This window comes from Pleurodeles waltl, chromosome 7 (genome assembly GCF_031143425.1).
Source record: "Pleurodeles waltl isolate 20211129_DDA chromosome 7, aPleWal1.hap1.20221129, whole genome shotgun sequence".
In the NCBI taxonomy this organism is placed as follows: domain Eukaryota; kingdom Metazoa; phylum Chordata; class Amphibia; order Caudata; family Salamandridae; genus Pleurodeles; species Pleurodeles waltl.
The window spans coordinates 583,847,371-583,991,549 of NC_090446.1; the positions used below are offsets into that span (position 1 = coordinate 583,847,371).

General features: G+C 47.6%; 1 protein-coding gene across 1 annotated transcript; it reads right to left on the bottom strand.

The window, feature by feature from the left end:
• Positions 1 to 1,777: 1,777 nt before the first annotated feature.
• REEP2 (receptor accessory protein 2) lies at positions 1,778 to 108,026 on the bottom strand. Its single transcript, XM_069244430.1, has 8 exons — positions 107,447 to 108,026; positions 57,835 to 57,907; positions 46,495 to 46,571; positions 41,403 to 41,523; positions 39,436 to 39,549; positions 38,793 to 38,955; positions 9,691 to 9,845; positions 1,778 to 5,691 (listed from the first exon to the last, which is right to left on the bottom strand). Exons 1-8 carry the CDS (start codon positions 107,476 to 107,478, stop codon positions 5,614 to 5,616), a joined length of 813 nt encoding a protein of 270 aa, XP_069100531.1. The 5' UTR covers positions 107,479 to 108,026; the 3' UTR covers positions 1,778 to 5,613.
• Between the last annotated feature and the right edge of the window lie 36,153 nt (positions 108,027 to 144,179).

A 144,179-nucleotide genomic window follows, 5' to 3' on the forward strand; every position in this document is an offset into this window, starting at 1 on the left:
TATGAGTTGCTTATACAATGAGGATCTGTCATTTAAAGTTCTATCAAGTCAGCTGTTGATGTTGTGTATGGTGTTGTGTCAGATGTGACAGCGCTGAATGTGATAGCCCATTTTTTTTACCTTGGCACGATACCCTTCGTGATATTGAGAAGAACAAAGACTAATTCCAGATCGATGTTTTAACCTGCTTTTCCTGCTCAACCTTTGCATTGTAGGATGTCTTAAAGAGTACGAGAAGAGAACAAAATGCTTGAGACCTACAGAAGGAAGGAAACTATTGATTTGATGAATCTCCTGTGCCATTCATTTGGCTTCCTATTTTTGTATGTTGAGTCAAGTGGGTGAAATGGGAGGCAGGAGCAGATGAATTAGCATTTTGGAACTAGTTTGGTCAAGGGGACGTTGGCCTTGAGAATGTTTAAGTAGGTACAGATCTCGAGGAAATTGTGAAAGCAGCAAACTGGTCTGGTGACTCAAAGCATGCGTTAGAACTCAGCAGACGGGTTACTCTGTCACAATGGTGACGGATGTCCCATCCGCTGAAATCTAAATCCAATTATATTCTATGGAGTTTAGATTTCGGTGGATGGGATATCCGTCACTGTTGTAATTGATTAACCCATCCGCCGAGTTCTAAATCAGCCTCTCTGTCTTCAAATAATTTATTTCAAATGAATTGAAGGAGTGGCTGTGAATGTGATGAGTAAAGTTTGAGTCATGACAATAAGGGCCATATTTATACATTTTGAGGCAAACCGGCGCTGGTTTGCGTCAAAATATTTACTGCCAGGTAATGCCATTCCTACGCACCAGGCGGGAGCCTTATTTAAGGATTGACGTTTGCCGGCGCTGCGGACTGGTCAGAGTAAAAAAAAAAAAACTCAAACCAGGCAGCGCCGGTGTAGAGAAAAATGGGGGTTGTGGGTCAAAAAATGGTGCAAGTCAGGTTTGAGTAAAAAATCATGGCTCAAACCGGACTTGTGCCATTTTTTGACGCACAACCCCCATTGAAATGACTCCTGTGTTAGCAAAGACAGGAGTCATGCCCCCTTGCCCGATGGCCATGCCCAGGGGACTTCTGTCCCCTGGGCATGGCCATTGGGCAACTGTGGCATGTAGGGGGGCCCAAGTTAGGCCCCCCATGCCACTTTAAAAAAATAAAACAATTATACTTACCTCTACTTACCTGGGATGGGTCCCACCATACATGGGTGTCCTCCTGGGGTGGGCGAGGGTAGCAGGGGGTGTCCCTGGGGGCAGGGAAGGGCACCTCTGGACAGCATCCATGGTCAGAGACTATGGAAGTGAGCCCACAGGTCCCTTAACGCCTGCCCTGACCCAGGCGTTAAAAACGGCGCTCATCAGGCTGTGCGCCATTTTGCAAGGCCCACCCCCTCCTGTGCATCAAAATGACACAGGAGTATAAATAAGGCGCACAGGCCTTAAAGTCATTTTTTGGACGGGAACGCCTACCTTGCATGTCATTAACGCAAGGCGGTTTCCCGCATCCAAAAAATGACGCACACGTAGGATTTTTGACGTCCGCGGGTTCAGGCGTCATAGTATAAATATGGGGCAGGGTTTGCGCTGAATGTGCGTCAAAAAGAGTCTCCATATGTTACCACAGAATGGAGTTTAAAGAAAGTCTAGATTCTATTAAAGGCACAGATGCAAGTATTATCCCTCCATAGAAAAAAGGGAGTGGATAGGAGGGTTATTGCTGGCATTGGTGTATGAGGACAATGTGTATTATGAATATGTTTGGCTGAGATAATTTGGTTTCTTAAAGTAAGGTTGAACTTTATTTGTTTTCTGTTTCCCGTCTCAAGATAATTAGTAGTATGGCCTTTGTTAATAGTGCAGAAGTAGGATTGAAGATCAGGACTAACAATGACTATGTAGATTGAGTTTTGGTGATTTCAATGACGTTTCACAACAAAGAAAAGATGAGTAGTAGTTCCTGGAGATAACCATTATAGGCTTGTGAGTCGTCTGATTGGTTGTTGCCTTCTCTATTTTGTTTGTATTGAAAAGAAAGGTTAGTTTTTTCTTTGCTGCAGGTGAGTACTAAATATTTAAAGAAGGTTAATACTCATCCCGGTGTCTTTAATGGGATCTAGACTTTAGCGTTATCATTCTCCCTTGGATCACATCATGTGCTGAGAAAGCACTTTTGGATAGAATAGATATGTACTAGCATTGTTTTAATAGAGGATTGATTTAAGCTACCAACACTGAATTCACCGGTGAACCAGGGTAGGTACTGATGTTGCATCCTTCGGCGGGCTGGAACATGTACTGACAATACACTCATATGGATCATGCACTTTTACTCATATTCCCAGAGAAGATCAGCTTTTCAGCAGCTGCTTTGCCTCCAAAACGTCATACAGTAATGGTGAAATAATTTCATTCAGAACCAAACGGTAGTGCACTGCATGCTCATAAAATATTCGAAGAGCACATGTGGTCGAGCTCAGACACAGTAGCTTCAGTATTACAATATTCAGGTTCTGATATTCAATTCACATCAATTTCAGTAGTCAAGTGTTGTTTCCCAACGACCCACAGTCATTTGCATCACAAACTTTCATTTTTGTGTGGCCATGCCGGTCGTAGTCCCAAAGGGTATTTCGGGAATTTGGAGGTCAAATGGGAAGCTATTTTATAGCTTAATAAACTATTGGCTTGAACGAATATTCACTATTTTCCAATATGCACAGAAGCATTAAGGTCAGATGTTGATCTGAGGGATGTGGTGCATTGCAAGGGAAGAAAGACTTCCAGCGATACCCAGTGGCTGTGTGAGTAGCCCTGTATTTTGTGGGCTACACAGGGGGACAGGATCTGCCAGGCGTGCACAAATGCAGAACTTGATGGGAACCCACCATGTACACAGCAGAGACGGAGACTCCAAAGGAGACTCCAGAGTTGGGCTCTTGAAGAAAGCGAAAAGATATATTGAACTTTTAGACGTTTCTATATGTATCATTTTGAGGGGTGAAAATAATTGAGTGGGTGAGCTGGAGAGCACACTAAATTTGTAGCGTGTTTAAAAGGAAATAAATATAAGTGAAGGAAAAGACAGGACACACAAACATGATTTTAACTAAAAAGTCTACCAGGATAGAAAGGGCGCAAGCGTCACACGCATGGTCCTGTGACACACTGAACCCACCTCAGCTCAGAACAATTTCACACTAGCAACAATAAAAATGCTACATTTGTTATTTTAAAATATTCTGAAGGAAACAGATATTTTACTTACCTGGCTCTGATTCAAAATAACCTGAAGGAAATTCCAAGACAGTCGTGTTCGGCTGACTACTACAACTGAAAACCCCTGATTTTGATAGAACATTCCTCTCTGCCAGGACATTTTAAAATCAGGAGAACTCGAGCTCGCCCTTTACAGGAACTTGCACATTTTATAGGTATGCATGCCTTTTTTACTTGAGCATAACTGTCAGTAAAATTACAATCGTGTGCCACTAGTTTTTCCATTTCTGAAGTTACATTTTTAGAATTAACAGTGCTGTTTGCAGGGGAGTGTGGAGAGGACAAACATTACTGACTAGCCACGTGGAGCAGTCTCAGTTTGTGCTGGGAAGGTTTAGGGTGAATGGGACTTCATGGTCAGCTTTCTCCACATTCTGTTTTAACGATAAAGGACATAATCTTTGCTTCTACCGAGGATAAGCAAATGCACCAGGAATAGGGTTATGTGATTCTTGCAGGTTAGTTCCAATAGAACGAAGGAGTCAGCCTCTTGTGGGAGAAAATTCCAGATAGATGCAGCCAACTCGCTAATTAGTTTCACAGTCTAGGAAAATCCTTGGAGCTTATACTCAGCATTTGGCCAAACCAGCATAAACCATGATCAACTTCAAAAGTGACAGAATCACCAGGGATATGTGGCACTTGCTTGTTGCGGACTAGTTTTGATAAAGGCTTAGCAGAGGTCTTTGGCTATGACTGGGCCAAATTGCCATCTTCTTAAACACCCATATCATGCATCTACACTAAAAGGGGCATATTTACAAAACTTGTGCGCCGCTGGTGTGTCACTTTTTGTGATGCACCAGCGGCGCATAGTGTAGAGCCATATCTACAAGGCCACGCAAATCCACTTTGCGTGACTTTCCATGGCCTTGTGGATATGGTGTAAGGCAATGCAGCACAAGTAACTGCGTTACCTCACACTGCATCAGAAAGGTGTTCCATGGGCGTTGCAGTGGGGTTTCCCATGCAACACACAAGTTTTGAAGCATTCCCAGATTTACAAGAATGTGTAAACCTGGGAATACATCAAAACTGTAGGTGGAAGGAGTTCCTTCCTGCACAAAAACAATCCTGCTAACAACTCAGACACCATTACGTCATGGTGCAAGGGTGCTTGCGTTGGCACTAGGCATCAATTTGTGTGCCAGCACAGGGGGAAATGACAGACATGCACCATATGTTGTAAACAAACACAATGCTTTTCTGCTCTTAAGAAGTGTCGCAGGGGTACACAGCAGAAAGGCTTGCAGTGCTGCCCTATGCCAATTCCTTGTAAATATGCCCCTAAATGTCTGGCTTAATAATCTCAGATTTAAAATGGTCAGCCAAGGGGTGTGAAAAGAAGGGAGGCATCTACATGCTAACATTTGAAGAAGACCAAAGTACCAGTGTTAATCTGGCTATTCAACAGTAGCTATTTCATAGTAATATTCCTCCAGTCTGCCAACTCCCCAACTCTTCTCCCCATAGAATGCATAAATGTGGAATTACATTTAAAAGGATGGCAAATCATCCCTCCTGCACCCTGGGATAGGAATGCTTCTCAATGGCACATAGGTTTCAGAGCTCCCTGATATCTAACCGATTTTATGGGCAACAATAAGTTAAAGTTGTTAAAAATAAATTTGTCTTGTTTAGACTATATTATCAGGGGGCAAAGGAAAGGCTAAAGCACCAGGAATTCCTCATTATCTGACAATAACACATCACATGTGACCCAAGGCCACGATTTGTGGCATATGTTCTTAGTGTTCATCTTCCCAAACCACCAGATCCAGGAAAGGAGAATACTGACATGGTGTAGACCCACACACTAACTAACTTTGGAGTAATGTCTTCTGCCAGCAGAAAGTCTCAAATTCAACACCATTGCCTTCCCTTTCACCTCTTCCTCACCCCTCTACCTGCACAGGTCAGGCACATTCTGTTTGTGGCAGGAAAGGCACATTGAAGCCGCCAAAGACTTTTGAACAGCCTAACCCTCAAAAAGGCTCTGCTGCACTCTGTGTCCACATTCTGTGCCCGGTGGGTGCAGGTGCAGACTCCATTATTTTTTTCTTGGCAGAGCCTGGGTTCAGATTCAACATGAGTAATCCTCTCACAGGTGCAGGGAGGTCAGAAAGACTAATTCAAATAATTTTTCTAAGTCCGTGTGATGCCTGAACACTTTCTTCTCTGGCCTCTCTTCGCAAGTATCCTTTAATGCAGTTGCTGCTCTCTTCACAGTTTGAAGACTTACAAAACCTCTTCGGAGCAGAGTCTCTGTGAGACACAGGAACGATATAGAGACAGCAGATGGCCAGAAAGAAAGGAGTATCAACAGCACTGTCTTCATGAAGACTCTACTGCACCATTGGAGGCTGCAGCTTTCTTCTTGGGCCGTGGCCGAACATTCTTTGCTGGGGCCTGCTGAAAAAATATGGCAAGAGAATACACATGTTTAGTAACAAAATACAGAATGCTTGAATAAGTAGACCCCCACAGCAGAAACATTCACCTCTGCTTTAATGGTTTATTATACAAGTAACCCTGTGTACATCATTCTGTTGTGATTACCCCCACTAAGAAGACTGGCTGTGGTGGGAGATAAACAAAGGTTGTACTTAGATGGAAAGATGTTTTAGGTACCTGTTGGAGCCTGTGAAGTGTTATTCTATACAAGACATACTTGCTTGAGTGTCCGTACATTCTTTTCATACATAACGTGCCCAGCAGCCATGATATTGTTCCTTTCTTAATCTTTGCTGGACAACATGCCACAACGTAAAGTTTTGTTGCATTCCAGCCCTTCTCAATTTACAAGGAAAGGTTAGTTGCTTGCAACAAGGAGCCATGGTGTTATTGGGCTGTCTTTGAGCCTCAAAAACAAAGTGATATTCACCCCATGGAGCATTCTTAACAGTACGAGGTCCTTAAATAAACTTGTGAGGTGCAGAGCAAATGCTCAGTGGTGGGAAGCCAGTGGAGTGGTGGGGGCAGTACTTATATAATCAAATAAAAGTGAACTACTGTAATAAAAAGGCATAGGACCAATTTTGACTAGAGGAGACGGTTCCTTCAGTGTGCTAATGAGAGTAGGCACATCATGTACCATATCATTTGTAAGATTAAAGAACCATGATGTACAAGGTACTAGAAGCTCAGGGAGAGGTTATAAACTGGGCTGGGTTAAGGGTTGTAGACACGAAATAATTCTAAAAACACTGTTAAGCCTTTACATCATAAGGTATTCAATGTTTCGCCTATTTTTAGAGCATTTTTTCAGGAGACTTTAAAACTACTTGACAAAGAAGATGTAATAGAATCCATAGACTCATCTTGAAAGGCCTCGTGCGTTGATCTCAGGTCTTTAAAAAGGGCATCCTTGTTAATTGTCATCTACTATCAAAAAGTTTAGAAATCTTTGCACCTCTGGATGGTGCTTGGACTTCCTCCATCATTGACCTGAGATGGGCATACCATCAAATTGAGTTAGCAGAGAACTCTGGGTCATCGATCAATTTTATCACACCAATTAGGTGCATATCATTATGTGGCATCTGTGTTTCAGAAACTAATATTCAAACATTTTTGGGGTACATGGTGTGCACGCTCACCAGGATGGTAATACGATTTATGCTTGCGCTGAACAACCTAACTCCATTGTCAGTCATTCCTGAAAAGCACGGAATGACTGTAAAAAAGAAAAATGTAAGGGCCGGATTTCTGAAAAGTTAGCGCCGCCTTTGTGTCATTTTTTGACGCAAAAGCAGTGCAAACTTACAAAATATAATTATATTTTGTAACTTTTGCATCAAAAAATGACACAAAGGCGGCACTAACTTTTCATAAATCAGGCCCTGAGTCGTTCATGAAAAACGTTACATAAGTTCGCAGGATGATTTGGCAAATGCAACTTCTCATGCAACACAACCTAATAATGTGGGATAAGTCACATTCTATCTAGAGCCTTGTAATTATGCTTACTTTATGGAGGGTTGTGCAGAGATTGCCGAGCCATTGAAAAAGTTACTTTGCAAGGATGTGCAATTTGATTGGTTTGTTGATGTTGAGATAGAGGCTTTTTAGAATACTAAAAAAAAATTACTGTAGATACGCCTGACTTGAAATACTATCAAAAAGAGAAGTTGTGTGTGTGATAACTGTTGACCAAAGTGCCATCAGTATCAATGCTGCTTTTATAAACAGCAACGGAAAACTGCAGCCAGATGTCTCAGAGAAACAGGGGAACACTGTAGTATAATAGAGAGCAAGACTGCAGCTTGTGTTTGGACAACCAAACGTCTCAATATCTAAGTTTGGGAACATTATTTGTGTTATGCACTGATAACAAACCATTGATGTATTTAAGAGGTAAAAAAGACATGGAAAAACGTATTTTTGCCCTATTATTTTATGGAATGCAAACGTTTAATTTTATTATTCATCATACTACAGGAAAAAATAATGCCAGATACACCTTGGAAGATGACCTGTCAGAAGAGGTCAAATGTGTGGTCAGTCTTCTTGTTGGTCTTGTTGATGGTTTTATGGTATCTGTAGCATTGTTGTCAGTGAATAGTGAGTGTATCAGGGGCCAAAACGATTCTGAGTAAAGTAAAAAAATATATAATTAAGGGTCGGCCTAAAGAAGGTTGCATGTGACGATCCAAAGCTATGTCAAGGTCTTTGACAAATTCAGTGGTGTGGTAGTCCTAAGAGATGTGTTATTCCACCAATGTTTCTTCATTTTAGACTGATTATCATTACTTATGAAGGTCACCAGGAAGATGGCCACAAAGAAGAGGACGAGAGAAAATTATTGGTGAGCCTCAATGGATACATTGATGAAACTGACCGTGTATTCGTGTGAATTTGCCAGAATTTTTACAGGTGGTTGCTCGCACTCAACACACCTAAATGTTCACAAAGAGCATCGGAGATGATTGCCATTCACTTAGTGGGACCCATTCCCCTTGGAGAATGATAGTGAAAACATTTTTTAAGAGCAGGCAGTGGTCCCACAGACCACTACCTACTTTGAAAAAATTAAGAGAAATCTTTTCATTTTAATGTTTTAAACGCATCCCATTTTCCTTTAAGGAAAACAAGCTGCATTTAAAAAAACAAAAGATTGCTTTACTTAAAAGCTATCAGAGACATGGTGGTCTGCTGCCCCCAGCAGGCCACCATCATTGTGATAGTGGCCATTCCCAATTGGGGCTCAAATTGCAACCTACCGCATGAATATTAATGAGGTGGGTCAATTGCGACCCCATTGGGAATCGCTAAATGTGTCTGAGACACATTTGTACATTTCTATTTGCAAGTCTCTAATTGCAACTTGCAAAATGTCGCAATTAGAGACTTCCAAATAGAAATAGACATACATCTGGCCCAAGGTTCTTAACCCTCCTGTCTGAAATTACTAGGTTACCCATGCTTCAAAAGTAGGCTAAAGGATGACTGAGTTGGCTGCATAACTAAGGGCCAGATGTACGATGCATTTTTTTAAGTTGCAAAGGGGCCGATTCACAGAATCGGCCCGTTTGCGACTTAAAAAATGCTTTTTGGGATGTACAAAGCCCAAACTGCGATTCGGTAACTTGTTACCCAATCGCAGTTTGGGTTTTGCTATTCGGTATTAGGAAAGGGCGTGTCAAGGGCGTCCTTTCCTAATACCGAATCCAAATGGTATGTATGATTTTTTTATGACCGTGAATGCAGTCGCAAAACAATCACAGTTAGCACCAGTTTCAAACTGGTGCTAACCCATTTGCAAACAGCAAAAATATTTTTTCAGAGCAGGCAGTGGTCGTGGGACCACTGCCTGCTCTGAAAAAATGAAAAGAAAACTATTCATTTTTGATTTTGAAATGCATCTCGTTTTCCTTTAAGGAAAATGGGCAGCATTTAAAAACAAAAAACAAAAAAAAAACTGCTTTATTTAAAAGCAGTCACAGACATGGTGGTCTGCTGTCTCCAGCAGGCCACCATCTCTGTGAGGACGGCCATTCCCAAAGGGATCGCAAATTGCGACCTACGTCATGAATATTCATGAGGTAGGTCATTTGCGACCCAATTGGGATTTGCAAACAGTGTAAAGTACACTGTTGTACATCCGGTATTGCGAGTCGCAAATTGCGAGTCGCTAAGACTCGCAGTTTGCGAGTCACAATACCGGATCTTTGTACATGTGGCCCTTAATGTTCTCTATGAAATTTACTGTGAGCTGTCACACTAAAGAGGCCTTACCCTTTTTCAAATGGGTCAGGTACTCTCTCTTCCTAGATCTGCCTAAGAGAGGTCCTGAACTTCCCACCTCCCACAAACACCTCAAAATTAAGGCAGACCATATTTGCTCTATGCTGTCAGCAAGAGGGTCAGTAACTTGGTCTGTTCATGAGGTAGAGCCTGAGTTGTGCTGACCTCTGCCTTTGAAGGCTTCTTGCTGGCTTTGAGACTCTGTGTACGCTTTGGCCCTTTGTCCACATTATCTTCATCAGACTGGTCAGTCTTGGTGTCCGAAAGGCTCCCGCTGGATTTTGAAGCCAGTTCTTCAGCGGATGAGCGAACAGGAGTTGCTGCAATGAGGAAACAAAACACACTAAATTCTAGAGCATGATTGCATACAAGGAAAAAGGTGCAAGAAAAAAAATATATTTCAAAACTACCAATTGCTGCTGAAATCCATCATCTCTGAGTTAGTGTAATGTTTTTCTATATTTGGTGATTTTTGTATGTGCAGCTCTTCAGTAGAAATCTGAAGCCATCATCCGTTTTTTATCCTGGTTTCAGCAAAGAGCAGACTTTGATTTTTGGGCACTGCAGGCACGTACTGCATGTGATGTCAGCATGGTGTGCCCAAGTGGTTTGGATAGGTGTTGTGAAGATGCAGTCTGAAATCTAAAATGGCTGAATAGCGATTTGTGTCAACAGACTGTTTTTGTTATTTGTGTGTTGTGACAGTTTTGCATGAGTCCATGGGCATTATAATGAGCCCTGGTGTGGTGTTTCCTCTAAGAGGACATCTATGCTCCTCTAGGGGCAAGCAAATTGCTCTGCCACAACCTGGTCTACCCCCCCCTGTTATATCTCTTTCTTAGAGAAGTACCGCTACCCCAATGGTCGGTCTGGAGAGTGATTTCAGAGTGAAGCTGTACGGACCAACTTGGGAGTGCAGCATTCCCCTTCTATGCCCTCTTCTAAAGGAGTGTGTTCAGGCACAGAAAACTCATCAAACAAAGAAACATTTGAGGATTTACGTGTTTTGTTTCCTAGATTAGAAAACTACATATGTTCAGTTCTGAGATAAGGGTAGATCAGATCAGATCTAACCCATACACTGCAGAGATGGAGAGAATGAGGAACTGGAGGCTTTTGAGTAGGAGCACATCTTCTATGGTCTTCACAGTGGATCTTGTAGAATCGCCTGCAAATGATTTTATCATAAGCAGGAAAGGAAAACATTCCTTACCCATAACACTTGTTTTTTCTTCAAAGTCCTTGTTTTGAACAATATAATTCATGGCCGCGTTTACCATAACTTACAAAGCATCAGTACAGATACTCCGCCTCTGATTATCTGTTTTCCCCTATCGGAATTGTAGAGAGCCACCTGACCTCTACGATACAATGTTAGCATTCCACACATCCTGAGAGCCGGGCATAACCCATGGGGATAAATTAAAGGCAGTGGTCACTCTGCGATCACCTCACTATTGATGTGCGTGTGAAAGATATGATGCAGACTCACTGATTCAGGGCCTATATAGGGCATAAAGTGGGGGGTTGCACAATGGAGACTAGGATGGTGGCAGTTTGTGAGTGCTACGTATACCCCCCTGCACGCTCACCCAAGAGGCTGCCCACATCCCTGCAGCTGTGAGTCTCTCTGATACGGTGCTGAGGGCCAGCGTGGGTAAATCGGAAAGCGACCCTGCGCTCCTGGCAAGTGGGTCTAAGGCTTGGTCAATGAGGTGCAGCAAGCCGTGGCTACATACCTGGGGCCATATTTATACTTTTTGACGCAAAACTGCGCTAGCGCAGTTTTGCGTCAAAAAAATTAGCGCCGGCTAACACCATTCTGAAGCGCCATGCGGGTGCCGTATTTATTGAATGACGTTAGCCGGCGTTAGCTGCCGGCGCCATCTGGTGTGCGTTAAAAAAAACGACGTACACCAGGCAGCGCCGGCGTAGGGGGAAAATGGAGTATGGGCGTCCAAAAATAGGGCAAGTCAGGCTGAGGCAAAAAAATCACCTTAACCCGATTTGCGCCATTTTTTTACGACGCCCAACCCCCATTAACATGACTCCTGTCTTAGCAAAGACAGGAGTCATGCCCCCTTGCCCAATGGCCATGCCCAGGGGACTTATGTCCCCTGGGCATGGTCATTGGGCATAGTGGCATGTAGGGGGGCACAATTCAGGCCCCCCTATGCCACAAAAAAAAAATATATATATACTTACCTGAACTTACCTTAATGTCCCTGGGGTGGGTCCCTCCATCCTTGGGTGTCCTCCTGGGGTGGGCAAGGGTGGCATGGGGTGTCCCTGGGGGCAGGGGAGGGCACCTCTGGGCTCATTCTGAGCCCACAGGTCCCTTAACGCCTGCCCTGACCCAGGCGTTAAAATCCGGCGCAAATGCGGGTTTTTTTGCCCCTCCCACTCCCGGGTGTCATTTTTGCCCGGGAGTATAAATACCACGCACATGCCTGGGAGTCATTTTTTAAGACGGGAACGCCTACCTTGCATATCATTAACGCAAGGAAGGTGTTCACGCAAAAAAATGACGCTAACTCCATGAACTTTGGCGCTAGACGCGTCTAACGCCAAAGTATAAATATGGAGTTAGTTTTGCGTCGAATTTGCGTCGAAAAAAACGACGCAAATTCGGCGCAAACGGAGTATAAATATGCCCCCTGGTGCCTTGGGACGGAGGTGGCTGCTCCCTCTGATGTGCATTTCATGGACATACGAGCACTCTGCATGTCTGCAAAGATAAGTGGCAGCCCCAGCTACCGGTGGACACAGAACACTGCACCACATTTGTGGCATGCCTGAGAGGCAGGACAAGTCATGCCTGCAAGTGTAGGAGCCGGGGCTTGGTTCAGCTGCAGCTCCTCCGTTAGAGCGTCTCCCCCTCCCCCCACCAGCAGCAGCCATTGCATTGGGGATGGCAAGGATGAAGGGAGTGCACTGTTCACTCCCCTCAGTGCGCATGTATGTTTGGCTGGCTGTCTTGGCCGCACTGTGTTGCCGGGCTGAAGAGAGCAGGCACAAGCTCCCATTCTGCCTCGGAGCTCCCTGGCTGGGCGCTCCCAGCCATTCCTAACGCTGCTCCGAGGAGCGTCAGGACTGGCTGCAGGGCAGGCTGGGAGCCTGTGCCTCCTGTGACCAGGAAGACAGAGCTGCGGCGCGATGACGAAGCAAAAAAGGTATGTTTTTAATTTTTTTACATATAATTTAATGTGTATCTGATGAGCACCTGGCGAGCGTCAGTACTGACATAAACAAGCCCAATGAGATCAGAGCACAACTGATTCAAGTTTGCCGTCCTATAGAAGCCCATCCTGCGACAGCTAGGCATCTTCATGGACAACATCTTAATTCTGGCAAGGTTACATGAACTAGCGGACAGTCGTGCTGATGACATGCAGGTGGGGCTAGCAAGAGGAGCAGCCATGGCAAGCACAGCCCGGGAGGGGAAAGTGAAGGAGGAACAGGTGGATGCCATGCAGAGATGGTCTCTCAGGCCCTAAGCATCACCCTTGCCTACACTGCACGAGAAGGGGTGCAGCAACTATGGTTTAGTACATCGCACGCCAAATGTGTGTCCAGTACCAGGAAAGGCTTGCTCCAGATGTGGGCACATGGACAATTTCAGAAAGGTGTGCAGGAGCAGTGGGCCCAAGCGAGTGCAGATACAGAGGAAAGGTGAGAGTGACACTACACCTGTTGCACGAAGAGGATGAGACAAAACATGGGGTGGCAGCAGCTAACCTAATTTAGCACCCCGATGATGACGACAATGAAAAGCTATTCAGCATCTCTTCTTCTGGTAGGGAAGGCAGTCATAAGTGACCACCACCAATGTGTGTCATCGACATCGAGGAAAGCAAAGTCAAGGCGTTAATCGACTCCGGCACCTCAGTCATTGACTCAGCACAGTTCAGCAAGATCACACAATGCCCCAAACTAGCACCTACAAAGGCCAGAATATACATGTATGGAGCACCGTGCCGCTGCCATTAAGAGGCATTGTGGAGGTCATGATAGTGAGCAAAGGAAAGTCAACACAAGCCCGATTCCATGTGATTGAAGATGGCACGGGCACTCTCAAATTTATAAATCACATGCTAAAAACATCATGCAAGATTTTCCTCAGCTGTTCCATTGGCTGGGACAGCTAAAAGGTTTTCAAGTAAAACTTCACATCGAAGACATAGTGAGATCTATGGCTCTCCATCGTCAGAGGGTCCCATTTTACTGCGGCCGCTACAGGAGAAAGAACTGTAGCACCTAAAGCAATAAGGAGTAATCGAGAAAGTCACTGGGCTTAGCCCCTGTATCTCACCTCCGGTGAAAGCTCAGGCTATCAGACTATGAAGTATATTTACAAGCCCCTAGCACCACCCTGCATTTTTTTTATGCTAAAGCAGCGTTAAGAGGCCTTTCTCCTGTGCCGTATTTACAAAGTGGCGCAATGCATGCATTGCACCACTTTGTAAACCCTTGCGCCACATTATGCCTGCGGCAGGTATAATGCATGCAAGGGGTGCAGTCTGACGCAGGGAGGCCCAAAAAACATGGAGCAGTGAAATTTACAAGATTTCACTGCACCATTTTTTCCATCATTTTTAATGCCTGCTCAGAGCAAGCGTTGAAATGACACATCCATTTTAATCAATGGGCCTCCCTGTGCTTTGCAGCACTAGCATCAACATTTTTTACGCTAGTGCAGCAATGCCCCACAATAGCGTCAAAAATGTGACACTGTTGTCTTAACGACCACCTTGATGTACTATACTGTAAATACGGTGCAACCATGGTGTTGTTACGTGGGGCATGGGTGACGCATCAGGACTGAAGCGCCACTTTCTTGTATATATACCCCTATGTGTTGACATGAGGTTCCCAAACAAAACCATCTGTATTGATAGACACACAACTCCAATAGTCAATGATATTCTGGCAGACTTGAATAGTGCTCAATGGTTTTCAAAAATAGATCTCAATGCAGGCTATTACCAACTTGAACTTGCCCCATGAAGCCACTACATAACCGCATTCTTTATGCACATTGGTCTCCGCACTTGCAAAAGACTGCATTTTGGCATATCATCGGCAGCGGAGGTGTTCCAGAGCACCACACTTGAGACTCTCCCTGGCCTAGTCAGAGTGCTGAGCAAAACACAAACGCCGTGGGATAGCGTAATTGGATGGACGGAATGCGGAACCAATCAAACATTCACCCCCAGTCACAGATCTGGGTTTAATCCATCCATTATTTTGCTCACCATGCCACCCCAGTTTGAACCCAGCCATATGCAAATCAGTCTTGACCCTGTTCCTCATGGGAACAGTCCAGCCCGAACTGCCAGGCCAGGTTCTCCCTGGACCGGAAACAAGCATCCTGGGACCGGTTTCGGGGTTTCACCCCTCTTCAGCCAGGCTAGCTTGAATCCAGTGACACAGTGAGCCCGGGACCCACGTCTGGGCATACCCGGCGCACTTAGGGCGGCAAAAGCAAAGCAAAACGCAAACGCCGTGGGATAGCGTAATGGCTGGGTCCAAACTGGAATGGCATGGGCAGCAAAAAAACGATGGATTTAGGCCCAGATCACTGTACTGGGGGTGAATGTTTGACAATGTTCAGCATTCCGTCCATCACTTGTTGTTTTTGCTTTGTCGCCCTAAGTGGGAAGGGTATGCCCAGACGTGAGTCCCGTGCTTCCCATGCCACTGGATTCAAGCTAGCCTGGCTGATGAGGGGTGAAACCCCGAAACCGGTCCCAGGATGCTTGTTTCCAGTCCAGGGAAGACCTGGCCTAGCAGTTCGGGCTGGACTGTTCCCATGGGGAACAGGGTCAAGACTGATTTGCATATGGCTGGGTCCAAACTGGAATGGCATGGGCAGCAAAAAAACGATGGATTTAGGCCCAGATCACTGTACTGGGGGTGAATGTTTGACAATGTTCAGCATTCCGTCCATCACTTGTTGTTTTTGCTTTGTCGCCCTAAGTGGGAAGGGTATGCCCAGACGTGGGTCCCGTGCTTCCCCATGCCACTGGATTCAAGCTAGCCTGGCTGATGAGGGGTGAAACCCCGAAACTGGTCCCAGGATGCTTGTTTCCAGTCCAGGGAAGACCTGGCCTAGCAGTTCGGGCTGGACTGTTCCCATGGGGAACAGGGTCAAGACTGATTTGCATATGGCTGGGTCCAAACTGGAATGGCATGGGCAGCAAAAAAACGATGGATTTAGGCCCAGATCACTGTACTGGGGGTGAATGTTTGACAATGTTCAGCATTACATCCATCACTTGTTGTTTTTGCTTTGTCGTCCTAAGTGGGAAGGGTATGCCCAGACGTGGGTCCCGTGCTTCCCATGCCACTGGATTCAAGCTAGCCTGGCTGATGAGGGGTGAAACCCCGAAACCGGTCCCAGGATGCTTGTTTCCAGTCCAGGGAAGACCTGGCCTAGCAGTTCGGGCTGGACTGTTCCCATGGGGAACAGGGTCAAGACTGATTTGCATATGGCTGGGTCCAAACTGGAATGGCATGGGCAGCAAAAAAACGATGGATTTAGGCCCAGATCACTGTACTGGGGGTGAATGTTTGACAATGTTCAGCATTCCGTCCATCACTTGTTGTTTTTGCTTTGTCGTCCTAAGTGGGAAGGGTATGCCCAGACGTGGGTCCTGTGCTTCCCATGCCACTGGATTCAAGCAAGCCTGGCTGATGAGGGGTGAAACCCTGAAACCGGTCCCAGGATGCTTGTTTCCAGTCCAGGGAAGACCTGGCCTAGCAGTTCGGGCTGGACTGTTCCCATGGGGAACAGGGTCAAGACTGATTTGCATATGGCTGGGTCCAAACTGGAATGGCATGGGCAGCAAAAAAACAATGGATTTAGGCCCAGATCACTGTACTGGGGGTGAATGTTTGACAATGTTCAGCATTCCGTCCATCACTTGTTGTTTTTGCCTAGTCAGAGTGCTGAACATCAGAAATAAAATGTTAATGTTCTCAGACACGCTGGAAGAACAACATGTGCGGCTGCATGCAACCCTGAAGAGGCTGGCAGACTGTGGGCTGACCCTACATGAGCAGAAGTGCTCATTCTATTAAAACTGCATAGAGTTCTTTGGACACATGTTCTCCAGAGACAGACTGCAGGTAGACCCGAAAAAAGTTGAAGCTATTCGGAGCGCAGCCATCCCGCAAAACGCCTCAGAGGTCAGAAGCTTTCTTGGGATGGCCACTTACTGTGGCCATTTCATTCCAATTTTAGCCACTCTAGCAGAACCACTGAGACATCTGATGAAGAATGATGCTGCATGTGAGTGGGATGCCCATACTGACACAGAATCCCGAAGAGTGAAGGGAGAGCTACTGGCGGATGCCATCATGGCATACTTTAACCAACGGTACTAGTTGGAGCTGGTTGTGGACGCGAGCCCGGTGGGCTATTGGGGTCTAATGTACTCTAAACTCTATTGGAAAACTGTAAACTTGAAAAGTAGGTATATATTCAATGATATTTTATGGAAAAGAGCTCACAGTGTCTATAGATAGATTAGTACACTAGCAGGCAAACCATTTTAATTTTGCATCATACAAATTCATGATGTCGGACTCCCAGCTTCTTTACAAATATCCATAATTCCTCCAGTAACTGCAAATACCCAAACCATAACACACTGAAAGAAAGATGAGGAGGTTGAGAGTGTGCAATCTGAACACACACATTTGGGTTGTGCTGAGCCAATAGATCTGTAGATGTGGAAGAAGGCGATGTGGCTAAACTAATATTTCCGAATGTTTTGTGAACCAAGGTTGCCTTGTCCATTTGGATGCCACAATTACCAGAGTATTTGGTGTTTGTATATTCAACACCACAAATGGAATGAGTGGGAGAGGGGAGCATGCATAAGCAAATATTGCTGGGCAGTGTGCATTCCCTACATATAGGAGGCATGGATACCTGGAGGTCTAGTGCTGGTATTTTCTATTTTTGTAGGTGGCAAACAATTTTATTTTTTGTGTTTCAACTTGTGAAATTACTGCATCTTGAGCCCCTACTTGTGAGTGTCTTGATTGCCTCATCTTAGAAGACGTTGTCTAACCCTGGCCTATTCTTACTGTTAAATGAGATTTTGCTGTGAAAAGGCTAGTAGTCCTATTGGCTATAAAAGGGTTACCAGTTGACCCCTCATCCCAGATAATGTCTGAATGGAACTACCTAGCTGGGTACTGTAAGGTATCAAATTAATCGTGGCATGAAACCTGACTTAATGCCAAAGTCAAATTTAATGTCACTATTACAGAATTGCAACTTTTAGAAAGTTACCACTTTGCACTGAGTTTGTCCAGTAGCCTCACGTGCTCACTGGCCACCAGACAGTGTTCTGCCCGCCTGGGGAGTGGTGTGAACGACTCCCAGGCTTAGGAACAATAGCAGCCTGCTGCAGGGCGAGAAGTGTTGCCTCATACTTGCAGGAAGCCACTCATGGTGTTAGCTGAAAAGACGAGCTTCAAAGGCGAAGACGCCTTTGGTGGGCAAATGGTGATAACATTCACAAGGGGCTGTCCTTTGTTCAGGTAGTCAGGCTGGAGACAAGAACAGGGAGGAAGACCAGTGCCCAAACCGGTTTTCCAGAAAGTGTGTAGCCCCCAGGTACCCACACCTCTAGGGTGGGATACCATGCTCCTCACAGTTGAGGAAAGGTTAGACATCTTGAGAGTGTCCACAGTAGTGCATTCTGCAATTGCCAGATGTCACACATTGCAGGAAAGTAATCACTAAAAAAGAGGGGACCTGGGAATCCTTTGGCTAATGACTGTGTTGTCCCCTCAGGGTGCTTTCCTGGGATAAATATGGCAGCCCTGGAACCCTAGATTACACCAGAACTGAAACAAGGACTGAAGGACTGCCCTGCTGACCCCCCGGACCACACAGACCACAAAAAGAGAGACTGCACTGTCTTACGGACTGCACTGGCTGCACCTTAGGCTAACAAAGTTAGGACTGTGCCTATGGATCCTGGCTTGGAGAAAAGTCGACTGCCAACCCAAGACCGAAGCAGTAGCCACTTTGGATGATGATGTACCACTTTTCTTGCGCTTCCCTACCTGCAATTAATTACACCATGGTTGCGCCGTGTTTACAAAACGCTGCACCATGGCGGTCGTTAGCACAATAACGTCAACATTTTTGACATATTGTGGCGCTTTGCTGCACTAGTGTCAAAAATGTTGATGCTGGTGCAGCAAAGCACAGGGAGGGCCACTGAATATATTGGTGTCATTTTAACTCCTGCTCTGAGTAGGCGTTAAAAATGACAGAAAAATGGCCCAATGAAATGTAAATTTCACTGCACCATTTTTTTGGGCCTCCCTGTCGCAGAACACCCCTCCCCCCTTGCACACATTATGCCTGACACAGGCATAATGTGGAGCAAGGGGTAGCAAAGTGGTGCAATGCAAGCACTGCGCCACTTTGTAAATATGGAGTGGAAGAAAAGCCACCTTAGCGCTGCCTTAGTGTAAAATAATTGACACTATGGAGGCGCTAAGGTGGCACAAGGGGCTTGTAAATATGCCCCTAAATTCTGCAAACTTTTCAAAATTTTGCAAACATTAAATTGACCAATGCTTGTTTGCAGCTGAATTAAAAAGAAATACAACCTTTACCAATCTGTATCTCCTGAATCCTGCAGTGGATTCAGCTCATCTTGGACTGTAAAAATTCATTAAATTATAGTCTATTTTTATAACTTGGTGTCATTTTTTTATTTTGTGTTGTGTGGCTTTCTTAGTTTGTTGTTTGGTAGTGTTAAATGCTTTACACTAAGGGCCAGATGTAGCAAAGGGTTTTACCCATTCTGTGTCTATGGGAAAATGTGTTCGTACATATGGCCCCAAGTTCCTTTAACGCAAACCTTGCTGTTCGAATCCTTAGCTACCCAGTGTTGAGCTCAAGATTGTACAAATGAGCCAGACTGGACCCAAGACAGTTTTGCTGCACAGCCATACCATATAAAACACCCAAATCCTTACAGTAAGTATTGGATAGGTTTTGCTTATGAGTGACAAACGGCCTGATGCAGAGTTTGGCAGATGGGTTACTCCATCACAAATGTGACAGATATCCAGTCCACCTTATTACAAGTACATTGTATCCTACAGCACTTGTAATAAGACCGATGAAGTATCTGTCATGTTTGTGATAGATAAACCAACCACCAAGCTCTAAATCAGACCCAAAATCTCTCCTGGGGAATTTTCCTCTTCTTCTACAGCCATAGTTCACCCTATGCTTGAGAGCTGCCCTTTGTGTGACTGGGTGGCTGCAGAGGTTTGGTCAGGTGGAGGTGCCTCACCTGAATGCAGTTCTAACAGTGCTTCAGTACCTGATTCCATCATGTAAGAGTCCCATACAGCATACCCTGATATGTGTCTTTGTTCTTTCTCACTGGTGTTTACTTCTTCCTCTGATCTGAATATGAAAGGCACAGATGGACGGTACGGCATTGTACCCTAAATTCATGCTTTTTCTTAGGGTCTAGGCTTAGACAATTTTGGCATTTGTATGACCCTATAGCCAGTGCAATAGTGCCTTCAAAGCATATCTCTCTTTGCTTGGCTTCTCTGGCATTAGTGTTGTGTGCTGCCTAGGTGGCGGTGTATTGCTCTGTCATTCATGCTGCTCTGGTGTAATGGCTGTAATGCAGTACTTAATTTGAGCCAGTGGTTCCCGGTGCTCGGCACTGACACATAATTGTCAACACTGGCTCTTATGACAGTCTCCTACTGGTGGCGCCATTTGACTAATGCCTGCCACCCAATCCTTTCTTATAGCGTTGGGGGCTTGGACTAGTCTGAATGATCACACTTTCAGGAGTGTGATGGTCAGTAGTTATGCTGTTACTATGATTGGCAGCGCTGGCAGGAGCAAGGGCTGGTGTAAGCTGCAGTGGCCTCCTGACAAGGGCCATTCCACTTACTTTATTTTTACCAATTAAGCACTGCTGTAATGTCTCCTGTCACTGGATCTTTAAATAAGCATTTTTGTCTTGAAATGTGTACATTTTCTTCCCTCGTGGATGGAGATGAATCTTTTGATTTTTCTTGGTTTAGAGATGGTCTCAGCACCGATCTTTTTAATATGAAGTGGATTCAAGAGGTTGCGACAACTGTTTCTGTGCCTCATTAGTTTCAGGCTGATATGCCTCAACTGATAAGAATTATTTTGAAGGTAATTCCCAGTCTTGTTTACAGTTGACATTCAAGGTCTTTCTTGGCCCCAGTCGACCCCCGGTTAGGTGTTTTTCAAAGTCTAGGAGACAATGTGCCCTCAGGAAACAATGTGCCCGTGGAGTACAATCCTCTTTTTTAGGTCACCTTTCTCCTTGTGTCTCTCCTTGTCACGGTCTCTTAAGGTGTATGAGGGCCAGGAAGGAGTATATGTATCTTTAGCTGTGGACTTAGGTAGATCTTTCTTTCATTTGATGTCTCCAGGACCAGATTCTTCATATTCTAAAGTAGAATGGCATCGATCCTCTTCTTCCAGGTCAATTATCCCAGAATGGCTATATTCTTCTGTAATTTTGACATCACTCTTGAATTCCTTATATGTATCCTGGGATGACTTGCCTTGCCGCCGACCTTCCCATTGTAGTGTAGAGAGTCCATCTGTGGTCCCAACGCTGAAACGGCAAGCAGTTGCCTTCACTGTGGTCTCAAGAAATGAACAAATTACAAATCTAATGGTGAATGAACTGTGCCAGCAATACATGGCAGCTTTTGGTGAAACCTGTGGCAAAATGCCCCTTCCCTAGCCATGACACACTGTCCAAATGGTGTACATGAGTTCAACTCAACCCAGCAGAAAAAAAACATAATAAGAGGCAACGTCTATGTACTGACGCATTGTTGGTTGTGGGGACCATGACCAGGAGTCAATCTGCACTCTTGGTTTTGAAAAATAAATACTTGAACAAAAAACAAGTTGCAAAGTTTCAAACACTAGATGCCAGGATATTGCACAGCAACTTTTTTGGTGTACTCTCTGTTTGTCTTACTTCCAGCTCCCCGTGTTAGCACTAAAGTCTTCAAAATGCATATCGGGACCTCTGTAAGCCTTTACTATGTCCTATCTATTGTTCTTTCCTTTGTTGTCTTTTCTGATGAGTGTTTGTCTTAGCTAGATGATGTTGATGGGCGCAAGTTTTTCTGCCACTGTGACTGATGCACAGAAACCGGGAAAAACAAAAACTCTGGATGTTGAAGTCGACAAATGGGAAAGCTAGTTTCCAGATAAAGTACGCATTAGCAAAGCCACTGATCCTTTCTTTAATAAGCTAATGCGTGCAAACTGCATTTCTCCATCCATGTACCTTAATGTGTTGGCATACTAAAGTCAGACCTATCGAAACTGCCAGTACTGCTGAATTTCAGCGGCTGCATTGTGCCCCCATGAATATGGGAGTGTCTAACCTATAGGTGTACATTTAGAAGTGACTACCGAGTGACTTTTGAATAAAACATTAAAACAATCCCCTACAGTGAAAAATGAAGTCCAAAAGAGACCGTTTTCTGTATTAATCAAATCTCTTAGATAGAGAATTTAAAGGGTGATGATTCCATGTACTTTTCAAAAGTGAAATAGCCCGTTGTGTATTGCATTGCAAGCACATCACGTGAAGAGGAATGATACATCAAACAGCCTGAGGTGGCAAAAAAATTGTTCCTCTGGGATCAGGACTAGCCCAATGTATACCTTAAGGGACTGGTAAAAATAGATAACAAACAGCTGCTCTGTTAAACCAAACCTAAAAATTCAGCACAGACACTAAACCCAATGGCTTCTGTCATTATTATCTATGTCACGGTCAACTCCCTTGATTTGTTGTGCAGAGATTTTAACAACAATTCTTGTAAAACCACCAGATGGTAGCATTGTGCAAAGACTATAACATCAGAACAAATCCAAGCTGCAAATATCAGTTTTTAGGTCGTGCCTAGACAGCACTTGCGGTGCCGCTTAGCGACCTGTTGTATGCATTTTTGGATTTCAACTCTGCTTGGTGCTTTTGATTTGTCATTTTGCTTGTCTTTTAAAAATCTTTGCTGGCCAGAGGGTAATCTGTCTTCCTGGTCCCTCCATTTTGTAACTCAGTCACTCCCCTGGAGCAGTGCCACTTTACCTGTAGGCTTCCATGTTTCCTATTTTACTTACTGCTCAGGGAGTATTTTTTAAATCCTGAACAGCTCTTCACACATGCAATCTTGTTTTGAGTGGCCACGACCTTTTATCTTTTAGACTAGGTTCAAATGTTAGAGTCTGTCCCTGCAGGCCAGTCTACACGATAAAAGCTCATAGCCATTCAAAACATGATCGCATTTGTGAAAAGCTCCCTCATCGGTGCTTGTTTTCTTAGCTGGCTTCCTTGTGCACCCCCTTCCTGGTGTGCATGTTGTAGGGGCTCTTTTGAAAAGTCCAGCAAATTTTTGGTGGTCCCAGGGAAGAGGGTTACTTCCCAACTGGTGGAATCTGTGAGCTGGCGCAGTGCTGCTGGTGAGAGGCAGCTCCCTATGTGGCTGGAAGAATCATGTCTAGTTGCAAGCAGGCAAAGCTGCAGCACGTGCACTCTGAGGCACCGGAGTCAGCCGCTGGGGGTGAGTACGGACACAGCAGCTGGGTGCTGATGACGCAGCTTATCGTGGCTGGAGGATTTATGGATCATGTCCTCACAACTAACGAATGCACTATACATGGATTTTATGATTATTTTTATATTTAGTGTAAAGGTGTACTTTTATTGATCGCGTTTGGATTTTTTTTTTAAATAAAATGTATTAAGGAAAACATCTGAATGGTAGTGTGTTATAAGGGGAGTTAAACTGACTGCATGTTATTATTGTAAATGCGTGTGAGGAAGGTTTGGTGAATTTTTTTGTTCCGATCAGAAACAGGAGCTTCTGTCAGGGCACCCCCGTGCTCACTGCTGACCTCGGGATCCGAGTGGACATATAGGGGTGAACTCGGGACACATAGCTTCTTTTGCAAACTTAGCTCCTGAGCAGAAGTGCCCCCATAGCACCCTGATCTCCTCTGGTTTGTAATTTTTTTGTCATTGTTGATGTATTCTAGAACACCTCCCCCCTCTGTTTACCAGATTCCTTTCTCAGGTTTTGGGCACCCTCAGATCACCATCGTCCTAGAACTTCTGTGGCCTTCCTGATCTCCAGACTGCTTTGATTTAAAAATAACTAAAATAGGTCAGGCAAGCGGATGATCTGCTGATCGACTTTCCTCGGGGACCATGGGGCATTGCCGGGAATGACTTCCTCTAGAGTTCATACCAACTTGGTGAAACTTGATTAGATCTGCTAAATCTTACTTATTTACAATACTTTATCCTTTTCTTATTCGTTTTTTTTGTTTAATTTGGTTGTGATCGTTTTTTATGACCACTGTAGTTTTATTGTAATGTAGTTTGATGAAAATGGTCAATAAACCCAAAGGGGAATAATAGTAGAACATTTATGCTTCACTGAATGAACTTTTGTGACCCTCCCGCCCCTAATCCCCTCACCCCGCCTCCTTTAATCCTGGCTCAACCCATGTTTTGCCATGTGTACTCAATCTTCGGCTGCAAAACCGGTTCTAGCCCAAACCAGCAACTTACAAAGCTCGGTCTGACCATCTGTCCTGATCGAACTAGTATGTGCGCAACTAAACGTTATAACAGTGGCACTGCAACACACACACCTAACACATACAAGTGGAGCTTGAATGTGTAGTCTCGCACCAGTGAGGTAACTGGTCTCTGGGCACTACTAAGATTGATAGGACTGGAAGGGTGATGAGCTGTGCTTCCGCAATGTGTTTTCCCCCTCCTCATTTTGTGCTGTTTAATCTCTACCGTGGTCATGTGACCTATATGATAAATAAAGGTGTGGTCGAGTGTGGCATAGAGAAATGGCAGATGGACGCATGCGAGAGCCTCGCTGCATGGTGCCGAGAAACCATCACACACCGCCACGTGGAAAAAAGACCAACAAAGGGTGTTGAGCATTTATTTCTGTGTAGTGCCGGCCACCGACGGCACTACAATTTTGGCGACGAGGGGTGCCACTCCTCCCGTGCCCCGCACCCTGTGGCGGCCACTTTGACCGCAGTGCTCATGCCATGAGGGCTCGGATGCATATCCAGCACCCGGCCGCCCGCCCTGTTGCAGTGACGTCGCCCGCCAGGACCGCTCACACCCCGGTGAGTGTCTCTGTGTAGCCTGGAGGCTGGCGTTAGGCTGCCGATACGAGCCTCGATCACGTGGCTCCCGGCCTGCCTTTTGACTCCACCCACGGGGCCCAGCCATGCCCCCAAGCCTGCCAGTACAGCGCTGCAGAGCACTGTGAGCCCCACGTGAGGCCTGTCATTTCCACAGTTCACAGATTCAGCTGACTGCACCAATCAAGGAACGGAGTGCTGTTTCTCCAAGTGTGTCAGACACCCGTTTTTGTTTGTCTCCCCACTGGCCAGGGCCTGCACAGCTGCTCCTCACATTCTCCCCTGCAAGTAATGTTCCACTACTGTAAGTGATGCTCTCCAGCACTACCGCAAGCCCTCCACTCAGCAGACACGCCCACCCGCCTTTATCATGTCTGTCATTCCGCCTGTAGTACCCTTCGTAGTAGAAGGAGCCCCTTCAGCACAAGCTCCAAGGTAGAGAGATGTGGTGGAGAGGGTCCTACTGTTTTTCGAAGTGACAAACGTGGAGGACCTCAGAAGCGAGCCGTGATCATTCATTTGGGGGGAAAAGACAGTTATAAAATCGCAAAAAACCTCCTTCAAGACGCCCCCAAAATGCACACCATGCTAATAGCGGCCCTAAACAGACATTTCGAGCCCATGGCCAAAACTGATTATGAGCGTTTTGTTTTCAGACAAGCCTAACAACAAATGGAGGAGTCTATCGACTCATTCCACATGAGGCTGCGTGACCTGGCCATCACCTACAGATTCACAAGGGTGCGCATCGATAAAGCTCATTGTACGGATCCTCAAACAGTCGGGGAGGTCCCTGGCCGACATCCTCATGATGGGACGCACAAAGGAACTGTCAAAAGCCCGAGCGTCTCATATGGAGGCAGCCCTACAAAGGCCGATTAAAGAGGAGGCTGTCAACGCGATGGTCACACCCATGAACAGAGCAAAACAACACACGTACAAACCACCGACAAGACAGTGTGGGTACTGTGGCAGTCCACCACACAAGCCAACGGAATGCCCGGCAAGGGGAAAGAAATGTGCTGGCTGCGGGAAACTACACCATTTCATCAAAGTGTGCAGGCCAAGTAAGACTTGCACTGGAAATGCGTCCGTCAACGCAACAACAAGCAAGTTGGAACACGGCAGCGACATGGACAATGATGAAGCCGAAGAGCATATCATTCACTCCATGTTCACAATAGGAAACAAGGCCCAATCGTCAAAGAAACTACTGAGGTGTCAAATCAAAGTGGACACCCATGACATTCTAGCAGTTGTCGACACAGGAGCGTCCATAAACATTCTTGCCATCAGTGAGTACTGTAAAATGAAACCAGTCCCAGTTCTAACCAAAGCCAAAGTTAGAGTGTACGCATGTGGACAGAGCATGCGGCTTGCCCTAAAAGGTGTTTTCCAGACTACCATCACTTATAAGTCTAAAGCCGTTCGTACAAAAGTGTATGTGGCCGAAGGAGGACATCAAATGCTATTGCAAGACAGCGGAAGAACTGGGAGTAGTCACATTTGCATTTGGCATACACCGAGAGTCAGTGACAGAGTTCCTCACCCAGAACCACAGCGTGTTCGAAGGAATTGGGTGTTTGAGAAACAAGGAGGTGAAGTTACATATCAATAAAACTGTTCAACCTGTCGCGCTCTGCCACCGACACATAGCGTTCCACCTCAGACCACAAGCGAAGAAAGAGCTAGACCACCTTGAAAAAGCTGGTATCATCGAGAGAGTGACTGGGCCAACGCCGTGGGTGTCACCACTTGTAGTGGTGCGAAAACCAAAGCAACCCGGAGAGGTCCGCATCGGCGTGGACATGCGCCTTCCCAATGTAGCCATCAAAAGGGAAAGACACATAACACCCACGATAGAAAACATAATAGGGGACCTCAGTGGGTCGTGTTGGTTCTCAAAGCTCGACCTACTGTCAGGATACCACCAGTTGGTTTTGTCTAAAGAGTCGCACTACATCACAACGTTCTCCACACATATGGGTTTGAGTCGATACAAGCGTTTACATTTTGGAATATCAAGTGCAGCTAAGGTATTTCAAAATACATTACATGAGCTGTTAGCGGACCTGCTAGGTACAATCAACGTCAGTGATGACATCCTGATTCACGCACCAACAATAGCAGAACACCACTCATGGCTCAGGAGCGTATTACGCAGGATCCAAGAGTCAGGTTTGACTCTTCACCGCCAGAAATGTGAATTCCTGAAAGAACAGATACAGTTCTTTGGATATGTGTTCTCCGCCACTGGAGTAGCGCCTGACCCAGCGAAGGTGCAGGATGTCAAGAATGCTCCCCCCCCCCCACCTGCGTGACAGAAGTCAGAAGCTTTCTAGGCATGGTGAACTATTGTGGTCGATTTGTTAAAGATCTGGCATCCCTAACTCAGCCTCTTCGAACTTTGACCAAATAGTCAGAGCCATGGACCTGGAATTCAACTCAACAGACGGCATTCGAAGCTGTCAAGTACGCCCTGTCCAGTGACACAACTCTAAGATACTTTGACCCAATGAAAGAAACCAAGGTTGCTGTTGACGCCGGTCCAAAAAGATTAGGTGCAGTACTATTTCAGAAACAAAACAGCGACGACTGGTCCCCAGTTGCCTTTGCAAGTAGGTCCTTACCAGAAACTGAGCAGAGGTACTCACAAATAGAAAAGGAGGCCATTGCGGTGCACTTGGGATGCAAACACTTCCACATTTATGTATATGGCTGCCCCTTCCTGGTTACCACCGACCATAAGCCCCTCATACCTCTGTTCAACGGCACTGCATCAAAACCTCCTCTGAGGATCGAAAAATGGATGCTCCAGTTACAGGACTACAGGTGCCAGCTGGAGTATCGCCCGGGGTCAGACAACCCTGCAGATTATCTGTCCAGACACCCCCGAGCCGCCTCAGGCAGTGAAGTCTGTGAAGTGGAGGAAACAGAAGAGTATGTTAAGTTTGTCTCCGACAGATCCAGTCCACTACCCCTGTCAGTGGGCAAGATAGTCCAAGCAACAGCCAGTGATGAATGCCTCCAAAAGGCTCTGAAAGCTATAAAAGACAATCAATGGTTTGTAGTAAAAAAACAGCTTTCAACCCTGACAGCCGCTGCTCAGCGCATCCTGGGAAGTTTGTATCACGTAAGGGACGAGCTAACAGTGGATGCTGAAGGGTGTCACCTAAGAGGGTGCCGGCTGGTAATCCCTTCATCCCTCATGTCCAGAGTGGTGTAACTGGCCCATAATGATCACCAAGGAATAGTCAAGACTAAGAGCCGGCTGAGGTCCAAGGTGTGGTTCCCACTCATGGATGAACAAGTAGAAGGCATCAGCTAGCCTAGATTTTTGGAGTTTCCCAGATGGCCGGCATACAATGGTCATGATTGATGACTTTTCAAAATATCCTGAAGTAGAGATCATCCCCTCTCTCTCTGCTGAAGGAGTGATACCGCACATTGAAAAAATCATGGCAACTCACGGCCTCATTGCGGAAATCAAGACTGACAATGGTCCCCCTTTTCAGAGCCGAGAACTGGCCGGATACTTTGAAAGTGCTGGCATCCAACATAGACGGATCACCCCAAGGTGGGCCCAGGACAACGGTGAAGTCGAGCGCTGGTGATACGCATCGCCCATGCTAGTGAGTATGCAGTGTATTCATTTCTTAGGAACTACCACCATACCTTCAATTCTACAACGAGTAGAGCCCCGGGGTATGTGGTTTTTGGGAGAGTGGTGGTTGACTCAATACCACACCACTGATCCTGGATCCCCAACTCCATTGATCCTGATCAAGTCCAGGAGCGATGGTTTGCCACCAATTGATATGCCAGCCGCTGCCGACGGGCTCGACCGTCGGACCTCAAAGTTTGCGATCAAGTGTTGCTCAAGGAACTTTCTACAGGCAGCAAGTTCCGCATGCCTTTTGACCCTGCTCCGTGGCTGATTGTTCGGTGAGATGGATCTTCGGTGGTGGCTCGACGTGGCACTGACATTGTAACACGCAACGTGTCGCTGTTCAAAAAGTTTCATTCCTCAACTGAACCTTGTCTGGAGTCGGGATCCACAGAGCCGACAGATGACCTACCATCAGTACATGACTATGACAACAGTGATATTCCATGTCCTGAGGCGACAGATGATGCCCTACCAGTCCCTGCACCAGATGCTGTACCCTTAAGTGACGGGAGACTAAGGCCCTCATTATGACTTCCCGCTGAAGCCACAGGCGCCACAATACCGCCAGTGCTGGCAGTATTGGTGGCACCCTATTTTGACATTTCCGCTGGCCCAGCGGAAAAGTCACATCAACATTGCAGCCGGCTCATAATAAAGTCAGAGGCAATGTTGATGTGCAGCAGGTGCAGCAGCACCCGTCACACATTTCACTGCCTGAAATTCAGACAGTGAAATGCACAATGAGGCTGTGCCTGGGGGCATCTGCACTGCCCATGCCAACTGCATGGGCAGTGCAGGGGCCCCCAGGGGCACCCGAGTCCCCCTTACTGCTAGCCTTTCCAAACACCGCCATGGACAGGCTGGCGGTTGGGGACTCATAATCTCCAGGGCAGCGCTGCTTGCGGTATAGTGGATGGCCCGGCAGTATGGCTGTGGCTAATGTGCCACGGTCATAATACACTAGCAGAACACCGTCAGCCTCTTGGAGGTGTTACCGCCAGTGTTCCGCCGCCCGCCAGGGTCCTAATGACCCCCTAAATGCTGGCCAAGGGAGGTCTGAAGGCACTAGATACAATTTGCGCGGCAACCCTGCCCCGTCGATGAGGCTTCGTGATCATTTGACAGATAGGTGACTGTTTTGAGTTTTGCAACCTAATTGTTCTGTTTTCATTTTTAGGAGGAATGTAGTGTCACGCCAGTGAGGTAACTGATCGCTGAGCGCTACTAAGATTGATAGGACTGGAGGGGTGATGAGATATGCTTCCGCCATGTGTTTTCCCCCTCCTCATTTTGTGCTGTTTAATCTCTACCGTGGTCATGTGACCTATATGATAAATAAAGGTGTGGTCGGGGTGTGGCGTAGAGAAACGGCAGACGGACGCATGCGAGAGCCTAGATGCATGGTGCCGAGAAACCTTTACACACCGCCACGTGGAAAAAAGACCAGCAAAGGGTGTCGAGCATTTATTTCTGCGTAGTGCCGGCCACCGCGACACTACAGTATGGACCGGCACTGTAAATGTGTTTAACATACAACCTCCCGAATGCAATACGACATCTACGCAATGGCGTAGCGTGGGTTGTCAGCACCCGGGGCAAGGCAAGTAATTTGCGCCCCCTAACCCGTGGATTTTAGCACTCGCGATCGCGCCCCCCCCCAGATGTTGCGCCCGGTGCGGCCGGCCCCCCCTGCACCCCCCACGCTACGCCACTGCATCTACGCTTTTAAAATTGTCTGGACTAATTATGATAATACTCGCATGAGATTGCGCCACTAACTGATAATGTTTATCTACAACTCATGATTCAGATCTGCTGGCACTCTATGAATCCCAAAATATTGCACCCTCAAGTGGTTTACTAAAAGAACACAAATGCAGTTAACAGCACGGCATAGATGCGATGTTAGTTTCAATAATCAATTTTAGCATACAGACAAATTATTGTATTTCTCTGTGGATTTTACATAAAAGATAATGAGCGTAGAAGTGATTTATCGGAAATATTATTGGGCGCATGTGGTACCCTACATTAGCAAATATTTTGTTAATTTTCATTACGTTCCGTGAGTCAGTCTCCATCTTTCATCAGAAATCTGGAAATTGCATGTTTAATGCATGACTGTTTTTTTTCTCCTTTGTGCACGTGGTTTGGTGAGGTGGGGGGTTGGAGAGGGTAATGTTTCATCATGTAAATCACAACCTGCTGTTGGAGATTCACCCATTGGTGCCAGAGAGGACTGGTTGACTATTTTATGGACTGGACCTCCCCTGGCAGATGGTTGCACACCGGCTCCACTATGCAGGCCTGTATATCCGACTTTATTCCACATCGAAAGTGAGCACAACGGAAACTCGCTTATTTTAAACAACTTAATTTTTCATTGCGCCCCATAAATAACACTTGCTCTCAAAAAAAGAAACAATTTAAAGAATGTCTGGACTGAAACTGCGCCTGCCTCATATTTTTAAACTCATTGATTCTCTTTCATTACGTATCAGCTTGTTTTCTACTCATTGCTGTACCTCATGGACTTCATTTTGTAGGAAATATATTGCAATCTGGCGCCACCATGTGGCCAGCTTTTTTATAGTCAAATACGCCTGTTCAGAAGTTTCATCCGTACACAGTTACCAAATTAGTGTTCATCTGGAACTTACCACACCAGCAATGGGAGTCCGGTACAGCAGTACAGCCATTCGATGTTTTTTTTTTAATTGACTTACATATTGCAGGGCCTTTAGTGATTAGACCAGTTGCTTGTATTTGTTCTTACTTTGACGAGCGAGAGAAATGTGGTAAATAATGTAGTGGGAGCTAAGGCTTGTGGAAACTTGTTGCAGACATAAGGCTTCTTGGTTCCACTGGCAGGGTTAATCAAACCTTGCACAACTGCTGTAGTATTGATTTGGAACATTATAGACTGCATTGCAGGTATTTGATCATGTGCCTTGCTGAATAGACCCAGGCAGGTGTGCCCTTTGTGGGTACATTAGGTGTGAGGGGGACGGTGCACACAGAATGTCAGTCATTGGCATATTGCTATCAAAAGATCCCACTTCATGAGCGTATTCTGTCAGCGCTGTTGTAGTCTGATCAGAAACTAAGCACGCTGGTATTTGTATACCCACAGCAAATAGAGTAACATTAAAACTAGCCCTATTAACTTTACAGCTGCTGTCCTATTTTCCGAATTCCATATATGACTTGATGCTCCAGTCAAGGATTTTTATTTGTATTCTGGGATTTGTAGTTCTGGGATGCTGATGTCTAACTCATATCAAGGCCAAAATCGGCCTTCAGACTTTCTGTCTGAGAGGGGCTGCCGAAATAGTACAGTTGTAAACCTGGACGATCCGTGATACAATATTTCGATGCATTGTGGACAAATGGCACGGAGGTTAATTGTACATTTCAAACGGAGTGCGTACTCCTGGTCACAAATATTAGCGGAACAGTATTCCCGATTCTGTTGCTCATCATATGAAATGAGGGGTCGCAAGGATGAGGGTACTGTGCAGCAGCAGCTGTTTGTGTTACCCTTCCCCTAAAAATAAAAATACTGACCAGCATATGAGTAAAGCTAGAGAATGTACCATGTCAGCCAAGCTGTCAGTAGCTCTTGAGATCACTGCTGTCTGAAAGAGCAGCTATTCACTATTCCACCTGTTTTTCACTGAGGAATGCTGGTACTCATCCCCACATTAAAAAGGTGCAGGTTCTCTGCACCTACCCAATTGGGCAGACCTACTGCTAGCTAGTGCCTCGAGTGGTCGACGAGACTTATCCACTAAGGCAGAAGCTGCGGGCGGGGGTCAGGTAGAGAGTCAAGGAAAAAGCATCTCTATTGAATTTTGCCCCCAGGAGCAATCATGTTATGTTGCCTCCCACGATTTGCGCATGCGCCGTTGCCGGTACTGACTGCCCAGCATACCATATTGTGGGCCTGTTTCGAAACTCCAAAGCGTGCAACAGAATCCATCTTGTACTTCTCCACTCCCCTGTTCAGCCGCAGCATTTGGCGTTTTTACAGCACTATTGCTGCCGCCCCATACACCCCAGCTTTCTGCCTACTTTGGGTGGGAAGTTGCTGTCAGGCAGCCAGAATATCACAGATGCAACAAATAGCCAAAATTACATTAGATGGTGGCTAATACTTTGAAGCATTTGACCTTCCTTGCTTATGCATATTTTGGGATGCAAAAGATCATCACTTGCCAATCCAAAGAGCCCAAATTGTGTGAGAACTGACTGTTTTAGAAAGATAGATTAATGGTATTTTAGAAGAAAAGCTTATTTCCAGGTGTACATTTTGGTCCCAAAAGCGAGACCTATTGGCTATGCCAATGCTTGTTTAAGTCTGGTTTCACAGCGCATCTGTCGCATTACATATTGTGATAAAAAAACGATTACTGTAACTACTACAGAAAGGGACTGTGGCTCTGCCCACATGTTGGTTTACCTGAGTACATTTTTTGATGTGGCCAAATCTGTGCGCTTCCACGGAAAGGCTTCTTGACTTCCAAGCATCAGAGGTCCTTTGTTTATCAAGTTCCATGAGTCAGGTATCTTTATCAAGGCAAACTATTCTGATAGGACAGAGCTTACGTCACCCACATGCCACGGCAATCTTTTCTGTCTGCTGCACAGCCGGGAGGAGGGCGGTCACGAGCAATGTGATGCTGTACCGGAGTCCCAACTCCTGTTCACTATCATCAACAACAGAGATATCTTAACAGGGCACTCCTTGAGAAAATTGTGTTTTTTTCTTTTTCCTAGCTTAAAGATTTATGACCTTGAAAGACATGCATGTAGAGGCGTTTTTAAGCTCACTGGCTCCCATTTGCTTACTTACCCCTCTCTCCATTCCTGCCCATGTCTTGTCAGTTGTTACTTCATCAGCCTTTACGTACGGAGCCTTCACATCAAGATAGGTAGATCAGGAATGTATTTAGGTCACTGAGTTTACATCTGAGGTGCCTTCATTTTGCAGGGATGTTTGTAAGTACTATGTCTTGCTTTATATATTTGAATTCCAAGAGAATAAATGAATTATTCTTTTGGCTGTATTACTTAATTGTTACAACCTACAATGCTAACATATACCTTTTTTCAAATTCAATATTTTTTATGTTAAATTACATTTATTACTTAATATAATGTAACTACCTTCCCCTAAACCCCACAAAATCCTTATTACCAATTAATGCTACTATTCCATGAACCCTAAAACCCTTTATATCTCAATTCTACCTATCCTTGAAACTTTAAAAAACCCTCACAACCCTTTACATCTACCCAACCCTGAATCCTAAAAACCTTTAATACCACTTCATCACTATATTCCTCCACACAAAACTTTTACCAAACCTTAATGCTACACATCACTGAACCCTAAAAACGTCTTAATACCACACAACGCTACCTTTCCCTGAACCCTAAGAACCCCTTAGAACCGCCTACGCTACCCTCCAATGAACCTTACAAACACCTTACCATCCTTTCACTCAGGGAGTCTGCCTGTTGAAAGCATGTGAAGCCTTAGGATGAAATACTGGGAAATAGTGAGAACTAAACTATTCATTCTCTCACTAATTCCTAATTTCTCAGGGGACCCTGGGGATCCCACTAGTGATCCCTGTTATTTCTATCACCCGTCCTCTCCCTGCAGTTATCAATGCACCCAGTATTGGTAACTGTGTGGGGGGGGGGACACTGGATGATATCAGGGATGTCATTGTTAGTACGCCTGGGTGGAACTTGCAGAGTTTCATTCTACGAAATTCCATGGAGTAACATAAAAACTCTGTGAGATTCCACAGAGTTGGAATCGAGCATATTGCACTGCTCATCCTGCTTTTTAGCACCGGGAGCTTCTTCCGTGCTGCAAAATCAGCAAGAACAGCACCAGAAGGCACGCCAGAAGGCGCTGCTCCTTTCTGCCTCCCAAGTAGATTTTCTACTCGAGTAGCAGCTTTCTCAGCCCAACCAGTCTTCAACTGCCACAGCCTCCCGTGTTAAGAAGTCTTGCTGGGAATCATTCTACCATGAAAAATCTTGCAGAGGAATGCAAATGTGTGCTCACCAAATTAACACTGGAAAGCCACGTCCAAGAAAAAATTCTGCCACAAGGCAGGTGGTTGAGTTTTTCCAGAACTCAGCACTGCAAGCGGAACGCAGAGTCAGCAAAACTTCTCAAACTCTGCAAGCGGAGTGAAATGTTTTGCCCACCCCTAGTTTTCAAGCCCTAAGTGGAGTTTAGCAACACAGAAAAGCTAACCTTTTTAAAGAGTTAGAATAATTTATTTTTAGGGCATCAAAGGATACACTTCCAGGACTCTGATGGAATCCCTTCTGATGTTTATGTACAGTGGAAATATGCTGCATTGACACTTGAAAAAATTAGAACTGCATCACTGAGGGGGTCATTTACAGAATGTTGGATTTTTTCAGTAATAGCATTACCAGAGGCCATAGTGATGCCATTAAAACAAATTTAGTGAAAAATGGGTATGCACCGTTTCTGCCTGCTTTTCAGCAAATATTGGTGTAAAATGAGTACCAGCATTTTGCTTGTGCTCTGGTACTAATAGGAATGGGACACAGTATTTTTCTCCTAATGCAAAAATAGGGTTAAATGCACTGAAAACTAATTTCCACACATTTCACTGGATTTTATACAGCATCAGACACTCTTATTGACCATCTAGGTAGTATGTCTGTGAATGACAATACAGCAAATAGTCAATGAGAATTTTACATTTTTCATAATAATGTCCTATTTGTGGAAAGTAAATAAACAACTTGTCTTTTTAGGTTTCACTTGACAGCGTGTCTGTCAGGGTAACATACTTTAACCAATTCTTTAAAAAATGCAAAGATTGGGATTTGGCTTGGCTCCATCCAGGGAGTGTTACTGTCTCACCTCATGCTATAATTGTGTCATGTTTCAAGGAAGTATTTCCATCAGAATGCACGAGGGACTATTCTAAATCTGAAAAATAAATAGAACTATGCCATTTATAACATTCAGTGTTTGTTCTTACTTGTGCTTTCTACACAGAAAGCAACATTGTTTTAAATAATTTTACCAGGATTGGCAAATCTGATAAACAACATTTGTGTAATCAATGCATGCAAACAACATTTGTGACTACCTGGGTTCACAGTTGTTGCTATCCAATGCCTGTTTTCAATTTGTTTTTGGCGACTACCTGATATCATTTCAGATATTGGGGCTCAGAATTTAACATGACCAGCATTGCAGTTTGCCTCTGAACTACGTCGGTAGTACAGTACAGATAATCATCAGTGTATTTTTGAGGATTGTGGGGCCCCCTGTTCATAACAACTATTAATTTTATCACCACTTTTGTTAACAGTTGAAATATGTCTTTAGTTGGATCCCACAAATCCCTAAAATGACACTTTTCAAAGAGAGACTGAGGTTGAGATATGCGGAGAGAAGAAATGACAGCAAAGAGAGTCTGAGGTTGAGATATGCAGAGGGAAGAAAAGACAGTCAGATATAGAAATAGACAGAGGTGAGCTAGAAAGAGACAATGTTTACTGTCCCAGGGGACCTCTTGAAGGTGGGGACCCTGGGCACTCGCCTACTTCGGCCATGCCTTAAAACGTCTCTGAATCGAATCATCATCTTGAGCAATGTGTAATTATTGGTATTTATCTACACTATCAGTGTGTGACTACTGGGGTCGCCACCCGTGTGCCACTAGTCATCCGACACATTTGTTATGCTTGCAGTGCCATGTTTGTGTCATGTGTGCTGATAGAACTGTTTTCCATGATATTATCGGACAGCATTATCTCTGCAACCAGCCATTTCTGCTAATTATGTCTAGTTTATGTTCCCTAAGTCAGTTCATAAAAACGGTGAAGGAAGGAAATCCCTTTCTTGCCTGGCTTAAATGTTTGGAACATTTAGCAAGAAGGAATCCTTGTACAGCCCTGATGAATGCTTTTGACAAATTCCTAGCACACAAATGGTAGGAAACTTCGGTACCCTAAAGGATAAAAAGGGCCCTGTACTCAAGCCATCCTGAACATACTTTTATTCATGCCCACGATAACAATTAATAAAGAAAATTCCTGAGGTATACCTTAAGTGCTATCTTTTAGCGCAAAATACTTCCTCGCATCCATTTTGGATGCAAGGGTGCATTTTACGTTATGAAAATAGTGCTAAATGCCGGTATTAAGGTGCACCTTTAGCGAGCGCGAGCGGCTGCTCATGCTCGAAATTCATAATCTTTTGCATTGATCACTATTTCTTAGTGCAAAATGCATCCCTGCGCCCATCTTGGATGCGAGGGGGCATTTTGTGCTAGTGAATACCACTTAATGCACATTTACTCTTCTTGCATAATTCCACTAAATCTTACAGAATTTGGGGTAATTTCACGTGGTTATGCTACACAGACGGAATTAGTCGAATTTCGCCCACCCCTAGTTTTATAACAATTATCTTTTGACTGAAATAATATGTACATAGGGAAAGCGTTTTGAATGTCACAATCATAGGGAAAACTTTTTGTCGGTTGGGGACAGATATCCTCAACTGTCTGATTCCAGATTATAACCAGTTCGGTACTGCACAGGGGCCAATATGCTGCGAAAAGATACACTCCATTCACGTATTATTGCAGCTGTACTATGGTTCAGTAATTAGCAACTTCAAAGCTTTACATGCATGGGATTCGCTTGCCACCATGTGTCCACTGTTGGTAGTACACGCATACTGGTATATCGATGCTTGTTGAACATTTGGATCCAAACATAAGTATTCAACCAAAGTGCTTTAAAACAGATGTTTTCGAGTTCTTCAACTTTCGCCCAACGTTTAGTTTCCTTTTACTGCAACACAGCTATGCGGCATTTAACCTTAACAAACACCTGACTACTCTATAGGAATTCATTTGTTCACCTCTTAACGCCATGTGCGAGGATAGTCTAACTGAAGATTTGTATTACAATGAAAATTTCAATTAATATTTAATGGACTGAAACACCGAAACTGTTTTAATTCCTTTGTGAACAAAAATTCACATTTACCACCCTAATCATTAGACTTCCAACTTTAAGTGTAACCCTTACCTTATACTCTAGCTCGAACCCTGACCCCTAGCCTTACCAAAACCCAGTTAGTTACGTTTAACCTATTTAACAATTGCAGCCCTTTATTTTTCTGGCACAGTCTACGTATAACAAAAAAGATTTTATTTTTGTTGTAGGGAAGTCACCTATTTTCTTCCTAGAGATTTTTTCATAAATTCTACATAGCGACACAAAGGGGCATATTTATACTCCGTCTGCGCCGAATTTGCGTCGTTTTTTTCAACGCAAATTAGACGCAAAACTAACTCCATATTTATACTTTGGCGTTAGACGCGTCTAGCGCCAAAGTTCATGGACAGAAGTCCCCTAGGCATGGCCATTGGGCAAGGGGGCATGACTCCTGTCTTTGCTAAGACAGGAGTCATGTTAATGGCGTCTGGGCGCCCCAAAAAAATGGCGCAAATCGGGTTAAGACGATTTTTTTGCCTCAGCCTGACTTGCCCCATTTTTGGACGCCCAAACGCCATTTTTACCTACGCTGGCGCTGCCTGGTGTACGTGTTTTTTTTTCACGCACACCAGGCTGCGCAGGTCGGCTAACGCCGGCTAACGCCATTCAATAAATACGGCGCAAAGTGTCTACCTATATTTGGACCACTCCCCTTAACCGGAGACATCCTCTTATGGACGTCATTTAGAGGTCGCCAGGGGTCGCTACTGCGACCCCTGGCTTGCCCTTTGTGACACCTGACACTGCCTTTGCGACCCCTGGCCTCAGAGGTGGCAAATTCAATGCCAGGAAAAGAGTCGCAGCTCATTCTTCTGGACGTCAGTTGGGGCTCCACTCTTTGTTTTTGACATTTATTTATTACACTTATAGTGATTAATAATTTTTATTTGCTATGAGTGTTATAAAAATGGAGTAGAATTAGCTGGAATATGCCTTTCCACGGCAGCTGAGGTAAATAAAAAATGCTTTTAAATATATGTTGTGTGCGTGCTTGCCGGTGAGAGAGTGTATGTAAGTGTGAATTTGTGTGGATGTATAAGTATGTGTGTGAAAGTGGAGGTCAAAGGGCGAGTGATGTCACTTCTGCTACCGCTGGCATTTTGGTGAATTGATGTCCATGCATCCACTGTCACCTGGGGTTGCTGAATTGGCCACCTGACGCACCAACAGGCACCTGGAGAAACCATTCACACCTAACAAAAGTTACCCAGAGCACGTGGCCCGACTGCACCTGGAGCACCGTCAGGGATCGGAATGTCTTACCTGAGCCACCGTTTGGATGAGTCTCGAGGCATCCAGCAGCATCTGACGAGCTCCGCTGGCGTGACGGAGGTCTCCTCAGCTGCACAGAGTCCTCCTCATCAGTGATTAAAGACAGATCCTGCATGCTGAAGCTGCGAAGCTTCTCCGATAAGACCCCTTGTCCCTAAGAGGAAACGAGGGGACACAATCACATGAAAATCAATTGCTGGAGCGCAAGGTGATACTAAGAGGTTTTACTTCGAAACAAAAAGCAAATAAGATAAAATCTTAAAGAAAACTCAACTCTGCCACCTCCTAATGTAGACCGAGCAGGAATAGAAAATCAAAGCCACCGGCTATTTAGCGGATCACCTAGAAGCTGGAACAGCTTCTACCAGAAGAGCACTATATCAAGGAAAGTGATGACAACCAAAGTAGAGGGGGGTCGGGAAAATGACGAGGATGCTAAAGAAAGGTTAAGGTGTGTCAGGAAAAAAAGAAAGGAACGCCTGGCGCATGCGAAGGTGCCTGTCAGTGGCAGGTGCTAAATGCAGGGAAAGGGCCATGACAGACTGACGTATGCGTGACAATTTTCGGGGTACCAGTAGCCCATAGTAGTTTGTACAATGAATCATTTAAATGTCCGTTTTTTGTTATTTTTTACCTTTGTAGCTGCGTTGACGGCTACGTTGGCTGCCAAGTTCAAGCCTCTCTTCCCAAACCGCATCATGGTCTCATAGCTCTTGTCTCGCGCCTGAGCGATATATTCATCAATTTCCTGCAGCAACAGAAATACAGCAGCTTCGAATCGGGGACGGATATCACGGCACAGATTCAAGTGGAGCATGAGTGAGTGGCACAGGACAAATAAGGGAAGGATGCAAAAGGAACACGCTGGTTGTAATGAAGACAGACATCAGGAGAATGAGGCCAAGGCCATAAAGATAGAGTTGTTATGTGGTAAAGTGGTGGGAGGAGGGGCAGAAATGAAACACTCGTGAGTGAGCTCAGTGTAATCCAAGGAGGAGGGGCAGAAATTAAACACTCGTGAGTGAGCTCAGTGTAATCCAAGGAGGAGGGGCAGAAATGAAACACCCTTGAGTGAGCTCAGTATAATCCAAGGAAGAGGGGCAGAAATGAAACACTCGTGAGTGAGCTCAGTGTAATCCAAGGAATAGGGGCAGAAATGAAACACTCGTGAGTGAGCTCAGTGTAATCCAAGGAGGAGGGGCAAAAATGAAACACTCGTGAGTGAGCTCAGTGTAATCCAAGGAGGAGGGGCAGAAATGAAACACTCTTGAGTGAGCTCAGTGTAATCCAGGGAGGGGGGACATAAATGAAACACTCTGGAGAGAGTTCAGTGTAATCCAAGGAGGAGGGGCAGAAATGAAACACCCTTGAGTGAGTTCAGTGTAATCCAAGGAGGATAGGCAGAAATGAAACACCGTTGAGTGAGCTCAGTGTAATCCAAGGAGGAGGGGCAGAAATGAAACACTCTGGAGAGAGCTCAATGTAATCCAAGGAGGAGGGGCAGAAATGAAACACCCTTGAGTGAGCTCAGTGTAATCCAAGGAGGAGGGGCAGAAATGAAACACTCTGGAGTGAGCTCAGTGTAATCCAAGGAGGAGGGGCAGAAATGAAACACTCGTGAGTGAGCTCAGTGTAATCCAAGGAGGAGGGGCAGAAATGAAACACCCTTGAGTGAGCTCAGTATAATCCAAGGAGGAGGGGCAGAAATGAAACACCCTTGAGTGAGCTCAGTGTAATCCAGGGAGGGGGGACATAAATGAAACACTCTGGAGAGAGTTCAGTGTAATCCAAGGAGGAGGGGCAGAAATGAAACACCCTTGAGTGAGTTCAGTGTAATCCAAGGAGGATGGGCAGAAATGAAACACCCTTGAGTGAGCTCAGTGTAATCCAATGAGGAGGGGCAGAAATGAAACACTCTGGAGAGAGCTCAATGTAATCCAAGGAGGAGGGCCAGAAATGAAACACCCTTGAGTGAGCTCAGTGTAATCCAAGGAGGAGGGGCAGAAATGAAACACTCTCGAGTGAGCTCAATGTAATCCAATTTCTCCAGTAGATTATGGCAAGGGGCAAGTTAATTCTAGAGATGTATGGAGATGGGATGAGCTCATGTTTACAGCAAAGCGTGTTACAATCAGTGAGGGAACAGAGTGCTCTCTCCCATGTCAGAGGATAGGCATGGACTGTGATCCCCTCTAGAGCATGGTACATGCCCATCAGGGTGCCGCAGAGGGTACATGCATTACCCTGCTCTGTTCATTCATGGTGAGCTCTCACTAGCACCTTTCAAAATTTAATACAAACTAAACAGGCGGGGCCGTAGGTGGCAAGCTCTGTCTGTCCCATAACACTCTTCTCAGGCAACACATCAAGAGGTGTACCCCAAGTCCAATCACAATGGCCACCACGTAGCTGGAAATTCACCTAAGCTCCATTATCAGTTCATGCCACCTTTCCTGCCACACTGAACATACTGCACAGAACATATCATCACTCTGTGCCACACGTTAGCAGCCCCTGGTGCAGATAGCCTATGCCTGATCTTCTCACTCACTTCATGTCACACAGCCTCACAGAATCACTGTGACTCCTGTCCTGAAGTACCTTTTCTTTGTTGGATAGTGTGGGGTGAACAAACTTCCTGTAGAGGACACTGGAACCTTTAGTGTAGGGAGACAGCAGCCAGATCACCAGGGCAATCTTCAGTTCAAAATAGAACGGAAACCTAGGGGGGAGTAAAGGAACCAGGATCATTTCAGGGGACAAGTGGGAGGTCAGAGCAGAAAGACTCACACATGAAAGCAAGACTATGTACCTGACAGAAGAGCCATAGATGCAGCTGAGATTCTCTAGGCGAGAACTACGTCAAAAGAGAGAGGTGAACTTGCACAAAGCGTAAGAATAAGTTACTTACCTTTGATAATACACTTTGTGATGGATGCCCCATCTACCTACATATTCTTCACATTTTGAATCATCCTAGGCATCAGATTGGATCTGAAAAAATCTATATATTCTGCTCACCCGTAGGTAACACCAGCTGCGCACCTCGCAGCTTAAACCTGACCCACACAGGCGACTGGGGCAACATTAGCACCACCCCGGCGCCATGGCATCAGCTCTCCTCCTTTTTTCTACACTCTCAGATGTGAACCTTGGCTGACCAGAATGATTTGATAAATGGAAGTGAGCAAATCTAACTTGGAACCTTGTTACTCTTGAAAGCTTTTAATGAAGAAGCTCACTCTGTAGCTAGGCCAGATGATTTCCCTGAAGGGGAAGCCAAAGAGGAGGCAAATGTTTAGGATTAGAAGTTTGGAGTAAAACACCCTCCAAGCCGATGTTGGTGGTTTCAGTTTCAACGTTGCTTAATCTGGTGGCTGCAGTGATAGGGCACCATCCAGCAAGGTCCTAGGCAGAGGCATGGAAGCACAACCCAGCACAGCTGGTGGAGAAAGTGTATTCCGAGCACAGTCCATCAACAGTCAATCAATGTAAAGGAAAAGCCCATCGGTAGAAGTGCGACTGGAGGCACCAACTGATCTTTACAGCTGGAGTCCACATCAGAGGAAGCGAGCACCAAGTTTAAAATGAATAGCATTGGCTCCTTAAATTTTGTGCTTTGCAGTGGAGTTGAAAATGGCCAGGTAAACTCTAGGTGCCTTGGTTTGAGATTTAGAATGGGCTCCAAGGAAGAAGACAATGCAACAATTGGGTTTGTGATCACTCACCATGTGACCTTCCCCAGGAACAAAGGCATTTGGAAGCCAGGTAGTCTTGGTTGTGCTTCTTGTGTTTTCTCTTTGACATGACTCTCAACTTCAGCTTACATTATAAAGGCAACCTAGAGTGGAATTGCCTTTGTTTCTAGTGTTTAGATATGTAAAACCTGGCCTCCTGCTCTATGATTGCCTTTGAGTGCATCAGGGAGTATTTGTTGCAGGGCCTGGACACTTCATACAGATGTTGTATGGGTGCATGACCAACACCTACTTTTGACAAGTGCAACACGTTCTGAAATGTGAATTTCCTGCTACACTGCCTGAATTGTAATTTTTGGAAGAAAAGATAACTGGTTAAAAGAAAAGCTAACTGGTTGAAAAAGTAACCTAGTATTAGCGAGAAGAGGTCCATAAGTGAACCTTAACCCAATGATTGCTTTCTGCATCAAAATGTGTTATGTCGTGGTCGCAAAGGAACTTCCTGAGGGCTCATTCCACTATGGCCGTGACTGCTACCAAGGCTCTAGCTTGGGATGTTACCGTCTTAGGCATATGCCAAGCTACTAGGAGGGCTCATTTAGAGGTCTGCATGGACAGCTATTTTACCCATTCGGCCCTGCAGGATTTCCTGGAGTAAGTCAACTGCTTTGGCCCACCTGATTTTGGAAAGTGGACTGCTTTAGTACTGATTACAAAGGTGGGTTGCTGATAGAAGTATTTATCAGAAGAATAAATAGCTTGCCTAGGTAATGCTCTTTCTAGTGGTTACTCAAGCTACCTGCAAATTACTCATCACCCACTTCCCCACTCTGTGGAGTGGAATTTTGGGATAATGGGGTTCCAAGTTACAAAATTATCAAAATAACTTTCTCATTCACACTCTGCGGCACAGGGCATACATACATTTAATGGATGTCAGCTTGCAGGACAAGCGCCTACATGCAGCCCTGAGTCATGACTGGGGAGTGATGAAGCTGCAATAGAGGGCAATGGAGCCACCTATAAGTGAGCAGGACCTACTGCAGATTTTTTTTGGGATCCAGTTTGGCACCTCTGAGGACTCAAAAGGGGGAAGAAATCTGTGGATAGAAGTATCTATCAGATGCCATTTTAGTAGTCATAAAGACTTTTCAGATTTGTAAAAGGGCATCAGTACATTGTAAAAAGCCTTCCTGCAGTTGTAAATCCTCTGATTTTGTTATCTCACAGATAAACTCCGGTAACTCCATCTTGTCTGTTCTCCATGCCTCTACAGTGCCTCTGCTGCAAGCATCCCTTCATGCAGAATAATATACTGTCTTTTCCCCCTTTAAAGCCGAAATAAAATTCAACGTATGATATGTTACACATCAAGCCTTTCACAGTCCACCTCCTCCATAACTACAGAAACTCTTTAAAATCTCAGGAGACAGAAATTTGAGAAGCAAATATATCCTCAGACTGGACATTTTACAACACTACACTATATGAGACCTCTCAAAATAATGAAAATCATCTCAGCTTGGAATTCTTTAACAACGTAGCCACAGACAGCTATGGCGCCTGCTCTTAAGAGTGAAATCCTACCAAAAATGTCAGCTGTCAATCTGATGTTGTGCTACACTGCCCCGTTCAAACTCTACAAGGTAGCGCCTAACAGCTCAAAAACCTCAGAGGGGCATCAACTGAAAGTTCAGGCTGCACTTTTCTAGTAAGGCTCTCTTGCAAGTTAGAAAGGCTTCACTCATACCAGGGGTTTTAAATAGTTCAGTACATTGTTTTTCAGTCACAATCCCTGTGATTTTGAGAATGGTAGGTTTTGCAACTACAACAATGTTTTCTACACCGTGCCCTTGACGTCTTTTTATAAGGAACAATTGCATAATTTGAGCTTTATAAGTAGTGAATGGCATAGCATTTGTAATCTGGGGGCTAAATCAACACCACATATAAAAGAAGGGCCAGTACCAATTCCGAAATTGGTACAGTTGCACCAACAGTCTAGAACAAAATAAACAGGAATCTTCATCCATCTGCCCCAAAGCTGAGGAATTGTGGATGGAGTTAGCCTGCGATGAAAGAATATTGATGACAGAGATGTTCTAAGGCATGGGCAAAGTGGCAATTGCCCAGGGCCCCAACATTCTAGGGGGCCCATGGGAAAGTGATTTTCTTTTTAAATCCAATCTATTTCTCCATCTCAGCCTTTAACATGTTACTCAATATTGTTTGGCGTCATAGGGGTTGAGTTAGCTGAAAATGGGCAAACAATACAAACTTGTTCTAAAAAGGGACCCCTAAAGTTTGTCTTGCGTAGGGTACCCAAAATCCTTAAGATGACACTGCCTGAGGAAACGTTGTGTGAAGATGAGGAAGACTAGGAAGAAGTCAGGAGACAAACCCAGGCTTGCTGGTGGCTCCTGCAGACATCAAGGAGCATATGCAGGTTTCCACAACTGAATCTCATTTTCACTGTCTCAGTTCTGGAAATCATTTTATTTGGAGTAATGCTGCTTTTCGTTACTTTGAAAACTCTCTCTTATTACTTGTTATCTACTTTCACTCTAAAGTTCATTTATTTCATAACAGCAGAGTGATTGCATAGGCTTCTCTCTACTAGTACTTTTGTTTGTAGGTTTATTGAGAAGTCGCAGTTTTATTATGCCAATCGGAGGAGGCAGGTAAATGAGTCAAACATTATCTTCGTTAAGGAACTTTGCACAGCATCTTACTATAGTGCATACTACATCTTTGGTGATCAAATCAGTGTCAACTCATGCTGCCAGTAACTTGAGATCAGAAAAATATTCTCCTGCCCTGCTGAAAGTCACTATGGCTCTACAGTGAGGAGGAAACGTACCCAGGTATGGCCTCAACTTGTCTCCAGGGGGAAGGTCTAGCAAACAAGTTTCCATTCTCTGTATTTTGCTTCTGGTGCCTCCCAGTAAGTCATGTGAAAGGGACAGAAGAAGTCTTTCGGTCCTCCTGTGTAAAACCTCACCAGGCAGCCACACAGGCCTATAGCCAGCTGAAGGTGATGCTAGAAGCTCTGTAACTGGTATGAATTTCTTCCAGATTCATCCTGACCCATACATCAAATGACATTAAGGCCTATATTTATACTTTTTTAGCGCAGCATTTGAATAGTTTTTGTCGCAAAATCGGCCCAAACTTGCAAAATACAATTGTATTTTGGAAGTTTGCGCTGCTTTTAAGTCGGAAAAATTGCACAAATTCAGCGCTAAAAAAGTATAAATATGGGCCTAAGTACGATATAGCTCTCAACGTTATAAAAACTGATAAGATGGTGAAACTGAGGTATCGAAGAATAGTTAAATTGGCCCCAACCAAGGTTTTTCTTTCCCTTTGAGTCTGAAACACTAAAAAGTGAGTGGTGTTGTGAAATGATGGCTGCCTGGTCCTTCCTGCAGTGTAGGGATTTTTACGTCTCCGAGTAAAGAGACCTGGTGTGAGCGGCCCGAACAAAGCCATTTTAATTCACTATCTAAACTCTTGCCAGCAAAACAACATCTCTCATGCGTCCAAATGAAGACAGGGAAAATGTAGTCAATGTACATGAAATGGGGATAGGAACCAGCAAATCATTATAGTTCCTTCAAAAAACCAGGTCCAAAGTTGAAGCTTCTTCAACAACCCACCACCTTGACAGAAATGTGTAGCAAGAGCTAAGTTAAAACACCTGTGCTTCTTCTAGTACTCATCACTATCAATGCTGGACCGAGTCGCTTACAGCCTGTGAGAATCGTGACACTGCTATGGTGGGCACCCCCACCAACACTCTGTCTTTCTTCCGCAGAAGCTGGGGGCATTCATGTCTACACCTTTTGAATGAACACTTCCACATGGACAGGGGTCGGTCAAGTTAAGACAAGATAAAAATGTCAACCAACGCTGGGACCTGACGGAGACCCAATGAATGCACAATAAGGGCGATATAAAAAAACAAAGTGCGAATTAACATCAGCCAAACTCACCATGAGATTATTAGATCAGTTGCTGTTTCTGCAGCTGTGAAAAGGGCAAATACGATCCAGTACATCATCCACTTCACCTGCAAAAACAAAAAGTAACTTTGACAGCTCTGCCCCATCACAGACACCCAGTGAGGAGGGAATCAGTGAGCTCTGAAGAGAGGGGAGCACCCATGGACATTAATTAGCGGTCAGCAGGGGAAGCTCGTGACACCCTGGCACAGCCCTTGGTATCTAAGGCCATGAACGCAGTGGCAGGAAAATATTGTAAAATGTGTTTATATGCAGTTTACGCACCTTGCAGAAGATTGGGACTAAGGGCCAGATGTAGCAAAGGTTTTTACCCATTCTGTGTCTATGGGAAAAAGTGTTCGTACATATGGCCCCAAGTCCTGAGATGTAACTGGGGCCAAAGGGTGGATAGTATCACTTCCGTTACCCATGGCATTTCGGTGAATCGATGCCTGTGACAACACTCCGCATAAATGAGGGGGAACACAGCGCAGAAAGCAGCAAGCACAACTTCCAGTCCAGCCAGCCAGCACTGAAGAGAGCAGAGCATCCATCACAGAAAGGAGCAAACAGCATAACTGAAGTGCGGGATGCACACCGAGCACAGAGAAGAGCCCAGAGCATGCAAGAGGCCCGAGTGCCAGTACATGCACGATCAGATGGTACCACAACATCCAGCACGACAGTGGCTGCATCATGCAGGAGCCAAGGAGTAATATAAACATTCTCAATAAATCAAAGTCAGCAGGTGTCACAAGTATAAAGAAGGTCTGCTGCTTTCCAGCAAAGTCAGGTCCTATTGTCATAGAAAGTAAAACTAAAGGAGACCTCCTTAACACATAATGAATAGTTGGGCAAACAATTCATCCAACATGATAATCCCGGCCCCTGGTACAGCTCCGTAAAAAAATTGTTGTCTAGAGATTTTCATTTTTGATTTGTGTTTTTGGATCATTAGAGAAATATTTTAGCTTGGGTAGACATTGCTGATATGGGCCTAATTTTTCTAGATGACATTTTTTTAAATGGCGGATGTGTTGCAGCGAGGATTTAATATTTCAGGAACCATGAGACCTATATACTTCATTTTGGTGTCAAAACATAAGTTTTGGGTGTCAAGTAGTCTTCTCAAGACAGAAAATAACTCCTCATAGCAACCCTTAAACCATTTTCCAAAATGGCGGCTATAATAGAGGAAGAAGAGTCAAATATATAAATGAAACAAATAATAATGTTTTTAAATCCCTTTATGTATACTCCAATGTTTATGAAGTCAATATGAAAAAAATAATGTTTATCACTCCTTATTAAGACATATTTTCATAGTTCATTTTCTTTATTTGTTTCACGATCGCTCATGGTACATTTGCAGAATATTAAACATTTGAGAAGAGCATATTGACAGGGACATCTTTTTGTAGCACAGGTTTTGCAAATACATGTATGTGTAAGTTCTGTGGGTAGAGGCTTTAGAAATTTCATAGGTTTTAGTACCCTATCAATATCTTCCCAACCAAGTTCACATCGATCTTTCTCTCCATATGCATGATCAAAAAAAATTACACATTTTCAGATCAAGTAGAATGCTATTTTAATGTGTCCACGCACAGGATATTACATCAGTGGAAGGTCACTTAGCGGGACTGAGCTCTTGAACTCACTGTACCGAAGATCGTCAAATGTGTGACAGTCAGAACTCATTTTCCACACAGGCACACTGTATTTTTTATGTCTTTGAAGCCACGTTCTTCTTCTGTTTCAGCAAATCCTTTTAGAAACTTCACAGGTTCAGCAGATAAAGCTCCAAGCTTTGTTCCAATTTTGCTCATAGTGTCATTGCCCATAAAAATATGTGCTTTGATAAGAACACTGGGATTCTCTGGGTCAAGTCTCTTGTACAGAATATGAAGCGTAATTGAATGTCTTTTCTAGCCTGTTCCATAAAGCATACATAACTCTGACAATCCTTGACTTATGAACATTGCAACAAATCTAAGTAGCACAATAATAAATCTCTGTCTTTTGACAGTACAATTACTTGATTGAAACCATTTCAAACAGCCCACTCAAAATGTGGCACAACGTGGTCAGCTTCCTCCAATTTTCTGTTAAGTTCTTGAACAATACGGCGCCTGCCTTTTGAATATATGTCTGCAGACACCAACTCTTCATTGACAATCATTACACTTTCAATAATTGGAAATTCAGTGTTCACTGAAGCACCAGCAGTGTTTTAGTGAGTTAACATCTCCAAGTTCATCTAGTTTGATGTTGATGTTGACCAGAATTTATCAAGTTGCACAGGTATAGGTGTCTAATTTTTGATGCAGGCAAGCTCAATTGTTCCAGTTGTAGACATTGGTCTGCGTCTGATTCTCTCACATTCTTTGACAGATAGTTCAAGATAACTGTCAAAGACAATGTGCAGGTTTTATAATGTGCACACTGACTTTGATATCTGTAGAACAGTCTGAATGACCTCTCCAAAGTGTTGCATGGATGAAAACTTGACCATTAGTAATTGTGACATATGGTCTACAACAACAGCAGTTTTCAATGAGAACATCTTTTTATTTTGAAATTCTTCATGTGAAAGATTTTTTTGAGCTCTTGTACAAGTTTGTGCTTCACTGGTTTGGTTGCACCATCTCAATCAAATAATGTGTTTGTTGGAAGAAGATCATGCAACAGAATGTCCTTGATAAATTCACCCTTTTCTTTTGTTACATCCATCCCTCTGTGTGCCTGCAAGAGTTGTTTTTTGCAACCTGTTTTGTAGTGGCTGGTTAGATGAAACCCTTACTATGGCAATTAAAGCTTGGAAGTTTGCCTTTAGGGATTATGTCAAACAGATTTTTCTCTTTTAATACAAATCTCTCCTGCTTCATTTCTGCGTATACTTTCGATCCATGTTCCAGGACATCTAGTAGACCTCTAGTAGTCTTTATATCATTATTCACATATTGTTTGGTCATAAACTTGTGTAGTTGCACATGCTCAGTCGTTTCAAAGAGGTTTCCTTGCTGCTGCATGAAATGAAGAAGGTTGTCAACATGTTTATTAAAACGTTACCCTCTTTCCCACAAGTTTGTGACAAGGAACAGTTTCACGATGGTCCATTCATTTTTAATTTGTCATCTCTCTGAAAAAATGCAAGTAGAAAGGACTTCATGGTAAACTAGCTGCCATTGAGCAACATATTCACTTTTATGTATCTGACCAATAATTCCCTTGGAGCTTTTCTGTGATCTCTGGCTCGTCTGTTCCAGTTTCATATTTGGATCCACAGCATTGAACCATCCCTCTCTGTCTTTTACCACAAAATGTCTTCGGATACATTTTTTGTAGATGTATGGGTTTTCCACCTCTAGCTTCCTCACTCTTTCCAAATACCATGACCCATATCTCAGGTAGTTTATGCAATCAAATTCACAAAACACAGTAACCAGTGACTCCACAGTCTTCCCGTGCAGCTCGAAATCACCGTCCCAATCAGCATGTACCAAGTTTTTCACTACCGCTATCATGTGTAAAACATTTCCCCAGTACTTTCACAGTTCTGATTTTTCTTCACATTCTTTGACATACTCTATCAAATTGGGGACAGATTTACAAGGCCCTTGCGCCCCTCAACGCCACATTTGTGGCAAACTTTTTGCTGCAAATGTGACGCTAACGGGCCACTACCATAGCGCCATATTTATAAGGGGTCACAAATTAGATATGGCCACCTTGTAAACCCTTTGCGCCACATCATGTAAATATATGCATGTTGTATGCAAAGGGGCCGTTCCTTTGTTAGATGGTTGCTACAAATGGTGCAATCTACAAGATTCCATTGCACCATTTCTAGCGTCATTTTCAAAGCCTGCTTGAAGCAGGCGTTAAAATGAGGCTCCCATTGATTTCAATGGACCTCTTAACACTATGATGGATTTGTGTTTTTTTTTTTACGCGAATCCAGTGTAGCGTTAAAATAACGTCAAAAAAACTGACTCTATTGCCCCTAACATGTGCATGGTGAGCCTTATTGTAAACACAGCTCTAAAATGGTGGTGTTAGGGGACGCAAGGGAGCCACAAGAAAAATGGCACATCACTAGTGATGTTCCACATTCTTGTAAATATGGCCCTTGGTTTTCAGGTTTTCTGATTTTGAACATTGCCTGGCTTTGCACAATGTCTTTTGAATGAAGTGCCTTGTTCACTTCTGAGATAAGATATGCAAAACCTAATTTGTCATTCCTGTTCCAGAAAGCTTTCCAACACAATATTTCTATAGCCTCAGATATGATGAGCATACCTTGTAATGAACAAACATAGAGGGTCATTCTGACCCTGGCGGCCGGTGGCCGCCAGGGCCACCGACCACAGGAGCACCGCCAACAGGCTGGCGGTGCTCCAATGAGCATTCTGACCGCGGCGGTTCAGCCGCGGTCAGAAGCGGAAAGTCAGCGGTCTCCCGCTGACTTTCCGCTGCTCATTGGAATCCTCCATGGCTGCGGAGCGCGCTCCGCAGCCATGAGGATTCTGACCCCCCCTACCGCCATCCAGTTCATGGCGGGAATGCCGCCATGAACAGGATGGCGGTAGGGGGGGTCGCGGGGCCCCTGGGGGCCCCTGCCGTGCCCATGCCAATGGCATGGGCACGGCAGGGGCCCCCGTAAGAGGGCCCCAAAATGTATTTCACTGTCTGCCTTGCAGACAGTGAAATACGCGACGGGTGCAGTAGCACCCGTCGCACCTTCCCACTCCGCCGGCTCGATTACGAGCCGGCATCCTCGTGGGAAGGTCGTTTTCCCCTGGGCTGGCGGGCGGTTTAACTGGAACCGCCCGCCAGACCAGGGGAAAACTCGTAATACCCGCCGCGGTCTTTTGACCGCGGCGCGGTAATTTGGAGGGCGGGATCCTGGCGGGCGGCCTCCGCCGCTCGCCAGGGTCATAATGAGGCCCATAATGAGTTAAGCTCAATGCTGACTGGGTAGTTTTGCTTCCAAATATTTCAGCCTCAATAAGTGCATCATCTATGCCACATCCACTGAGATAGCTTCCTGCACACTGCAACACAACTTTCCTCATGTGGAATGCCCATCACTGGATAAAGATTATCAAATTCTACCGAATTGCTCATAAAAATGTTAGCCACAATATGGAAATCACCTTCATTACAGAAAATTGGCAGGATAGCCTGGTTGTCAGGCTGAGCATGCACATTTTGGAAAAAAAATTGAGCTATGTATTCTATTGAATAGTTTGTGACTGAAGATGGTATTGCTGGTAAAAATCCAACCTTCCTCAGTGGAATGGTATTCTGGGAGGTCAGAGCATGAATTCCAGCCCAGGGAGGAACTGGCTTTTCTTCATCGTTCAGTATGCACCAAATAAGCAATATAATAAATTTACATAATCAGCTTTGCAGACTGCAGTATCAGGGAGAAGATCCACATCCTCCGCCACTTTGAAACTTTGTGGTAGACTGGGACGTGTTGATGGCTTATAGTGATTTTGCACATGTTTGCAAGGCAGTTGGGTTATAACTTTGAAGCTTCATTTGTTTTTGCCTACAGTTGACACAGCTTGTATTCCAGCAGCTCTTTCACTGGTACAGTCTTAAAAAGGCACCATGGCAGTATCATGTGTGCTGGATGTTCCAGACAAAGAAGAGCTGTCTTCAAAATCAAAATCATCAAGAGCAGCAATTGTGAAACCTTTCTTGGTAAAGTCACTTGAAAGTGGTGTTCTGTCACAGTCACAAGATTTTACAGCATGGGCTGCTAAGATGTTCCTGCTCTGTACTGTCATTATAACATGTTGATACACCAATCCTATTTATTGAAGTGATTAGCTCCCTACTTTTGCATTTGTCATGGAGTGTATGGGCAGTCATCATGTGTGGTGGAGTTTTCTTTTTGCCGTGATGTAACTCATAAAACATGATGTGGAAAAGACAGTACATTTGCACATCAGAAGCCTGTCGGTTTATGGGATTGTCTTCCACTTCTTTGCTTATATCTTCTAAGCCATCATCACTATTGTCGGCTTCTGTTGCGTACTCAAGAACTTTAGTTTGTGACACTTTTGCTTTGATGATATAAAACAATGATGTAAAAAATGTTAAGACAACATCAGGCATTCTTGTTGACTTCCACAATTTGCAGAGCTCTGAGGCATCACAAAATCTGGCATTAAGTCCAAAATCTTTCAGGATGTTTCTTAAAATGGTTCCTGCTGATCTTACTGCATCCTGTGATCTTATTTTGGAAGCAAGAACTTCAGGAGTCAAATCAGCTGAGAACACCATAAGTGTCTAATTTTGATAAAATTGTACATTCTCACCAGAAAAATCTTAGTTTCATTATTATGGATCAATACAGTTTCATCAGTGTTGACCATTATTTCTCTAATCTCACTGTGTGTGAGCCCATAGCCAGCACTCAAGAGTGGCTTAAAACTGCATTTGCTTTTTCAAACAGTGCAAACTTACCTGAAGGCTGGTGGTTAAGTTGCTGCTGGGAACTCACTGTGCGTTTATATTTTCAAATGTATGCATTCATCAGTTTGGGTGGGGATACAATCTGCTGCAAATACATTCACCTCGCTGTTTAGATCAGCTACTCGGCTGAAAACTTCATCTTGCAAGAAATTAGCTGCAGGTAAAAACATGTTTGCCTTTTGAGACGCACATACTCTGTACTTTGTTTGTTCGTCAATCCCTTTGGCCATTGTTTTGGCTAAACCACAGCTAACACATTAAAGATCCTCTGCTTTCTGATCAGTTGTGGGGGTGGATAAGGGGCAGCTATTGATGTTCTAAGTGGATGGGCACTGGGTTTGCTTGTCGTCGCTTTCTTGGAAGAATCTGATTCTTGTTGTAATTCACTAGTTTCTACTATTTTTTGGCAATTTTTTCCAGGGTTTTTTCCATTGTATTTGACAAGTAGCACTTGTTGGTACAAAGATAAAATATTTGATCCTCTTCACCCACCAGTTTCAATCTTTTGTGGACTTCGTCTTGCCGTATTTCTGCAGCATCTTGAACTCGCTTCTGTCCAGGCGCAACTGATGTTAGCTTTTCTTTCGGATTAGTTTGGCATATGACACATCTTTCTTAGTTTGTAGGAATCCTCAGATGTTGTAGTTAGCAACACTTATGGTTCATGAAATATTACATAACCACTGCAACACATCAGCTGTTGTTAAAAATGTCATCCAGAAAAAACTGGCCCAGATTATCAATGTCTACCCAAGCTAAATACCTTCTGTAATGATACAGAAACACAAATCAAAACATAAAATCTCTGGACAACAATTTTTTTATGGCAGTATATCAAGGGGCTAGGACTATGAAGCTTGCTGAACTTTGCCCAATTCAATCACACGTGCATGGGAAAGCAAGTTAAAATGGGCAAGGGGTGAAAAAAGTAGTGTCTTCCCATTTTACCTCCTCTAAGGAATTTGTACCGCTAGTGTAACAAAACGGCTGAACGGATTACACAAAAGTTGGAAAAGAAGTACAACTTTAATTAGAAAGCATGCTTTTGTTGGTTTGTTGAACACCTGTTATGTATTTTTTAAGAAATATTAGTTTGAAAAACGTGTCTTATGGTGCTTAAATACTTGCCACTTTTATATACCTCTGTCATTTAAAGTTGTGAATCAATGATTCTCCTTTCAATCACATTTGAATATTTTAATAAATGTGACTGGCTGGTGAAGGTATCTGTGTTTTTTTTCATTATCTTGAAAGCTGGGAATCAAGTTTGATTTGTGATTTTCAGGCTGTGGAAAAAGAATCCCACAGTGAAGAGGAGTCACTATAACAAATGACTAACTAAACCTATGGCGGTGATGGGGGCCCATAGGCATGGAAAACTCGAGCAACAGATCAGGGAAAATGCAGAAAACTATGAAGGATTTTCAGCTTAAAACACAAGTGCTAACTTGTCAGTCTTGATTTTAAACAGTGGATTCGTCCATAATTTTGTGAAAATGAAAACTGAATTTTATTCACGACTTTCACAAATGGCTGAAAAAAATACAGAAAGGATGAGAGACAGAGGATTAGAAAGAAAGAACGAGGCAAAAAAACACTAAGGGGGGAGCGCCAGAGCACATGCGTACTGGGGGTTTTGGACAGCCAGGGCTGGGCACCCAGGGTAGCTTGACTGCAGTGCCTGGCTACAGGTCAGGCCCTATAGGCAGCCCCCCTCATATGCACGACGTCCGCAACAGGGGTGGGTGGCCATGGTGCACTGGGTGCAGGTGCTGGCCTGTCGCCCTACTCAGCAGCCAACCTGCCTGAGGTACTTTTCATTGGTCCTGGGTTTCTTTCACTGAAATTTCTTGCTTTCAGTTTTGTTTTGAAAGAGGCTCCACAGCCCGGTTCACAGATATCATCTGATCAGGAAAAGTTCAAGGTGCTGGTTCCTGCCATGGCTGGGTCCTGGCCATTGAAACTAAACCTAGAACAGAGAGCAAGGCACATCTGACTGCAGTCCTGTGCGGCAAAAGCATCAAGTAAAGTGTGCTGCTTAGAAGTTAAAAGGTCCTTCAAACCCCCATCTAGCAAAGATTAAACAAAAAGATCAGCAGAAACTCTGAAAGGTCAAAAACTGACAAGATACATTGAATGGCAAAACCTGTGGTGAGCCTTTGCCGACCATTGAATCTACCCAATGATTTTGTGAGAATCTATTAACTTATTGTGGGGCCCGTATTATCCATTTCCAGCCTGGAGGAATGGAATCAGCTTCCCTTAAATCCCAAAACCTGGGGCAGTGTTCTGCTAGCTGAAGCAGGACACTCAAACACCTTGGTACACCCTTTGGTTCAGGAGATATTGCAGGGCATCTTTGATCATTAACCTGAATCCGAGTTGTAAAGGGGAGGCCAGTGACTCCCAAGTGGTCACAAAACGTGTTAATGAAAATTATGACTAAAATCTGTAACTGTAGAGATGAGGGCCCTTAAACTTTGATACTACTTTGGCACTTATGGACGTTTTGAACCCATTTGAAGCATCAGCTGTCCCTGTGTTTGAATTCAGATTTTGGGGAACAGTTTAAGCAGTTACTGGTCTGAGCTCTTGCTTCTATGATAATGGTATCCTGCCCCTGGTAATAGTAGCTCTTCAGACAGAGATTAGTGGGGGAACTTTTCCTACTCATTCTTAAGGTTATAATCTATAACATCCGAATATGCAAGGTAGAGAGGCGTGAGTTAAGGGAGTCGAGTAGGGCTCTAGAACACTGGGGACCAGCCCCCCCACACACATTTCTTCCAATTCCCATACTGTTCTTAATAGCTCAGTAGATACTCCTGTAGTGCTCTTTACATTATTTTATGTTTCACAAATGTCATGGTCCAGTAACTACCTGCATCCCACGTTGGCATACCAGAATACAGTTCTTCATTACTTGAACAGACTCCATTCTCTACTGCCTCCAACATCTTCAAGTTTAGGTTCCAGGTGAAATTATCCTTTTTTACTCTGCACCAGGCATTTTTCTTGGTGTGAATTTTGCCCCTGTGAACCTCCAGACAACACGGACATTTTTGTAACAAGGCATACTGGAGGCAGGGAAATTCTAGTAGTGGACTGGGCCCTATGAGGGACATTTTAAAACACTGCCAAATAGCACTGTGCCCAAGGGCCAAGCCTTTTAGGATGACTCTGCTTAGAGTTAAAAAGGGCCGTATTTGTACTTTTTCAGTGCCGTATTTATGCTGCTTTTTTACGCAAAAGCGGCGCAAACTTACAAAATACAATTGTAAAAAATTATGCAAATGCAGCACTAAAAAAGTATAAATATGGGCCAAAGAATCTGCTTCTGCCTGCACTGTGCCTTTTTGTGTAAAACAAACCCTTTGTTATCTGCCATTCTAGACTTTTTTTTATGTGCGTGGACTATTGAAGTCTATCGGCTCTGTTTGCATAATTGCCAAAGTACTGAATGATGGCCCCAAAATAGATCTGTTGTCAATCCCAGTGGTGGCTGCAACTTGATGGGGTTGGCAGGACGGGGATAAAAAAAAAAAAAAAAAAAAAAAAAATACCACTAAATAAAACAAAACACTTACCTTGTTCATCAGGAGACGGGTTTGTCTCCTCCGTCCTTGTCGGCAAGCACACAGGCTCCAACACTCCACTCAGCCAATAACAAAGCTGCTGTCACCAGCATGATAGCAGCGTAGTGATTGGTGTGAGTGGCCTGCTTCGGCACTCCCAGAGGGAGTGAAGGCCTGTGCACTTTCTCCTCGTGGCTCTGCAATACAGCCAGGAGGAGAAATGCAAAATACACATGTGTGTCTGGCCAGCCCAACACGGCAGGACAAACACACATGCACACTAAGGGTGCACAGACCACTTCTCCTCCAGCTCCCGCCAACACTGCCCCAACCTGGGTCAGCGAAAAATAAAATGATAATAACGCTCCGTTATTATGATTTTATTTTTCTTTCTGATACAAGCAGCGGAATGACGCTCCTCCACCGTAGCGAAGGAGCCGCCGCTGGTCAAGCCTCTTAAATCCTTGAACTCACTCTAGTCCTATGACATAAAGCAGTGCATTGTCTTTACCAGTAAGGATATGAAGACGGCCTCAAGCTCTGAGACACAGCCCCTGTGATTGTCATGGATTGTGGAAAGGTAGGTTGTGTCCACTTCCACATGTAACAAGGTACAATTTCTGCTCTAAAAACCTGTCTCCATTCTCAACTTTGGTGCTCAGTAGTTGGGCATGACACACTGGTGTGGTCTAAGAACACTGACACACAAAACCATTACCTTTAAAAATACAAGCAGTGCATTTTATTCCATCAGTGAAACGTACACGCTTTAAAAGTGCTAACCATTATATCGTGTTTGTTTTCAAATGTTTTCCTCCGAGTAGCTCCTAAATTCAGTTATTCCTTCAAGTGTACAGATGTGTATGTTGCAATAGCTGGAAATGTCCTTTCCACACACCTAATGTATGATACAATATACTATATGTGTTGCTTTTATGATGGACTCACGTGGTCAGGACTGGAGTCTGAAATAAGACGGTTAACATTTAGTCGCTAGGTTTAAAGTGAAGAGGTAAAATCAGCTGCAAAAACTGACCGGTGGAGATTCCCAGTTTTCCCGGAGCGGATGGGACATGGTGTGTGAGACTGAGGGAGCCTCTTGAAGCATCCCCTCCAGTTATTAATTCACGTTTCCTCATTGCCTGACAGTACACCCTTGCGCATGGTGGTGGCTGAACAGATGAGCTGTCAGGAGCTACGCGCTCTGAGTGCACCTTGTGGGGAATGCGCCGAGAACTCGGTGTAGGACGAAAGATTGACTTACGTATTCTTTAACATTCTTCGTCTTCACTGCCTTGTAGGATGAATACGCCGGGTACAGCGTGCCAAATAACAACCTATAAGAAAACATCAAGGGGGGGCGAACATGGAAGGAGCAGGGTCGGAGGGTTGAAGCAGGGCGTGTGGTGGGAGAGGAGTGTGTAAGGGGAGTCACATTGTGAGAAGAGGAGGCAGGGTACGTGGATGAGGTCAGAGAAGAGACAGGGTGGGGACGGGAGCAAGCGAGTGTGACAAGTCGGTGTGAAGAACGACATTGGGCGTGTGGGATGTGGAGGGGGAGGAAGGGAAGGTAAGAAGGGGTGACAAGGTACACAAAAGAGATGGAGGAAGAAAAGAAAAAGTCGGAGTTAGAAAGAGCGCGCGTGGCATTGTGTTCATTTCCTGCGTTTTTCTGTGTGGGTGAGAGATGCCGGCGCGAGGCGAGGGCGGCAGCGGTGTTTTCGAGTTACAAACACCATGTGGGAGGAAAGGGCAGGATTCATCACCACAACACATTCAGCTTAAACATAACTACATGGAATGTAAGGTGACTTCTAGTCTTAATGGAACTAGCGCGATCCAGACAGGAAGCCGGTCATTGAACATTTCTAAACTATCAGCAATTTTCTCTGCAGCTCTCAAAAAGTAGACGAAAATAACCTTAGAGGCCTGAGCCCACCGTGCTCTGAAAGGAATGCAATGAACAGAACGCCCGAAAATACCTGAATCAGAGCAGTTTCTTACCCACTGCAATATTATATACACAAATGTCTATACATTATCTCTGTTTTAATCCTAACGTGAATACTATATGTGATACCATTGCACATTGTGTTACAGCCTATTTCTGATTTCATATCACTATCCCCAATTCTGTTAACCTTTTATTGTCGCAGCTGCTTCAGTTGCTGTATCCTGAATCATAAACAAGTGATATGCTCTTACCTATTTTGTTACAATGTTGTATAATCAAAGACTCAATAAACAGATTTAAACAAATAAATACATTATTAAACAAAAACCCATACTATACTTTTAAGAAATTTAGGACCTCATATATAAGGAGTATGCACCATCTTACCGTCATTTCTTTTTACGCTAAGGCAGCACAAAACAGTCCCCACCCCGGACATATTTACAAACTGGTGCAAAGTCACCATTGCACCAGTTTGTAAAGCCTTGTGCCACATTATAGCTGCGCCAGGTATGATGTATGCAAGGTAGCTGTTGCCCCATTAAAAGCCCCGTAGAAATGTTACAGTGAAATCTACAAGACTTCTCTGCGCTATGCTGCGCCAGCATACTGTCATTTTTTTAATCCCTGCCCAGGACAGGTGTTAAAGATGATGCTGTGCTGTTGTCTATGGGCCCCCATCTTTTCACGCTATTCCAGCAATGTTGAGAGTTAGTGCCACAACAGCGTCATAATTTTAGACCCTGTTGTAGACACTTTGCACCATCGAGCACTGTATTGTAAATACAGTGCTCCCATGGCGTTGTTAGGGAGCGCAGGGTGGCACAAGAAACCTGCCACATCGATCACAATGCGACAGGTTCTTGTAAATGAGCCCCCTAATTTTGCATACATTATTGATTCATAAATTAATGCGCACAGGGACTTTGGCACAGTACCCAACCAGACAAAACTCTATGTGGCAAACAAAACAGTCAATCATCAAGATAGCAGCTAATAAGGGACAGCCACTGACAACTATTTTTTCCTTATCTGTAGCACCTGTCTGTGTTTGAAACCACTCGATGCCCTAGCATAGGAGCTAGAGCACTGTCTTGTGTTGTGAATTTGTAAGTGGGTTTAGACTTGACCACCAGTGACACTAGCCAACATCCATGGTGTCATGCAGCAAAGCCGCTAGGCTTTCAACTGCTTGCTGACCCAGAGTGCGATACCTACTAATGCCAGAGATACATGTCTTGTGTGGAGTCACGCACGCACAGAGTTGAGCTTAGATGTGCTCATAGGTGGTATTCATTGTCATGCAATCTCACCTACAGAGGGAAAAACTTGTAACAAATTCAAACTGCACTTATCAGCATTTATTACTTTCCATTTTGAAAGGCTATGGTTTTGCCTGCACTGTAGGTCTGAGTTAGCCATTACTCCAAAGTCCCCAGTGAAGGAGCTGCAGCTCACAGTTCTGCTGCAATTTTATAAGCAGACATGAACCCAACTAGTGATATAGCGTAATACCTGCATTCTAACATGGCAGCCATATTTACAAAGCTGTCTTTTCGTTGCATTTAAGTATATAGGACGTTTCCTACCACTCTTTCTCACTGACACCACTTAGTCCTCTGTCTGTTTCCATCCTTAATGTGTTTAGCCCATTCATGTAAAATATAATTCACAACTTGTCTCCGGCTACTACTTATTAAAAGCTGCATCCTTTCGTAACATCCCTCAATGGAAACATGTTGGCTTGTAGGAACAGGTACTGGGTGCCGGGCAGTGTTGGCCGGCTTTGTATGTGCGGACCTGCACCACCCAAATGGAGGTTTAGGTGAGGGGACATTGGTAGGGCACTACGGTTATTCGTTATTGGTGAGGTACATTGTAGCAGGGAGCACACAAGTGGTCAGGCATTTTGATGTTACTAGCTGGGGTGGGAGAAGGCCACTGTAGTGTTCTAGATGGCATGAATGCCAACACTCCCCAGTTCCTCTTCATGGTCTAAATTACTTTCTGCATTGCCCTCCTAAAACACTCTCCACTCAATGCATGTTAGGGAGGCAATGCGCACTACTCCAGATATGTCCTAAACCTCCCGCTTAGATTTACCCAAATGACAGTACATATGCCATCAGGCTTCAGACGTTAAGGCATGTTGACATATTAAACGTGACGAGCATTGAGCTTTGTCATTCAGTCGTTTGCAGCTCGGGCATTGCTTAAGCACGACAGATCCCATGTGCTTATCCAATGACTGTTTCTAAGGCTACCATGGTCCGCACTCTCTAACCTGAGTGAGCACATACTTAGTATGTGCTCAAATACCTTCTAGAGGCGTCCAGGCACTTGCACTTATCCCTGCCCCATAAAGCACTAACCAGAGCTTGTGGGGTCGGGAGTCTGCATGCTTTCAGACACCTCAAGCTCTCTAATGTTAAGATCAGACAGAGAAACAATTGAAAGGCTGATGTTTTGCTTAATTAAGTATAACCTATTTTGCATTTTACTTCGCTTTTAAATATTTTCACTAACAAAATATCACATAGTGCATGGACTCATATTTTATCCAACTTGCACAATCTTCAGGTCTTGGGGTCAAATTAAGATACACTTAGTTATTTAATCTTTCAAAGTTAATAAAATAAGTACTGTTGAGTTGGGTAAAGGTAACTCTTTTAATATACATTTAAGAAACTGGAAAGTAAGGGGTGATAACTCGTGTCTCCAAACAACATACATTACAAGCCAGACCATTTGGGTTTGCCGAAGCCTGTTTGTATTACATGTAGAAAGGAGGGTAGTGCTGCTTGCTGGCTTCAGAAATGTGGCCTTGTATACTGTCACTGTCCATTTCCTGGGAAGGGTTTTTATATGTTCAATTCAGAACCAAGGTGACAGAAGAACACTTGTACAGATAAAAATCCCTGACATATACATATTTGCCAAGCATGTGTTACATTTATTGCATGAATGGGTGAATCAGAGCATTTGAGCCAGAGTGTCCTTGGAGGTTTCGTATTTAGGGGGTCATTCTGACTCTGGCGGGAACCGCCAACACAGCCCGCCGCATTAACACTCCGACCGCCACGGCGGAACAAACAAACAGCGCGGCGGTCACCGCCAACAGCCAGGCGGCAGACAATGTACCGCCCACCCTATCACGACCCACCAATCAGCCACCTTTTCCGGGGCGGGAGCCCCGCCGATAAAAACACGGCGGAAACAGACATTTTCAATGGAAAATGCTCACCTCGACACACTCCACGCGGAATCCGGACAGCATGGAACCCGAATTGAACATCATACCTGCTCTCGTCTACCTGCTCATCTACCACGAGTACGAACTCCGCCGCAGACGTCAACGGTGAGTACTGCACCTACGACACACGGGAGGGGGGAGGAAGAAAGGTTATGGGCATACACATATGCGACCCCCCCACCCCCCCAATATGTACACACCAATGCAGAGCAGGAAGTCACAGTGACACCACACAAAGACCCTTTAAAAATACAATGACACAACCAAATTTGGAATAAATTTTCATGTACAAAAAAAGCACCTGGAAATAATTGAGCAACCGTGAAAAATATTTACAAAAACCAAAAAGATATACACATCAGTGTATCACTGAAGTAACAAGTCCTGAACATCCTACGAATCTAACATGTCCGTGGGCCAAGGTTCTGCGAAACAAGGGCAAAGCCCACACACGAGACCTGAGTCCTTTGGAGAGAACACTGCAGGGGCATCCGATGTCAAAACTACAGGCACCTCAGGGGGAAGGGAAGGGGGGGCCACCACAGCTACATGAGTCCACGACGCCAGATCCACGAGGAGCCACCATGCCCACTGTACCATCCTGGGGAGTGCAAAGCCACAGTCTCTCAAGTCTCTGCAGTGGGTGGGTTGCCCACTGTGCCATCCTGGGGAGTGCAAAGCCACAGTCTCTCAAGTCTCTGCAGTGGGTGGGTTGCCCACTGGACCATCCTGTGGAGTGCAAAGCCACAGTCTCTCAAGTCTCTACAGTGGGTGGATTGCCCACTGGACCATCCTGGGGAGTGCAAAGCCACAGTCTCTCAGGTGGATTACAGAGTCCACTGGTCAAGGAGGAGGCATGGTGGGCACAGTGAACCATAAACAGTGCCTGAGACGGCGGGACCCAGCGCAGCGGTGCATGACATGGCGATGTCCAGCGGAGCGGTGCTTGAGACGGCGGGGCCCAGCGGAGCGGTGCTTGAGACGGCGGGGCCCAGCGGAGCGGTGCTTGACAGGAAGGGCCCAGCGGAGCGGTGCTTGACAGGAAGGGCCCAGCGGAGCGGTGCTTGAGACGGCGGGGCCCAGCGGAGCGGTGCTTGAGACGGCGGGGCCCAGCGGAGCGGTGCTTGAGACGGCGGGGCACAGTGGAGCGGTGCTTGACAGGAAGGGCCCAGCGGAGCGGTGCTTGACAGGAAGGGCCCAGCGGAGCGGTGCTTGAGACGGCGGGGCCCAGCGGAGCGGTGCTTGAGACGGCGGGGCCCAGCGGAGCGGTGCTTGACAGGAAGGGCCCAGCGGAGCGGTGCTTGAGACGGCGGGGCCCAGCGGAGCGGTGCTTGACAGGAAGGGCCCAGCGGAGCGGTGCTTGAGACGGCGGGGCCCAGCGGAGCGGTGCTTGAGACAGCGGGGCCCAGCGGAGCGGTGCTTGACAGGAAGGGCCCAGCGCAGCGGTGCTTGAGACGGCGGGGCCCAGCGGAGCGGTGCTTGAGACGGCGGGGCCCAGCGGAGCGGTGCTTGACAGGAAGGGCCCAGCGGAGCGGTGCTTGACAGGAAGGGCCCAGCGGAGCGGTGCTTGAGATGGCGGGGCCCTGTTCAGCGGTACCTGTCTTCACGGCGGGGCCCTGTTCAGCGGTGCTCTTCTGCACGGCGGGGCCCTGTTCAGCGGTACCTGTCTTCACGGCAGGGCCCTGTTCAGCGGTGCTCTTCTGCACGGCGGGGCCCTGTTCAGCGGTACCTGTCTTCACGGCGGGGCCCTGTTCAGCGGTGCTCTTCTGCATGGCGGGGCCCTGTTCAGCGGTACCTGTCTTCACGGCGGGGCCCTGTTCAGCGGTGCTCTTCTGCACGGCGGGGCCCTGTTCAGCGGAACCTGTCTTCACGGTGGGGCCCTGTTCAGCGGTACCTGTCTTCACGGCGGGGCCCTGTTCAGCGGTGCTCTTCTGCACGGCGGGGCCCTGTTCAGCGGTACCTGTCTTCACGGCGGGGCCCTGTTCAGCGGTACCTGTCTTCACGGCGGGGCCCTGTTCAGCGGTGCTCTTCTGCACGGCGGGGCCCTGTTCAGCGGTACCTGTCTTCACGGCGGGGCCCTGTTCAGCGGTGCTCTTCTGCACGGCGGGGCCCTGTTCAGCGGTACCTGTCTTCACGGCGGGGCCCTGTTCAGCGGTGCTCTTCTGCACGGCGGGGCCCTGTTCAGCGGTACCTGTCTTCACGGCGGGGCCCTGTTCAGCGGTGCTCTTCTGCACGGCGGGGCCCTGTTCAGCGGTGCTCTTCTGCACGGCGGGGCCCTGTTCAGCGGTACCTGTCTTCACGGCGGGGCCCTGTTCAGCGGTTCCTGTCTTCACGGCGGGGCCCTGTTCAGCGGTACCTGTCTTCACGGCGGGGCCCTGTTCAGCGGTGCTCTTCTGCACGGCGGGGCCCTGTTCAGCGGTACCTGTCTTCACGGCGGGGCCCTGTTCAGCGGTGCTCTTCTGCACGGCGGGGCCCTGTTCAGCGGTGCTCTTCTGCACGGCGGGGCCCTGTTCAGCGGTACCTGTCTTCACGGCGGGGCCCTGTTCAGCGGTGCTCTTCTGCACGGCGGGGCCCTGTTCAGCGGTACCTGTCTTCACGGCGGGGCCCTGTTCAGCGGTGCTCTTCTGCACGGCGGGGCCCTGTTCAGCGGTACCTGTCTTCACGGCGGGGCCCTGTTCAGCGGTGCTCTTGCAGTATGTCAAGGGAGTCATACCTGGCCTGGACACCCTGCTCAGTCGCCCTCCGACCGTGCTGTGTCAGGCCCCTTCGGGGAGTGAGTCCTGGGCCCTTTGGTGTCGTCCCTTGCAGCCGGGATGGGGCTTGTGGGGCCCTCCTGCTCCGCGCTCCTGGTGGTTGTCCTCTCCGCCCTGCTGTCCTTCCGCTCCTTAGATGGGGCTCTCGGGCCCTTGCCTCCCCTGGCTGCTGTGGCCGGTGAAGTGGCCGGAGTCACCTCCTTGGGGGCAGCCGTCTCTGTCCGCTCACGGCGGCCCTTCAATTTCCGGGTCCTCTTGCCTGGGGGGGGCTGGCTGTCCCCTTGCTGCTCACCGAAGTGTTACTGCCGCCAAAGGGTGGACTCCACATGCCATGCACCACTTGCACTGTAGTAGTTGGGCTGGTGGTGGCTGAGGTGCCCTTGGGACTTTTCCCAGTTGGAGGGGGTGGGTCGGGGGAGGGAAAGAGGTCAAAACTGTAGAGGTAATTTTTCTTGGGACCAAGGTAAGGGGTAGGAGTAGTGGTGAGAGAAGTGGAGGAAGAGGATGTGGTTGTATGAGAGCCAGGTGTGCTGTCCTTGGGTGCAGGTGACTGGGACGTAGGCTGTGGTGAGGTGGTTGGCTGTTGTTTGGGTGTCTGCCTGCGTTTATGTGTCTTGGAAGAGGGGGTGACAGACACAGTGGGAGAGGACACAGGGGACGTGTAAATGCCAGTGGGGGTGGTGTCTGCAGGTGTGCGGACTGTAGTGGAGGGTTTGCTGGTGGTGGAAGAACTAGCTGATGTTGGGGTGCATGCAGGTGTGAGTGTAGACGTCACAGGGAGGGAGGAGGGAGACGAGGAGGACGGGGACACAGAGGTGGTAGTGACTGTTGATATGTCTGCATCTGTGTGTTGCTTGGGTGAATGCTTGTGTTTTCTGTGGTGCTTATGTTTGGATGAGCTGGCCTTGGGTGTTGAGGTGTGTGCAGGCTGGTCTGATGGTGTGGATGGGATAGGTTGAGGTACAGGAGACAGAGAAAGGGAGGAGGCAGATAGAAGAGGGAGACTGGAGACAGGGACAATGGCTGCCGTCAGTGCTGAGGCCAGAGCAGTGAACGCTCGTTGATGGGCAGCCTGACCCGAATGAATGCCCTCCAGGTAGGCATTGCTCCGATGCACCTCCCTTTCCACCCCCTGGATGGCATTCAGAAGGGTAGTCTGCCCAACAATGAGCGTCCTCACCAGGTCAATGAGCTCCGCACTGAGGGCAGCAGGGGTAACAGAGGCAGGGGCTGAGGTGCCTGGGGCGAAGGAGACGCGCGCCTTCCTGGCCGAGCGGCCACGGAGCAAAGACTGAGGGGCTGCTGGGAGGGCGGTGCTGGTGCGCTGGGTGGCGGCTGTACCTGTTGTTGCGGGGGGCACAGATGGTGCCGCCCCCGCTAGGGAGCTCCCAAACGAGGACGTGTCCGTGTCGCTGGTGTCTCCACCGGCCCCCGTTGTGGTGCTCCCCTCGCCCTCCGGATCACTGGTGCCCTCGGTGTCTGTGTCAGTGCCCACCGGGGCCTGGTGACCTGCAGCTCCCTCCTGCTCCGACGCCAAATCTCCTCCGCCTGATGATGCTAAAACACAAGAAGACAAAGATTTAGGGTGGGGGGAGAAATTAAACAAAGTTGAGTGCATGCCTTAGCAATACCCTTTGCAGAGAGGACAGACACAGGTGCCTCGTGCACTAAGTCGTGAACTTGGGGTACACTACTCAGTACTTCTGACTAGGCAAACAGGTCTAGGGACAACACACGCGCACATGTGTGATGCTGGAGCATGGGTAGCTGCACTTGGCACCCTACAGAGGTGGGGGGCGGGGGCACAGGGCCATGCCTAAGGGAGCGGACGACACTACAGAGAGCGCCCGGGCCTAATGTCACCCACAGCCCTCCTCCCCCACCCAGACGCCTCCAATGCGCATACAGATAGGAGAATGTACGGATACTCACCCCCTTGTGTCTGCTGTGCTGTCCTCAAGCGCCCATCCAAATTAGGGTAGGCCACCGCCAGGATCCGGGACATCAGGGGGGTCATGGTGCGACTGGCACCCCTCCTAGGTCGGGAGGCCATCCCCAGCAGTGTTTCTGCGGTCTTCCTCGTTCCGCGGCGGATGTCCTCCCACCTCTTGCGGCAGCGGGTGCCCGTCTGTTGTGGACCCCCAAGTTCCGGACTTCCTCGGCGATGGCACGCCAAATATCGATTTTCTGGTGGGCGCTCACCTGTTTGACATGTACAGGGTGGGAAAGAGAAACCGTCACATATCTGCATGTTTGGAGTACATGCCCCCCCCTCCCCAACCTTGTCATGGTTCCCATTCTCTCATCTGTCGTGCGTTGCACTCCCCATTCCCTCCACACCCCACCAACTTACATCCCTCCCCCTCCACACAGGCATAACCCATTCAATGTGCACTGAGTGTACTCACCTGTTGGTCTGGAGGACCGTAGAGTTGCGCATACTGGGGGAGGACCCCGTCCACGAGCTTCTCCAACTCTTCTGAACTGAAGGCGGGGGCCCTTTCACCAGTAGCAGCAGCCATTGTCACTTCCAGACCGAGTTCACAGCAGCACTTGCAGTATAGGTCCTCTCCTGTGGATGATCAGGTCTCGAATGATTAAGCAGATAGAAAATGGCGGTCACGCCCGCGGCGGTGCGTCCCGCGACCGCCGGCGCACATCGTCATTGGCTCCTGAAACCCATAGGCTTCAATGTTAACCAATGCGTCTTCGCACAGCGGTCTTCGACCGCCTACCGCCACGGTGCGCCCCGCCAGCGCAGTGACCTCACATCTCATTGTCCCACTTCACAGGTCAGGCATCGGCCATTTCAAGGGCCCACATGGCTTAATTTCTAATGCGTCACGCAGGCCTAGGCCTTGCATTGGCACACATACAAACATATCAAACCATACATTTACCTGTACTGTGCAAGCTGTGTTGTACGTACCTGTGAGTGGATTGACTCTGTACTCCATATTCTCCTTCCTAGGCACCGTCCGCTGGGACTAGCGATGAGAAGGAGGAATCCTCGCGTGTACCGGCCGCTGGTGGACCTGTCCACAATGGAAGAACGCAACATAATACTACGATACCGACTTGACCGAGCCTCCATCCATGAACTGTGTGCCCAGCTGGAGCCAGCCCTGATGTCCCCCATCCGCCAACCCACAGGAATTCCCCCTCTAGTGCAGGTTCTGTCTGTCCTCCATTTCTTTGCAACTGGCTCATTCCAGACAACAGTGGCCATGTCATCTGGGATGTCTCAGCCTATGTTTTCCAAGATCTTATCCAGAGTGTTGTCTGCCCTGATGAAACTCATGCGGAGCTACATCATTTTCCCAGAGGAGGGTGATTTGCCTACAGTGAAAGCTGATTTCTATGCCCTTGGACACATCCCCAACATCATTGGTGCAATTGATGGGACCCATGTGGCTTTAGTCCCCCCAAATGACGATGAACAGGTGTACAGGAACAGGAAGAATTACCATTCAATGAATATCCAGGTGGTCTGTTTGGCTGACCAGTACATCTCCCATGTAAATGCCAAGTTCCCAGGGTCAGTGCATGACGCGTATGTTATGCGAAATAGCAGCATTCCCTATGTGATGGACCAGCTACAGAGACAGCGTGTGTGGCTAATAGGTGACTCTGGTTACCCCAACCTGCCGTGGCTATTGACCCCAGTGAGGAATCCCAGGACCAGGGCAGAGGAACGGTACAATGAGGCCCATGGGCGTACTAGGAGGGTGATTGAGCGAACCTTTGGGCTCCTGAAGGCCAGGTTTAGGTGCCTGCATATGACAGGTGGATCCCTAATGTACTCACCAAAGAAGGTGTGCCATATCATCGTGGCGTGCTGTATGCTCCACAACCTGGCTTTGCGACGCCAGGTGCCTTTCCTGCAGGAGGATGGTCCAGATGGTGGTGTTGTAGAAGCCGTGGAGCCTGTGGAGAGTGAAGAGGAGGAAGACTCTGAGGACGACACAGACAATAGGGACAGAGTGATACAACAGTATTTCCAGTAACACACAGGTAAGAATCACCCACGCCATTTCACAATTGCTTATAGCCTCCTGCATCTGTACTTTCTGTAGTTCCCCACAGATGTTTTTCATTAATTTTTGCCTTTCCCTTCCCTTCTCAGTGCTGTCTGAATCAGTACCTGACTTCTGCTTGGTTCGCCCATGAAATACAGCGTATTGACATTGGTATGTTGTCATGACTAATTGACAGAACAGAAATCGAACAGTAATATGTAATACATTTGTCAATAATACAGCATGACTCAAAACAGATTTGTGTGCTAAATGTGATTTATTTACAGTGCTAGATATCGGTAGATGTGATTCTAAGGGTGATGGGTGGGGGTGGAGGAATATCCATGGCAGAGTCCAGTTCTCAGTCTCACAGGTGCATTGTCCTTTTGCCTGTGGAAGGATGGAGCATAGGCAGTTCATGGTTGGACAGGGTGGCAATGTGGGACAGTGGGAAGACCTGAGGGGGTATGTCCTGCTGGCGGGGGTCTTGACATCCTACTCTGTCTTTTTTTTTGGTCTCAGGCTCCTTGTTTGTTTTTGTTGTTCTTCAGCAGGAGGTGGGGTTCTGGGGGGCTGTCGAGGTGTTGGGACCTCCTGTCCACTAGCGCCGGCGGAGGTGGTAGGCTGTTCCTGGTCCGGGCTAGTGACAGGGGCCCTGTGTGGTGCACCATGGTCCCGCAACGCGTCCTCTATCCTGTGGAGGGCCAGGACGATGGTCCCCATTGCGGTCCCGATGATTCTCAGCTCCTCCCTGAACCCCATGTAGCGTTCCTCCTGCTGTGCCTGGATCTCAGTGAACCTGGCCAGTACCGTCGCCATCGTTTCTTGGGAGTGGTGGTATGCCCCCATGATGGTGGTGAGGGCCTCTTGGAGAGTGGGTTCCCTGGGCCTCTCCTCCCCCCCCTGTCGCACAGCAGCCCTCCGAGCTGCCCGGTTTCCCCCGGCCTCTGTCCCCTGGACGGTGTGCCCGCTACCACTGCCCCCAGGTCCCTGTTGTTGTTGGGGTGTTGGGTTAGCCTGGGTGCCCTGTAGTGGCAGACACACCGCTGATTGAGCTGTCCTAGAGACAGAGGCATGGGCCCGCTGGGTGGGAGCTGTGCTGGTGTTGGCAGAGGGGGTCGGATCTGGTGTGGCCTGTGGCTGCCTGAGGGGAACCGACTGCCCAGAGGTCCCCGATGGTCCGGGCTGGTCATCAGGTTCACTGTCGACAGAGCTGCTATCCTCAGTGTGGGCCTGTTCCGGTGGTGGGATGGACACTTCTGGACCCTCCTGGCTGGTGTGTTGTCGTTCGAGTCCTGCATGGGGTAAGAGAGTTTGGTTATTGTTTCTGTGTGTACAATAGCGTGCGTGTTATGGGTGCCCTTGTCCCCCAGTGCAGGCATTCCCTTGAGGGAGGTGTTGTGGGGGTAGTTAGTGGGGGGGCGGGGTTAGTGCAGTGGTCATGCTTAGGTGATGGGTGCCCATGATTTGTGTTGGCATGCAGGAGTTGGTGTTGGGATGGGTGGGTTGTGCTGGTGAGACATTGTCAGGGAGGATGTGTGCTGGGGGGATGGGGGTGAGGGTGGGGGTGTGGGTTGGCATGCTGGTGGGGTGGGGGGGATATAGTAGTTGAGATTGGACTTACCAGAGTCCATTCCTCCGGCTACTCCTGCGAGGCCCTGAGGATGCAGGATGTTCAAGACGTCTTGCTCCCACGATGTGAATTCGGGAGGGGTGGGTGGGGGTCCGCCGCCAGTCTTCTGGACCGCGATGTTGTGCCTGGAGACCATCGATCGGACCTTCCCCCGTAGGTCGTTCCATCTTTTGAGTATGTCCTCCCTATTCCTGGGATGCTGTCCCACCGCGTTGACCCTGTCCACGATCCGCTGCCATAGCACCGCCTTCCTAGCTATACTGGTGTGCTGCACCTGCGAGCCGAAGAGCTGGGGTTCCACTCTTAGGATTTCCTCCACCATGACCCGGAGTTCTTGGTCCGAAAAGCGTGGGTGCCTTTGGGGTGCCATGGGGTGGTGTGGGTGAGGTGTGGGGTGGTGTATGTGATGATGAGTATGTTGGTGAGTGGTGCTTTGTGCTACTATGTGGTGTGTGTGATGGTGTAGTGTGCCTCAGTGTGTCTTTGGATTGTCTGCTGTGTCTCTCTCTCCTTCTCTCAGTAATTATGGTCGCAGGGGTTTGTGGGTGATGTGGGTGTGTGTTTTATAGTTGGTTGATTGTGTGGGAGTGGTGTGTGTATGTGTATCAGGTGTGTGTATTTCAAATTGTCCAATGTGGCTGTGTTTTGGTGATGTGTGTGTATTCTGACCGCCGCGGTGTGTACCGCCAATGGAATACCGCGTTTGAATGACCGCCGTGTGGATTCATGGGTCGTAATGGCATGGGCGCATTTCTGTTGGCGTGACGGTGGAGGTTTGGTCATCTCCAGTTTATCGCTGCCCGCTGATGTGGCGGGCTGCAGTGGAGGACGGAATTTTGGAGGTTTTGCCGTTGTGGGTCAGAATGACCGTGGCGGTTAACCGCGGCCGCGGCGGTGTTATGGCGGTCTTCTGACCGGCGGTAAGGGCCTTTTACCGCCGAGGTCAGAATGACCCCCTTAGTGTTCAAAAGTGGGCCAGAGAAAGGTAGTCTATTTTCCTGAATAAATGTATAAAGAATCAAGGACCTAGGTAAACTATATTGATCTATTCATGGAAATTATCATGCAAGTTCAAAATCACCTTTCAAATAAAATCCTTAATAAGAGAATCAAGTATATGCTAAAACCTGTACTGTAATTACCTTCAAATACTTGAACATACATACAAAGTCCACGTGGTGCAACTGTGATGAGGACACATCCTTGCTGATTTAGCAGAATTCTTAGACACAGTTACACATGTGTTAATTCTGCAATGAAATCACAAATCCATATCTGGTTAGCTTCACCAGATAATACCTTACAATTGATTTGGCTGATGGCAGCAAAATCTGGAACAAAATTTGAAGATACATTTTTATTTTTTTACAGAGCATAGTATAATCTTATAAGGAAATCAGCCAAACCCATGTCACCTTAATATTACTAAATCTTTATTGAAAGATTATTGGATCCATGTTCAATGCATTTTGCACAATGCACCTCATCAGGAGCATGTATTAAAAAAACTACGACAGAAACCATGATTCATTCTTCATTGAACAGCTCTGAACATTATCAAGATCAGTGTACCAAAAGGTTTCTCCTTGAGTACTACCCTTTTTAACATTTATGTCTGTCCTTCTGTAACATTTGTTAGTTTCTATGGCTGTGACATTATCACTGTGTCCTGCCTCCACAGAAAGGGCTGCATACCCCCTGTTGTTAGTCTGGACATGGAAAGCACGATGCCTGGGAACTTCAAAAAGGAACTTCTGGAAGCCTATTTCCCATATAAATGCAGAACTGGGTATAGCTGCTGGACCTCAGAAATCAACTCTTCAGTACACTTCTGGATCTGTGGATACTCTGCCAGGAAAAAAGACTGCTCTGCTGCTGATGAAAGACTGCCACTCTGTTAAACTGCTGCCCTGTTTGATTTCTGCCTTGCTGTGCTGGGCCGCTGCCCTTTTGCCTGGGTGAGAAAGATTGGACCTTCACCTCTTGAACCAGTTACCACAGAGTGATTCCAAGGACTAGTTGGCTGTTCTCCTGACTTAAGCCTCAGGGACAAAAGGCTCCAAAAACAGCGCATCTGCACCTGGACCCTGCCACCTGTGTCTACCTTGCTTAGTTCTCCACACCAGTCCTGGACCCTTGGAACTGGGCCAAAGGTTCTCTGCCAGCCTCTGAGGATCCAGTGGAATCGACGCATCTTCTTTGCTATACGGCTCAACCCTGAGCAGAACCAATGGATCACTGCTGCTGCATGGATCGGAAACGCTGCAAAGACCTGCATCACATTGCAGCCTGTTGCTACATTGGAACGGCTGCTGTGCGATGCATCCTCGGCACAAGCCCCACATCCCTCATCAACAGCAGCCTCAATGACAATGCCGGACCACGCATAGCAGCCTAGTCACTCTTTGGAACCAGTTCATTGCTCCAACTGCACGATGCATCCTAGACTTCGGACTTTGCATCACAAACCCTCATCAATGGGATCTTCGATGACTACACTGCAGGACCTGGGCCCGCAGCCTCACTGCACCTCAGAACCAATGCATCACTTCAACTGCACGACACATCTTCGACACGGATCCTTGCAAAGCCCTGCAAATCAGGATTTAAGGTACTGTACTCCATCATAGTCAGCCTGAACTTGTGACTTTGCCCGGACTGGCGCAACTAAATATCCACAGTTGGGCGTTTTACACCTTTTGGTGCTATTTTTACTAAAATCTTTAAAATTGAATATCTCTGGTTCTATTGATTGCATTTTTGTCATTTTGGTTTTGTTTTATTGTAGGAGGCTGGCCTGGCTTGTAGTGGGTACCAGAGGTACTTACACCTTGTGCCAGGTCCAGTTATCCCTTATTAGTATAGAAGAGGTGTTTCTAGCAGCTTAGGCTGATAGAAGGTAGCTTTGGCAAAGCAGCTTAGGCTGAACTAGGAGACATGTAAAGCTCCTACTATACCACTGGTGTCATATGCACAATATCATAAGAAAATACAGTACACAGATATACTAAAAATAAAGGTACTTTATTTTTATGACAATATGCCAAAAGTATCTCAGTGAGTACCCTCAGTATGAGGATAAGAAATATACACAAGATATATGTACACAATACCAAAATTATGCAGTAATAGCAAAAGGAAGTAATGCAAGCAGTGTAAAGTTACAATAGATTGCAATAGGAGCACATAGGTATAGGGGCAACACAAACCATATACTCCAAAAGTGGAATGCGAACCACGAATGGACCCCAAACCTATGTGAGCTTGTAGAGGGTCACTGGGACTGTAAGAAAACAGTGAGGGTTAGAAAAATAGCCCACCCCAAGACCCTGTAAGGTAGGTGTAAAGTGCACCTACAACCCCCAGAGAGCACAGAAGTCGTGATAGGGGGATTCTGCAAGGAAAACCAACACCAGCAATGCAACAACAGTGGATTTCCGGACCTGAATACCTGTAAGACAAGGGGACCAAGTCCAAGAGTGGGCAGGAGCCCAGGAAATGCCAGCTGAGGGTGCAAGGAAGCTGCCACCAGATGGAAGAAGCTGGGTGTTTTGCAAGAACGAAGAGGACTAGGAACTTTCCCCTTTGGAGGATGGATGTCCCACGTCGTGAAGAAGCTTGCAGAGGTGTTCCAACGCAGAAAGACCGCAAACAAGCCTTGCTAGCTGCAAGGGTCGCGGTTAGGGTTTTTGGATGCTGCTGTGGCCCAGGAGGGACCAGGATGTCGCCACTTGGATGAGGAGACAGAGGGGGCACCCAGCAAGTCAGGGAGCCCTCACAGAAGCAGGCAGCACCCGCAGAAGTACCGGAACAGGCACTTAGAAGAGGAGTGAACCGGAGTCCACGCAAAGTCACAAAAGGGAGTCCCACGACGCAGGAGGACAACTCAGAAGGTTGTGCACTGCAGGTTAGAGTGTTGGGGACCCAGGCTTGGCTGTGCACTAAGGAAATCCTGGAAGTGTGCACAGGAGCCGGAGCAGCTGCAAATCACGCAATGCAGTCTAGCATGGGAAGGCAAGAACTTACCTCCACCAAACTTGGACTGAAGAGTCACTGGACTGTGGGAGTCACTTGGACAGAGTTGCTGAGTTCCCGGGACCACGCTCGTCGTGCTGAGAGGGGACCCAGAGGACCGGTGATGCAGTCTTTTGTTGCCTGCGGTTGCAGGGGGAAGATTCCGTCGACCCACTGGAGATTTCTTCAGAGCTCCTGGTGCAGAAAGGAGGCAGGCTACCCCCAGAGCATGCACCACCTGGAAACAGTCGAGAAAGCCGGCAGGATGAGCGATACAAGGTTGCTCGTAGTCGTCTTTGCTACTTTGTTGCGGTTTTGCAGGCGTCCTGAGCAGTCAGCCGTCGATCCGTTGGCAGAAGGTGAAGAGGGAGGTGCAGAGGAACTCTGGTGAGCTCTTGCATTCGGTATCTGAAGAATTCCCCAAAGCAGAGACCCTAAATAGCCAGAAAAGGATGTTTGGCTACCTAGGAAGGAGGATTGGCTACTAAGAGAGGTAAGAGCCTATCAGAAGGAGTGTCTGACGTCACCTGCTGGCACTGGCCACTCAGAGCAGTCCAGTGTGCCAGCAACACCTCTGTTTCCAAGATGGCAGAGGTCTGGGGCACACTGGAGGAGCTCTGGGCACCTCCCCTGGGAGGTGCAGGTCAGGGGAGTGGTCACTCCCCTTTCCTTAGTCCAGTTTCGTGCCAGAGCAGGGCTGAGGGATCCCTGAACCGGTGTAGACTGGCTTATGCAGAGATGGGCACCATCTGTGCCCATCAAAGCATTTCCAGAGGCTGGGGGAGGCTACTCCTCCCCAGCCTTCACACCTATTTCCAAAGGGAGAGGGTGTTACACCCTCTCTCAGAGGAAATTCTTTGTTCTGCCTTCCTGGGCCAGGGCTGCCTGAACCCCATGAGGGCAGAAACCTGTCTGAGGGGTTGGCAGCAGCAGCAGCTGCAGTGGAAACCCCGGAAAGGCAGTTTGGCAGTACCCGGGTTCTGTGCTAGAGACCCAGGGGATCATGGAATTTTCTCCCCAGTGCCAGAATGGCATTGGGGTGTCAATTCCATGATCTTAGACATGTTACATGGCCATGTTCGGAGTTACCATTGTGAGGCTATACATAGATAGTAACCTATGTATAGTGCACACGTGTAATGGAGTCCCCGCACACACAAAATCCGGGGAATTTGCCCTGAACAATGTGGGGGCACCTTGGCTAGTGCCAGGGTGCCCACACACTAAGTAACTTTGCACCCGACCTTCACCAGGTGAAGGTTAGACATATAGGTGACTTATAAGTTACTTAAGTGCAGTGGTAAATGGCTGTGAAATAACGTGGACGTTATTTCACTCAGGCTGCACTGGCAGGCCTGTGTAAGAATTGTCAGATCTCCCTATGGGTGGCAAAATAAATGCTGCAGCCCATAGGGATCTCCTGGAACCCCAATACCCTGGGTACCTCAGTACCATATACTAGGGAATTATATGGGTGTACCAGTATGCCAATGTAAATTAGTGAAATTGGTCACTAGCCTGTTGGTGACAATTTGGAAAGCAGAGAGAGCATTACCACTGAGGTTCTGGTTAGCAGAGCCTCAGTGAGACAGTTAGTCATCACACAGGGAACACATACAGGGCACATACTTATGAGCACTGGGGCCCTGGCGGGCAGGGTCCCAGTGACACATAGACTAAAACAACATATATACAGTGAAATATAGGGGTAACATGCCAGGCAAGATGGTACTTTCCTACATTTATTTATTAAAAATACTGTATTTTTATAGCTCTGTTGTGGGCTCCTTTCATGGTGTGTTACTGTTTGAAATGTTGCACAAATATTTTGCACATTGTCTTTGAGTTAAACCTGACTGCTCCATGCCAAAGTACCCAAGGGCTGAGCACGGCTTAATTTAGGATGTGCTTATGACTTCACCCAGAAAGGAATTGTGGTTAATGCTTGAGAAGGGTTCCACCCCCTCAACCAGTAACCCAATTTCTTACAGGCAGGCAGACTCCTTACCTCTCTCAGAGAACAGGCGGGTTTCTAAATAGCTCCTTCAGCAGAAAGTACAGATATGAGGTGAGTGGGACACTGTTTATCAGGCAGGCACTAGCTCTTGTACACAACTTCTAACAGACTGTATATCCATTGTCTCAAACTGTAGGACAGGTTTGGGGTGTTTTTTCTTTCAAGTGTCTTTTTCAGGATGCCTACCAGACACAGCCTTTGTATGGAGTGATGCTTCTCACAGCAAGTAGCACTTGAGCTGTCTCAAACCATGAGCATCCACAACAGAGGGACAAGTGGGTGCCAGATTTCTACACCTGGCAGTCATGACCCCCAACTTAAGGAGTAATGAGGGACAGAGAGAAGGACCAGCATCACCTATAAATGTTGTCACCTCACACAAGAAAAACTGCAGCCATCTGCAGCCACCTTACCATGCACCAAATGACAGTGCTCAGAAAGACTGATGAGCAGCTTGCTGCTAACAAAAGGTCCATGAGATTTCTAAAGGAAGCCCAGTTTCCATCCTCCTCACTTATGTGTTTGGTTCTCCTCCCTCCCACTGCAGAAATGCAGTCAATACACTTCCACTGCCTAGAAGAACAGTCTTTATCCTCCATATTGTGCTATGCAAGACCAGGGACATCTAAAATGTATCCCAGTGTACACCATTACTGATGCTGTCTCACACACACAGCTTGTTATAACATGTTACATGCACCACACATGCACTCCACATATAGATGCGATGCCAGCACAAGGTTCTAAGCATACACATAATAGCATAACTTTATTCAAATAATAGTAGTAATAGCTCCCTGTGACACAGATTAAAAGGTCTGGCCAGAGTAGCGATCTTCAGTATAAACAAAGTATGCTGTCACCACTTCTTAATGTGCTATAGTAAGGACAGAGATAGTAGTCCATAGCCCATAATCAAGGCATGCTTGCTGTGCCAATCCACATCAATGGACAGACCCAGGAACTCACATAGTCAGGGATGGCCTCGGCCCCTGCTCAGATGCTTAGATTAGTGTGACAAAAGGGCCAGAATAAAAGTCAGGACACCAGATGCACATGCAACTGGGCACTCACAGCAGCGGAACATGTCTGTATACAATGCAGGGAACCCTCCTGTCTCAAAAGTAAGTAACCCTGATTCTCTAACATCTAATGCTAACTTAACTGGTATACTGCTTTTCAATTTTGAAACCAGTGTCAGGCGATTATCAAATACCAGATTTTAAAATTTGTTTCACAGATTGCTAGTGTTCCTTCATGGAGCCTAACCGTGCACCATGGACTCAACACAATTAAACAATGTTAACAAACAAGTTACTTACATTCAGTAACGTATTATCTGGTAGAGACTCTATCTAGCTGCAGATTCCTTTCCTTTGAAATTCCCAGGCGTCGGCTCTGAATCTGGAATCTTTTTGCTGAGCAATACCCTGCGCGCGCCGTCAGGTGGCATCATTCGAATCCGCATGTGTAGTCCAGCTCCGCTTGGCATTGTCAGCATTGTTGGAGCTGTCTGTGATGTCACGGCCTATAAAGGCACCACCCCGGTGCACGTATGTCAGTTCTTTTATCCACAACACTTCCATGCCAGAAGCGCAGTCATGAATAGAAGGTAAGTAACTTGTTCATCTGATAGAGACTTAGATAGAGAATAGATACCCAAGCCATAACCTCCTGGTGGTGGGCTGCAGATATACTCCTTACACTAAAAAGTCCTGTAGGACTGAACGGGCAAAGTGCCAGTCTCTTCGTACCTGACTGTCCAGGCAGTAATGTTTTGCAAACGTGTGCAAAGATGCCCCTGTTGCCGCCTGATAGACTTCCAGGGCTGGTACACCTCGAGCTAGTGCAGTGGTAGCAGCTTTTCCCCTGGTAGAATGAGCCCACAAGCCTCAGTAGGATGCTTCCTGGCCAATGCGTAGCATATCTTGATGGAGAGAATGACCCAGCGCAAAATGGTTTGCTTCTGCACTGCAAGACCCTTCTTTGTTCCAACATATCTCACAAAGAGTTGTTCATCCCGGAACTCTTTTGTGCGGTCAAGGTAGAATGACAAAGCTTTTTTGGATCCAGTTGATAGAGTCGCTCCTCTTCTTTAGAGTGAAGCGGTGGAGCAAAGAAGGTGGGCCAGGTGATGTTCTGACCCAGATGAAAAGGGGCCACCACCTTGGGGAGAAAAGAGGCACGAGTTCTGAGAACCACTTTATCCGAATGGATAGTGAGATACAGTGGCTTTGATGACAGGGCTTGCATCTCACTCACCCTCATGGCAGATGTTATTGCCACTAAGAAGGCTGTCTTGACGGTGAGCAGCCGGAGCGGACAGTTATGCAAAGGCTCGAAAGGAGCACACATAACAAATGTGAAGGCAAGATTTAAGTCCCACTGAGGCATAATAAAGGGCGTAGGGGGAAACATATGTACAAGCCCTTTGAGGAATCTATGTACAATGGGAGATGTGAAAGAGAAGGCTGATCAGGCAGCCAAAGAAATGCTAATAAGGCAGAAAGATAGCCCTTGAGAATCCACAAGGCAGAACCCTGCTGGGCTAGAGAAAGAATGAAGAGAAGAATATCAGAAAGAGAAGCAGAAAGAGGGTCAATAGACCTTTCTGTACAATAATATACAAAGCGTTTTCAACAGGTGGCGCACACCATTTTAGTGGAGGCACGCCTGGCTGCCAAAATAACTTTACAGAATTGGGGAGGAAGGTCAAAAGCCATCAACTGCTGCCGCTCAGTCTCCATGCATGAAGGTGCAGAGTTGACAAGTTCGGGTGGAGAACCTTCCCCTGCTGCTGCAACAGAAGAACCCCTCGAAGGGGCAGCCTGATCGGACGGCTGATGCTCATTTTGAGTAGGTCGGGATATCAGACTCTCCGTGCCCAATCCGGAGCCACTAGGATTACTTGCGCCCATTCGTTCTTGATCTTCTTGAGAACTCTGGGCAGAAGTGGTATGGGCGGAAAAGCATATAGAAGGCCTGAATTCCACTTGCGACGAAAAGCGTCACAGAGCGTTTGCAGCCTTGGAAACTCCACCGTGCAATACTGCTGACATTGTGCATTCCCTGAGGAGGCAAACAGATCTAACCAAGGCTCTCCCCACTGCTGAAAGAGTCCTTGTGCCACCTCCAGATGGAGATGCCACTTGTGATCCGCTAGGCATCGACGGCTCAGTTCGTCCACCCTGGCGTTCAGAGAACCTGCCAGGTATTGAACCACCAGGGTTATACCCTGCTGTTCCAGCCATGTCCAGAGAGCCTGGGCCTCTTGACAAAGGGTCCCTGACCCCACCCCACCCTGCTTGTTGCAGTACCACATTGCGGCGGTGTTGTCCGTGAACACCTACATTATCTTCCCTTTCCAAACAAGAAGAAATGCTTTCAATGCTAGCCAGATCGCCTGAAGCTCCAATAAGTTGATGTGGAGCCCGGATTCCGCTGGAGGCCAGAGGCCTCTGATCTATGCCCTTCCCCCCCCCCCCCGGTAGCCACCCCATCCCAGAACTGACACATCTGTCACTCTGTGAGATCTGGTTGGGGAAGGGAGAGGAGTCTGCCTTTGACCCAATCGCAGTTCACTAACCACCCCTGCAGATCTTTTGCAGTTCCCTCTGAAATTTGAACTGTGTAGGTAAGATTTCCCTGATGCTGCGCCCCAGAAACTTCAGGTCCCACTGCAGACCCCTCATATTCCATCTGGCATGCTTGCCTAACAGGATGCAGGAAGCCATGAGTCCCAACAGCCTCAGATTCTGTCTCACCAAAATCCAGGATGGAGGCCAAAACATCGGTATCATACCCTGAATATCCTGGACTCGCTGCTCGGGAGGATAAACCCAAAAGTGCACTGTGTCCAGAATAGCCCCGATGAAAACAAGCTTTTTAGAGGGAGACAGGTGTGACTTCAGTATGTTTATAGTGAACCCCAGCGAATACAGGAGGTCCACCATAGTCTGAAGATGGGTGACAAGAGCGTAGGAGCCTTCAACAGCCAGTCGTCAAGGTAGGGGAAGACTGAAATCCCTAACCTGCACAGATGAGCTGTCACCACTGCCACCACCTTGGTGAACACCTGAGGGGCACTGGTGAGACCGAAGGGAAGCACGGTAAACTGAAAGTGCTCTTGGCCCACTTTGAACCGCAAGTAGTGCCTGTGGGCAGGCAGGGTGGAGATATAAAAATACGCATCCTGCAAGTCCAATGCTACCATCCAGTCTCCTTGGTCTAGGGCAGACAACACCTGAGCAACAGTGAGCATCTTGAATTTCTCCTTTTTGAGGAACAGATTGATGTCCCTTAAATCCAAGATAGGACGAAGACCCTTGTTCTTTTTCAGAACCGGAAGTAGCGGGAATTACAACCACTGCCTACTTCTGACATCGGGACCCTTTCTATGGCTCCCTTGGCCAAGAGAGTTGTAACTTCCTCGCAGAACAAGATTAAATGATCCTCCATCAGACGTTCTTTCAAAGGAAGGATAGAGGGAGGGAAAGAATGGAAGGGGAGGAAATAGCCCTCCTGTATGGACCACCAGTGAAGGAGATGAAATTGAATCCTCCCTCCTACTGGATGGGCATGGTCTTGCAGAACCATACTAGGAGACCTGGGAAGTTGCAGAAGAGGGGGGCTGGGTAGTGGCGGGCCTCTGGCTAGACCCTCTGGGTCTGAAGGTACCTCGACCTCGTCCTCGCACTGGATGCTGTGAAGCCAGAGGACAGTGGCTAACCTGTGGTTGGCATGGTACTGCGCCCCTCCCGAAGCCTCAAAATGGCCAATAGGCAGACTGCTGGCGAACCGGTGCTGAGAGACCCAAGGATCTGGCCGTGGTTCGAGAGACCTTAAATCGCTCAAGCGCCAAGTCTGCCTTCTCACCAAAAAGGCATTAGCCATCGAAAAGGCATGTCCATCAAAAAAGCCAGTGGTACGCAGCCAGGCGTTACGTCAAAGGGCCACTGTCGGAGAAATTGCCCTGCCTGCCCAGCCAGTCAGTCGTCTCCAAGCCACACAAGATGATAAAATTGGCTGCATCTCTCCCATCCTTGGCTGAAAGTGTCCCATATGCCTTCCGGGACCTGGGGCAGCACATGTGCCACCATGTACCATAAAGTATGGGAAACAGAGCCAAATAGGCAAGAGGTGTTTACCGACCTCAATGCCAGGCTGGAGGAAAAAAACATCTTCTTCCCAAGTTGATCCAGCCTCTCGGATTATCTATCCGGGGGAGTGGAAGAGAAGGCACCATGGGAAGTGGAGGCTTGGACCACCAAGCTCTCCGGGGTGGGGTGTTGGATGAGGAAACTAGGGTCGTTTGGAGCTGGTCGACGGTGGCGGCCGATTGTCTTATTCACAGGAGCCCATGTGCTGGGTTTGGACCATGTCCCCAGTAAGACATCTGTAAGGGCTTCATTGAAGGGTAACATCGGCTCCGATGTAGCAACCCCCGGCTGAAGCACCTCTGTCAAGAGATTAGATCTGACTGACACTGTAGGCAAGTCTAGGTCCAAGACCTCAGCTGCTCTAAGTACCACCATAGCATATGTTGCACCCTCCTCCACAGCCACAGTAGGAGGTGAGAGCATACCAGCATCTGGAGAATTATCCAGTCCGTTGGCTTCCCCTAGATCCTCATACCAGTCCTGTTGCTCCAACCCACACTCTAAAGGGTTCTCAGACCCCTCCCACTCGTCACCTGTGCCTGGCTGTTCATAATAAGCCTGAGGCATGGATCTGGGCCTAATCGGTGCCATCGAAGTTGGAATCTGCATTGTACGACATCGTTACAGCTCCAGATCATTAGGAATGCGGATGGGGCTAGCGCCGGAGGAGGTTGACTATGAGAAACCGGTGCCTGTCTGGATCCAGTATCATATCCTGAGGTCCCCACTGTCGCTGAGGCCAAAGGTGCCAGCGTCGAACCCGATGGGGCCCCTGCTGACCCGCGGGGTCTGAAGCCTACCCGCGGGGTCAACCCACTCAAAAACGAGGCGCATGGATTCGCAAAATTCCTTTATTTGAGCAGGGGTCGCTCCGGCTCCCGGAAAGGGGGGGAGATGCGTAGTCGGCTCTGGCAACGGTTCCACAGGACCATGCTCGGACATCGACGCTCCCAAGATGCCTCGTCGGCCGACGGGCATGCCAATGTCGAAGTTCACTTGGACTTCTTCTTCTTGTGTCTCTTCCCGAGTGCCCTGAGGACCTCGAGTGGGACGAAGAGCAGTTGGGGCTCCTGGAGTGGTCCAGCAACCTTTTCCTTGAGCGGGACCGTGACCTCCAAGGAGTCGCGCCGACCGAAGTCGACTGCCGGGCCACCATGAGCTTTAGGGGCCACTCTCTTAAAGATTTCAGGGCCATGGCCTGGCAGTCGGAGCACAACTTTGAGTTGTGGTCCTTGTCGAGGCACCAGAGACATACCTGATGGAGATCCGTCACAGACATGGCGCGATGACAGGCGCCACACGGCTTGAACCCTGTCTTCCTAGATGACATATTCCTCACACAGATGACAAAATCTCAGACAAAATGCTGAAAAAGGCTTGCCAAAAAGGCAAAGGGTAGCTCGATCCTGGACCTGCGCTTAACTGGAGCAGAAGGAAAAGAACTGACGTATGTGAGCTGGGGTGGTGACTTTATTCACGACCGTGATGTCACAGACGGCGCCAACAACGCTGATGAAGCCACGAAGAGCAGGACAACGCACGCTGATCTGACAAGCCCCCTGACGGCACGCGCAAGGTATTGCTCAGCATTAGATTCCGGATTCTAAGCTGATGCCAGGGAATTCAAAGGAAAGGAATCTACAGCTAGAAGGCTCTATCAGATAAGCATGTTCATTTACACTCATCCAGGTACATTGTGCTGAAACAGAGAGAATGGAATGATATCTAAAGTTTATTAAACGTTCCTGGGTAAGATGTAATTTCCTAATGTCCAAATTTGGGCAGATAATAGCAAACAACTCATTAGAAAGAGGGCCTGGAACAGATCCAGAGCTAGCTATGCCAATTTATTATAGAAAAGTGAGGGGTCTGCACGTCTCTTGTGAGAATGACCTTTATAGTAAGTAAAATATATCTTTCACAAGAAATTAGGACTAAGCATACAAGTAAACATGAAATCTAATCACTAATGGAGTTTACTTTGTTGTGGGTTAATTTTACTACCTTACTTGGGCACATATATTTTAGCTTAGCTTAGGCCTGCGGCCTGTGCCCTTTTACTTAGATGATATGCTCTATTCTCATTTATTCATTTTAGAATATCTTGCTTTTCAGTGTGATGTTTATTTTTCCTAATCAGCTGTCATCCTGCGAGAGCGTTGTCATTACTATTATGCACAACATTTCTCATCATGTTCTTGACCCAAGGTTGACTGTTAGAAATGGGGTCTCTAGTTGGCACTCGGTTTGCACCCTGTCCAAGTAGGGTCCCTAACTCTAGTCAGGATAAGGGAGATACCCGCTCAGATAACCCCTTCTCACCCCCTTAATAGCTTGGCACGAGCAGTCTGGCTTATCTCAGAAGCAATGTGTAAAGCATTTGCACATAACACACAGTAATAACTGAAAACACTACAAAAGGACTCCACACCAGTTTTAGAAGAATAGCCAATATGTATCTGTAAAACATGACCAAAAATGATAAAAATCCAACATACAGTGCTAAAGATATGAATTTTGCAAGATTTACTAAAAAATACAGTTCCTTGAAGTCGATAACTCCCCCTGGGGCTATCACGGCATCATGATCCACAAAACTAACAGTTTAGGCTGGCCGCGATGTCGTGGGCCAGTTACGGTGTTGGGGAGATCCGCAAACAGTACCTTTGGAATTGCAGGGCATTGTGAGCCTCGCGGGGAGCTCTAGAGAGTGGCGTTGCTGGTGTTGAAATGTCAGTTCCGGAGTCGGTGCGGGGTTCATCTGGCCACTGAAGTCACACGCATTGCAGATCGAACTCCAGGCTGATGAAGTCAGGAGTGCTGCTGTGGATGGCATCAGGGTTGCAGTGCGAAGCCGAATGATGCGACGTGCGGTGCCCACAGGTCACAGTGAAGGCAGCGGCTTGGTGATGGTTTCCAGCAGCATCGGTAAGACCAGGGCTGCGGTGTGAAGCACAGAGGTGCGATGTGTGGTGTCACCAGGTCACCGTGCAGGCAGCAGCAGCGTCGTTGCTGAATCGCTGTCATCGATTGGCCCAAGCCGGCAGTGCGGGACGGGACAGTGCTTCCTGACCCTCACGAGCAGTGTCCACAGGCCACGGTGCAGGCAGGGATGCCTGGTGATGACACTGGAGTTGATAGTGCTGGTGTCAGTGGACCGGGGTTGTGGTGTGGGAAGGGACGGTGCTTTGTGTACCTCATGAGCGGTGTCCACAGGCCATAGTGCAGGCAGTGGTGCCTGTGTTAGCAGGAGCGGCGTTGTCGGGAATTCCCAGGCTGCGGTGTGAGCAGGCGATGCCGGAGTGCGGGGCCTACAGGTCGCGATGCAAGCAGTGGCTTGGTGAAATCGTCAGATGACGGCGCCAGTTAGACCAGGGTCGTGAAGCAAGGCAGTGTGGCTCTGTGTGGCGTCAGCAGGTCACGGTGGAGGCCTGCGGCATCGGTGACGGCGTCGCTCTGGTTTTTCTCCTGGAACAGCACAAAACACACAGTTCCCAGTGCTGAAGGAAGAGGAAAATGAAGTCTCTGAAATCCCTGAGAGTTCCAACAGGAGGCACGCTCTACTCCAAGCCCTTGGAGATCTTTCTCAAGCAGGACACACATCAACTGCAGGCCAGTCCAGCAAAGCAACACAGCAAAGGGACAGTACTCTTCCTCCAGCTCTTCAGCTCTTCTCCTGGGCAGAGGTTCTTCTTGATTCCAGAAAGATTCTAAAAGTCTGGGGTTTTGGGTCTATTACTTATACACCTTTCTGCCTTTGAAGTCGCCAAACTTCAAAGCAAAGTCTCACATGTTTGCAAGATCCTTCCTTGTCCAGGCCAGGCCCCAGACACACCAGGTGGGTTGGCGACTGCATTCTGTGAGGGCAAGCACAGCCCTTTCAGGTGTGAGTGACCACTCCTCACCTCCCTCTCAGCACAGATGGCTCATGAGGATATGCAGGCTACACCCCAGCTCCCTTTCTGTCACTGTCTAGATGAGAGGTGTAAACAGCCCAACTGGCAAACTGACCCAGATGGGGAATCCAAAAACAGGCAGAGTCACAGAAGGGTTTAAGCAGGAACATGCCTACTTTCTAAAAGTGGCATTTTCAAACTCACAATCCAAAAACCAACTTCACTAAAAGATGTATTTTTAAATTGTGAGTAAAGAAGACCCTAAACTCCATATTTCTATCTGCCCTCAAAAGGAATCTGTGCTTTAAAGTTATTTAAAGGCAGCCCCCACATTAACCTATAAGGGAGATAGGCCTTACAACAGTGAAATTCGAATTTGGCAGTATTTCACTGTTAGGACATGTAAAACACACCAGTACATGTCCTACCTTTTAAATACCTTGCACCCTACCAATGGGGCTATATAGGGCCTATCTTAGGGATGCCTTACATATACCAAAAGGGAAGGTTTGGGCCTGGCAAGTGGGTAAACTTGCCAGGTCGAATTGGCAGTTTAAAACTGCACACACAGGCACTGCAGTGCCAGGTCTGAGCCAGGTTTACAGGGCTACTAATGTGGGTGGCACAACCAGTGATGCAGGCCCACTAGTAGCACTTGATGTATAGGCCCTAGGCACATCTAGTGCACTTTACTAGGGACTTACTAGTAATTCAAATATGCCAATCAGGAATAAACCAATCAACAATACAATTTACACAGAGAGTATATGTACTTTAGCACTGATTAGCAGTGGTAAAGAGCCCCGAGTCCTAATGCCAACAAAAACTGGTCAAAAGAATTAGGAGGAAGGAGGCAAAAAGACTGGGGATGGCCCTGCAAAAAGGGCCAGGTGCAACAGAGACCAACACGAGATAATGATTGGTATTGCCGCCAGAAGTGAGCGCACACAGTCTAACACTTAGGCACATGCCCATGTCAGGCCTATTTCTCACAACAAAAATATGCTTTCTATAAAACACCTTGAGGATTAAAAGGGGGCTGGCAGGGGTCCTTCCGACCAGGATTTCCATCTATGCTGTATGTCACTTTCCAGCAAGACCTCAGCCTTGTCTCTGCAAGCCAGGTGAGGAGACAAATGGCAGACTTTCATTTTAAGGTAATGGGGTTGGGTGCTCCTCTCATGGACTGAGTAGGACATATTGGGATATTGCTGCTGTGCTCTCGCTAGAAGCTAGATGCTAGGGGTTAGGTAGGAATTCTAAATACATGTTCATTACAATATGTTGGGATTGTAAATCTTTTTCTCACTAACCATCACAATCCTAATTTTGTTAAGTCTTATTATCCTAATAATTGCAGCTCGTATATTTTATTGTAGATTGCAGTCTTTGCAATAAATATACTGAAAACCACCCTGCATATCTTTATTGCCTGTGTGTGTGTTTATGAGACCTCTTGCTAACACTAAAAAGGGGTGAGATCGGTTGACTGTGACTTTCCTGAGAGGTCACTAGAGTGTCATGCGATAGGCTGTCATAAATCACCTTTCCTTCTTGGGTTCGGTGAGGTACTGCTAGCAAGCTGGTAGGGTTGGGCCGGAAGCCGCCAATTGGTGTGGGGATGACTCAATCACCCACAAGCGGTGGTCCTGCTGCCCCAAATCCACCAGTCTTGTTTGAACAACAAAAGTCTTAAAACAACATGGTCAATAATGACAATGAATACCAATGTTTCCCATTTACCTTTAACTCTAGACCGATTATGGTGCTATTTCTCCGCATTTAAAAATTCATGTTAGTATCTGATGATGTTCATTTTGAAAATACAACCTGCAGCAACAAACAAAAATGGCCAATGGTTTATTTGTATTCCGCACCAAGGGTGGAATAATATCTATGATGCAACTGGCCATTGCAAATGAAGTAGGCCACACACTTTGCAACTTATGACGTGCAAGTATGCTTTCCTACTCTTCCTGTAAGAAAAGTTAGAGACAGTAAGAATAAGAGCAGCCTTTGACAATCGGATAGATCTTTTTTAAAGACTAATGTCAGTGGACTAATCAAAGATTGGTCTCACTAAACAGATATGGACTATATAGCCACTAAAATGTCGTACAGGGTGTACAATTCTTGTTTCAATATAAAGGAATGGACACTTTACATAGTAAAATTTAGAAGCCCTGTCTCCCTGATTTTACAATCTTTGAAAAGGGAAAACTGGCAGCATTTTTAAGGAACCCAAAATAGTCATGTGTGTGCAGATCTGTTCTCGTCTTATTCAATTGTTTTATTTATATACTTAGCAGTTTTTAATAACTATGTATACATTGTATTTTAAGCTTCGAAATACTTACAGTGTAATCAATCATTGTAGTTAACTTGTGTTTAATTACCAATCCATGGTAGGATTTGAATGCATTCATAAGTAACACGGTTTAAAGTTATGATAAACTGTGTAATGTTCCCGCATAATGACAATATTCTTAATCAAACATAAAGATATTTAATTTATAATAGATAAGTTGATAGAAAAAAAAAACATTCTGAGAACCTAAATAATCGCAAACCAGTTGAGTCGGAAAAAATGAACAGAAACAAGGTTTGTTTGAAAATATTTTTATAAATTCAATAGCAGTTACAAACTCATAATAAATTACTAGACAAAATAATTTTTTAGACGATATGGACCATATAGCAATTCCTGGTTCGAAAAATATAATTTCTGATGTCTTAACAGAGAGGCTGCAAAAATGGGTGCAAATTGCACAACTATTTGCAACTTCACTATAATTTTGTGATGCGACCTCTGTAATAAGATGCTGTACTGCAAAACTGCCAGTCACAGGTAGCCGCAGAACGACATGCCTAACTTTCAGCGCTTCGATGCCTATGGCCGGAACACGCTATACAAATACAAATACATATCAAAAATGTTACCTATTTGGGAAGACATCATGGAGAGGAGACAGTTGTCCACAGAACCACTGTCTGCTCCTCCTAGGCCATCCAACATTTAATTATGAAGTATTTGTGTAGTGCGAAGCTAGCTAAAAGGCAGCAGATTGCTGCTGTACAGGGTCAGAGCCAAGCATAACGTCAAAGAGGGGTAGGAGAGGTAGATGGTTATGGACGGTTAATGCATTGTGGCGTAGTGTTTTCTTTGAAGAAGTGTGTGGGAGGAGCATCCCACAGGGAAGACTGTTAAATGGGGACAGGGACAGTTTTGCAAATCTTTTACAGCTTCTTCTAGAAGTCAGTAACATTTCAATGGATTGTGACTGAAACATCTCATTGCTTCCCTCAGGTGAGGGTGTCTCTTTCAAGGCCCTCATAATTGTAATTCTGAATGAGTCTCACAACTCCTTTTGCAATTCAGAAAGACTTTTCTGAATAAGAACAATGATTTATTAAATTGTAAAATGTATTTTTGTGGTCGACACTGAGATTAGTAAATCGCAGGATTTGCAAGCGCAACATACTTTGCAGGATTTATTTGAATTTTTTTACAAAAACAAACAGAGGGAACCCCTTTCATGATTAATGGAATTTACACCTTTAAAAAAGGAATATAAAAGGCAATTTGAAAAAGCATTGAAAGACAGTCGCAGCTCGTGACAAGCAGAAGGGGCGGCACGCAGGGGAGTAAAAATTAAATACAAAACAATTTTTTTTTAAACTTACCGCCCCCGCCGTTGCTGCTCCATCCGTTCCTCTACAGACACAGGCTCCCAGCCTGCCCTGAGCCATTCCTGACACTGCTCAAAGCAGCGTCGGGATTGGTTGGGAGCACCCAGCCAGGGTGCTCACAGGCAGACTGAGAGCCTGTGCAGACACTCTCCAGCCCAGCAACTGTGTTGTTGGGCTGGAGAGAGTCCACTGCGCATGTGTGTTTGGCCGGCCCGACACGGCTGGCCAAACACACATGGCGAGTGCTCTGTGGACTCCCTTCAAGTGCTCGTCACAGCCTGTGGCCCACCCCATTTCAAGAAAACGATAATAAACACAGTTTATTATAATTTTCTTGAAAAGGTTTGCAGCTGCTCTTGCTGGTTGGGGGGGGGGGGGGCGATGCCCCTCCACCCTCATGGAGGAGCCGCCCCTGTTGAAAGAACGAGTTTCAACCTAATGGTAAATGCCAGTCATTTTAAAATGTCGATTAGACAGCTTAGGTGAATTGGATTCTCATATTTGGTACTCAATACAATTGATATTCTATGAAGTCACACACTAACATTTTGGCTGCAATAACGTGTGTACCTATCAATGCAATATGTCTACACTGCCTTTTCATGGCCTGAAGCGTAGATGACAAATCACCAATAAATCACTCTTATAAATTATTTATATTCAGAAAGGTAACCAACTATAAACAGAGGAACACTGTTGAGGCCAAGTGATTGAATGTTCAGAAGCTGGAGTGCCTCGGAAGAATCTGCATACATCCATTAATTTAGGTAATAGTATTACTAACAACATCATTGCTATAAAATGACAAAGCAAGGTACAAACATTGGTTTAAGGTAATGACAGGTGGTGGTAAAGTTATCTACCCAGAAGCTAAAAGTTCCAGCACCCACCAGGGGATAGTAGCCCAGAATTTACAAGACAAGGGGACTTGGTCAGCTCACCCAAGGTGGCAGACGTGGAGTGTAAGAGCTCCAATCCTGAGGCCCCACCGCTGATGAATATCTTAGCAGTGGGCTGGTGCTCGGGGATCCACTTGCTGACATTTTGAGTGGTGGACTCCCGCACATCCATCTGAGGTCCTCCGGCAACACGAAGGGCTCCTGGGACCGCACCATGTGGGTTATTTGGCCGCGCAGCATAGAACGCTCTGGGGCCGGGCCTCTTGATTGTGGCCTGCTCAGAGAGATGCTTGTTGCAAGCCAGCTGTGAATTGTGGTGCGATTGTGCGGGAGACCATGATTCAGCTGCCAGGTTGGGCAGAAAACAGAGGCACTCAGTGAGGATGGATATTGAGGGCCGTGACCTACAAGTGGCAGAAAGTGGGGTAGGGCAGGAGGAAGGAATAGGACCCATTTGGACTTGATTCAGAGCCTGCATCAACAGAGCTAGATGGCCATGGGCCAAGCCTACCCCTTCCTGTGAAGAGGTGCTGCATATGAGACATTGCATGGCTCTCACCCACTATGGCACTGTATGAAATTTGCCTTGGGGTCAGCATACATAATGATTCTGGGGCAGCAGTGGGGCAATAAAGCCCCCAAGTGAAGAGAGGTGGCATACAATGACAGGGCATCAAATGAATGCATAAGTTCTGCACCTGCTGCAGGGTCTCCCCACTTTAAGAACTCCGGGAAATGGTGGTGGCAGAGGCATCTGCAGACTCCCTTCTAGATTGGAACTGGATACTCTGAGGTTTTCTTTGTGGTGGTGACCTTTTACTTGCTGCAGTTGCCCTACTGGATAACAGAAGACACCAGGATGGAGCCAAACAAAGCTTGGTAGTAGCAATGGAGTTGCTGCAGTGAGATACCCTCATTATGGGAGTGAGTAAGCAGTAGATCCAAGTTGTTTCCTTGGGCAGAGGTGTAATGTGGAACTGCAGTGATAGCCAGTATCTGACAGCCCGTATCTCGGCTGGTTCTGCATGCAGAAGTGTGCAACCAGGCCTGAGCGGCTCAACCTTCTTTCTTTGTGCAACACTGTGATTGTATGTGGTGCTTACTTTAAGCCAGTGGTTTCCAGTGCTTGGTACTGGCACTTAATTGTCCACACTGACATTTTTTGACAGTCTTCCACATGGTGATTGGTAGATCTGAGGGCCTTAGGGTGGTCTTCCATCAACGTTGTGCCTGCCTGCCTCCCTCCATTTTTCTGATCCTGTTTTTGCTGGTGTTAGCACTCTGCACAATTTACCACTGTTGACCAGTGCTAAAGAACATGTGCTCTCTCCCTTAAACATGTGAAATTGGCTCCTATCCAATTGACATATTTGATTTATCTATAAGTTCCTAGTAAAGTGCACTAGAGGTGTCAAGGGCATGTAAATGAAATTATACTAATGGACCTGCAGCATTGATTGTGCCACCCACTTAAGTATTAAGTAGCCCCTTCACCATGACTCAGGCCTGCCATTGCAAGGCCTGTGTGTGCAGTTGCACTGCCACTTCAACTTGGCATTTAACAATGCTTGCCAAGCCTTAAACTCTCCTTTTTCTACACATAAGTAGCCCCTAAGGTAGGCCCTAGGTAACCCATAGGGCAGAGTGCTATGTCAGTAAAAAGCACAACATTTACTTATGTGTTTTACATGTCCTAGTAGTGGAAAACTCACAAATTTGTTTTTCACTACTGTGAGGGCTGCTCCTCACATAGGCCAGCATTAGAACTGTCCTTACATACTTTTAAGTTGTAGATTCTGATCTGAAAGGAGTAGCCCTGTCATGTTAAGTCTGGCCAGAATAGTATTAGAAAATCCTGCTTACTAGTGAAGTTGGATTTAATATTACTATTTTAGAAATGCCACTTATAGAAAGTGGGCATTTCGGTGCACTTACTGCCTTTTGTGCCTTGCAGACTGTCTCCATTTCACATCTGGGCTGTGCTGGTTGACAGCTCCCCTTGTGCATTCCACCCAGACAGACAAAAAAACAGGAAACTCAGCCACGTCTGCATACTGAATGGGTGTCCCTGGGCAGGAAAGGTGGAGCAGTTCTCACACATCAAAGGCCAGAGGCCTGACCCCACACAAAGGACTGATAACCCCCCACAGGGATCTTGACAGACAGGGCTGGACTGAAAGGGGAATGTGTGCTCTTCAAATCCACTCTTTGAAGTTTCCCCCACTTCAAAGGCATTTTTGGGTATATTTGCTGGCTCTGTGACCCTCAAAAATTGGACACTTCTGGATAGCCAACTGGACTCTCTCACAGGGACTGCTTGGCTGCTCGAAGGACTCATCTGGACTACTTTGATGGAAAGACTGCTGCCCTGCTTGTTGCACTGCTACCTGCTGGTCCCTGACTCTGCTGGAAGGACTCTGTCTTCCCAACAAGTGCTCTCCAAGAGCTTGGATTGAGCTTGCCTCCTGTTCTGAAGACTCAGGGCCACAAAGACTTCACCAAAGAGAAAAAATCCCAATGCATCAGAAAATCAATGCACTGCCTGCAAAAATCAACACAGTGCCTGCCTCGCGGTTGAAAAATTGCTGCATTGCCTACCGGATCGACTCAGCGCTTGCTCCTCAAGGATTCTCAACACATCATCTCTGGGCATCAAAATTTCCCTACATCGCAGTGAGGAACCAAGGCTGCACTCCTAAAAATCGACGCATCACATTGCAGCATGGAAAGGAACAATGCATTGTCTGTGCCCTGCATCTCCTCCTCTGCCGCCCGAGGTAATGTGTGTTAAAAGTATACAACCACTGATTCTTAAGGACTGAGACTCCTTTAAACCTTAAAAAAGTGACATCTTGACGTGTGCTTATTAGATTTTTGTCATTTTGGTTATATTTTATTCAGATACATATTATCTATTTTCCTAAACTGGTGTGGAGTACTTTCTGTGGTGTTTTCACTGTGTTACTATATGAGCTATTGCTCATATACTTTACACATTGCCTTCTAAGTTAAGCTTGCCTGACTGTGCCAAGCTACCAGAGGATGAGCACCGGACAGTTTGGACTGTGTTGTGACTTACCCTGACTAGGACTGTGGCCCCTACTAGGGCAAGAGTATTACCCCTGCCAACCAAAGACCAAATTTCTAAAGCTGGTGAGGTGACGCTGTTGTCTAAATTAGAGATAAACACAACAGTTGTTTTATTAATATACATTAAAAATGACTAGTAACTGTCACACAAGAAATTCCTATAGCACTGGGGCCTGGAATAGTCTGAAATGTCACAGTTGTAGAGTGTGATGGTTAGTAGCTATGTTGATTATGTCCTTCTGGGCATTGGCAGTGGCAGTGGGTGCTGCATGCTGCAGAAGCCTCCTGACAAGGGCCCTAGCACTTTTTTTTTTTTACAAATGAGGGACTGATTTGTTGGGCCTGAGGAGGCACTGCTCTTGCTCTTGCATCAACTAGAATAATACAAGTCAGCAACTGGAGGCTGCAGTCATGGGCCAAACCAAGCGAATCAAATTGCCAGCCTTAATACCTTTTAAGGATGGCATGAATGCCCCAGATGCCACAGCGATGAAAGGGACAGAAGATGAACCTGCGGACAAACTGGATGTGATTCTGAACACTATTACCAACACACAGGATTCACTTGAGACAAGATAGATGCAATGACCACTGACATAAGCCTGGTTATAGAAGATCGGAGCAAGTTGGCTGAAAGGGTAACACAGACTTCAGAGGTTCCACACGGAAACTACAGAGATGCAACGACAAATCAAAGACTTGACAGACAAACTGTGCCTTCTGGAAGGCAGAGAGGAGGACGTAGAGGGCAGGTTAAAACAAAGCAACATCTGGATACTGGGAATAACAGAAATCACTGAGGACAAGGATATACCTGGCTTTACAGAAAAGTAGCTTGCAGATGTGGGCACACTGAATGCACCCTCACCAGTCTACTCAATTAAAAGAGCACATTGAGTTTCTGATAGGTACCTCCCCACCTGGAACACTTCTTAGACTGATAGTGGCCAGGCTGCTTTATTATGAAGGCCATGATTTACTACTGCAAGCAGCAAGGAGCGCAGTATGACATGAGGTGAGGACAAATATGTATACATTTTCCCAGATTATGCGGCCGTCAAGAGAAATCTGAGAGGGACAGGTTTACAATATTTCTGAGAGGCTGAAGATGGTAACGGAACAGAACACAGACTTCTTCACAAAGCCAGAGGAAGCCTGGTCTTGGATTGAAGAGCAGTCATTTTCAGGTCAGCTGACAGTCCCTGAGTGTTGGGAAAGGCAGAAGAGAAGACGAGAGCATCATTGGGCAAGACCCAAGGATCAGGTAACTACAAGACTGACTTCGACCCCAACACACAAAAAGGCACTGTAAGTGAAAGAAGATACATTGGTGACTGCGGTAGCATTTGGTCCACAGTCACAGGCCTTTGATTTAAAAGGTGAGAAGAACGAGTTACTTACCTTCGGTAACGACTTTTCTGGTGGATACATTAGCTACCTGTGGATTCCTCACCTCATGAATACTCCCATGGCGCCAGCATTCTACGGAAATCTTCTTACTAGTCTCTGCACGTCGACGAGGACGTCACTGTCTCGCACGCGACGCCGTCTGACGTCATACAGGCAATAAGAGGTCCTCGACGACGTGCGGACGTCAGTACCAATCATTTTTTTTTTTACGTGCATGAGAACAACCAGGCAATGCAATGAAAGAACAAAGCAACATCCATTATATTGTAAAAATACACCACATTGTATGAATAACTGTAAATCTTTTTTATGTACATATATATATATATATATATATATAAAACTCTTTCTTTTAAAAATATATACACACACCAAGTATATACATAAAGATATATACACATATACCCATATATATATATAAATATATTATATATATACATCTATTGCACCCTCAAAGATCAAGAGGAGCGCACTCAAGGATTACTTGGCAAGACCATAAAGGCAACGGGGAGGCGGGTGGGACCGTGAGGAATCCACAGGTAGCTAATGTATCCACCAGAAAAGTCGTTACCGAAGGTAAGTAACTCGTTCTTCTGATGGATACAACTACCTGTGGATTCCTCACCTCATGAATAGAGTCCCAAAGCAGTACCACGCCCGGCGGTGGGTGCCTAAATGGTCAAACCAAGAAATCCTGCAGCACTGACCGTGCAAAATGGCCGTCCCTTCTAACCTCAGAATCTAAACAGTAATGTTTTGCAAAAGTGTGAAGGGACGACCAAGTTGCGGCCTTGCAGATGTCGACCACAGGAACACCTCTGGCTAAGGCCGAAGTGGCCGACTTAGCTCTGGTGGAATGAGCTCTAATGCCCTCAGGAGGATCCTTCTTTGCCAAAGAGTAACATATTTTAATGCAAAGAACAACCCACCTGGATAGTGTTCTCTTGTGGACTGCCTTTCCTCTCCTCTTGCCCACGTATCCAATAAACAGCTGATCCTCCAGCCTGAAATCCTTTGTTCTATTGATAAAGAAGCTCAACGCTCTCTTTGGATCCAGACGGTGCAGTCTTTCTTCCTCTTAGGAAGGATGAGGCGGAGGATAGAACTTGGACAAAGTAATTGCCTGAGCCAAATGGAAGGGTGAAACAACCTTCGGGAGGAAAGCAGCCTTGGTCCTCAACACCACCTTATCCCCATAAAAAGTTGTATAAGGGGGTTTTACTGATAAGGCCTGCAACTCACTCACTCTCCTTGCTGATGTTATAGCTATCAGGAAGACTGTTTTTAAAAACAAATACCTTAAGGGGCAAGAATGCATAGGTTCAAAAGGGGACCCCATAAGGAAAGTCAGGACTAAGGACAAATCCCATTGCGACATAACGAATGGCTTTGGAGGATATTGATTTAGAAGACCTTTCAAGAATCTGATAACAATAGGGGATTTAAATAAAGATGGTTGGTCTGGAAGACATATGAAGGCTGACAAGGCCGATAAATAACCTTTAATGGTAGCCACTGCACAACCTTTCTGCGCCAGAGATAGAGCAAAAGACAAAACGTCCGATAGATGAGCTTGTAAAGGATCAATCTGCCTCTCTACACACCACGCAACAAATTTAGACCACCTATTAGCGTAGATAGATTTAGTGGAGTGTCGCCTGGCCGCTAATATAACATCCACTACCTCAGGCGGGAGAGAGAAGGAACTCAGGTTGCCCCGTTCAATCTCCAGGCATGTAGGTGCAGACTCTGGAGGTTGGGGTGTAGAACCTGCCCCTGCGACTGCGAGAGGAGGTCTGCCCTGAAAGGGAGACGGAGCGGCGGGCACGTTGAGAGTTGGAGAAGGTCGGAGTACCACACCCTCCTTGGCCAATCCGGAGCTATTACGATTACTAGAGCCCGGTCTTGGCGAATCTTCCTCAATACTCGAGGAATCAAGGGTATGGGAGGAAACGCGTAAAGCAACTGGCCGCACCAGGTCATTTGAAACGCGTCCCCCAATGCTTCCTGCATCGGATACTGAAGGCTGCAGAACAACGGACAATGCGCGTTCTCTCGAGTGGCGAACAGATCTACCCGAGGAAACCCCCACTTCTGGAAGATTAAACGGACTTGATCTGGATGGAGACGCCACTCGTGGTCTGCCGAGAAGTGGCGACTGAGACTGTCCGCACGCACGTTCAAGACTCCGGCCAGATGGTTTGCTATCAAGCAAATCCGATGGTCCTTTGCCCAGGACCATAGTCGAAGAGCTTCTCTGCAGAGAAGGTACGACCCCACTCCTCCCTGCTTGTTTATGTACCACATCGTGGTAGTATTGTCCGTTAGGACCTGTACCGACTGACCACGAAGGGAAGGGAGGAAGGCCTTGAGAGCCAGACGTACAGCCCGTAACTCTAACAGATTGATGTGAAAAATCTGTTCCTCTGGAGACCAAAGACCTTTGATCTCCAGATCCCCCAGATGAGCTCCCCACCCTAGAGTGGAAGCATCCGTTATGACTGTGGCCACTGGTGGCGACTGCTGGAACGGTTTTCCTTGTGAAAGATTGTTGCTTGCAATCCACCACTTCAAATCCACAGCAGCATCTCTGGAGATCTTGACAGTACCCTCTAGATCCCCTCTGTGTTGAGACCACTGCCTTCGGAGGCACCACTGAAGAGCCCTCATGTGCCAGCGAGCATGCGTGACCAACAGAATGCAGGAGGCAAAAAGACCGAGCAGACGAAGGACCTTGAGGACTGGAACTACCGCTCCGTTTCGAAACATTGGAACCAAATCCTGAATATCTTGAATCCGCTGAGGCGGAGGAAAGGCCCGACCCAATGTCGTATCCAGTACTGCCCCTATGAACAGGAGGCGCTGAGAGGGCTCCAGGTGAGATTTGGGCTCGTTCACCGAAAAGCCCAGGTCGAACAACAACTGGGTTGTTGACTGCAGATGACACAACACAAGCTCCGGGGACTTGGCTTTGATCAACCAATCGTCCAAGTAAGGGAATACTGCTATCCCCTTCCTTCTGAGCTCTGCCGCAACCACCGACATCACCTTCGTGAAGACTCGAGGTGCTGAAGAAAGACAAAACGGAAGGACCGCAAACTGGTAGTGTTGCGATCCCACCACAAACCGGAGATACTTCCTGTGTGACTTGAGTATCGGGATATGAAAGTAAGCATCCTGCAAGTCGACAGACACCATCCAGTCTTCCATGTTCAACGCCAAAAGCACCTGTGCTAGGGTCAGCATCTTGAACTTTTCCTGCTTGAGGAACCAATTCAAGATCCTCAGGTCCAGAATTGGTCTCAAACGACCATCCTTCTTGGGAATCAGGAAATACCTTGAGTAAACTCCTTGACCCCTTTCCTGCTCCGGGACCAACTCCACCGCGCCCTTTAAAAGGAGGACTTCCACCTCCTGTTCTAGCAACAGGAGGTGTTCTTGTGAACAATACGAAGGGCGGGGCGGGATGAGGGGCGGAAACTCCCGAAAGGGAAGGGTGTAGCCTTTTCCCACAACACTGAGAACCCAAGTGTCCGACGTAACAGTCTCCCATTTGGTGAGAAAATGCTGTAATCTTCCCCCTACAGGAGAGGAGTGAGTGGGAAATGGTGGAAGCCTAAGGCTGCTTCCCCTGCTGCACCCCGCCAGAGGATGAGGAAGAGGCAGAGTGCTGCTGAGAGGCTCCCCTGGTGCGGACCCTACCCCTCCCCCTAAAAGATCTATAGGGGTGGGAAGAGGCAGGTTGCTGATATCTTCCCCGAAAGGAAGAGGAGGAAGAGCCACGCCCAAATCCACGAAACCTCCTGAAGAATCTGGAAGAGGCCGTGGAAGAAGGAGCTTGGAGTCCCAACGACTTAGCCGTGGCCCTGCTCTCCTTAAAACGTTCCAAGGCCGAATCAGCCTTAGCCCCAAACAGTTTGTCCCCATCAAACGGGAGATCCAACAATGTGGACTGTACATCTGCCGAAAAGCCCGAGTTACGTAGCCAGGCCTGTCTCCTTTCCACCACAGTTGTGCCCATTGCTCTGGCTACCGAGTCGGTGGTATCCAGTCCCGTCTGGATAATTTGGGTCGCAGCAGCCTGGGCATCAGAGACAAGATCCAAAAGACCCTGGGGAAGCTCTGTAAACGAAGAGGAGATGTCATCCATCAGAGCATGAATATACCTCCCCAGGATACAGGTCGCATTAGTGGCTTTTAACGCCAGACTGCAGGACGAAAAAATCTTCTTCGACTGCGCCTCTAGCTTTTTTGAGTCTCTGTCCCCAGGCACCGTCGGGAAAGAACCAGGCGCTGATTTGGACGAACAGGAGGCCTGCACAACCAAGCTCTCCGGCGTAGGGTGCCTAGATAGGAAACCAGGATCAGTTGGAGCCGTCCGATACCTCCTGGCCACGGCTCTGTGAACTGCTGGGGAAGATGCCGGCTTCTTCCACACCTCTAAAACCGGATCCAGCAGAGCGTCATTAAAAGGTAATAGAGGCTCCGCCGCGGCTGAGGCCGGATGCAACACCTCTGTCAAAAGGTTTTGTTTCGCCTCCACCACCGGCAAAGGCAGGTCCAAAAAACTAGCTGCCTTCCGTACCACTGTATGAAAGGAAGCAGCTTCCTCGGTATATTCCCCCGGGGACGAAAGGTCCCACTCAGGGGAAGTGTCCAGCCCACTGGCCGACTCCAGTCCACGCAGCCCATCACCCGAGTCCTCTAGCTCTCCTTCCTCTAGGGCTCGTTGGTACTCCTGCTCCTCTAGTACCCGGAGAGCACGCCTCCTTGAATGCAGTCGTTGCTCAATCCGCGGAGTCGACAACACCTCCGCCGAAGTCGGAGATCGGCGCCGATCTTCCGAAGCCACCGACGCCGCATCCGGCGCCACAGGTAACTTCGGCGCCGACTGAAGAGCAGATGAAACGGATGGACCCACCGGAGTCACAGGCCGAAATCTCGACGTCGACGGGATGGAAATCCCTGGGGCCAATCCCTCCGAAGCCATCGGAGCGGCCACCGGCGCCGACACTGGCGCCGAGCCCACGTTCCCAAACGGGAGAAAGGGCATAAAGGGTGCCGGCCGAAGAGGCGCAGGATCACCCAAAGAAAAGGCCAAAGGCCCAGCCGGAGCACCCCCTGGAGCCATCTGTTGGAAGATGGCATACATCGCATTCAAGAATGCGGAACTATCGGCTCCAGGGGTGGGAAAAGCCGGATACTGGGGTGCCTGACTCGGAGGCGACCCCGACGCCGGCCTCGGCGTCTGCGCCGGAGAAAACACCTGAGGCTCCAATACCTCAATCACCGACGCCTGTCCAGGCGAAGTTGGAGACGTCGGAGAGAGCAACGGCGTCGAAGGATGCGGCGTCACCGTGGGGCTGACCTCCCATGTCCTCCGGCGCCGATCCGGAGACCTGGAACGAGCCTCCCTTGAATGACGCCGAGATTCTCTACGGCGCCGGGAGTCTCGATGACGCCGATGTCTTGGAGAAGACTTTTTCTTGTGATGCTTCTCCTTTGACTTGGCCATAAACAGCTTCGCCTCGCGTTCTTTAATGGCCTTCGGATTCATGTGCTGACACGAATCACAAGTCGAGACGTCGTGGTCGGAGCTCAAACACCAAAGGCAATCGGAATGAGGATCCGTCACCGACATCTTGCCTCCACACTCACAACAAGGCTTAAATCCAGACTTTCTCTGCGACATTATTTCCACAGAGAAAGAGTACGCAGCAAGATATACACTGTAACCGCAAGAGTAACAGTTGCTCCCTCGAAGATAACCGTTTCGAATGCACGGAAAAAAGGGAACTGACGTCCGCACGTCGTCGAGGACCTCTTATTGCCTGTATGACGTCAGACGGCGTCGCGTGCGAGACAGTGACGTCCTCGTCGACGTGCAGAGACTAGTAAGAAGATTTCCGTAGAATGCTGGCGCCATGGGAGTATTCATGAGGTGAGGAATCCACAGGTAGTTGTATCCATCAGAAGGGTCCTGTGTAGCCTACTGTCTAGGTGCTCTGAAGTCTGTGATGGAGGCACAAAGACAGTCAGTTAGTTGCATTCACAACTGAGGTGCAGCGAGGTCGATGACAGAGAGATGCTGGAAGCTATTTGGTGGACATGCAGTGGAGTTCTTTAGGGTCTACGATGGTGATGCGGTGAAGTCCATGAAAGAAAGCCTGATTTTGATGTTGGCGGATGAGTTACTCTGCCACAACAGTGATGGATATCCCATCTGACAATATCTAAATCTCATTAAATCCTATGGGATTTAGTTAGATATCGTCAGACAGGACATCCGCCACCGTTGTGACAGACTAACTCATCCACTATCTAAATCAGGCCCTCAGTTTCTGTGATAGAGGTGCAATGAGCTCAATGATTTTCTGATGGAGATGCAACTGAATGAAGATGAAAATTTGAATAGGTGCAGTGAGCTGTTAATTGATGTGCTGTACAATCTAAGAAACAAAGAGTAACACAATCTATGAAGGAGGTGCAGTACTGTCCATAATGGAAATTTAATGGTTCCAGAAAAGAGGAGAAATAGAGTCTGTGGGATCTATAATGGGGGTACAGTGGGGGTTCATGACAGAAGTAGCTTTGAAGTTAGGTAAAGCAGGATCTAAAATTCAGGTGTAACAGAGCTGAGGCATTTGTTGTTGATTAATATGTCAACTGATGTATTAGACAATGTGTTGCTTGTGCAACTGAATCCATGGCACAGATGGGGGAATAAAATGCAATGGGATCTCGGATCAAAGTATTGTGGGATCGATGAAGGTGGTGGCTTTGGGTCCTATAAGTTGGAATGCACAGGGGCACATCTGAATCTATGATTTAAATGAAGCTCAGTAGGATTCATAAGGTGGGACAAAGCATAATTTCTATGGTTCATGGAGTGCTGTGGTGCAGGTTTTGAGTGCAATGCAATGGGAACCACAGCATTATAGAGGAGCAGTGGGATTCAGTTATTTCAGTTGTGGAGCTGCAAGGGGAGTCCATGAAGGCAATATTCAGGGGTGTAATGCAACCCCCAGCAGCGAAGGGGGGCCACAACACTTCAACTTCGGGGGGCCCTCAACCCATCTGCAGAGTTTTTGTTGGCCAAGTCCAATAAAAATCTACGAGATATGGGAGACTAAGGGGCCCCTCTTCACATTCTGCAGGAGACAGCATCACTTTGTGCTACCCACTGACACTGTTGTATAATCTCTGATAGCAGTGCAGGGTAGACAAGGCAGATGTGTGGTGATGGCACAGAAGGTTTAGGATGTAAGTGTGGTGTGGTCTATGATACGGTGTAATTGGGTCTACGTGCCATGAAGTCTAGTAATGTCTATAATGGAGGTGCAGAGTGGACAATAGTTGAGTTAAAGTGGTTTAGCAAAGCAGGTTTGGTGGAGCCCCACAGGGTCAATAATGGAGGTGCAGAGTTGTCCATTTGGTGATGATGATGAGACTTTAATGGATTCCTGCGGGGTCTATGATGGAGACAAAGAGGGACCTCAGACCAAGGTATGGTTAGTCTAATTGACAGTGGAGTGTGGGCTGTTTGTGCGGTCAAACATGTCCCAAGAGGGAGGTGAAGCATGTGCAGGTGGGAGGAGCAGTGGGCTCATGATCAGGTGATATAGGGTAGGACTGGATTTGTAACAGTAATAGAGCGCGGTGTAGGATAGAAGTGAGGTAGAGTCCATGTTGGAATGAGCAGGGATTCAGTGGGGTCTACAATGAATGTTTAGGGGTATCAAGAGTGGAAGTATAGTTGGATCCTGCGGACTCTATGGTGGGGTGCAGTAGGATCATGGGGATAGTTCCTTCTAAACTGAGCGCCTGAGCATGCACATAAACCTATGTTTCCCTCTGCGCAGAGACCTACAATCAGCATTGAATACAAAGGATTCCACTTATTAAATGCTTCCTTAGGGCCTTTGAAGTACTGCGGATGGTGATGATGCTGCGCTTCTAAATGCATTTTAAAGATGTGTTTTTTGTCTTGAGTAATGCTAAAAGAGGACGTTTATACACCTACAGGGCAGCCATAAAACAGTAGAAGAGAACCCTCAAAGCTTTCTCGCCAGCCTGAGTCCAGTCTGCCACCTCCCTCTACTTACCCTCACAGAACAACAAGGCGAAATGTGACGATTTCAACCACCTCTTACATTTTTTGTACTGCCTGTCTGGGCCTTCCTCAAGCCCTACTTGATGTTTTCTTTTGGAAGTGGAGGGTGAGTAAGGTGTGAGTTCAATGTGCACCAAGTTTGTGATGATACAGAGAAGCATTACAAGCTCCATGTATTTAAGTTTCCACATTCTCCTGTGGGTCACAATAAACTCAGGCACAGCAATTTTCTGAATTTCTAATTTGACGGCGCAGAGTACAGCAGTTGTGTCCATGCTGCTAGTGCACTGACTTAATTTAAGGTGGACCATTAGCTTCTCCTGCAGCAGAAGCTTCTGCTGATGTTGACAAAGTGCACTTTTTTAAATTATCTTTTAATGGTGCAACAGGCTAGTGCCAGCAGTACACACAAGACAAAGCAAAAGATGAACAATGAGGGCAAAACGTTTTTAGGCTTAGCAGAGAGTACAATTTACTTGAAAGATCATTAGGCATTTAAGGGCATTTGGGAAGTAATTTGGCAATATTACAACCAGACTGCAAGTAATTCAAAACTTGAGTCAGAAAGCAAGGATTCATGACGGACGTCCCAAATGATTTGCCCTTACCCGCAAACCAGTTCCCGGAGTGTTCCCACTCACCTCACAGACACTTCCAGAGAGCCCACAATGGAAACCTGAGGGTCATTCAAGACAAGCCAGCCCCCAGCGCGCTATATGCCAGTTCAGTCTAGAGAAGTGACACTGTCACCCTTTGGGGCATTTCGGCAAGGTCAACGTGGAATCAGATAGTCTTTTCTAGATAGCAGATGCACCACATTACTTTCAGCTAGGCGACTGCAGCCCATCCCCACTACATTCTTTTACAATATTCTCAGGCCAGTTGAGAAAGGAAATTAAGAGCTAAAATTGAATACAGACTGTATTCATCATTTCCATTAGAAAATTTGTAAATCAAAATAGTTAAATAATAATTGGTATGTAGTAACTTGATCTGAATTAATGAATTAGTGAGTATCCAAGTTCCACAGTACGTGGGTGGTGAAAGAATGAGAAATGGAGTGAATGTATAAGTGAATGGATAAGTGAATGAATTTGTGGATTTTTGAATTAGCATCAGACTGTCAAAGCGAGTAACGGAATGAACAAGTGAGTAGATATGTGAAACAGGGATTGACCAGGTTAATGAGTGAAGAGTGAGTTTTCAAGTGATTAAGCAAATTGGTGAGCAGCTGAATGTGGAAATAATCATGTGAATGAAGCAGTGAGGGATTGGATGGCAAGTGTGCAAATCAGTGAGTGAATAAGGAAGTGAAAAATCAAATGGCTAGCAGCAAGTAAGCCACCGTGAAACAGAGTGGATGTCAGTTAGTAATTGAACGATTATGCAAATGATTGAGATGAATGAATATATGAGCAAATGGAAAAGTAGCAAATGGAAAAGTAACTGACCACATGATAGTGGCTTGGTGAATAAAGCACTTTCTAGAGGGGAGCCTGGGCAGTGTGAAACACTGAATCCTTTAGCCAGGCTGCTTCGACCTCTCCCCCAAACATGAAATGTGACTCAGCATATTCTTCAGAGAAGAATAAAACACAATTGTCTAGAAACACCATCACTTTATTCTTTATTTGACACCATGTTTTGAATTGGGAACATTTGTTTAATTCATTCTGCAATAAACTCCCTAACCACCCCACAAACAAAATACAAAAACAATCTTTTTGAAAGGTTTGGCAGATTTCATTGTTTGTAAAAAGGTAATTAAAAAAAATACACACATACACCCCAACTTAAATACTAAGAGGGACTTTTGGGCAGCCCTCATCTGCCACTGGTCTGTATGTGTGTCATTTACACTCTTCTACCGTTCATGACGGCTTAGAGCACTGGGTTTCTTGCCCTGTAGGTAACAAAATGTGTCTGATCAAATGTGCACATCTGTCTGAAAATGAGTGTGCTTCAGTGCTAAACCTGGTAGGCCTGTCTTTTATTCTTCCACTTTCTACTTGTAGGTGCCTTTTTCTTTCCTTCTACTCTTTTTATTTTCTTTTTTAAAGCATGGTACAGCTTCAAATACAGTTCTACCTGGCTACTTGCTCATTACTCACTTAATTTCCAGTGTACTTCAACCTGCACAGCGAGCTGACCATCATGGAATGATATTATCCATACGGTATCATTGTTTTTACCATTACAAGATGGCCAACATGGTTCTATCGGGGCAGTCAGCTGGAACTATACGCAATGTACAATACCACCTCAAGATGTCCACAACTATGTACAACAGCATTGCAAAACGTCCAAATGCTGCTTTGTTTAATTTTGTTATTGCGAGCATATACCTGCTATTTGTAGGCATTATCATGTTTTTTCCTAATTTTATTCTTTCAATTTATCTTGCATATTTGCCTGAATTTGTATATCTGTTATTTTGTGGTTGTGTAAGTTGGTGGAAGCAAAAATAAGTGATTAATGAATGGACAAGTGCATGTCTGATGAATTAGTCAGTGCGTAAACCAATCAGTGACTAAAAAGTAACTTTAATTTAAAAGCAAGACGCACTGGCATTGCCAATGCTTGTTATTTACCTTTAAGTGGTAGCTGGTTGAATTGCTTTGTTGCACATCTCATCACTAGGTAGCGCACACAAGCAAGAAAATGTGCACAAACGTTCTACTGCCGCACATGAAAAAGAATAATTAGAAGGAACATTGATCATGAGGGAGGTGTAGTTAGGTTTCTGGTACAGGCGAAGTGTGATTTAAGCTTAAGGCATGGAGAGGTCTATGACAAAGGTATAGTAGTGTCTATAAAACACTGCACTACCTCTGTCATAGTCTATGTCCTCTGCAGCCCCATCTGTGTCCTCTGCAGCACCATCATAGTCAGGGGTGGCTCCTCCGCAATGGCGGAGGGGTGTTGCCCCACTGGCTAAGAGCCAGCAGCAGAAAAATAAAAATAGAATATGGTTTTATTTTTCTGCAGCTGGCTCAGCCAGCAGGATTAGGGAGGGGCGGGCTGGGCCATGGGAGGTGGGATGAGGAATTGTGTGCACTAAGTGCACATGTGTGTTTGGACAGCCTAAGACGGCCGTCCAAACACACATGCGCACTTAGGCTTCTCCAGCCCGGCTGTGTACACAGCCAGACTGGTTAAAGTGCACAGACCCCAGGGTTGTGTCTGACGGGCAGTCACTGCAGCTCAGACCATTCCTGATGCTGTTTTCATTCTAGCTTTAGCATGAAAGCAGTGCCAGGATTGCTGGGGAGCCTCTTCTAGTGCGAATGATAAGTTTTTTTTTTCTTTTTTAAATGTATTCCAGTCGTCCCTTCACCCCTCTCCTTAATATCTGCAGCAGCCGCTGTTGATCATAGTCAGTAGGGTGTAAGATGGTACTACTGAGGACCCTGGGTAATGTTTTATGTAGTGCTCATACCACTTGGCAGCTGCTTCTGACAAACAAAAAGGAAAGTGGTCAGGCTGTAAACTGCTATACATCTACACAGGTTCTAGAATGACAGGGTGGCCGTCCAGCCCTCTGGCTGCATTCATTTCCTTTGAATGGGCAAAACAGGAGTGAGCATCCTCTGTGACTATAGCAGCGATCGGGTCTCTTGAGTGGCATCAATGTGTTGCCTTGCAATTATTAGCAGAGAGGCCGAGGGTCGGCAAAAACTACTTGCGGTTGTGATGCACTGCACTTATCAAGTCCCTGGGGTACGGTTCTAATAGGAACGGCGACATGACTAACAGGCAAGTGAGAGAAGTGTCCATCATGGGTGCATGAGGGGATGGGCGCCTGGTGGAAAGTATGACTGGGGTGTAGTGTACATGTTTGATATCACTGGCTATATTCCTGGAGGTGAGGTTATAAGGACAGCGGAGTAGGACCTGGAACTCCTGATTCCGTGCAGGAATATCTCATCCAGTCCAGGTCTAAATTTGCATTCTGGTCCTTGCAGTGCTGCATTTGAAATTTGGTATACAAGAATTCAAGTTCAGAAAGCAGAGAAGAAATCCAGAACGGAATAAGTTACTCCTGCATAGAACTGGGAAACATGAGGGTGTTGCTGTCCTCTGTCCTAGGGGGATCAAAGGAGACTGTGAAGTGAGCTTTCAATCCCCTTCTATGCTAAGAAGTCAGATTCAAGTATGAGGTATAGAGGTGATACTCCTGGGAGGACACTTCCTAGTAGCGTAGGACCTACCATCAGCCATTTTTGGCAGACGAGGGGTGAGCGGAGACTGTGGGTTGCTATCCTTGGGCGTGTGATCGAGTGCTAAAAGCGGACAGCTGTGCACGATGCGCTGGGCACGTCAATGCAGTGATGCGCGGGCGTCGCAGCATGTTTTGGGTGGAGTTTCAGTTTCCTCTTTTTATAGGGAGCCAGCGCATGGGCGAATATGACGCGTGAGCCTCCTGAGCTCCCTGCTGGAGGGGGGAGACGGGGAGAAGCTGGTCTGTAATAGCGAAAGAGACTTGGGGCTAGATGTACCAAAGGGTTTTTCCCATTCTGTGTCAATGGGAAAATGTGTTGTACATATGGCCCTTTCGTCTCTACGCTGATGTTAGGGTAACACTGAGTTAGGTTGTGATACACCTAGGGTTGCTATAAGCAGGGTCGTGGCTTCTAATGGAGCATCAAGTGCAGTGGTACTCGGGCCCTCTGAACCCTAATTATTTGTGTATTTTCTAATTCACACAGCAGACGTTCTTCCCTTGCACGAGTACCCATGACGCAATGGCTATGCTAGTTACTGAGTGTGAAGACCATATGACGGGCGCATGAACGAATGCCTTGGGTTTTCGGATGCGGAATGGTGGTGCCCTGGATATTATGGCGATGACGGAGTGTCATGACGGGGTGGTACCGGAGGATGTAACTGTGTTTAGCGCAGCCCGGTTAATAGTCAGATATAGGGGATGCCGCAGTCGGCAGCCCCCGCAGCCCCAACGCCTACGTAATACTCACACCACCAGACGGGAGATGGCCCAGGACACCATAGTTCCGATGGATGTTGGAGGTTTCGATATGTCCCGTGGGGAGGGCGGCGTCCGTTTCTTGCTTGCAGCCCTCTCTGTCCTAGCACTCCGCTATGTCCCGGCGAGCCCGGGAATGTCTGTGGCTGGGAAACTCCGGAGGGTGGCGAGCGCCGGGGGCTGCTGCGTCGCAGTGCTGGCTCACAGAGGGACGAATCAGAGCCAGGTCCGGCCTGTGGTGGGTGAAAGGGCCAAGAGATGGGACAGTCCTTTCTCCAGGTGTCCTGCCCCTGGCCACTAGAAGGCTCTGGTTGGGTTTCGTTCCTCCACTCTCATCTGTGCCGCAGTCCTCTCTCCGATACCGGGAGGGGCCTTAAAGGGGATGTCAGAGCTGTGAGCCGACAGGAAAGCGCCCACGATTAAAGCAGGTGCAACGGGCCAGAGCGCGGGTATCCCGCATGCCTGTCCTGTTTTATCTGGTCCAGTAATAGGATTGACTTGCACTGGATAAAGAAGAATATTACTGGCGAATGGGTGGCAGAAGCAACAGCCCTCTTAGTAACGCGTCCTTTAAAGTAAGGGCCTTTAAAAGGTCCACAACTGAAAGGATTAAAGAGGTGTTGACAAATCCATAAAGAACTGACTGTAATGAAGCGCACCTTCACTTACAAATGATTAAAGCTAAATATTTTCAACGAGACTGGTTTTCGACTCTTTCAAGAATATATTTATTATGGTACGTACAAAGAGCGTAGCATCTGAATGAAGAGTTTCAAACGAAGAGAAGAGGGCAAGGAAAGAGTATTGTAAAGGGCTCAGGCACTGGGGTGGTGCGAAAAGGAGGACAGGTTTAGAATAATGTGCAGGATGTGGGTTCAAAGTTTAGGACAAATGAACCGGGTACAGTGCAAGAGGTTACAGCAAGAGCGAGAGCAGAGTGGGCGTTCAGAGCGTGGAGACAACAAGAAAAGGAACACAATACTCTTCAGATTTTAAAACAGGCAGAGAGGAAAAGCTTAAATTGAAAGATTGCTTGGCACTCGGTCATATCAGAGAGGTCCTGGCGCCAATTATTTTCATTTGACAATCTAGCTGGAGCATCGATTTCCTTCAGGTTTTGTGTGAGCCCCTTTATTGCTTCTGATGTAATTCTTTGCTTTGGCTCAAGGTTTGTTACCAAGCAGCGCTTGGCCTCTATTCTGGAGTATTTCCTGAAGCTCTTCGTAATAGGAGGAAATTTTCTCAAAGTCTTCTTTGGTAAGTTTCAGGATATTCACATAATTGTGGGCTTGAAGGGTTTCTTTTACAAGCCCACGTGCGAAAAGGAATCTGACACCGTAGGCCTGCCCGGCGACCAGGAAGGTTTTCTGCATGCCTCCCTCTTCGGTAAGACTGGAAACCGTCACCTTCCCATTGACTATCAGGAGCATATTGGCTATGGTGTCACCTTTCTGGATGAGATACTCCCCTGTCAGAAATCAAAGAACAGGACCTATTACTTACATTTGAAATATGATCATATATACTCATCACTTCAACATTACACTTTACCTCTGTTCCGAAATATTGTGCATGAATTTGATAAGGAGACCGTGGCTACTGGTGATGTTAAAATGGCAGTATGTGTACAAAGAAATATTTGACACAATTAAAATATTCTGTACAATATTTACAACTTAACCATGACTTTGGAATTAAAACGATGACTTTAGAATAAAAAAAGGTTTGTCATGTTCTTCCTTCGAAACAACCTGACGCTGCTGAAGTATCGCCAGTAAACTAACTTCATGGAAAGCAAAGCCCAGTGATTACACCAAAAGCTCAATTGTCATTTTCTAAGGATCAAGGGACCCAGAGTTGAAAAGTGGTCAGCTTGTTCACCCCTCCCACGATTATAGTGGAGCGAAAGAACAAGTTACTTACTTTAGGTAAGAAATTATCTGGTAGAGGCATTCTAGTTGCAGAATCCTTGCCTTAGAATTTCCACTAGGCGTCAGATTGGATCTAGAGATTTTTGTTCGAGCAGTAACCTTGCGTACCGTCAGATGGAGTCAGTCAACGCCACATGCCTTGGCATTGTGGTTGTCGTGATAATGTTATGGTTGTATGTAGGCGCCACCCTGGTGAGCTGACGTCAGTTTCTTTTCACAACTTTCCACACAAGTAGGGCAGAGCCATGAAGAACACGGATATTGGTGTGCCAGAACTAGGGCTCTGAAAAGGGAAACTGTCCGTAGAAATCAGTTAGCAAAGCAGGGAGGATGGATGGGTCGGTAAGGAATCTGCAACTAGAATATGTTTTTACCAGATAATTTGTTACCAAAGGGAAGTAACTTGGTCGTCTAACAGAGACTTTTAGTTGCAGATTCTTTACCTTAAAATAGGTACCAAGCAATACCATCCTCAGCGGAGGCCTGTGAACCAAGCTCAAACTAAAAAGCCCTGCAGGACTGAAATGCCAAAGTAGCCATCTCTGCGCACCTGACTGTCCAGGCAGTAATGTTTTGTGAATGTGTGCAGAGACGCCCCCGTTGCTGCCTGGCTGATGTCCAGGACCAGAAGTCTGCATGCCAACGCTGTGGTTGCAGCAGTAGTTCTGGTGGAATGAGTATGCAAATCCTCAGGGGTTGCTTCTTTGCCGAAGTGTAGCACATCTTGATGCAGAGGACAACCCATCGAGAGATGGTCCACTTCTGCACCACCCATTCTTTCTTCCCACCCACATAACCTATAAAGAGTTGATCGTCCACCCAAACAATTAAGATAGAACGCCAGTGTTCTTTTTGGATCCAGATGGTGGCATCTCTCCTCTTCATGAGAAGGATGTGGGGGTGCGTAAAAAGTAGGCAAAGTGATGGTTTGTCCTACATAAAAGGGTATGACCACTTTAGGAAGGAAGGTGGCCCTTGTATGAAGCACCACTCTCAGGATGGGCAGAAAGCATTGGTGGCTTCAAAGAAAGAGTTTGAAGCTCACTCACTCTGTGAGCAGATGTGATGTGGCAATGAGACAAGCGGTTTTCTGTGCGAGGAGCAGTGAGGGACAATTATGTAGTGGCTCAAAAGGAGCACACATAAGGTATGTAAGTACGAGGTTTAAATCCCACTGTGGCGTTATGAATGGGGTAGGTGGGAACATGTGAGTGAATCCCCTAAGAGACCTCCCATTGATGGGGGATTTGTAGAAGGATGGTTGATCTGCCAGTCTGAGGAAGACTGAGACGGCAGATAGGAAGCCTTTGAGGGTGCCCCAAGCAGATCCCTGCTGGGCAAGAGAGAGGACCTCAAACAGAGGTTGAGAAAGGGGGGTCAACAGATTTGTTGGTACACCATGCCCCAATTTTGTCCAACGACAGGCGTATACCATTTTGGTCAAGGGATGCCTGGCTTCTAAGATAACATTGAAGACTTTGTGCAGAAGGTCGAAAGCTATCAACTGCCGCCTCTCAATTTCCACGCAAGAAGGCAGAGACTGGACAGGTTCAGGTAGAGACCCGTCCCCTGCAACAGCAACAGAAGATCCTACTAAAGGGCAGTCTGATCAGAGGATCGATGGCCATGCTCAGAAGCTCGGGATACCATACTCTTTCTGCCCAGTCCAGAGCCACCAGGATTACTTGGGCCTGGTCATTCTTTATCTTATTCCAAACTCTGGGCAGAAGTGGTATTGGCAGGGAGGCGTAAAGCATCTCTAGGCTAGTGCCACCTTGGAAAACTCCAACGCACAAAACAGCTGATGTTGTGCATTCTCTGTAGAGGCGAACAGATCTAACCAAGGCTCTCCCAACTGCTGAAAGAGACCTTGCACCACCTCGGGATGGAGATGCCATTCATGATGGACCATGCATTGACAGCTGAGTTCATCTGTGTAGGAGGCTGGCCTGGCTGATAGTGGGTACCTTGTGGTACTTACACCCTGTGCCAGGTCCAGTTATCCCTAGTTAGTAGAATAGAGGTGTTTCTAGCAGCTTAGGCTGATAGAAGGTAGCTATGGCAAAGCAGCTTAAGGTGAACTAGGAGACATGCAAAGCTCCTACTATACCACTTATATCATATAGCACAATATCATAAGAAAACACAATACTCAGAGTTACTAAAAATAAAGGTACTTTATTTTAGTGGCAAAATGCCAAAAGTATCTCAGAGAATACCCTCACTTAGGAGGTAAGTAATATACACAAGTTATATGTACACAAACCCAAAACAGGTAACTAACAGTAAGAAAAGTAGTGCAAACAATGTAGAATCACAATAGGATGCAATAGGTGAATATAGGTCTAGGGGCAACACAAACCATATACTCCAAAAGTGGAATGCGAATCACGAATGGACCCCAGACCTATGGGAGCTTGTAGAGGGTGGCTGGGACTGTAAGAATACAGTCAGGGTGTCCAAGATAACCCACCCCAAGACCCTGGAAAGTAAGAGTAAAGTTACCCTACTACCTCAGAAAGACACAATAGTCTTGATAGGGGGATTCTGCAAGAACCACAAGCACCAGCAAAACACTGAAGATGGATTCCTGGACGTGAGGACCTGCAAGGCAAGGGGACCAAGTCCAAGAGTCGCGATAGTGTCCCGGGGGCAGGAGCCCAGGAAACCCCGGATGAAGGTGCAAAAGGGCTGGCTCCGGGTGGAAGAAGCCAAAGATTCTGCAACAACGAAAAGGGCTAGGAACTTCTCCTTTGGATGGAAGATGTCCCACGGTGTGCTGGATGTTGCAGAAGTGTTTCCACACAGAAATACCGCAAACAAGCCTTGCTAGCTGCAAGGATCGCGGTAGAGGTTTTTGGGTGCTGCTGGGGACCAGGAAGAACCAGGATGTCTCCCCTTGGAGGAGGAGACAGAGGGGGCGCTCAGCAACTCAGAGAGACCCCTCAGAAGCAGGCACCACCCGCAGAAGTACTGGAGCAGGCACTTGGAAGGTCTGTGAACTCAGGGTCACAAAAAGAGGGTCCCACGACGTCAGAGTCCAACTCAGAGAGTTGAGCACTGCAGGACGGAGTGCTGGGGACCCAGGCTAGGCTGTGCACAAAGGAATCCTTAGAGAAGTGCACAGAAGCCAGAGCAGCTGCAAATCACGCAGTGCACAGGTTTGCTGTCTGGGGTGGGGAGGCAAGGACTTACCTCCACCAAACTTGGACTGAAGGATCACTGAACTGTGGGGGTCACTTGATCTAGCTCCTGTGTTCCAGAGACCACGCTCGTCAGGATGAGAGGGGGCCCAGAGGACCAGTGATGCAGTCTTTTGGTGCCTGCATTTGCAGGGGGAAGATTCCGTCGACCCACAGGAGATTTCTTCTGGGCTTCCAGTGCAGGGTGAAGGCAGACAGCCCTCAGAGCATGCACCACCAGGAAACAGTCGAGAAAGCCGGCAGGATGAGGCGCTAAAATGTTGCTGGTAGTCGTCTTGCTACTTTGTTGCAGTTTTACAGGTGTCCTGGAGCAGTCAGCAGTCGATCCTTGGCAGAAGTCGAAGAGGGAAGTGCAGAGGAACTCTGGTGAGCTCTTGCATTTGTTATCTGAAGAATACCCCAGAGGAGAGACCCTAAATAGCCAGAAAAGGAGGTTTGGCTACCAAGAAAGGAGGTTTGGCTACCAAGAGAGGTAAGAACCTATCAGAGGGGGTCTCTGACATCACCTGCTGGCACTGGCCACTCAGAGCAGTCCAGTGTGCCCCCAACACCTCTGTTTCCAAGATGGCAGAGGTCTGGGACACACTGGAGGAGCTCTCAGCACCTCCCCTGAGAGGTACTGGTCAGGGGAGTGGTCACTCCCCTTTCCTTTGTCCAATTTCACGCCAGAGCACGGCTGGGGGATCCCTGAACTGGTGTAGACAGGCTTATGCAGAGATGGGCACCATCTGTGCTCATCAAAGCATTTCCAGAGGCTGGGGGAGGCTACTCCTCCCCAGCCCTTCACACCTATTTCCAAAGGGAGAAGGTGTAACACCCTCTCTCAAAGGAAATCCTTTGTTCTGCCTTCCTGGGCTGGGGCTGCCCAGACCCCAGGAGGGCAGAATCCTGTCTGAGGTGTTGATAGCAGCAGCAGCTGCAGTGGAAACCCCGGAAAGGCAGTTTGGCAGTACCCGACTTCTGTGCTAGAGACCCGGGGGATCATGGAATTGTCCCCCCAATACCAGAATGGTATCTCTCTATCTTTCCCCCTCACTCGCCACCCCCTCTGTAACCACCCCTATCTTCCTATTCTTTCACTCTACCTCTCACCCTCACCCACCTTTACAACCCCCCTCCCCTATCTTCCCAACCTTCCTCCTATCTCTCTCCCTAAACTCCTAAACTTCCTAAACTCACCCCCCACCACCCTTAACCCCCCTTCCCATCTCTTCTCCCCTCTACCTGTCCCCCCCTCCCTCCGCTTTCCCGCCGCCACCTCCTGCACGCCCCCGCCCCCCAGCTCCCATTCGTCGCCCCACTCCCGTCCCCTGCCCCCAGCTGACCCCTCCCCCCCTCCTCCCTCTTATGGCGGCCGCTGCGCGACAGTGGTAGCGACCCTTGACCCAAGGGTAGGTCGCTCCCCCTGCCGCTGCAGCTCCTCCAGCTCCTCCAGCCCAGGTTCCTGAGACCTCCTAGCAAGCCCAGCTACCTCGCAGTAAATACCCCCCACCACCCAGCCCCTCGCCCTGCCCCGCGCTACTCACCCTCTCTCCTGTTTCTCTTCTTCTTTGTTCTTCCTCTGCGCTCTTCTTCTGTAGTCTTCCTCTGTACTCTTCTTTGCCTCCTGATCCCCGTCTTCTCTCTTCATCTGTGTGCTTCTCTCTCTCTCCTTTGCACCGCGACCTGCGTGTGCCTCTTCTTCTCTGTCCCTCTTCTTGGCTCTTTCCTCTGCTGCTCGTCGCCCCTCTTCTTCTTCACCTTCTTCTGTATTTTTCTGTCTTCTGCGCTCCTCTTCTTCACCTTCTTCTGTATTTTTCTGTCTTCTGCGCTCCTCTTCTTAACCTTCTTCTGTATTTTTCTGTCTTCTGCGCTCCTCTTCTTCTTTACCTTCTTCTGTGGTCTTCTGTCTTCTGTTCTTCGGCTCCTCTTCTTCTGTACCTTCTTCTGTGGTCTTCTGTCTTCTGTTCTTCGGCTCCTCTTCCTCTGCAACCTGCTCCCTGGTTCTTCCCACGCCTGTCCTCCTGCTCCTGTCTCGTCTCTCTCCCTCACTCGCCTCCCCCTCTGTATCACCCCTATCTACCCCTATCTCTATCTGTCTCCCTCACTCACCACCTCCTCCTATCTACCTATCTACCTATCTCTCTATCTTTCCCCCTCACTCGCCACCCCCTCTGTAACCACCCCTATCTTCCTATCCTTTCACTCTACCTCTCACCCTCACCCACCTCTACAACCACCCCTCCCCTATCTTCCCAACCTTCCTCCTATCTCTCTCCCTAAACTCCTAAACTTCCTAAACTCACCCCCCACCACTCTTAACCCCTCCTCCCCCATCTCTTCTCCCCTCTACCCGTCCCCCCCTCCCTCCGCTTTCCCGCCGCCACCTCCTGCACGCCCCGCCCCCCAGCTACCATTCGTCGCCCCACTCCCGTCCCCCGCCCCCAGCTGACCCCTAGCCCCCCTTCTCCCTCTTATGGCGGCCGCTGCGCGACAGTGGTAGCGACCCTTGACCCAAGGGTAGGTCGCTCCCCCTGCCGCTGCAGCTCCTCCAGCTCCTCCAGCCCATGTTCCTGAGACCTCCTAGGAAGCCCAGCTACCTTGCAGTAAGTACCCCCCCACCACGCAGCCCCTCGCCCTGCCCCGCGCTACTCACCCTCTCTCCTGCTTCTCTTCTTCTTCTCTGTTCTTCCTCTGCGCTCTTCTTCTGTAGTCTTCCTCTGTACTCTTCTTTCCCTCCTGCTCCCCGTCTTCTCTCTTCATCTGTGTGCTTCTCTCTCTCCTTTGCACTGCGACCTGCGTGTGCCTCTTCTTCTCTGTCCCTCTTCTTGGCTCTTTCCTCTGCTGCTCGTCGCCCCTCTTCTTCTTCACCTTCTTCTGTATTTTTCTGTCTTCTGCGCTCCTCTTCTTCACCTTCTTCTGTATTTTTCTGTCTTCTGCGCTCCTCTTCTTCACCTTCTTCTGTATTTTTCTGTCTTCTGCGCTCCTCTTCTTCTTTACCTTCTTCTGTGGTCTTCTGTCTTCTGTTCTTCGGCTCCTCTTCTTCTGCACCTTCTTCTGTGGTCTTCTGTCTTCTGTTCTTCGGCTCCTCTTCTTCTGTGGTCTTCTGTCTTCTGTTCTTCGGCTCCTCTTCCTCTGTTACCTGCTCCCTGGTTCTTCCCGCGCCTGTCCTCCTGCTCCTGTCTCATCTCTCTCCCTCACTCGCCTCCCCCTCTGTATCACCCCTATCTACTCCTATCTCTATCTTTCTCCCTCACTCACCACCTCCTCCTATCTACCTAGCTACCTATCTCTCTATCTTTCCCCCTCACTCGCCACCCCCTCTGTAACCACCCCTATCTTCCTATCCTTTCACTCTACCTCTCACCCTCACCCACCTCTACAACCCCCCTCCCCTATCTTCCCAACCTTCCTCCTATCTCTCTCCCTAAACTCCTAAACTTCCTAAACTCACCCCCCACCACCCCTAACCCCCCCTCCCCCATCTCTTCTCCCCTCTACCTGTCCCCCCTCCCTCCGCTTTCCCGCCGCCACCTCCTGCACGCCCCCGCCCCCCAGCTCCCATTCGTCGATCCAATCTCCCGTCCCCGCCCCTAGCTGACCCCTCCCCCCCTCCTCCCTCTTATGGTGGCCGCTGCGCGACAGTGGTAGCGACCCTTGACCCAAGGGTAGGTCGCTCCCCCTGCCGCTGCAGCTCCTCCAGCCCAGGTTCCTGAGACCTCCTAGCAAGCCCAGCTACCTCGCAGTAAGTACCCCCCCACCACCCCAGCCCCTCGCCCTGCCCCGCACTACTCACCCTCTCTCCTGCTTCTCTTCTTCTTCTCTGTTCTTCCTCTGCGCTCTTCTTCTGTAGTCTTCCTCTGTACTCTTCTTTCCCTCCTGCTCCCTGTCTTCTCTCTTCATCCGTGTGCTTCTCTCTCTCTCCTTTGTACCGCGACCTGCGTGTGCCTCTTCTTCTCTGTCCCTCTTCTTGGCTCTTTCCTCTGCTGCTCGTCGCCCCTCTTCTTCTTCACCTTCTTCTGTATTTTTCTGTCTTCTGCGCTCCTCTTCTTCACCTTCTTCTGTATTTTTCTGTCTTCTGCGCTCCTCTTCTTCACCTTCTTCTGTATTTTTCTGTCTTCTGCGCTCCTCTTCTTCTTTACCTTCTTCTGTGGTCTTCTGTCTTCTGTTCTTTGGCTCCTCTTCTTCTGTACCTTCTTCTGTGGTCTTCTGTCTTCTGTTCTTCGGCTCCTCTTCTTCTGTGGTCTTCTGTCTTCTGTTCTTCGGCTCCTCTTCCTCTGTTACCTGCTCCCTGGTTCTTCCCGCGCCTGTCCTCCTGCTCCTGTCTCGTCTCTCTCCCTCACTCGCCTCCCCCTCTGTATCACCCCTATCTACCCCTATCTCTATCTGTCTCCCTCACTCACCACCTCCTCCTATCTACCTATCTCTCTATCTTTCCCCCTCACTCGCCACCCCCTCTGTAACCACCCCTATCTTCCTATCCTTTCACTCTACCTCTCACCCTCACCTACCTCTACAACCCCGCTCCCCTATCTTCCCAACCTTCCTCCTATCTCTCTCCCTAAACTCCTAAACTTCCTAAACTCACCCCCCACCACCCTTAACCCCTCCCTCCCCCATCTCTTCTCCCCTCTACCTGTCCCCCCTCCCTCCGCTTTCCCGCCGCCACCGCCTGCACGCCCCCGCCCCCCAGCTCCCATTCGTCGCCCCACTCCCGTCCCCCGCCCCCAGCTGACCCCTCCCCCCCTCCTCCCTCTTATGGTGGCCGCTGCGCGACTGCGCGCAGCGGGCGCGCCAAAGGCAAGCCCGTCTGCGCCCGTTCGCGCCTGGCCCGCGCCCAGCGCCACGACCCCTGGTCCTCAGCACTCCCAAACCCCGCTGCTCCGCTATGACCCCACCACCCTCCACGCCCTCAACCCAGGGCGCTCCAGCACCTGCTTCCAAGCTAACCCGAAACGTACCCATGGACCTTTCGCATGTCACACCTGCAAACGTATCTTCCACCACGAAACTACCACGACCACCAGCCCACGCGCCATCAACCACCTCAAATGCATCCTGGTCAACGCTCGATCCATCCACATGTATGCCGTTGAACTCTGGGACCTCCTGGACTCCACAGCACCGGACGTCGCCTTCATCACGGAGACCTGGATGAACGCCGCTTCGGCCCCAGACATCGCCATAGCCATCCCCGAAGGCTACAAGATTTCCAGGAAAGACCGCACCAACCAAGTAGGAGGAGGATTCGCCATCGTCTTCAAAGACTCCATCAGCGTCACCACCTCCACCGAAGACACCCCCCTCGCCGCAGAGCACCTGCACTTCCAGATCCGCACCGACCCCAGGACCACCCTCAGAGGATCACTCATCTACCGCCCCCCCCGACCGCACGCCCTTTTCAGCGACTCCATCACCGACATCATCTCCCCGCACGCCCTCGCCTCGCCAGACTACATCCTCCTCGGCGACCTCAACTTCCATCTAGAACCAGTGGTGGCTGGTGAATTTTAAAGGTGGTGGGGCGTAAGACTAACCCTGCAAGCTGCACCCAATCTTAGATGGATCAAATTAGCAATGAGTGAAATTTATCACATACTCTACCGATGCGTATAGGTTTTCAAGTGTGTTAATTAGTCCCTCCTCCAGGCACTCTTAATCGAGACATAAGGTAGCCTCACTAGTATATAAACATGTAACAGGCAGGTGGATGCAGCACACTATCAACACTTAATTTTATGTTCAGTCCTTGTGTTCAGGCTCTAATTTGTTTGAAATCGGAGTGAGTGTGCTCTGGAACGTCCTAGGCTGTTTTTTTAAACAACATTTCTTTATTTACTGTTTTGAAATAAGTATGACCCTGGTCTATATGATTGGTTGAAATGTTCGCACAACAGTCTCATCAAAACATTTGCCACAAAACCGTGCATTAAGTATGTTGCGTCTATAAATAAACTTTCCTTGGGAAGGTGAGCAGTTGGACTTGGACTGAGCCAGTGCTTAATTTGTAAATAAAAACGTGCCGGTGCTCAAAGCCATCCTCTTAAACCCGCGGCTGCTGCAATTAAATGTGGGAACACAGAATACTGAGGTGGCGTAATCCTGAAGCCATCTCGGGCCTCTTCAATCCATTTAAAGCCACTATCTACCCCTTCAGCTCACTCTTGCAGCTTTCTACTTTCTCCCTTTGTGAGGCTTTTTCGTTTTTTCTCTTCCTCCATCTTTCCCATGTGTGTCTTTTGCTCACAGCAAAGGCTTGAGGCAGAAAAATAAGCCCCGGACCGCAAAAATAAGTGCTGGTGCTCAGCACCGGAAACAACAAGCACAAATTAAGCACTGGACTGTACGTCTTTCACAATAACACTTGTCGACACGCTCACCTCAACCATACAACTGAGGGAAAAAAGACTGCCATTCTGTTGCTCCAATACAGTGTGCAAATACTGGAAGAGCAAGTAGTCTGAACCCCTTTATGATAGCGACAGGCATTGTGAGACATTCCAATGGCGTTCAGCTCTAACTATAGTGCTCTCAATTGTACCCTGCAGTATGCAGCATAAAAGACTTTTGTGTTGGATAAAAGTCAAAGCCAGAGGAACAAATCTGATTAAATTAAATACTTGGAGTATATACGTACGTATATACACCATATCACATGAAGTGTAAAGTGTAATATGAAACAGAATGCATAAGTATTCCAACCTAAAACCAGATGAGCTCTCACAGGAGGTGATCGAACCTAATGGCTACAGTTGTTGACCATCTAAGATGGGAGCCCAGGTTCAAATCCTGGCCTCACTTTAGCATTATAGCATTATGTGAATCATGACAAGTCTCTGTGGCAGAAAAACATCATGCAACATAGCGTGCATCTGTTACGAAGCACTCTTATGGCTTTAAGGAAGGTCTGTGCTGCTATTTAACACTGCCAACAATAAAATGTCTGCTTGTCACCCCACACTCCAATCACATCCTTTAGAAGTTGAGGAAAAAGCATTAATCTTAAATGTCAGAGAGAGATGCTCTCTAGGGGATGTACTGCACAGAATAAAACTGGAAAATCTGGGATCAATCCTGGTTACCCTGCTAGATCAATGTGTGTGATCCTAGCAAACACATTCTTTCACCAAGCCCGTATCCAATATTACATAGTAGTGCACTTTTAAAAACTTGTGTTCACGATGTGCACTCCTAGTTCGCCAACAGCTTGGTCACCTGGGCCAGGGTGGAATATTTCTCCCTTCACATCTAAAATCTCTCACTTTTAAATAACATTTCTCGATAGAGATATAATCTGATAACCTAGGGTGAAAAGCTTTTAGTTTTAAAGAAATACACTTTTTGAGTTTTGAAGGCATCTTATCAGTCTCATCAAACATTGACCACGGAGCAGCTCATTATGTTGCTGGACCAGAGTTCATTGTTAGTTGGCATGTTTATTGCATGATTTACATGCTAAATATTGCCAAAGCTCAGCTTGTGTGCTCACTGTAAGAGCCAAGGAAGTACCTCCGCTTTCCCTGTTGATTTTTAGGCTTGCCCACTTCTAATTTGAGGCCTTGGAGTGGCAAGGCAGAAGAGAGGTCCTGAAGAGAAGGAATAAAAAAAAAAAAAGATAACCATTTCCTTACCTAGAGAAAGACACACAGAAGTTGCACCGGCCCGAGAGAGCCACCGGGAGCTGCTGAACAAGAGTAATTGGATATTGCCAGACCACCCTGCCTAAAGGCCGAAAGTATTTACCTTATTTTTAGCACGCTTTCTTGACAGTCCTGCGCGATGTCTGGTGAGGCTTGAACAGTGACACTTCATGGGGATGGTCTAGCGAAAGGAGATGTAACGTGATAGAGAGGCACACGCCCCTCAGCATCAGAGTGACTGCTCCGTGCTGACAGTGTGGCAATCTCACGGACAGTACTTTACGAAATAACTCAGTAATGCAGCATCTACAGTGTGCATGTTTCTATAAAACTGAAACGTGCGCACTGTGTCTCTTTACTGCATGTGACCTGGTGTCACTGATGACGCCTGTCACATGCACCTCCTCCAGTCCTGTCATCCCATTCCCAACTCGTCACAGATTGGGGTGGGATCAGTCAGGTTTGCTGATCCTCCCATGCTGGGACAAGTTAGAAAAGGTGGCACCCTCGCTGATTGACACACTGTTTTGGGAAGCACAGGCTGCAGCCTGAAGCGCCCAAGTACAATCTGTCAGAGAGGGTGGTGTTTGTCAGTGGGGAGGAGTGGCCCTACGCTCCTTCAGGCCACAGAATCAAGGGCGTAAATCAGGCAAGCCCTGGAAAACCTGCGACATTGCACGTGCGCAGTAAGTGCATGTGCCTGTCAGTGCTGTGACTGCCTGACCCTCGCGCAGAGAGAGGGTCAGAAGCTATGCTGAGCAATCAACACTTACTGCAGATAGGATTTATGAATAATTTAAAAAACTGAGAGAGTCAAGAAATATAGGGGGCGTAGCCCCCACGCCCTTTAAAAGAAACCGCCCCTGTCTAGAACAGAACAACGACCCCAACACCACCGCCCTGCTCGACAACCTCGCCAACCTCGGCCTCAAGCAACTGGTGAACACCCCCACCCACATCGCCGGACACACGCTTGACCCCATCTTCTCCGCCAGCAAACACGTTTCCTTCAGCCACGCCTCCGCTCTACACTGGACCGACCACAGCTGTGTCCACTTCACCTTCCGACGCGAGACCCGCCACCTCCGCACTCAACCCATCCCACGTCGACAGTGGAACAAAATCCCCGAAGAACAGCTCTTCTCCACGCTCATCGACAACCAACCTACTTTCACCACTGACCCCAACGACGCAGCCCTCAGCCTCACGAACTGGATCACCAACTGCGCAGACAACCTTGCTCCCCTCAGACGCCCTCCAAGACAGGCCAACACCAAAAAACCTCTCTGATTCTCTGACACCCTTAAGGAATCAAAGAAAACCTGTTGCGCCCTCGAGAAAGCCTGGCGTAAGGACCACACCGCTGACAACATGACCGCCCTCAAGAACGCTACCCGCGAACACCACCACCTGGTCCGCGCAGCCAAAAGGAATTTCTTCACTGATAGACTGGACAAAAACAGCCACAACAGCAGAGAACTCTTCAGCATCGTAAAAGAGTTCTCCAACCCCAACGCCAACACCATCACGCCCTCACAAGACCTGTGCAACTCCCTCGCCACCTTCTTCCATCGTAAGATTACCGACCTCCACGACAGCTTCGGACACCAGACCCAGCCGATCAACACTGAACCCACACCCCCAGCCATCACCCTCAACGCCTGGACCCACATCAACACTGAAGAGACCAAAACCACCATGAACTCAATCCACTCCGGCGCCCCCTCGGACCCCTGCCCACACTTCATCTTCAATAAAGCCGACAACATCATCGCCCGCACCTCCAGACCATCATCAACTCCTCTTTTTCATCTGCTACCTTCCCCGAAAGCTGCAAACACGCCGAAGTCAACGCCCTACTAAAGAAACCTACGGGTGACACAAGCGACCTGAAGAACTTCCGCCCCATCTCGCTCCTCCCCTTCCCTGCCAAAGTCATAGAGAAGACCGTCAACAAACAGCTTACCAACTTCCTTGAAGACAACAACCTTCTCGACCCCTCACAATCCGGATTCCGAGCCAACCACAGCACTGAAACCGCCCTCATCTCAGTCACAGACGACATCAGAACCCTGATGGACAACGGTGAAACAGTAGCCCTCATCCTCCTCGACCTCTCGGCTGCCTTCGACACCGTCTGTCACCGCACCCTAATAACCCGCCTCCGCTCCACCGGGATCCAAGGCCAGGCCCTGGACTGGATCGCCTCCTTCCTCTCCAACCGCTCTCATAGAGTCTACCTCCCTCCTTTTTGCTCAGACCCCAACAAGATCATCTGTGGCGTCCCTCAAGGCTCCTCGCTCAGCCCGACACTCTTCAATGTCTACATGAGCCCGCTCGCCGACATCGTACGCAAGCACAGCATCATCATCACCTCCTACGCCGACGACACTCAACTTATACTCTCCCTCATCAAGGACCCCGCCAGCGCAAAGACCAACCTGCAAGATGGTATGAAGGACGTCGCAGATTGGATGAGGCTCAGCCGTCTGAAACTGAACTCAGACAAAACGGAAGCTCTCATCCTCGGCAACACCCCGACCATATGGGACGACTCCTGGTGGCCCACGGCCCTTGGCACCGCACCGACCCCCTCAGACCACGCCCGCAACCTTGGCTTCATCTTGGACCCTCTTCTCACCATGACCAAACAAGTCAACGCCGTGTCCTCCTCCTGCTTCCTCACCCTCCGCATGCTCCGCAAGATCTTCCGCTGGATCCCCGCCGACACCAGAAAGACCGTGACCCACGCCCTCGTCACTAGCCGCCTGGATTACCGCAACACCCTTTATGCTGGGACCACCGCAAAATTCCAGAAACGTCTGCAACGTATTCAAAACGCCTCCGCCCGCCTCATCCACGACATACCCCGCAACAGCCACATCTCCGCCCACCTGAGACACCTGCATTGGCTCCCAGTCAGCAAAAGGATCACCTTCCGACTTCTCACCCACGCACACAAAGCCCTCCACAACAAGAGACCAGAATACCTCAACCGACGCCTCAACTTCTACGCCCCCACCCGTCTCCTCCGTTCCACCAGCCTCGCTCTCGCCGCTGTCCCTCGCATCCGCCGCTCCACAGCGGGTGGGAGGTCCTTCTCCTACCTGGCGGCCAAGACTTGGAACACCCTCCCCACCAGCCTCAGGACCACCCAGGACCACTCCGTATTCCGGAGACTCCTCAAGACCTGGCTCTTCGAGCAGCAGTAACCCCCTTCCCCCTTGCGCCTTGAGACCCGCACGGGTGAGTAGCGCGCTTTATAAATGTTAATGATTTGATTTGATTTGATTTGATTTGATTTGATTTGATTTGATTTTGATTTGAATGGTATTTGGGTGACAATTCCATGATCTTAGACATGTTACATGGCCATGTTCGGAGTTACCATTGTGACACTACACATAGTGCACGCGTGTAATGGTGTCCCCGCACTCACAAAGTTCGGGGAATTTGCCCTGAATGATGTGGGGGCACCTTGGCTAGTGCCCGGGTGCCCACACACTAAGTAACTTGGCACCTAACCTTCACCAAGTGAGGGTCAGACATATAGGTGACTTATAAGTTACTTATGTGCAGTGCAAAATGGCTGTGAAATACCGTGGATGTTATTTCACTCAGGCTGCAGTGGCAGGCCTGTGTAAGAATTGCCTGAGCTCCCTAGGGGTGGCAAAAGAAATGCTGCAGCCCATAGGGATCTCCTGGAACCCCAATACCCTGGCTACCTAGGTACCATATACAAGGGAATCATATGGGTGTACCAGTGTGCCAATGAGAAATGGTAAAATTAGTCACTAGCCTGCAGTGACAATTTTAAAGCAAAGAGAGAGCATAAACACTGAGGTTCTGGTTAGCAGAGCCTCAGTGATGCAGTTAGGCACCACACAGGGAACACATATAGGCCACAAACGTATGAGCACTGGGGTCCTGGCTAGCAGGATCCCAGTGACACATATCAAACATACTGACAACATAGGGTTTTCACTATGAGCACTGGGCCCTGGCTAGCAGGGTCCGAGTGAGACAGTAAAAACACCCTGACATATACTCACAAACAGGCCAAAAGTGGGGGTAACAAGGCTAGAAAGAGGCTACCTTCCTACAATCTGCTCTGGTGTTCAGAGAGCTCGCCAGAAGTTGAACCACCAGGGATATACCCTGATGTTTCAGCCATGTCCAGAGGCACAGAGCCTCTTGACAAAGGGTCCACAACCCTACTCCACCCTGTTTGTTGCAGTACCACATGGCGGTGGTGCTGTCCGTGAACACCTGCACTACTTTCCCTTAGAGAGAGGAAAGGAATTCTTTCAATGCAAGTCTGATCACCCTGAGCTCCAGAACGTTGATGTGGAGCCCGGACTCCACCTGAGACCAGATGTCTCTGATCTCTATCTCCCCCATGTGGCCGCCCCATCCCAGGAGTATTGCATCTGTCACTACTGTGAGATCTGGTTAGGGATGGGAGAGGGATCTGCCTCTGACCAAATCTCGATTCGAAAGCCACCACTGCAGATCTTGTGCTGTTCCCTTTGAGATATGGACCATGTCAGAGAGATTCCCCTCATGCTGCAACCACTGGAACGTTAGGTCCCACTGCAGAGCCCGCATATGTCATCTAGCATGTGTCACCAGTAGGATGCAGTAAGCCATGAGGCCCAGCAGCTTCATAGTCATTCTCACCGACTCCAGTATAGAGGCCAAAACATTGGTATCATAGCCTGAATATTCTGGTCTCGCTTTTCGGGAGGATGGGCCTGAAACTGCACTGTGTCCAGAACAGCCCCAATGAAAGGAAGCAACTGAGAGGGAGTCAGGTGTGACTTAGGCATGTTTATAGTGAACCGCAACAAATACAGGAGGTTCACCATAGTCTGGAAGTGGGAGACAACAGCCTGGGGCAAGCTTGCCTTCAACAGCCAGTCGAGGTAAGTGAAGACTGAAACCCCTAGCCTGTGCAGAGAAGCTGCAACCACGGCCATCACTTTCGTGAACACCTGAGGGGTACTGATAAGGCCGAAGGGAATCATGGTAAACCGGAGTAGACTGGCTTATGCAAGGAGGGCACCAAATATGCCCTTCAAAGCATTTCCAGTGGCTTGGGGAGGCTACCCCTCCCAAGCCTGTAACGCGTATTTCCAAACGGAGAGGGTGTAACACCCCTATCCCAAAGGAAATCATTTGTTCTGCCTTCATGGGCTCAACCTTTTCAAGCAACAGGAGGGCAGAAACATGTCTGTGAGGTGGCAGCAGCCAGGGCTGCCTGCAAAAACCTCAGAAGGCTGTAATGCCAGTAGTGGGAGTCCTTAAAGCACCCCCCAGAGTGCATGGCATCATACAACCAATGCTTGCAAAAGCATGGGGGTATGATTCCTACATGTTTGATACCAGATATGGCTATGTTTGGAGTTACCATTATGTAGCTGGACATAGTTAGTGACCTATGTCCAGTACAAGCGTAAAATGGCATCCCTGCACTCACAAAGTCCAGGAAAATGGTCCTGTAGGTCATGGGGCACATCTGCTACTGCAGGAGTGCCCTCACACACAGGTACGTTGCACCCTGCCCTCATGGCTCGAGGGCCTGCTATAGGGGTGACTTATAAGTTACCTGGTGCAGTGTAGATGGCAGTGAAAGGGTGCATGCATGGGCTCCCTATGGGTGGGAAAATATATGTTGCAGCCCATAGTGATCCCCTGGAACCCCAATGCCCTGGGTACCTAAGTACCATATTGTAGGGACTTATAAGGGGGCACCAGTATGCCAATTGTGGGTGAAATACTGTGTTAACAGTATGTAACAACCAAATTTAAGGGAGAGAGCATAAGTACTGGGGTCCTGATTAGGAGGAACCCAGCAGACATAGTCAAACACACTGACAAACAGGCCAAATGTGGGGGTAACCAAGCTAGAAAGAGGCTACTTTCCTACACCCAGGTTTCAGACTGGATCCAGAATTTTTTTTGCAGTACCCATGTGCATCAGGAGGAGGAATTTTTGGGCACCGCGTCAGTGACATCACCCGCACCCGAAGTGACATGCGCCACCTCAGGCTGCCTTTCCATGCCAGAAGCGTTCAGCCATGAAGAATGCTGATTAACTGGTGTGTATCACTATTGGCCTAATAATGGTGACCTATTGCAGAAATTAATTCACAGAGTGGGGGGGATGGGAGAGTCGGTAGGGAATCTGCAGCTAGAGTTTCTACCAGATTAAGAGTGGGCAATAAACTCCGCTCCGCTAGTGGAGTTCAGAGTTTTGGCACACCAGATACCTCCTGTGCCTCCTCCCTTATATCCAAGACTGGCAAGGACATAGATTACAACAACCTGCCGCTAATGGCCGGCATTTTGAGACCTTTGCCAGTGGACACCGCTGAGCAGTGCATGACCCGCTGTAGAAACGAGCTGCAATCTGGCTATGGTTCAGCAAGTCAAAGGAAAGAAGACCTGCTATTTGGTGGAGCAGACCAGGGGGGTTTAGTAGAACACTCAGGGGGGTTCCAAGCAGGCACACAAAACACACTCTCAGTGGCATGGGGCGGCCAGATGCAGTGGGCAAACAGGGCGTTGGGTTTTGAATAGGAATCAATGGAGGGACCCGGGGTCACTCAGATGTTTCAGGCAGGGAACAGGGGGGCTTATCGGGTCAGCCACCAACTGGGCAAGGGTGAGGGCTCCTGGTGGTCACTGCTGCACCGGTGGTTGGTTTCCCACGGGTCTGGGGGCTGTGGGTACATTGTTTCTCAAGGCGTTGGATATCTTTGTCCCGGGCAGTCGCAGTCAGGGGGCTCCTTGGGATTCCCTCTGCAGGCGTCATCGTGGGGGTGCAGATGGGTTAGCCCAGGGTGGACACGTCATCGCAGTTGCCTGGGGCTCCTCTCTGGGTCGTTGGGTTCTCTGAACACAGGCCAGGGGCGTCTGGTGCAGAGTAGTGGGGACTCACGCTTCTGGAGTGAGGTGAGAGTCCCTTTAACCCGTTAAATGCGGGCGTCGGCCACTGGCCGACGCCCACACTCCCTCCCTGGTGCGGGTCACGACCAGTGGCCGACACCAGGGAGGGGGTTAAAAATCCTCCGGTGCAATGCACCGGAGGATTTTTTTATTTTATTTTTTCACCGTAGGAGACGCGGAAGAGCTTCTGCGTCTCCATCCCACCCCCCTCCCGCCCCCTTATGACGTCAGCGCGCCGCGAGGCGCGCTGACGTCACATTTTTTCCCCACCGGAGAAGGAGAGACGGAGGTAAGCGTTCTTTCCTTCTCCGGTGGGGAAAAAAAGGCCAAAACGGCCTCCCCAGATGCCAGGGAGGCATCGATGGAAAGGGGAGGCTCTCCCCTTTCCATTGATGCCTCCCTGGCACCGTTTCCTGGCCGTGGATCGCAGCGCGGCTGCGATCCACGGCCAGGAAACGCCACTAGGCACCAGGGATCTTCTTTGGGGGGGTCGGCCCCCTCGTAAAAGGGCCACCCCCCCCCCCGGCAATATTTAAATTATTTATACTGTTTTGGGGGGCGATCGCGCCCCCCACAAAAAAAAGAAATAAAAAAAAGAAAAAAAAAATGGCGGGGTCGGCCCTTGGAACACGGGCCGACCCCAGGGGAAAAAAAAAAAACGTAGTTTTGCCTGGGGAGGCCGATCGCCCCCCCAGGGTAAAAAAAAACAAAAAAAAACAAATTGTTGGTGGTCAGCCCTTAGGGTGACCATCAATGGGGCCATTTTTTTTTTTATACACGTGTGCTTTGCCGAGGGCAAGCACACATGTATAAAAAGAAAAAGATTTGTGACATGAGTCTCATATATATGTGTATATATGTATACACATATATATATCTATATAGATATATATATCTATATATATATATATATATATATATCTATATATATATATATATATAGATATATATATATATATATATAGATAGATATATATATTTTTTTCAGGACAAGCATTGCAGCGTCCATGTGCTGCTTTTCTGACTTGTTGGTGTGTATCTGGGCTTCTAACAACACCCACCTCACGCCCATCACTACCACTCCTTTGATGGCATTGGAAAATGATTTACCTTTGTCCCTCCTTGGGGAGGTTTTGCTACCGCCTTGGCCATCGCCCCTGGTACATGGCTAATTGCACTTTTGCTGTTACGTTTAACTGCGAGCGAACTTCTTTTCCTTTTGTGTAACTCTTCACATGATGCTCATGGTGGCCATGGCGCTGTGAATCGGCTCTCTTATGTGAAAGAGTTTAACTTTAAATTATCAATTTATGTGGCAAGAAAAGTTGGGTTAGGAGTTTATAACGCTAATAGCTCTAACTCGAGCAGATGCGAGACCCATTGCATTGTAAATGCTTGTTATTCTTGTGTGTGTTGTTTTATAATGGTGAACAATTTCACCGCACTCCACGAGGACCGTGATCAAGACTCCTTGGTGAGTTGAAACACGTTGGTGGTTATTGACTGCAATAAAATACACGTTTATTTGCACTTCATGGAGTGCGGTGAAATTTTTCGGCATTAGATAATTTCTAGATTGGTCTTCCCTGTCACTGGGCACCGGCAGTGAAGTGTGCCGCCCAGCAACCCTTCAACCACTTTGTTTCTAAACATATAAATATATATATATTATTATATATATATATATATATATATATATATATATATATACACACAATATGCATGCATGCATGTCTTTTCTGTAGTGGCAGTTTTGCTGGATAGTACTGAGGGAATTAGAAGAGGAGGTAATGGGAGGCAGAGCACCAAAAATGACTGTTGCACAGGGTGTGTGGTAAGGTGAAGTAATACATTCTTTTTTTGTTTTTTTCAGTGTTTTCAGAGAATCTGCAGAATTGGAGAAGAAGCGAAGGTAAGGTGACGACATTTCCTGTTGTACACAACAAACATACCAACAAGCAATTTTGTGACTATCTGCCTTCTACGTAGGATAGTAATTTAGAGGGACAGTTTAGCCAGTTGCAGAGATGGCGTCTCGTTGGATGACTGCTGATCAAGCCCTAGCTCGGGTTATGGAGGACAGTTCTGATGTAGGCTCAGAGACTGAGACAGCAGACACTGAGACAGCATCTGAGGGAGAGGACAATGGGGCAGATTCTGGGAGTGATTTTTCAGTCGGCGGAGTCCCATCTGACGACACCTCTTCCAGTGAGTCTGAAGGAGACAATGACGACATCCGTGCTGTCCCTTCGCAAGCACATTCTGGGCAGCGGGACCACATTGGGTTAGCCGAACCCAGAGAGCACGTGCTTGCTGCCGCAAGCACAGAACGAGTGCTCTCTTGGCAGCCCCCCTGTTTGGTTCAGCCCCAAATTCCACCTTTTACTGGTGACGCTGGATGTAAAGTCGATACAGCTAACTTTTTGCCAGTCGACTACATCTATCTGTTTTTGGATGTTGACTTTCTTCAGAAAGTTGTGCAGCAAACAAATTTGCGTGCAGACCAATTTCTGAGGGAGAGCGGAGGCACTCTAGGGCCCCGTTCTAGGGCACGCCAGTGGACTCCCACTTCGCTGGCGGAGTTGAAGATATTTTTGGGCCTTACCCTCAAAATGGGGTTAGTACAGAAACCCACCTTGCAGTCCTACTGGACGACTCGCACGGTTTGGGTAACTCCCATCTTCGCACCATACATGAGCAGAGATCGTTTTTTGCTACTGCAGCGCATGCTGCATTTCAATGACAATTCTGCTGCATTGCCCCGGGACCATCCAGATCATGACAGGTTGTTCAAAATTCGGCCTGTCGTGGAACATTTGTCTGCCAGGTTTCCAGAGATCTATACTCCTGGAAAGAATATAGCAGTCGATGAGTCCTTGATCCTGTACAAAGGACGGCTGCTTTTCAGACAGTACATTGCGAGCAAAAGAGCTCGCTATGGCATAAAGCTGTACATGCTGTGTGAGAGCTCTACTGGCTATGTGTACAGCCTGAGAGTGTATACAGGGAAGGATTCTACCCTAAACCCTGTAGGTTGCCCTCCCACGTTAGGGGTCACAGGTAAGATTGTATGGGAACTTGTCCATCCACTTCTTCACAAAGGTTATAACCTTTATGTGGACAATTTCTATACAGGAGTAGAGCTGTTCAGTGAGCTCTACAAAGCTGGCACTGTGGCCTGCGGTACAGTTCGTTGTAACCGCAAAGGATTCCCACGGGAGCTTGTTTGCAAGAAGCTCCAGAAATCACAGAGTACTGCATTGCGTTCTAACGAACTGCTCGCAGTCAAGTTCCTAGATAGACGTGATGTATACGTGCTCACTACAATTCATGATGAGAGCACTTCTCCCATCACGGTTTGGGGTCAGATGGCCGAAGTCCACAAGCCCATCTGTATACTTGATTACAATAAGTACATGGGTGGAGTGGACAAGAACGACCAGGTTCTTCAACCATACAATGCGTGTCGTAAAACTCGCACTTGGTACAAGAAACTGTTTACCCACCTGATTCAGATGGCAACATATAATGCGTATGTTGTTTACCGTCAGACAACAACAGGAAGACTCATGACTTTCCTTGACTTCCAGTTGTCTGTAATTGAAAGCCTCACTGCTGTTACTGAAGAAGCAGCAGCCTCCACCTCATATGTTCTGGAGGATGTGGCAAGGCTGCAGGAGCGACACTTTGCTGATCGCATACCTAAAACACCCAAAAAGGATCGCCCATGTCGTCGCTGTAAAGTGTGCTCAAAGCATGGAAAGCGGCAGGAGAGTCGGTATTACTGTCCCCAGTGTCCATCACAACCAGGCCTCTGTATCCCTACTTGCTTTACGTTGTATCATACTAAAGCAAAGTTCTGGGAAATCGACTGAGGTTGAGCTGCTGTTGGGTAATCCTTTCAGTGGCAGTGCATGGATACCGAACGTCCATGGGCCACTGCTTCGTTAGGCAAGGAGCCACAGAATTTTACTTCATCATGGACTTCCTTTTGGCGTGGTCGGTGTTCTGTTCAATTAACATGCATTTTCTTCCCCCTACTGCATATACTAGTAGACAGAACATATGCCACATTGCCACGGAGTACCCTTTCTTCACCTGCATGTCTTCCTTACTTTCAACGGTAGATATGCTCTCTCAGTTCGAGAAATCACTTTGTAGGGCATACTTGGAAGCCCCCAACTTGCTTCCACAAACTAGTATAGGTTCACTTGGCTATTATACAGGATTAGCCAGGACTCTGATGAGAACAGAGACATGGATGGGTAAGGAAAGCTTATGGTAGGAGTGCCTTCACAGGGTTATTGCACAGGTAGAAGGCAGATAGTAAAGGTAGTACAGATGTACATCATCTACACCTATGGATTCAAACCCATTGGTGCCATCCCAGCACTAAAGGAGAATGACTTGTATAGGTCAGTGTTTGACCTGCTTTTCATGTTCATCCTCCATCAGAACTTAGTAGATGTTCAGTTTGCTGTATAAGTGCATTATAGTCACATCACTGCACATAATGTTGGCTGGGACATATGCTACGTTCTCATGGACTCCCCTATGTACCAAACACTACCCTTTTCCATAGCCTATGACCTTCTCTTTAGCGAACATCATGAGAAATCCCCAGCATGTCTCCCTTAGTTTCAAAGGTAGATATGCTCACTCAGTTCGAGGAATCGCTTTGTACGGCATACTCGGACACCCCCAACTTGCATCCACAAACTGGAAGGAGTTGGATTTAGCACAGAGATTGCGCTAAAGGCGCATGAAAAACATGTCTTCCTGAGCCTCAGGTGGCTGTCACAGGAGTCATTAGTAAAGGTTTGTTACGCATGCATTTGGTAATGTTAAGGAAGAAGGAGGCAGGTAGCCTATGACCTTCTCTTTAGGTAACAGCATGAGAAATCCCCAGCATGTCTCCCTTAGTTTCAAAGGTAGATATGCTCACTCAGTTCGAGGAATCGCTTTGTACGGCATACTCGGACACCCCCAACTTGCATCCACAAACTGGAAGGAGTTGGATTTAGCACAGAGAGTGCGCTAAAGGCGCATGAAAAACATGTCTTCCTGAGCCTCAGGTGGCTGTCACAGGAGTCATTAGTAAAGGTTTGTTACGCATGCATTTGGTAATGTTAAGGAAGAAGGAGGCAGTTACTTGACAGGTGGTAAAATGTAGTCAAACTTATTCCGTTCTGTGGCGTGTGAATGTGATGGGCCCTTGTCTGGCAGCGGTAAGTTAATGTGAGTGGAGTGATTGATTGGATTGGGCCCGTGGCTGGCGATATGAAAGGGTTGTTTGTTGTGCGTGAATGGCGTGTGAATGGACCATAAAGAGGTTGGTGCCTGGACGCGGCTTTATGGCCCACCTTCAGAAGGCTTGGTTTCAACATTCAGATACTTTGATAAGTAATCATGCTTTAAAACCATAATTTCTGGAGGTGCTAAAACCAACCAGTGTGAGTGGTGGGTTAACTTTAACAAACGAGTACCAGGGGAGACCAAGGGTGCAGGACTTGCATGGCTCTCACCAGTTTTCCTTCACCCAGAATCCCCTTGAAATTACATTATGTGCTTAAAAAACACATTTTCCTTGCATTCCAATGAGCAGAAGTCCAGGGATCTGCAGGGATCCTCAAAATTCCTACCACCCAGTGTTTCCCCACTTGTCCTGATAAAAACACAACCCCGCTTGTGTGCCTGCGCCTAGTGCCTGCTTCAGGAATGAATCACTCCAGGGTTAACAGTAGACCTCAAGCAAGGACTACCATTGACCCTTGTGTGATCCATTCCTGTCGCGGGCGCTAGGCCTACCCACACAAGTGAGGTATCATTTTTATCGGGAGACTTGGGGGTACGCTGGGTGGAAGGAAATTTGAGGCTCCTCTCAGATTCCAGAACTTTCTGTCATCGAAATGTGAGGAAAACTTGTTTTTTTAGCCACTTTTTGAGGTTTGCAAAGGATTCTGGGTAACAGAACCTGGTCAGAGCCCCGCGAGTCTCCCCATCTTGGATTCCCCTAGGTCTCTAGTTTTCAAAAATGTACAGGTTTGGTAGGTTTCCCTAGGTGCCGGCTGAGCTAGAGGCCAAAATCTACAGGTAGGCACTTTGCAAAAAACAGCTCTGTTTTCTGTGATGTGTCCACGTTGTGTTTTGGGGCATTTCCTGTCGCGGGCGCTAGGCCTACCCACACAAGTGAGGTATCATTTTTATCGGGAGACTTGGGGGGACGCTGGGTGGAAGGAAATTTGAGGCTCCTCTCAGATTCCAGAACTTTCTGTCATCGAAATGTGAGGAAAACTTGTTTTTTTAGCCACTTTTTGAGGTTTGCAAAGGATTCTGGGTAACAGAACCTGGTCAGAGCCCCGCGAGTCACCCCATCTTGGATTCCCCTAGGTCTCTAGTTTTCAAAAATGTACAGGTTTGGTATGTTTCCCTAGGTGCCGGCTGAGCTAGAGGCCAAAATCTACAGGTAGGCACTTTGCAAAAAACAGCTCTGTTTTCTGTGATGTGTCCACGTTGTGTTTTGGGGCAATTCCTGTCGCGGGCGCTAGGCCTACCCACACAAGTGAGGTATCATTTTTATCGGGAGACTTGGGGGGACGCTGGGTGGAAGGAAATTTGAGGCTCCTCTCAGATTCCAGAACTTTCTGTCATCGAAATGTGAGGAAAACTTGTTTTTTTAGCCACTTTTTGAGGTTTGCAAAGGATTCTGGGTAACAGAACCTGGTCAGAGCCCCGCGAGTCACCCCATCTTGGATTCCCCTAGGTCTCTAGTTTTCAAAAATGTACAGGTTTGGTAGGTTTCCCTAGGTGCCGGCTGAGCTAGAGGCCAAAATCTACAGGTAGGCACTTTGCAAAAAACAGCTCTGTTTTCTGTGATGTGTCCACGTTGTGTTTTGGGGCATTTCCTGTCGCGTGCGCTAGGCCTACCCACACAAGTGAGGTATCATTTTTATCGGGAGACTTGGGGGGACGCTGGGTGGAAGGAAATTTGAGGCTCCTCTCAGATTCCAGAACTTTCTGTCATCGAAATGTGAGGAAAACTTGTTTTTTTAGCCACTTTTTGAGGTTTGCAGAGGATTCTGGGTAACAGAACCTGGTCAGAGCCCCGCGAGTCACCCCATCTTGGATTCCCCTAGGTCTCTAGTTTTCAAAAATGTACAGGTTTGGTAGGTTTCCCTAGGTGCCGGCTGAGCTAGAGGCCAAAATCTACAGGTAGGCACTTTGCAAAAAACAGCTCTGTTTTCTGTGATGTGTCCACGTTGTGTTTTGGGGCATTTCCTGTCGCGGGCGCTAGGCCTACCCACACAAGTGAGGTATCATTTTTATCGGGAGACTTGGGGGGACGCTGGGTGGAAGGAAATTTGAGGCTCCTCTCAGATTCCAGAACTTTCTGTCATCGAAATGTGAGGAAAACTTGTTTTTTTAGCCACTTTTTGAGGTTTGCAAAGGATTCTGGGTAACAGAACCTGGTCAGAGCCCCGCGAGTCACCCCATCTTGGATTCCCCTAGATCTCTAGTTTTCAAAAATTTACAGGTTTGGTAGGTTTCCCTAGGTGCCGGCTGAGCTAGAGGCCAAAATCTACAGGTAGGCACTTTGCAAAAAACAGCTCTGTTTTCTGTGATGTGTCCACGTTGTGTTTTGGGGCATTTCCTGTCGCGGGCGCTAGGCCTACCCACACAAGTGAGGTATCATTTTTATCGGGAGACTTGGGGGGACGCTGGGTGGAAGGAAATTTGAGGCTCCTCTCAGATTCCAGAACTTTCTGTCATCGAAATGTGAGGAAAACTTGTTTTTTTAGCCACTTTTTGAGGTTTGCAAAGGATTCTGGGTAACAGAACCTGGTCAGAGCCCCGCGAGTCACCCCATCTTGGATTCCCCTAGGTCTCTAGTTTTAAAAAATGTACAGGTTTGGTAGGTTTCCCTAGGTGCCGGCTGAGCTAGAGGCCAAAATCTACAGGTAGGCACTTTGCAAAAAACAGCTCTGTTTTCTGTGATGTGTCCACGTTGTGTTTTGGGGCATTTCCTGTCGCGGGCGCTAGGCCTACCCACACAAGTGAGGTATCATTTTTATCGGGAGACTTGGGGGGACGCTGGGTGGAAGGAAATTTGAGGCTCCTCTCACATTCCAGAACTTTCTGTCACCGAAATGTTAGGAAAACTTGTTTTTTTAGCCACTTTTTGAGGTTTGCAAAGGATTCTGGGTAACAGAACCTGGTCAGAGCCCCGCGAGTCACCCCATCTTGGATTCCCCTAGGTCTCTAGTTTTCAAAAATGTACAGGTTTGGTAGGTTTCCCTAGGTGCCGGCTGAGCTAGAGGCCAAAATCTACAGGTAGGCACTTTGCAAAAAACAGCTCTGTTTTCTGTGATGTGTCCACGTTGTGTTTTGGGGCATTTCCTGTTGCGGGCGCTAGGCCTACCCACACAAGTGAGGTATCATTTTTATCGGGAGACTTGGGGGGACGCTGGGTGGAAGGAAATTTGAGGCTCCTCTCAGATTCCAGAACTTTCTGTCACCGAAATGTGAGGAAAACTTGTTTTTTTAGCCACTTTTTGAGGTTTGCAAAGGATTCTGGGTAACAGAACCTGGTCAGAGCCCCGCGAGTCACCCCATCTTGGATTCCCCTAGGTCTCTAGTTTTCAAAAATGTACAGGTTTGGTAGGTTTCCCTAGGTGCCGGCTGAGCTAGAGGCCAAAATCTACAGGTAGGCACTTTGCAAAAAACAGCTCTGTTTTCTGTGATGTGTCCACGTTGTGTTTTGGGGCATTTCCTGTCGCGGGCGCTAGGCCTACCCACACAAGTTAGGTATCATTTTTATCGGAAGACTTGGGGGGACGCTGGGTGGAAGGAAATTTGAGGCTCCTCTCAGATTCCAGAACTTTCTGTCACCGAAATGTGAGGAAAACTTGTTTTTTTAGCCACTTTTTGAGGTTTGCAAAGGATTCTGGGTAACAGAACCTGGTCAGAGCCCCGCGAGTCACCCCATCTTGGATTCCCCTAGGTCTCTAGTTTTCAAAAATGTACAGGTTTGGTAGGTTTCCCTATGTGCCGGCTGAGCTAGAGGCCATAATCTACAGGTAGGCACTTTGCAAAAAACAGCTCTGTTTTCTGTGATGTGTCCACGTTGTGTTTTGGGGCATTTCCTGTCGCGGGCGCTAGGCCTACCCACACAAGTGAGGTATCATTTTTATCGGGAGACTTGGGGGGACGCTGGGTGGAAGGAAATATGAGGCTCCTCTCAGATTCCAGAACTTTCTGTCACCGAAATGTGAGGAAAACTTGTTTTTTTAGCCACTTTTTGAGGTTTGCAAAGGATTCTGGGTAACAGAACCTGGTCAGAGCCCCGCGAGTCACCCCATCTTGGATTCCCCTAGGTCTCTAGTTTTCAGAAATGTACAGGTTTGGTAGGTTTCTCTAGGTGCCGGCTGAGCTAGAGGCCAAAATCTACAGGTAGGCACTTTGCAAAAAACAGCTCTGTTTTCTGTGATGTGTCCACGTTGTGTTTTGGGGCATTTCCTGTTGCGGGCGCTAGGCCTACCCACACAAGTGAGGTATAATTTTTATCGGGAGACTTGGGGGGATGCTGGGTGGAAGGAAATTTGAGGCTCCTCTCAGATTCCAGAACTTTCTGTCATCGAAATGTGAGGAAAACTTGTTTTTTTAGCCACTTTTTGAGGTTTGCAAAGGATTCTGGGTAACAGAACCTGGTCAGAGCCCCGCGAGTAACCCCATCTTGGATTCCCCTAGGTCTCTAGTGTTCAAAAATGTACAGGTTTGGTAGGTTTCCCTAGGTGCCGGCTGAGCTAGAGGCCAAAATCTACATGTAGGCACTTTGCAAAAAACAGCTCTGTTTTCTGTGATGTGTCCACGTTGTGTTTTGGGGCATTTCCTGTCGCGGGCGCTAGGCCTACCCACACAAGTGAGGTATCATTTTTATCGGGAGACTTGGGGGGACGCTGGGTGGAAGGAAATTTGAGGCTCCTCTCAGATTCCAGAACTTTCTGTCATCGAAATGTGAGGAAAACTTGTTTTCTTAGCCACTTTTTGAGGTTTGCAAAGGATTCTGGGTAACAGAACCTGGTCAGAGCCCCGCGAGTCACCCCATCTTGGATTCCCCTAGGTCTCTAGTTTTCAAAAATGTACAGGTTTGGTAGGTTTCCCTATGTGCCGGCTGAGCTAGAGGCCAAAATCTACAGGTAGGCACTTTGCAAAAAACAGCTCTGTATTTTGTCAAAAAATGGGATGTGTCCACGTTGTGTTTTGGGGCATTTCCTGTCGCGGGCGCTAGGCCTACCCACACAAGTGAGGTATCATTTTTATCGGGAGACTTGGGGGAACATAGAATAGCAAAACAAGTGTTATTGCCCCTTATCTTTCTCTACATTTTTTCCTTCCAAATATAAGAGAGTGTGTAAAAAAGACGTCTATTTGAGAAATGCCCTGCAATTCACATGCTAGTATGGGCACCTCGGAATTCAGAGATGTGCAAATAACCACTGCTCCTCAAAACCTTATCTTGATCCCATTTTGGAAATGCAAAGGTTTTCTTGATACCTCTTTTTCACTCTTGATATTTCAGCAAATGAATTGCTGTATACCCAGTATAGAATGAAAACCAACTGCAGGGTGCACCTCATTTATTGGCTCTGGGTACCTAGGGTTCTTGATGAACCTATAAGCCCTTTATATCCCCGCAACCAGAAGAGTCCAGCAGACAAAACGGTATATTGCTTTCAGAAATCTGACATCGCAGGAAAAAGTTACAGAGTAAAACATAAAGAAAAATGGCTGTTGTTTTCAGCTCAATTTCAATATTTTTTTATTTCAGCTGTTATTTTCTGTAGGAAATCCTTGTAGGATCTACACAAATGACCCCTTGCTGAATTCAGAATTTTGTCTAGTTTTCAGAAATGTTTAGCTTTCCGGGATCCAGCATTGGTTTCACACCCATTCCTGTCACTAACTGGAAGGAGGTTGAAAGCACCAAAAATAGTAAAAATGGGGTATGTCCCAGTAAAATGCCAAATTTGTGTTGGAAAATGTGGTTTTCCGATTCAAGTCTGCCCGTTCCTGAAAGGTGGGAAGATAGTGATTTCAGCACCAGAAACTCTTTGTTGATGGCATTTTCAGGGAAAAAACCACAAGCCTTCTTCGGCTGCCCTTTTTTCCCATTTTTTTGGAAAAAACGAAATTTTCACTGTATTTTGGCTATTTTCTTGGTCTCCTCCAGGGGAAACCACAAACTCTGGGTACCATTAGAATCCCTAGGATGTTGGAAAAAAAGGACGCAAATTTGGCGTGGTTAGCTTATGTGGACAAAAAGTTATGAAGCCCTAAGCGCGAACTACCCCAAATAGCCAAAAAAGGGCTCAGCACTGGGGGGGAAAAGGCCCAGCAGCTAAGAGGTTAAAGATGGTTACTTCTTTCTTGGTTGTACAGGTCCGCTGTCCACAGGAGTTCTTGATCCTTCTTAGATGCAGGGCAGTCCTCTGAGTTGGCAGAGGTTGCTGGTCCCGCAGGATGCATCACTGGTGCAGGTTCTCTGAAGTTGGAGAAATGCCGGTACGGCTGGGGCCAAAGCAGTTGCTGTCTTCCTTCTTCTCTGCGGGGTTTTTCATCTAGGCAGTCCTTCTTCTTTGTAGGTCATCAGTAATCTGATTTCCTGGGTTCAGGGTCGCCCCTAAATACTAAATTCAGGGATGTGTTAGGGCTGGAGGGCAGTAGCCAGTGGCTATTGTCCCTGAAGGTGGCTACACCCTCCTTCTGATTCCTTCCTTTGGGGTGGGGGGCACATCCCTATTCCTATTGGGCTAAATCCTCCAAAGCAAGATGGAGGATTTTCCAAGGAGGGGGTCACTTCAGCTCTGGTCACCTTAGGGGTGGACCTGGCTGAGGGGGTGACTCTTTCTTGTTTTTCTCATTATCTCCCCGGACTTGCCACCAAAAGTGGGGGCTGTGTCCTTGGGGTGGACATCTCCACTAGCTGGAGTGCCCTTGGGTGCTGTAACACCAGGCTTGAGCCTTTGAGGCTCACCGCCAGGTGTTCCAGTTCCTGCAGGGGGAGGTGTGAAGCACCTCCTCCCAGGACAGGCTTTGTTTCTGACCACAGAGTCCACAAAGGCACTCACCTCATGTGGTCAGAAACTCGTCTGGAAGTGGCAGGCTGGCACATGCCAGTCAGTCACACACTAACAGTGGAGCTGGCATACAGGGGACATCTCTAAGATGCCCTCAGAGTGCATTTTTCAATAAATCACATACTGGCATCAGTGTGGGTTTATTGTGCTGAGAAGCTTGATACCAACCATCTCAGTATTCAGTGTTGTCATTATGGAACTGTGGAGTTCATGTTTGACCAACTCCCAGACCATATACTCTTTATGGCTACCCTGCACTTACAATGTGTAAGAATTGGCTTAGACACTGTAGGGGCATAGTGTTCATGCAGCTATGCCCTCACCTGTGGTATAGTGCACCCTGCCTTAGGGCTGTAAGAGGGGTGACTTACCTATGCCACAGGCAGTGGGTTGTGGGCATGGCACTCTCAGGGGAGTGCCATGTCGACTTAGTATTTTTCTCCCCACCAGCACACACAAGCTGAGAGGCAGTGTGCATGTGCTGAGTGAGGGGTATAATACATGCTGCAGCCCTTAGAGACCTTCTCTGGCCATAGGGCCCTTGGTTTACAAGGGACTTAACTGTGTGCCAGGGCTGTGCCAACTGTGGAGACAAAGATACAGTTTAGGGAAAGAACACTGGTGCTGTGGCCTAGTTAGCAGGGTCCCAACACACTTTCAATCAAAGCTGGCATCAACAAAAGGTGAAAAGTTAGGGGGTAACCATGCCAACAGTGGCATTTCCCTACAGCAGCCCTTCTGGACGATGTGAAGAACACACTTGTATGATGTTATGGACTGCCTGGATAGATCCAAAGATCTGGCCATAGCCCTGCGATTTTTAAAGCACTCCAGCGCTGTTTGCCATTTTGCTAAACAGGCAAGACCCATCAAAGGGCATGTCCATGAACAAAGTTACAACATTCCCCAAAAAGCCAGTAGTTCTCAACCAGGAGTGGCATCTGAGAGCCACTGACGTTGCAATGGATATTAGTATAAAGTCGGTCAAATCAAGTTCACAGGTGATGGTGAACTTAGCTGCATCTCGCACATCAGCAATTGCTTGAGAGCGTATGGGTCTGGCCTGCTCTGAGACCATAGGCAGCACTTGCGCAACTGAATCCCAAACAGAGTGTGTATGTGTGCATCCTCTCAAAAGGCAACAGGTGTTCATCGACTGCTGTGGTAGGCTTGAGGAAGATAGCATCCTCTTGCCAAAGGTGTCCAGCCTTTCGGATTCCCTATCTAGTGGAGTGGTAGGGAACACGCCAAGGTTGACGCAGGTGGTGGATGCTTCTACCACCAAGCTCCCCGGGGTGAGCTTCTGGGTGAGGAAACTGGGGACCCTGGGAGCAGGGCAATGGAGGCAGGCAATTGTCCTGTGCACAAGAGTCACAGTGCAGGGCTCGGACCAGGCCTCAAGCACAACATCCTTAAGGGCTTATTGAATGGGAGGAGAGGTTCTGTGAGGGAGACTCCAGGCTGAAGCTCCTCTGTCAAGACATTTGCCGTGACTGCCTTGACTGCCACCCAAATCAGCGTAAGGTCCAGGACCTCAGCTGCCCTCCGCATCAACATGCCACAGTAGGAGGCAGGACCAAACCAGTGTCATGGTGAAGTGTCTAATCACTGGCATCCACCAGTTCCTCATACCAGTTGTCCTCTGGTTTGTCTAGGTGGTGGTGGAATGCATAAGGATACAAAGGACCCTCCTAATCATCATCCTTCTCAGGCCTATCGAAAGAAAAGGCACTGGCTCTGACTTGGAGGGCATGGTACTTGCCAGCCCCCGGGCAGCATCAGACAATGCTGATCGGGTTCCGTTAGGGCCAGCACTGCCGTGGGGCATCAGTGGCATTGGAGCAGACTCCGTGTTAGGTTGCGGTCTTGCAGGTGAATTCGCTCTGAATCCAGCTCTAGATCCAGGGGGCCCCAGTGGTGCCAAGGGTGGACCCGCCAGTTGGAATCCACCAGGGTTCCCTCCAGAACCTGTGGGGCCCACTGGTGCTTCAGAGGGGTCGGGCTGCTCAAATAGGAGGTGCATGGCCTCATAAAACTCCTTGAATTGGGCGGGGGTTGCTCTGGCTCTGGGAAACTCTAGGACAAGAGGAGCAGACCCAGGCACAGACCCCTCAGAGAAGCAAGGCCTCGAGCGGTGTCATCATTGCCGGGCCTCATTGGATAACTTCAACCCATACGGTGAAGTCAAAGAACGCTTCGATTTCTTATGTTTGTGGGGTCGTAAGTTCAGGAAAGGAGTTATAAACTATACCTGAAATGTTGCCAACTTCAGCTCTGTAGTGCCCTTCTCTGATTGGCCAGCCTCTGGCAGCCTATCCAGGCACCCTTGAAGATGTGTGAAGTGGCCTGGTCTGAACACAAAGGATGTGTCTGGGGTAGTAGATCTGTCTCACCAGATGGGGAAGCAGGAAGGGGGGGGGGGGCTACCAAACTGGTCTTCAAAGGCAGGGAAGGATATTTGGAGCAACCCAGCTCCTTTCTCAAATCCTGCAACCCCAAACAATTAGATGACCTCCTGATTAGATTAGGTGAGGGCAGGAGAGGGGTGTGTTTAGAACTTTTAGCCATACCAGTGAGTGGGCTCAGCCTGATCTAACCTCCCAAAATAATTTTGAGCCATGATGAATTTCTGAAGAATGTTACTCCCTGGGATTCATTTTTGCCACACTTCCCAGGAAGTAGTCATCACAGGGGAAAGGACCCTGCATCTGATTGGAGATCCAGGACCCCCCTGTTTTTCACCCAGGAGCAAGAATAAATATGGCAGAGCTGCACCCACACCTTAGACCCCTACAAGGAAGAACATCAGGAGAAGAAGAACTGCCCTGCTGGACCCCTGACCTGCACCTGGACACTGCACTCTGAAAGACTGCACCAGCTGCACACACTTGGGCTTCACCACAAGAAGGACTTTGCCTGGCTTCAACTGGTTCAAGGAGGGACTCCCTGTTTGCTACAGGTGAAAAATTGCTAACCAGAGTCCCCAGTCTCAGATCCTTAGGAAACTGACCAGCTGACCACTGTCCAGTGGCCAATTTGTAGGTTGAACCAGGTGCGTTCTGGGAGTTGCAGTTCGCACCCTCAAGGAGCAACTCAGAGCTTCTGGAACCTTGGCATGAGCAGTGGACTCCTTAAAAACGTTAAAATAACTTCTGCAAGAAGATCTAGAAGTTTGGAGAAGATTGGAGAACTTTTTGGTAAAAGGTTCATAAAGGGACTGACCCACCGCAGCAACTCTAGCCAGCATGCCCCACCCGCGACCCGGCCTGACTTACAGGTTCGTCCTGCTGAAGAAAACCAGAGAAAAAGTGACTAAATCCGAATGTAGAAAGTTGACCGGGACCTCCTGAGCAGTGTATGTGAAGAGGGCTCCAGGTACGTCAGATCAAAATTCAAGTACGGCCCAGTCAAAGGATTTTCACCTTGAAAAATCATCTAAGTCTGAACGTAGAAATCTTCACCGAGGTCTCCCATGACGTGTATCCGAGGAAGGGCTCCAGGGAGGTCGGATCAGACTGGCGACTTCATCCAGCGGAAGAAAATCTTCAAGAAAACAACTAAGTTTGAAGATAAACTTTTGACCGAGGCCTCCCGCTGGCTGTAGCCGAGGAGGGCTCCATCCCGGTCTGCCTTAAACTTTGACGTTGCCCTGATCAAGGTGCGACCAGATGACCAGATTGGTGCTATTCGTTTCAATGCACTAAAAAACATCAATTCTTTAAAAATTCATATCTCCGGTTCCCTTTATCTGGTTTTATTTGTTTTGGTGTCGGGCGTGGCCAAGCAACATGGCCAGCAGGACATGCTCCTAGTGAGCTCCCGCTTCCCGGAGGAATACTGCAGTGATCCTAGGGTGCCTGAGGCAAATGGGCCCCCCTCCTGCTGCGGGATGGTGTGCTGGAAGGTCGAGCACAGCACAGTCCCCCTTTTTGGAGCTTGCAGAGGCAGGCACCAAGGCCATGTTTGCAGGCCTTTCTTGAGCCACCCGGGAGGCAGCTGCTGGGCCCAGAGGGCTCGTATGAGGGCGGCGAGCAGGCGCCTTGGCTGTGCTGCCAATTCGGTGGGCCTGCTGGCCGAGTGACTCCTGTCCTATGAGGAAGGTCTCCAGGGCCATAAAGTGAGCGGCGGCGTCTGAGATGGCGCTGACAGAAACGGCTGGGCTTTGGAGAGCCGTACCGAGGCCTGATGTGCTTGGAGGCTGTGTTCGAGGGCCTCCCCTGGGCTGCGCGTGAGCTGGCTACTGGGCCCATGGGCTGGTGTGGTGTCGGTGGGCAGGTGGAGGGGGCCGCGCTGCTGAACTTGGTGGGCCTGCTGATTGCACGGCACCCAGCCTCTAGTGGAGGTCTCCTAGGCCTGGAAACGGGCAGCGGTGTCCTGTGAGGGTGTCGGAGGGACCGGCTGGGCTCTGGAGAGCTGCGTTGGGGCCTGACAGGCTGAAGCTGCTGGTGGGCATGCACTGGAGCGGGTGTGTGCGCAGTGGCCCCTGGACCCAGATTTTCTACTTTTCTGACCCTTTTGGCTCTTACCTCTGAACGCTTTGAGAGGGATCCTCTCTTGTTGGGGGTATCTACGACCTCTGCTCTGAACGCACTGCGAAATAGTGGTGTACAGTGGTGCCTGGCAGAGGGAGGAGCAGCGTATCCTGTTTTTGCGTTACCTTGCGTTCTGGAGACTATTGCCATCTTCCTGCTAGAGGTGGGACTGGGTCATAGCCCTGGTCTGGGTACGTGGTGAGATGGGGCAGCATTGGGGGAAAGACGCATCACAGGGTAACACCATGGAGCAGTATACTACCCCGGTGCCCTTGCCACAGCGTCCGGCCAGATCGGAGGGGAGCGGAGACGATATGAGGGTACCAGCAAATCCTGAGGAGCCTTCACGTGT

Coding starts and splice junctions, on each gene's coding strand:
- REEP2 (XM_069244430.1), bottom strand. CDS start 107,478: ATGGTGTCCTGGGCCATCTCCCGTCTGGTGGT. Junction 41,524..46,494: donor ACTGATCTAATAATCTCATG/GTGAGTTTGGCT, acceptor ACTCCCCCCTAG/GTTTCCGTTCTATTTTGAAC. Junction 38,956..39,435: donor CCGTCAACGCAGCTACAAAG/GTAAAAAATAAC, acceptor GTTTCCTCTTAG/GGACAAGGGGTCTTATCGGA.